The following is a 144,179-nucleotide window of genomic DNA, read 5'->3' as shown; positions in this document are numbered from 1 at the left end:
TATTTTTACAGATTCGTCTTATTTGTAACTTAAAAATATATCCTGCAAGTTTATTATTTTAATTCATTTCAACCAATGACATACATGAATAGGCACGAAACCTATATTTTATGAGTTAGAGTTAAGAAGTGTGTACGTGCCTATCCGTGTATGTGATTGATTTTAACTAAACCCACACGATAGGCTACCTAAGCTCTGTCTACCACCGAGAATAAGAACCCAAATACTTACCATTTCAGCGTTGGAACTCCATAAACCTGACGCTGACTCATTGAAGGACATACATCTGTTTAAGTTCATGTTATGTCTGTATTTGTGAATGATCTATGCAGATAAATAACTTTTAGAGGGCAGCAAATAGAAAACTTAAAGTGGTCTTAATGTTTGCGTTAAAGATTCCCGTATGTTTATGAGAGACACCTAGATAATTTACAGTAAATATAATTTATAAGTATATAATCATAATTGATTGTGTGACTTCATTATTTTGGACTTGCCTTTATTTTCCGCAAAAATGTCGTTATTTGTAATGTTGATTTTGTTAGCCAAGCTTTTAATGCGTTATAATTATTTATCTTTATTCAGTTGGAAATATATTCTTATTTTATCTAATATTTATTGCCTTTTTTATATATTTCATTTTCGCTTCAACTAGCTGCCTTCCCTCTAGTCTTACGCTGCTAAATTAGGGACGACTAGCACAGATAGCCCTCGAGTAGCCTTGTGCGAAATTCAAAACAAAAAAACAAAACAGTTTGGCCCCCAGGACCGGCATGGCCTAGCGCGTTAAGGCGTGCGCTTCGTAATCTGAGGGTCGCGAGTTCGCGCCAAACATGCTCGCCCTCCCAGCCGTGGGGGCGTTATAATGTGACGGTCAATCCCACTATTCGTTGGTAAAAGAGTAGCCCAAGAGTTGGCGGTGGGTGGTAATGACTAGCTGCCTTCCCTCTAGTCTTACACTGCTAAATTAGGGACGGCTAGCACAGATAGCCCTCGAGTAGCTTTGTGCGAAATTCCAAAAAAAACACAAAGAAACAAGTTCGGCCCCCTAGTGTCACAGCAGTATATTTGCGGACCTATACTGCTAGAACCTGGTTTCGATATCCGTGGTTGGCAGAGCACGGATAACCATTTGTGTAGCTTTGTGCATAGCTTTAAACAGGCAACCAAAAATTCAATTTATTTATAACTATTATTTTAAAATCCTTTTAAATTTTTTACTAAGTGATTTTCCCCTTTGTTTATTTCTTCCGTCCCTCCCAGTGGAACAACGGTATGTCTGCAGACTTATAACGCCAAAAAACAGGTTTCGATACCCGCAGTGGGAAGAGTAGAAATAGTACTTTGTGTAGCTTTGTGTTTAACTTCATATAAACAAACAATTCCTTCCGTAGACAGAAGCCAGAAATCTGGGAGAAGGAAACAGAAGACTTGAAAAGGCATTTAGTTGAGACCATCGCATCTCATGTCATCTAGTTGCTGTTTGTTCAAAGTAAAAGAAAAATACATTTCCGGCTACTCTAGTAAGACGTCTCAAGTATTCGGAATTTACCAGCACTGACTCGAACTATTGACCGCTCACTTCACTGAATTTGTTGAGAAGAACGTCGGCCCAAAGTCAGTACGATATACTTATTTTTGAACATGGGAAGAGCTACTTAAAGCTACTGTTTGAAAAATACACCGAGTAGAAATCTTGTTTTTCAGTTTATAAACCCGATGCTTTTAGTTCAGTCGTTGTTGTAACCAACTGTTACCAGTAAACGATATTGAATATATATATATATATTTATATGATGTTCTAAAAACACGTAGGTCCGAAAAGTCTTGATAAAATTGAAATAGAAACCTTATAACCCGAGCGCTTTCGGTAAAAATAGAAATAAAAAAAAAAACATTTCTAACTTCGGTAAACCGGTTTCATTTTACAAGTTGATTTAGACTTATTTCAGTTTAACGTATAAGAATGGACTATGTTAATAAACATCAATGCAAATTTCTTAAGTGCAAAACCTACCATTCGTGTAATATATAATAAAATTCTGATGCTGCGAATATTTTTATTTTATATCTCTACGTGTGGAAAAAAATTCTGGTATACGTTCACATGTCTTTATAAACCATACCTTGAATGTTTCATCTTGTTTCTTTTGAAACCTAACTTCTTTAGTTTTTTCCTTGTTTAACATTTTTGAGTGCACGAGGCTAAAACAATTTATATTATTTGCTTTAACAACTGGAAGGCCCGGCATGGCCAAGCGTGTTAAGGCGTGCGACTCGTAATCTGAGAGTCGCGGGTTTGCATCCCCGTCGCTCCAAACATGGTCGCTCTTTCAGCCGTGGGGGCGTTATAATGTGACGGTCAATCCCACTATTCGTTGGTAAAAGAGTAGCCCAAGAGTTGGCGATGGGTGGTGATGACTAGCTGCCTTCCCTCTAGTCTTACACTGCTAAATTAGGGACGGCTAGCACAGGTAGCCCTCGAGTAGCTTTGTGCGAAATTCAAAACAAACAAACAATTTAACAACTGGCTTGATTATAATTCCCGACAAGTCAGTAAATTAGACGGTTCAGCGCATAAATATATATTATATTCGTTTGGAATGAAGCACAAAGCTACACAATGGGCTATCTGTGCTCTGCCCACCACGGGTATCAAAACGCTATTTCTAGCGGTGTAAGTTTCGCTAACATTCCGCTGTGCCACCAGTGAGCGTATGATATTTAATTTACTAGGAAACATCACTAATAGTTCGTTTGTTGTTTAAATGTTAAGTTACATGTTAGTCTTGCTGTACTGTGTTCACCACAGGTATCGAAACCTGGTTTTAAACGTTATAAGCCTTCTATCTCTACCACTGAACCTTTGGAGGCGGAATTATAACCAAACTGTCACATAATAAAACATCTTAGTGAATATCGAGATGTTATTATAACATTTCTCTTTTATGTTATATCATGTACTTCGTTATATCTTTCTTCTTTAAATTAAGAAAGTGAAACAGGTCTTGCTATACTTTAGTAAGCTAAAATCAGTGAACTTCAAATGTTTCTTTAGATTTTTATTCTGCTCTGTTTTCTGTCTTCTATATTATTTCTGTGATCGATTCCTTTGCTGAAAGTCAAAGAGCTCCTAAAATTTGGAAACTTTCCAAATTGTCTTGGAGCTCATACATAATAGGAAGTTAAGTTGTGGACATTTATTCATCAGATAGTCGTGAAGCGTTTAAGCTTTAAAAATATGGCAAATGGATTGATAATTTTCAGAACTATAAACACTTACTATCTAGTAACATAAGCACTGTTGAAGTACGAAAGTGCTTATATGAAACGGATGTGTTATTAAGTATCATCTCGTGTATTATAAGATTTTAGACCTCTAAACATTTATTGCCTTTCAGATATAGAGATCTTGTTCCTGTTATATTCTCCGGTTTTAATAAAACTAAATCTTCCAAGCTTCACGAAAACAATGCTTTATATACTTATCTCACAGCAAATTTCATATTTCCTTTAATATAAAAACGAATTTTTGCATATTGAGTTAGACCATTGATGATTTCATTTTTAGTATGTTTGTATACATGGTGTATCATTTTTTAGTTGATTAATCCACATGTTCGACTTAACTGATGTAACCTAGATTGTTGTTTAATTTACGTTATCACCCCTTATTGGTGTTTAACCCACATTATTACTCCTTGTTTTAGTTCAACTTGCATGGCTACAACATATTGTTATTTAACATACCTAATTACCCCATACTGTTGCTTAATCTACATAGTTACCCCTTATTGTTCTTTTACTTACATGTTTACTGCAGATTATTGCTTAACTTAAATGGTTACCTCAGGTTGCTGTTAAACTTAGAGGAAACATTGCTAAGACATTTGTTCAGAGCTTTACGTCACGACAAAAAATATTTTATTTATGTATAAGAAATTTCTGAATATCTCTCTCATTATATATATACATATACATCCATCTATATAGGCGTGATTATTACAGTTTATTAGACATCTGTGTACGAGCCTCCCTTAAAAATATTTAAATTATTAAAGCTAATATATTAGTACAGATGTGGTCCGGCATGGCCAGGTGGTTAAGGCACGCGACTCGTAATTCCCGTCACACCAAACATGCTCGCCCTTTCAGTCATGGGGTGTTATAATGTGACGTTCAATCCCACTCTTCATTGTTAAAAGAGTAGCCCAAGAGTTGTTAGTGGGTGGTGATTATTAGCTGCCTTCCCTCCAGTCTTACACTGTTAAATTAGGGACGGCTAGCGCAGATAGCCCTCGTGTAGATTTGCGCGAAATTCAAAACAAACCAAACCAAATTACAGATGTTTTCAATCTGTGGTTTGCTATAAACCTTCAGCAGGTCTACTAAAAAGAAAGATCATATGATAATAGAAAGGAAGTTGTGTATACAGAATTTTGTTTTAAACCCAAAATATAAAAGCTCAAAAACTCAGCTATGGAAACATGCTGAAGATATATGTAGGTCCGAATAAATATACAATTTTTCAACTGGAAAAGATCTAAATCAGTCATTATACGGTTTTAGAATTAAATGGAGAGGGTTAAAACGTTTCAAAATTCCTCAGTTTACTGTGTGCTCCATCTGATAAAAATATCAGGTGTTACGTAATGCAAGAATATGTCGGATCCCAATGTTATTCCCACGTACGCCCGGGCACTATTTACTTTTTTTGCTTTGAATTTCGCACAAAGCTACACAAGAGATATCTGCACTAGCCGTCCCTAATTTAGCAGTGTAAGACTAGAGGGAAGGCAGCTAGTCATCACTACCTACCGCTAACTCTTGGGCTACTCTTTTACCAACGAATTGTGGGATTGACCGTAAATTATAACGCCCCCACTGCCAAAAGGGCACACCATTTACTACTCATATTACGAGGTTTCAGTGGTTTACATTAAAAACTTTATTAAACGACTTTTTCGTGTGCTATACCAATCAGTATAGTTTTAAATCATAACTAATAATCAATATTTTTATAGTATATAAGTTTTAAGTTCTCCATTTTACAAGAAAATCCTGAACTATTTCTGGTGTGACACACGTGATATAATGTCTGTAAGAATCCCACCTTCTCCGTTTTTAGATAAAGTAAGTAATAATACAATAAAAACATTTCATAGGGCACGCACTCGAGCATCTCAAAGGAGGCTACTGAATAATATAATTCGATAGCATAACGTGGACTACAGGTTTTTCACGTGTATTGTTGTTAAAAATTACTTGAAGTGCTGATGTTTTTCCTTATAGTGTCAATGTGTCCGTTGTTAGTGTCTAACTGTAGTCGCACACCGTTCAAATGTCAATAATATTCAATAACATATTTTAAGGTGAAAGGTGTCACTCGCGTCACAAGAAGCTACAAATTAGAGTTTAAGGTATTAAAATAATTATGATTATTTCCTTATATTAATCAAGCAACCTTTATTTTAATTCAGTGTGGATAAAGGAAAAGCATATATTAAATACCTTTCAACAAATAAAGCTTTATTTAAAAATAATAGCAGAGAAGTGTGAAATTTTTAAAATTTGAAACCCGATTGATTGTTTTAAACCTAGACTAACAGCTTTCTGTAGTGCCGTGAAACAAATAAAGAAATGTATTTTATCTTTAATCAAAGCTGTTTTTGCCTTTAAGTATAACAATATTAACAAATGTTGAATAAAGCCATTTGAATAATGACTTACTATGAAAACATTCAGCAAAGTTCTAATAGTATTAAATCTATAAAATATGTTAGTTACTTCTTTGTATTTCCTATACACCCTTGTGCAAATTAATTGAAACAAATGGTCATTTTACAATATTTTCAACATGGCGGCCGGTGTAGGCTCGCTGGACACGTTGATTTCCTTTAATAGTATTTTTTTTTACACAGACGGCATCATTAGCTATGTTTTGCAGTACGGTCGATTTATTTTTAGAATATATGACGAAATTTTGTGGAATATTACCTCATTCGAAATTGCGTTAGAGGGGCAAGGAGATCAATCAAAAACAACTTCTTGCCAACTCATTGAAAAAAAACGGTATCAATGGGGTCTGAAATACAAGAACTGGACGCAAGAACAATGGAGGAAGGTGTTATTCAGTGACGAGACTCATTTCTTCATACAGGGTCAAAGAAGTCTGCATGTTCGCAGATCTCCAGGTAAAAACCTTCGAGAATCTCACATCAATCAGTTCGTAAAACATCCCTTGAAGAAGATGTTTTGTGGCTTTTTCAGTTACTATGGCGTCGGAGGCTTAAATATCGTAGAAGGTATGATGCGAGGACCACAGTACATCGAAGTTTTGCAGCGAAGAGTCATTCCAGAATTGAAAAAGAGATTTCCAGATGGATCTGGCATTTTTCAGCAAGATCTGGCTCCGTGCCACACATCGAAACTTTTGAATAATTTTATGACTACAACGCGAATAAAGGTACTGGACTGGCCTGGAAACTCTCCGGACTTAAATCCCATTAAAATCTTTGGGCGATTTATAAAGAAGGCTTCGGGGAAAAGACTGTACTACAAATGATGAGCTAATTGAGGCCATAATTGAGGTGTGGTACCGCAATCGAAAAATTAGTAAAGATTGCAATCAGCTCGTGGACTCGATGTCAAAGTGGATTAATGATCTTCTGAAAAATAAAGGCGGTCATATCATGCATTAATTTGTGAGTAATTTTTGGATTATCAGAAATAAAACGCAAAAAATTGAAAATAATTGTAATTTTCCGTCTTGTTTCAATTAATTTGCACAAGGGTGTTCTTTAACTTTCGTCATGTACTCACTCAAAAAGGCTCTAATAGTATTTAAGCTATGGTTGTTATTGTTGTTAAAAATTACTTGAAGTGCTGATGTTTTTCTTTATAGTGTCAATGTGTCTGTTGCAAATTCAAGTTCAGAAGCGTGTAAAAATGGCATTTCATGTCTATCTTTTGTCTCTTGGGTATTCACTTGTATTATTTTTAACACTAAATCCACAACGGACAGACAATGAGGAATGTAGAAAAAATTGTAGTTAATGTGATTTTTATCGCGAATCTTAGGCCTATTGGTTTCTAACGCTTCGCCAACGCTTGGAGTTTAAACCGTAATATTGTTATTTGTTTGAGCCTCTTACGACGGAACTCTGGATTTTTTTTTTACGTTTATGAACTTGCATGTCATATCACTTCCCCCGGAAGACCACAATCATGAGGATGTCCCTATATCTCATCTACCCACTTATATCTATCCTGTATCATGATATTCTGGGTCTTTCAATATTACAACCGCTAAACTCACACGAAGAGAAAAAAAAAACAAGCAAACAACAACAAATTAACACAATAAAAATCAAACAATGAATACATTTACGATAACGATGTAACACATCAGTTGTATCTCAAGACGGTTGGTATGGGTATTAAAACTTTTATTAAAATAACGTAGAGGACAACGTTTCGACCTAAAATGACATAAGAAGGTCAAAACATTGTTCTCTACTTTATTTTAATCAGTTTTAATACCCAAACCAGCCGTGTTGAGATACATTTTTACTTCAAGTGGTTTCTCGTCATCAATTATTTTTAAACAACACAATAAATTTCTCATTTCCTGTCTTTCACACAAAAGATCGCTATTTTTGACTTTATATTTTTACTCATGACTTGCTTTTGTTTTCGTTTTGGTTATTATGTCCATTTATGGGCTAAAGAGAGAGTGTAGTCCTCCGATAGCCAGCCGGCTCCCTGGACTGGAATGAAATGACATTAAAAAAAATTACGTTTACATATAACAGATATTATTAAAGTTATAAAGATTATCAGTTATTTGTTTAAAATTCTTTATGTTTAACCAATAATTTTTCTACATAAACAATCTGCACAACAGTGCAACAGTGTTTAAGCTACATCGGCTATTTATTTAAAAGTTATAGGACTTAAACGCTAACTTTCAACCTAAATTTTCATTAAGGTTCTGACAAAATCTAGACTATGACGAAACAAGCTTGATATTGTGGTAAATATACCAGTCTACAATTCTTCGGGTCGATTGTTCGATTACCGTTACCAAAAAAAAAATCACGCTTCATAATGTAGAGCCATGGGTTCGTTATAACGGTGACAGCTAATTCCCACTAATCGGTCAGACAAGAGTTCTGTAATAGTTGGCGATGGTTCTCCATTCATATTTCCCATTCACTATTCCCATACCTCGAGTACCTGGAGAATATTAGTGGTATTCATATTACCCCTTAACGAACCCATACTTATAAAATTGCCTAACGTAGCGTCTAGTGGTTTCGTTGAGATAAGACTGTTGAAATAGGCGCTAGGGAAATTGACAACTTCGTTCCCTAAATTCATTATGTAAACCATGCATAAAGGACTGGTGTGCTTAGGACATGATAGCCTTACGATGGATCCTATTACAGTAGAAATTTTACTGCATACAGAGTTGTTGTGAAGATGTCAGCTAAATTTCAATCGAATATGGTGGCATGAACTATATCGCCATGGTGAATCTCCAAAACCCTGTTTGTATATCGTATTCACTTCTCTTTAAAACGTTAATTAAGTATAAATGTGAGGGATGGTTTTCTATCTATACATCCAGCAAACATGTTTAATTATTGGGTTGAGGAATAACTCGTGAGCGTTTTTTCAAGTTAACAAAATATATTCATAAATGAAACGCTTTCGCAAAATATTTCATGTCATTTGGTAGATAATTTTATGCTCTAATAGATGGTGTGTTTGATTTTCATATGTCTTTAATTTTTGCTTTCATTTTCAGCTCATTAAATGGAATGTTAAGTGGACAAAATCGAGCATTTTCGACACCATCTGCTTTTCGCATTTAATTTCTTGCAATTTCGTTTACAACAATGCATACTATATACCTAGGTATTACATGAAATAAAGTATCATAATAAATGTTTTGGGTGTAATGTGTTCATGCATTGAAGTATTGTATAGTCTTGCATGTAATGCTTGAATGAAATTATTTAAAAACGCTCACGAATTATTCCTCAACCTAATATAACTATAATAATAGTTATATTATTATATAACTAATATATATTATATTATATATTATATATATATAATGTATAAGGTCTTATACATTAACACCAATTTTCTGCCTATACATGCGAGAAAGTTCTATTAATGCTTAAATTATAACAGCAATTGTTTTGTATTTAACTTGACTGAGCTGTGGTATAGCTTTTATTCCTTATCAATTTCTCATTGTTTCTCGTTCATAGTTTAATGTATTCATGTCTTAAATCATCCGTTAACGTGGTATAAATTCAATTTATTTCTATTTTTAGATATACTTTAAAGTACCATGTTGATATAAAACGGATTTCTAAATCTATTAATACCTAATCTGATTTCCTTGAGCTCACATATACTTTTTTTTTTCCTTTTTTAATAGAATAAATTTCTTATAATAAACTAGAATTAATACCCAGCCACGTGAACGCCAGCTTAAAATCAGTTACACGCACACACACATACCATTCGGCTTTTACTTTTACATTTGAATGCAAAATGAATAACAAAGATTTTGGCAAATAAAAATACGATGGCAGATAAAGACACAATTTGTCACTCATGTGTAGTAATGATAGATAACTGTTTATAGAAATGTGCTTTGATCTTTAATAATCAATACTATACATTATTGTAATATTCCATTTGTAATTAATCATCATCAAACATTATGTTGAAAAACTAAATATGTAAACCAGGAACTTTTGGAATTTTAATTCGCATCACATTCTATGGCTTTGATGTAGAAATTTAAAGCCTTTCATTAAACATCGAAGAAATAGATAGAGATTCATTTGGAACCATTATTTAAACATTTCCCACACAAGGAAAATTAATTTTTTACTTGACATCGTTATAATGGTTGAAAATTCAAAAGTTTAAAATCAAGTTAAGCGCATAACGACTGACTGACTGAAAGTGTTTAGCAGGTTACATGTTGAACTGATAGATGGAAACGTACGCTTTCATTCTCCGAGAACTTATCAGTTTTCTAGACTTGCTCAGATAGGAATTACTTTCCGGTTTATATCCACGAAATGCAGCTTTAATAATTGTAATTTGTTAGATTAAATGTTAGCAAAATCACTTCCTATAGATTATGTTAAAAGATATCTATGGATTTTCTTTGCACTGTTCTGGGCAAAATTGAATATTTTAAGACAAGGTTAACTTAAGTCCCCCGCTGGTAAATATTCAGATTTACAACCTTAAAATAAGAGGTTCGATTCCCCTTGCTGGACTCAGAAGATAGCTCAATATGGCTTTACTATAAGAAAATACACAGGTTAACGTAAAAAGAAATTCGTTCACTGATTGGATAATGTTTATAATTAGCAAAATAAAACTTATGTTTCCTACTTCAAAAACCTGGAATTTAAAAAACTTAGCAAATGTGAGTTTTAAATTTTGATTTACTTCAACAATTAAATAAAAAGTTTTGTATTCGAATAAGACGTTAAAAGTCTTGATCAAAATATAAACCCAAAATCGCGTTGACTTGAGTGAACTATTTAAATTTAAATTCACTAATGTGTCAACATATAAAAGTGACGCTTCAGTGACGATAGCTAATCATTAATCGTTTGTAAAAGAAGTTGAAAGGATTAACTTAAACAAGTTACAAGTGCGAAGCGGAATTTACACAGAGCTTATCAAATTAACGATAACTACAACGTAAGAACGACTCATGAGTTGATTTAAGCTCATGACATATTTTTCCAATGATCCCCTAAGTCAGACTGCTAAAGTACCACAGAATAACGCGGCTGATGAGTTAACTCCTCTTCATCAGCTGATGATGTCGAAAACTCAGAGTTCACCTAAGTAACATTAATTTGTCTCAGAATATTTCGCCTGAAGCTATACAAAAGACTAACCACACATAACCATCTCTAATTTTGAATTGATGGATTAGTGGGAAGGAAGCTAGTCAGAAGCACCAACCGCTGACTCTTGGACAACTCTTGTCTGATTTGACCGAATAGTAGAGACATGAAAGTTACTCTTTAGCACACACACGCTGCCCCAAAATGAGGAGCATATGTTTGCGGACCGTTCACTTTACATTCCAGGCACGCTGAACATTAGGCCTCGCATTAAACTCTGTAAGTTGTATTATTACTTTTTTATACGTTCCAGTCGCTCAGCGGTAACCTTAGGGAGCTTATAACGCTAAAATTAGTGGTTAGATATCCGCTTTCGATACAGTACAGATAGTCCATCCTATGGATTTGCGCTTACAAACGAACAACCTTTTTTTTTTTTTTACTAGTGTGACAAATGATGCTAGTATTCTCTAGCTAAAAGACTCCACTGAGATTAACGTGTTAAGTCACGTGTGACTTCCCTTATAAAAGTATAGTGTTGAGTTAAATTACATCCTTACACTGTTGTTGACATTAACTTTTTAACTTAATTAACAAAGAAATTCAGACTCCTTACAATACCACTTTTTTACTTAAAGTAAACGTGACACTAAGAAAAGTTTTCAGACGAAGAAATCAGACGCTTATGCTGACAAGTACTTCGAAGTTATTTAAACAACTAAAGAATAGAAGAGAATACCTAGAGATCTTTTAGCTTCAGCATCTATATTGAATCAGTACGAGTGAAAAATACGGTAGTAATAAAACTAATTTGGTAAAAACTTCAAATGTCATTCGGTTCATAAGTGCTCAGCTAGTTTAGTTTAGTTCACGACTTCCCAACTGCTTTACTAATAACTTAGTTAATTACATAGGCGTTACATGAGCGACATTTGCACATTTATATAAGCGCCATCTAGAAATTGAGAAGAAAAAAGAAATAACAATAAATTATAGGCTGAATAGAAAAGAAATAAAAAATAACATAACGCAACGTGAAAGGATGAAGAATAACATGGGAGAAAGATGAAAGAACCTGTAAAAAATGGGGACGAGTAAAATACTGACACGTCATCAAAAGACAAAAGACCAGTATGGAAGGTTACTAGTAACAAAAGCTAAGTTTACAATGATCGATGAAATTGTGAGCAAAAACATAGAAGGGAAAAAGAACACTTTCTTTATTAGATATATATGTCGTTAGAGGGTAACGCGTCTTATAAAAATATTTTTGCACTAGTTTTTATATACGTGGGCTTGCTTTTGAGTTAGAAGTCAAACTTTAATGGGAAGTTGTTTTTAATTCATGACATATATTATAGCCCATGAAAATTAACAGTGTATTCCAGTAAAGATTAGCTAAGGCAAGATTATATGCTCATCGTAATTTCAGGTCTTATAGGCACTATAGGAGTGGCAGTCATATCCCACTATTTGTTCAGGCAACAGTAGCCCAAGAACTGCTGGTGATTTTGATAACTAGCTACCTTTCCTCTAGTTCGTCAGTTCAAAATTATGGACGTCTAAACACCTTTGTGTAGCTTCAAGCGAAATTTCTAAAACAAACTGAACAAAGAATGTTGAGCAGTTTGTAGCAGCAGGACGCGAACCTAGAACCATCGGATGTACACACCAGGTATGCCAACAACTAGGTGACACCCTACCCATACTTTTTATTTTTGTGTGTAGCGATTAAATCGCTGACTTAAAAACTGGTGTATATGAATATATATATGGATGTGTTGATAAGCCGAGATATATAAATTTGACTTGTAATCCTCGAAATACGTCCTATTTTTAATTAATCAGTATTATCCAAGTGTGTAATGCTTTAAAGGAAAAGAAAAATTCTTAACCATGTATTTATATATATATAACTCTAGGTGAGCTTTTTTAAATTAGTCCCCCAGTAGCACAGTGTGCTGACTTATAACGCTAAAAACCAGGTTTCGATGTGGTGAGCAGAGTTCAGAGCGCCCATTGTTTAGCTCTTTGATTAATTCAAAACAACAACAACAACAAACTGTACGTTAAAAACATCGGTTTTATCTTCAATAAACCTAAGGGTTTATTGTACCAAGCGATAAATGTAATACAGTTTTATATCGTTTTGATTTATTCGACACTTACTTCCTGTACCAGAGTAGATATTTACTCACTAATGTGACATTAAATATCAAAACAATTGAATCATTTTTACCGACAAAGAATAACATGTAAGAACCATCGAATGTTCTTATTTTGGTGTAGTGGGTATGTTGGCTGCGCGTTGATTGGTAAATAATAAGTTATATTATAACGCATCAAATAATTTACAAACCACATCCCAAATTCTCACTCACCCTAGTTAAAATATTTACAGAAATAACACCTATGAACTTTAAAACAATTGTGGTGAGCAACAACAATGTAAATATATCATGCTATTACTGTGTACAAACATATACAATAATACAGTAAGAAAATGTTGTGTGTGTGTTGGGAAGGTGGTGTATCGGACAAAAAACAGAAAATACACAATATTATTCAAGCCGTATCTATAACTCAGTCAGGTGGAGGCCAGAATAAAGGTGCGAGATATTCTGAAAAGGGGCGATGCTGAGAAACTTTGGAAATCTGATGGCCTAGCCACTAGCAGATAAATAAAAATAGCTTTGTTGTTGTGTAAACTGAACCGAAAATATTAAGTATATCGCAATAGGTATGTTGCTAGGAGTTAAACTAAGCGTTGCTTCTGAACAATAGCAGATAGAAATGAATCATAGTCTTACGTTAAACTGCTTTGTGGTACATATTACAAATTGACTTACTGTAATAGGTTTTGTTGGATATACACTTTCGAGGTCACACAAAACAGACAATTAAATTTTTTTTTTTACGTGTGGTAGTAAATAACGCACGACAAAGGAAATTGTTCATGCGTTAAGTAATACCTTTATAATGCTACGTATTACTTATCGTAAAGAAAGCCGTTCATGTGTTGAGTTATACACTGATGAAGTGGAATAGTAGAGATTATTTTTCTTTGTGGCGAGTCATTTAAGATAGATAAATGTCATGTGTTATATATCACGCATTACGAAGGATGCTTTTGTTGAGTTCAAGTTAATCCTTTAGTGCAGTAACAATGTATACACACTAACATATAGCGTAGTAATAATTTACACAAATTGCTATTTAGTACAGTAAAGTGTACACAAACTGGCATTTAATACAGTAACAATTAAATACAAAACAAATTTAAGCATAACAGCAATGTACGAAAACCAACATATAGTTTAGCAAAAACATACATAAAACATCTTTCAATATTGTAGCAATAAACAAAAACACAACATGGGGTACAATAACAATGTATACAAACCAATATTTAGTACAGTAACAAGTCACACAAATCAACACGTAGTAAAGAGGCAATATATATACACCAACGTTTAGCATAGTAGCAATATACACAAACTAACCTTTAATATAGGAAAAATATACATAAACCATCATCTGACTTAATAACAATGTACAAACAAAAGAAAAGAATGAAAATTTGTCCGTCGTTTTTGACGGACACAGGTCATTTTTGGTGGATCAATGAGAAATAATATTCTACACATGCCCACCAAGTTTCATCAAAATCCGATTATTTATGACCGAGTTATAGGGCAAAAATAGTGTGAAAAATAGGTCCCTATGTTATCAGATGAGTATTTTGTTATTTTAGAGACCTTGCTGTGGCCTTGAACCTTCAAAACTTATAACAGTGGTACCTCGATTCTCGAACTTAATCCGTTCCAGAAGGCTGTTCGAAAACCGAATCAATCCACATCATCACCACTCACATTCAAGCCCATACACTTGCCTAGTGAAACAATATTCTCGACAAAAGGCTCAGCCTCAAAGCCTTCAAAGTCTCTATCTGCTACTGAGTCTGGCCACAATTTCTTATAGGCTAAGTTCATGGTCCTCAAAGACACTTCCCTCCAGGCTTTGTCTATGATCTTCAAACAATGGAGAATATAAAAGTGATTTTTCCGGAACTCTCTGAGGGTTAACTTTGTGTCAGAGGTCACTTCAAAGCACCTTTGAAACAGTATTTTGGTGTAGAGTTTTTAAAGTTCGATATGACCTGCTGGTCCATGGACTGAATGAGAGGAGTCGTGTTAGGGGCAAGAGCTTCACCGTAATGAAACTGTACTCCTCTACCAACCCGTCCTCCAAGCCCGGTGGGTGAGCAGGTGCATTGTCCATCACAAGAAGGGCCTTGAGTGGCAACTGTTTTTCCGTGAGGTAATTCTTTACACTTGGGGCAAACACTTCATGGATTCACTCCATAAAAAATTGCCTGGTTACCCATGCTTTACCATTAGCCCTCCACATGACATTTAGTTTACTTTTCAGGACATTATTTTTATTAAAAACCCTCGGGTTCTCAGAATGGTACACAATCAAAGGCTTAAGTTTTAAGTCCCCACTTGCATTACTACATAACAATAGAGTTAGCCTGTCCTTCATTGACTTGTGTTCTTGCAGTGACTTCTCCTCCTTGGTGATGTAGGTTCTCTTTGGCATTTTCTTCCAAAAGAGGCCTGTCTCATCACAGTTGAACACTTGTTGGGGAATAAAACCTTCAGCTTCTACGTAGACCTTAAATTCTATAACAAATTTATCAGCAGCGTCTTTGTTAGAACTGGCACCATCCCTATGTCTCACCACACTATGTATGCCACTTCTCTTCTTGAATTTTTCAAACCACCCTCTACTAGCCTTAAAGGCATAAAGTTGTATCAGCACTCGTTCCAGGGGTGTTTTTCAGGAGGTCAGCATGCAACTGCTTTGCTTTCTCACAAATGATGGTCTCAGAAATGCTATCACCAGCTAACTGTTTTTCGTTTACCCAAATCAACAACAGTTTTTCTACCTCTTCCATTGTTTGTGATCTTTGTTTCGTAAGCACTGTCGCTCCTTTTGCAACATCAGCTCCTTTAATGACCTCTTGATTTTTCAGTATGGTGCAGACTGTAGACTTCACCATACCAAACTGTGTAACAAGGTCAGACACACGAACACCACTCTCATACTTCGCCATGAGATCTTTTTCACCTATATTGTGGCTCTAACAACTTTTCTTTTTGGTTTGCTGCTTTCATTATCCTTCTATGACCCCATGGTGGCTTATTTAATCAGAATATTTAGAAAAACAAAAAGAAAAACGAGAACGTTCACAGCAGATTTTAGCGGGGGTGTGGACTGAGTGACAGGTGATGGGTAAAATGTTTTGGGCAAGCTTGGCGTGGGTCGAAAATGATCAAAGGGTCATTCGGGTCATCAGTCAGGTTATTTCGGGGGTTCGGGTTACGACAGCTTGGTTCGGGAACAGAGTTTATGTTCGACAACCGAGACATTTTTTTCTCAAACAATATGTTCGAAAACTGAATTGTTCGAGAAGGGAGTCGTTCGAGAACCGAGGTGACACTGTATTTGTAAGTTGCGTCATAATCCAAATGTATAGCAACTTCCGTGTAAATCCATTAAGGCATATTTGAGAAATCTTGCTGAGAAACACACACATAGGACTGAAAATACAACTTCCGTCCCCTTTGATGGGGTAGGTAATAAACACAAACCAACACGAAAGTTGTTTCGTATTGGGGCACTGAAACAATTGAACAATGACGTCATTGTTATATGAGACAAGTTGGAAATCTGAATAAATAGTTTCGTGAGGAAATGATATCTTTTTTAAAATTATTCATAGCATCTTAATGTCGTTGTTTTTGTTTACTCGATTCTTTTTCACGTGTAGACAGTATTTCGTAAAGTGTGAACTGTGCACCTATTTGACCCTAAGACATCTTCTACGTACTTGGTGAAGGTTCACACAACATATAACATAGTTTTTTTGTTTAATTATTAAAAGTATGTGTAGCAATAGACCTGATGCGTTGTTTATAATGAAGGCTATAAATGTTAAAGATTAAAAGAAATCGTTAAGTACACAAGTACCTAATAGTAGGGATGGTAATGAAATAACATAGCGCCCATAAAAATCAGTCTTAAAATATCTATATTTTAACATATATCATACTTATAAAACTACCTAAATCGCTATATATGTGTTTATGCAGTAATTAAAAAAATCCATATTTCAACGACTTTTCATTTAAGTAAATAAATAATTTTTCCAGATAACTATACAGAAAAAAAAAGACGATACCTATCGTTATAAAAATTTTTATGTACATTTTTAAGCGTTTGGGATCCCAAGAGTTTTTTTTTTTTCTTGTAGCGAAAAGAATACTAATATATATGTATAAAACAAATGATGCGGTACTTTGGGCGTATAATTAGATTTATGGGTAGGCTGGTAACGTTCCTGATGAGTAATAAAATCGAATAGGGTACATGCGTGCCCCACACTGGTATTCCTGGCGCACAATGCACAAGTAGAGTACGATAAATGCGTAAACTACCTAGTTTGAGTAATATAGAAAGTTTTAATGGTACAAAAGTACAAAACTGAACTACCTTGGCACAGACTAATGTAATTACAGTGATTTGCCAAGGAAGTGAATAAAAAATTTAATTTTAGGTACCTCAATTTTTGTAACTTTTACTTTTTATTTCAATGCTCTTTGTAGCATTAATAACATTGAAGTGACATGAAATTCTAAAGCAGTTCGAATTTTATAAAAAATGTGTTATTTATTTCATATTTTCATCACTGCTAGTAAATCATGATAGCCAGAGTGTGTATGTTTTTTTTAAGCCAGAAAAACATTTGCTTGTGAACATAAATCGTAGCATCGACAGATAATTTCCTTTAGTTCATGAGTGCCAGAAAGAAAGGAGTACAGCGGAAGATATAAAAAAATTAGACACCATATCTTTATTACAGGAACTTGCGCGTTTTTCAAATATAGATCGCACAGCTCAGTATAGTTACTTAGTATTTCAACTTGACTACGTTAAAGTTCTGACGGATTTACTATTATATATTTATTTAATATCGGTGTTTAATTTAGTTAAATATGTATTTAGAAATACATGTAACTTATACTGTTAAATCTGTATTTCGAAATTCCTGCCTATTCACTAAAGTTTTAAGAGATTCTCGAATGTAACAATTAATAATATATATGTTTATGTAAATATCAGTATTGTTGTTTCAATTGAAGTTTCTAGAATCTCGCCTAATGCTTATAAAAGGTAACCAACCCAACACGCCAAACGACAATATATATTACTGATTTGCTACACCTGGTATACCATAAATTTTGGAAGCTATAACTATGATTAATACTTGTTGATTGGAAACATCAGATACCGACAAGGAACGTTTATAAATTTCGAACATCACAAAGCGTTTAACATCCAACGTCAATAATTTTATCAAGACACTATATAACTTCAGCTGTGAAAAACTCATGTGTGATCAGCAAAGAGCTAGCTAGCTTCCTGTTAAGTAAACTGTACTTATGTCAAGTCGAAATTAATTCAGTCATCATAAACTCTTGATGGGATATCAAGAACACTCCTGATTATATATTGTTTATAAGTTTGTATATAAATCATTATTTGTAATAACCGTTATTATACTCTGTAATATTGTTTGTATATGAAGATAAATTTATTTTAAGAAAGAAAACCGTTATATCAATCTTGTTGGCAAATATTATAACTTAGACAAATATCGACAGTTATTTAACTTTTAAATTAAATTATTTTTAACTCAGTTTCAGGCTATTTGTAATAATGTAAACAGGATTACGAATTGACGAAGTTGTCCTGAGGGATTGTAGTATATGTGTGTGTTTTTTTATAGCAAAGTCACATTGGACTATCTGCTAAGCCCACTGAGGAGAAACTAACTCCTAATTTTAGCGTTGTAAATCCGAAGACTTACCTCTGTGCCAGTGGGGGACAGGGATTGCAGTAACTAAACATACGTTTTTGGTAAAGTTGTGTTAGTGTTAGAACAGTTGGGAAATCGAATTTGGTAAGCTAACATTCATGGATTACTGGAAGTGGAATTTTGAAGCAGGTGAATGGTGTCATGTGTTACACTAAAAAAAACATTATGCGTTTCAGAACTCTGCTCTCATTTGCTAGGGTAAGAAACGCTATGGGTTTCAGAAAGCTACTTTCATATTTTAGGTGAAAGTTGCCATCATGTGCTGAGTAAAGAAGTGTTAATGGTTTAAGGATATTGAGTGACGTTGTGCACATTAGTTACATCTAGTTAGTTCATCAATTTGTAGTGCTGTGCTTACTGTTTATAATCAGTACATATATTTAGATTGAGAAGACAAATAAATTTGAAGCCCAATCTGCCAGTTGGTTCATTATTTCTCAGTGAGTTATACCGGTTTAGGGTAACTCTAGCTCTTATATTCATTATTTCTCAGTGAGTTATACCGGTTTAAGGTAATCTACTCTGCATAAAGCAAATCGAAAGCAACCGTCATATAGTGATGTAATATTGTAAGTTTGGTGTTTTAGTTGTGTATTACCCAACATATTGAAGTAATATTCACATAGGACTTAAATAATAAGTAGTTTTTATGAACACGTCTGTTATAAACAAGACAATTCTGTTGACTTTTTATGAACCTCATCATTCCATGTATTTTTCCATGAATGGCTTAAACAGAATGGCTAGTTAAAGTTATTAAAAACAGATATTAAAAAGGATAATAGATTTCTTAGGGCACAGCATTTTCTACCTAGGGTTTTGTTTGTAACAGCGAATGTTGTGCGTGATCGTGTTTCAACGTTAGGTACAAAACATCGTACCATAATAAATCTACTATCCTGTTTCTAGATGTTTGTAGTAACCCTTACCTAACCATTCAAGTATCTAGCTCTGAGTAAATGAAGTCACGAGTAAATGCAAGTAATCAGTGCTTAGCCAACGTTCGGTTTTAAAAATGTGATTTTAATATATCGTAATAATAACCAAATGTGCATCTCAACAACATGGTTGAAACATATACACCTAAATCGTCTGCTAAAAACACCAGAAAATAAACGTTTCAAAACTCTTTTTTTATCAACGTCTAGACGATTATGTAATGACCGTTATGTTTTCAAACATTAGGAGGCTGTGGTAACACTATTTTAAACTATGTGTAGCCCGGCATGGCCTGGTGGTTGAGACACTCGACTCATAATTTGAGGGTCTCGGATTCGAATCCCCGTCTTGTGTGACGACACAAAACATGATAGCCCTTTTAGCCGCGGGAGCGTTATAATATTTCGGTTAATCCCACTATTAGTTGGTAAAAGAGTGGCCCAAGAGTTGGCAGTGGGTGGTGATGACTAGTTCCCTTCCCTCTAGTCTTACACTGCTAAATTAGGGACGGCTAGCGCAGATAGTCCTCGTGTAGCTTTGCGCGAAATTCAAAACAAACTAAACTACGTGTAACTTAATGTGCATAGATCTAATAACTATTCATAACTGTCATAATCTGTCATTTAGTTTGCTCTCTATATTAAAATCTTACTTTTATGGTTTATTGTGTTCTTTTTTATAGCTTCGGATAAGATTATAACATCCATAACGTAGTATTGTTGTCTGTCTCGTGCGGATATTTAACATTGATTTACGTTCTCTTTTCCTTCTGGGGAAAAAGGCAGTAAATAACCTTAACAAATCTTTAATGCAAGTATAAAGTTGTACATTATCTCTTCGTTTTTTTAGTGGTAGTAAACCACAAAATGAATATCACAACCGAACTTGGTTCATTTAAGATAAGTCAGCTCTATCTTTATAGATTGTGGAATGTTTGTTCTTTATAGTGGTGGTATCTCAGTTTACAAACAAAACAAATAGCAGTTTTAAAGAAAGAACTTATGACCTGATATCTGAAAGCTGAAATCCTTGCAGAGTGCTTCTGTTTCGTAATGATAGTTTAAAGCTTCGTACAGAACAACACGAAACAAGGTAACATAAACTTATGATAAGGCATTTAACCTGTAGAGTAAATTACAAGACCCATAAATTTTTTTTCTTCTTTCGTGAATGGTGAAAGTTAACATTAAAAACTTCTGTTTTGTTGATGTTACACTCTTTAGAAGATTAACTTTGTCAAATTATTATTCTAACTCATAAGCCTGATAGACAACGCACGTGTTTTTAATTTTGTCTGTTTTCAGAGAAAACCATTTTTTTCTTTCTCTGAAACTCAACAATCTCTAGGCAAGAAAAAGAAATTATTGAATATAAAAAAAAACGTTTTGAATTTAACACAAATGTATCTCTCTAGTGTGCAATACCAGGCGATATTGGCTAATCTAACCACCGTACAATTTTACTAGTCTACAGAATGAGCCTGTGTTGATTTTAAAGCTTAGGAGTTAGGGAGTATTATAAAACGTGTGTAACTAATTTCATTTGAGATAACAGAATATTCGAACAATTTTATGTGGTGGCGTTGTAAGGTCAGCTGTATTTTAATAAAATGATAAATAATTTATGTTTGTATAGTTGATGTTTGAACTATTTTCAACATATTGTTAAAAAAACGATAAAACAAGTACAATAATATTTAGTTTTTGTCTGTCCTGGAAATATGCCCGAACCTTACTATTTAAATACGCAACCTAAATATATTTAATAAACCTTTTGTACGATAACACTATGTAACAAAATTTTTACTTTTTCTTGTTCCTGGGCAGAAAGTGTTATTTCCTAATTGATTATACCTAAAGTAAATGGAAAAGACCTATTTTTCTCTTCAAACTTTGCTTTTGTGATCTGGGAGTGTATAACGAAAACATGATGGGAAACTATATTTGGGGGCTTATACATTACAGTCGCAAACCTCGAAAAACTACTCACTTCTAAACATTTTTGTATAACTTTAGTATAAATACATGTAAATCTTGATTCATATGTTGTTTTATTCAAACCTTACGTAAATGAAAATGTGCAAATTTGCCCGCTTTTACATAGAAAATAGGTTACTTTCTAAATTTCATTATCCAGCTCACAAAAGCAAATTTGAAGGGAATAATGGCCATTTTCTGTACTTTTACAACATAAGCAATTAACAAATAACACATACTATCCAGGAACAAAATTTGTGTTACATAGCGTTATATATTAAAAAACCATCAACATTATAAGTTTATGCGGTGGTTGTATAAAGTACGGTAAAGTTTAACCCGAACTAAAATAAAGCAAAAACCGTTAAGGTGTTAATTTATCTCACTCTATCGAATTACATGAGCTGTATTAAATAACGGCTTAACTAACGTAAGACCGAAGATAAGTGGACTCATGGGTTTTAGAGCTTGCGATTAGATTTATTTTGTATTATTTTAGAAATCCTCTATTTAAAGAAGTACTATTTGCGATAAAAATACTAATTTGATCGCAAGCGTTTTGCGGGATCTCTGCTAATTAAATTTGTTTGTTTGTTTTTGAATTTCGCACAAAGCTACTCGAGGGCTATCTGTGCTAGCCGTCCCTAATTTAGCAGTGTAAGAAGGCAGCTTGTCATCACCACCCACCGCCAACTCTTGGGCTACTCTTTTACCAACGAATAGTGGGATTGACCGTCACATTATAACGCCCCCACGACTGAAAGGGCGAGCATGTTTGGCGCGACCGGGATGCGAACCCGCGACCTTCAGATTACGAGTCGCACGCCTTAACACGCTTGGCCATGCCGGGCCACTAGTTAAATATTAATTATATATATATATATTTTTTACTTCTAGAAAATATTATTAGAATCGATATCTTCGACTTTAATTTCCATTTTATTCCTCAAATTCAGCAAACAAAAAATACATCTTACTGGCAGGTTTTTTGCAAGTTTAAGCTTCAGTTTCACTAAATAAGATAAAACCGCCATTTTACTTGCAATGGAAAGAAATGTCAGCAACTAACTGATATATTTTCTATTTAAATAGCTTTTCATCTAATTAAGAATCACATGGGGTGTACGTACTGACCTTTTAATTCAGCAAATAGATGGTTTACCAGATGCCTCTGCTGATGGATGTGTTTCTATTGTAGCATGGCACACCAAACTTAGAGAGCACACTTTCTTTCACATTTCTGCCATATTTTTGAAAATACCCTAAACTTTAAATGAAAATGTTGCTTACTTATTTGTCGTTTCTCCTCAGGCCTTCTTCCGAGCAGAGCGTCGTACATCAATTGGCTCGCCAATGTTACTGACTGCTCCTAAAACTCAAAATAAACGGTATTTCAATGAGAAATGTTTTAGCAACATGGGCATAGGTATATCTTTACCACTAATACTAATCGGTATTTCTACGTGATGGTTCCGGTAAGATGGTTTTAATCAAAGAGAACTTTTAGCTGAAATGGTTGATATTTGTGGTTCCTTCTGGAAATTAAAACTTTTAAATTAATCAACTGAGTTAAGTACTTCAATATTCATTAGGCTAAATTAAATCTAAAACTATTTTCCAACATCTTATCAAAAATCACTGGAGTATTGCGATTGCCACAAAAAGTTCCAGCCAAGAATCAGTTAAATACATGTTTATCTTCTCGGTAAAATTCATTCTAAGAGCTGCAGAAGTCTAATTTGTATTAAAATGCATTTTACAGCTCTAGTGTTAGAGTACGAAATTTTTCTGTAATTGAAAGAGGTATAAAGCTGACTCAATCTTACGCAGACTTCTCGTCATTCTCAAAGTTCAGAATCACAAATTTTGACGAAATTTTTTCTTAGCGTGTACTTCGGGATTTTAGGTTTAGAAGGGAGCAATAGTGTTCTGAGGGGTGTGACAGACCGTTACATAAAATAAAAAACATTGACTTCCGACGTTGGAACTATTAAGACTTTATTTCCCTATGTAAAGTGGACTTGAATTCTCTTTGCCTCATTTCGAGTACTCTTACGTAGGAATGATACACGCAAGTTATTGTTTTACATCTTGCGGAAATTCTAGGTTTATTTAAACTTTAACCAACGAATAGTAGGATTGACCGTCACATTATAACGCCTCTACAGCTGAAAGAGAGAGCATGTTTGGCGTAACAGGGATTCGAACCCCAGACCCTCAGATTATGAGTCAAGCGCCCTTACCACCTGGCTGTGCTGGGCCTTCAAGAGAAGAAATGATGGATTCAATTATACCTATTTCATTGCAACTCATCTAGAATAACTTTTTTAAATAAACATTAACAATAAACTGTTGCTGATTAAAAGTACGCTGAAAGGTTCTTTTACTTATAGCTATGGCCACCCAGTGGCTCTGCGGTAAGTCTGCGGAATTACAACGCTAAAAACAGGGTTTAGATACCCGTGGTTAGCAGAGCACAGATAGCCCATTGAGTAGCTTCGTGCTTAATTCAAAAGAACAACAACAACAAAATAAGGATTGGATATCGCTTTCTCTCTTTCCTTCAATGGCTGCCCGGAGACAAAAACTGAAATAAAACAAATGTTTCTGTCCGATAATTTAGTAAAGTTTAATAGTTACAGAGGTTAAGTACGTTACTTTAAAACCATTCTGAAAACTTATCATGTCGATATAGTCCTGTCATGCTCTATCTCACAACCGTACATCGTGACAATAACCTTCCAGTTGTTTCCATTACCTTCCATTTTCCATTACAAAAGACTCCATCATGAGGCTACTATGTCCAGCGTAAAAACACACACACATACCGTTACTCCCGTTTTCCACAATCTACCCAGTGGAAGATGTTGATGGCTTCCCGGCGCCAGTTTCAATAATCCTAAAACATAGAAGTCCATAGGCAATGCATTTAGCGACTTTTTTTTTTTTTTGACTGGTATGTCTTCGCATGGAATACCATAAATACCCGTTTCATTTTTCAGCTGCTTAGTGAGATCTTTTTTTATTCTATTGCATAGTGTTGCCTGGAATATGTGGACTGTTTTACCGCTAAACAATGTGTTCGTGGGTTATCACCTGTCACAAAAGATGTGCACTTTGCTTACCATGTCTATGATACGACTTGTTATAAGTTTCTTTATAGCTAGTCTTGGGACCTCAAGCTGATTCATTTCTTTTATTTTTAAATACTGTTAACTACAAGGGATATATATATATATTGAAAATTATAAATATCCGATATGAGTATATTATATCGGAGTATAAATGTGCGTTGGAAAGGATCGGTACACACCCTTGACGACGTTGTGTCGGAAGGTAGTGTGAAACCACCGAAACATCAGAAACTGACATTGACGTTGTGTCGGAAGGTAGTGTGAAACCACCGAAACATCAGAAACTGAAAAACATAGTTCTTATGCATCCCAGTTTACATCCCATCAATATAAGCTGTTTTCATCATGTGACTTGCTGATGTGCATATTGAAAATCGTGCTCAATCTCTATATTACTGTGCATCTCCAAATACGTGTTTGGTACGTATACAAACTGGTGTTCGAAGTACTTTGTTTTGTAAACCTTAGACTTTATATATATATGAAATACTGATACAGGAGATAAACTAAAAGGAAGTGAGTTTAGAAATTATATTTCCATACCTTACTAGTGGTATGAAACCTCACCTCACATCAAAGAAATGTGTTTGTTTGTTTATGTTCATTAAGGGCAAAGTTACACAAAGGTATATCTGTGTGCTCTGCCCACCACGGGTATCGAAATCCGGTTTAGCGATGTGAGTCCACAGACATATCGCTGTGCAAGTGGGATGGCCACTGAAATGTGATGGTTACCAAAACCTTTTAATTAACTGAAGTAATTAAAAGCATTAATTACTAATAAAATTAATTAAAGTAATTAAATTAAGCATTACGTTAACCGTTAAATTACACATGTATGGTTAAAAGCTTTTGTATTTTCACGTGTCATTCCAACGACTTTAATTCTATCCATAAAGTCATACTTTATGGAAAGGCGAGAAAATTTTTATTCGTTATAAACTTTTATACATAAGATATGAACTCTCACCCTATTGTCAGTAACAGGTGTGCTTGTTGGAATTACTCTCTCATTCACACTTTTTATTAAGTGTTCTTAAGAACTTCGGGCTGAGTTTGGTCTATTGGTTCGCGTGTCGACCTGCGAATTAAAGGATTTGGGATCCCAAACGTCATATTGCTGAGCACGCTTTGGATTTTCAGCTCTAGGTACGTTATAAAAATCTCAGTCAATCGCGTTCTTTATTTGGAATAGACTGATAAAACCATTGTGTTTTTTCCTTTGACTAGGTGCAAGTTAGGGACGACTATTCTTGCATCTTAGGGTTTGGTGTGGTTATTATTAAGCAGAAAGCAACAGAATGGGTTACCTGCGCTTTGTCCGCCATGGATATTGTAACGGATTTGCCGTTTCACGTTTATTTTAATACCTATGCTTGTTTCAGTATGGTTTTCCTGTTTTGCATGTAATGTATATTCTTGACTGTGTATTGCACAAATCCCACCTAGTCTCGAAATTTGTAGAAGATTCTTGAGAGTAAGAGTCAACAATGTTTCATTATTGAAACTTCGAGAAACTCGCGTGATTCGTAAAGAAGCAGCAAAGCGAGAGACAAAAGATATTATTGGACAGCTACAGTCAAAACGCTATAGGCCTCGGAAGCTATAATTGTGATTAACGCCTATTAATCGAAAAACTACAGAATTTGACCAAGAATAGTTGTAAGGGGTGATTCAAGCTTAGCTAGCCGTCAAAAGAAGTGAAAAGGAGTATCAACAAAGAGTTAATTTTGCTTTCCGTGAACGTCGATAAAAAGATTCAGTTCGAGACCAGAGACAAAACTCAGTATTGTTTGTAAGTCTGTAAAACTCTTGTATATAAACTATCATTTGTAATAACTATTAGTAATAACCATTTATAGAAATTACATTGTTTCATAATTGTTTATTAAAGTATATCTGTGTTAAAAAGTATCATAAATTTGATACATATTAATATTTAATTAACTTCTAAATTACAATTCAAATTTCCGGTTATTTGAAATTGTAATACGTGACGTACGTAACATAATAAATCGGAGACTCGTCCGAGATTAAATTATAATACGTAACGGTATCAAAACCTGGTTTGTTTGTTTTTTAGGATCATAAACGTCCATACTCACCACTGAGCCATTGCGGAATTTTTCTTAAGGATCTCCAGCCTGGCTGTTTAGCCCATGTGCGAGTAAGATAATGTTTAGGATGAAAATTCCTATTTACAAACATGATTAAATAACCATTATTTAGACTGAACCAGCTTTCCTACCTCGGTGTGATTTTTTTGTGTATTAATTTGAAGTTTATTTCGAGAAGTCTGGTACAGGAATCTTTGTTTTATTGTTCAAATTCTCAATAACTTGTATAAAAACATTAAACAGAAGAAGAATTTAATCCCATACATCACTAAGCATTGGATTGAAGTTAAGAATGAATATTTGAAAATAAGTTGTTCTCACTGTAGCTGTTTTCAAAAACGTGAAATTAATATGAAAATACGTTGTTCTCACTGTAGCTGTTCTCAAAACACGTGAAATTAATATGAAAATACGTTGTTCTCACTGTAGCTGTTTTCAAAACACGCGAAATTAATATGATAATACGTTGTTCTCACTGTAGCTGTTCTCAAACACGTGAAATTAATATGAAAATACGTTATTCTCACTGTAGCTGTTCTCAAAACACGTAAAATTAATATGAAAATACGTTGTTCTCACTGTAGCTATTCTCAAACACGTGAAATTAATATGAAAATACGTTGTTCTCACTGTAGCTCTTCTCAAAAAGTGAAATTAATATGAAAATACGTTGTTCTCACTGTAGCTGTTCTCAAAACACGTGAAAGTAATATGAAAATACGTTGTTCTCACTGTAGCTGTTTTCAAAACACGTGAAGTTAGTAAAAATACTTTATACATTTGCGGCTTTTCTAGTTTCATTGTGCAAAATTAACATGAACATGACCTTACTTTCACACTCTAACGATTACGTTACATTATATAACCCCAACATGAATAGAGCTTTAAATAGTGTCTACTATCGCATTTACAACACATTATATAACCTTAATATAGATTTGGCTTTACACGTTTTCCTTTCTGTTAATTATATCACACTGTGTGAGACTAAAATAAATAAAGCTGTGTTCACTTTTCCTATTCTTACTTAGTTTCATTACAGTGTAAAAAACTAACTATCCATTTATTTTGATTACATCATTTGGAACTGAATATGTGTTTAGTGTCTTTGCATTGTTCAAAACTATCCATTTAATTTTATTACCTTGTATTGAAACTAACTACTTATTCTTATTCTCAATTTAGTTTCATTGCACTGTTTGAAACAAAATGTTCATTTGGTTATCCAGTTCCACATGGGCAAGTTTAAATGAAAAACGATTTTCAACCAACACTATTTTTGTTTAGTTTTTACTTTATGTTTGATATGTACCTCTCTGTCAATTGACGTGTCTCTGTCTAGAAAGTACGTGACTGCACGCATAGCCTCCAGCAATGTCTGTTCATGTTTCAGTTTCGTGAGTAATGTTGCAGTTAGGATCTTTTAGACAAGCTTCCTTTCGAATAACGCACTAAATCAAACGTTATAACAAAGAAGAAACAATCACTCCCAGATTACTTGAAGCTTTTTTTTTACATATAGATTTATAGGAAACAACTGATGTGTTGTCATGATTATTATGGCTTCTAAAATAACAATGTTTTATTTGTCACACTACAATTCTCAACTGTCCTTATTGTAGAGTTTTGTGTCTGAGCAACAGGCCCTGCAGAGTGGTTTGACAGTTTACAAATACGAGACGTCTTCGGTAAACCACAAGGTGAATTGGCAAACACCAGTGATGGATACGAACATCCATGAAATACACGTGAGCGTGTGATTATGTCTGAAGCAACTTGGAAGCCTTGGTCATACGCTAGTTTTAAGATCTACTTTAGGACCAAAAATATTTTAAATAACTGTTTTATTTATGAATTTAAATGCTTTCCGCATTTAAAAAGAATCAATTTTGTCACCCAATTTAACTTCTGCGCATGACAATACATTTATTGTTGTCTGTAACAATTAAATTTAATAATACTCTTGTCTTTCGTTTAAGTACACAAAAGATATTTTGACAGTGTCCAATAATAAGTCATTTTTGTACGAAGTTCTGTATCTTGTGAATTTAAAACTGCATAGTGATAACTAGAACATTAACATAAACTATTTACAAACGCATTCTCGTTATATTTTTGTTTGGTATTAAGCACGGATAAAGTCTTCAGACATACCACCGTGCCAATGGGGGGGTTCATTTTCGATCTAAACCACATAACCGATATTATAACACAGCAGTAAACAAGTCTTTCTGTGTGCACCGAGAAAATGGTCTGAAGAACTAAATTATTTCATTACTCTTTATTATATATAAATTAGAAAAAGAAATTCTACACGTGTAGTGGCACAGTAATTTAAACACGTTATTTTTACTTCAAAACTGTTTACTATATGTTACGAAACGCCATTTACAAATAAAAATGTGTCTACACGTGTAGTGGCACAGTAATTTAAACACGTTATTTTTACTTCAAAACTGTTTACTATATGTTACGAAACGCCATTTACAAATAAAAATGTGTCTACACGTGTAGTGGCACAGTAATTTAAACACGTTATTTTTACTTCAAAACTGTTTACTATATGTTACGAAACGCCATTTACAAATAAAAATGTGTCTACACGTGTAGTGGCACAGTAATTTAAACACGTTATTTTTACTTCAAAACTGTTTACTACATGTTACGAAACGCCATTTACAAATAAAAATGTGTCTACACGTGTAGTGACACAGTAATTTAAACACGTTATTTTTACTTCAAAACTGTTTACTATATGTTACGAAACGCCATTTACAAATAAAAATGTGTAATCAAAGCTTAACACAGGCTTTCAAAATATGTGGTTTATAATACAAGCTTATTTATTTGTTTTGGGAATGAAGCACAAAGTTGCACAATGTCCACCAGGGGTATCGAAACCCAGTTTCTAGCGGTGGCACCTCGCAGACGTGCCGCTATGCCACTGGGAAGGGAACTGATTAAAAGCTGGTGAACTGTTAAAAAGTATCGAACACAAATATAATAAGCTAACTGACATAACCTTTACAACTGGGTAATATTTGTAATTATTTGACCTGTGACTATTACACAAGCAAGAATCAGAAATTTGTAAAAGTTGGGTTTATTATATTAGATAGCTGTTTCGTTTTCATACCAAGACGTGCCAACAACATTCCATAAAATCACACTACGTGTTCAAAACTGTGTTCGGCTGTAAAACATGTTTGTTTGTTTTTCCCAAATAGGTATTCTTCTTGTTTTACAAAAAATGATTGACTGAACATGAGCATTATTGAGAGATACAGTTTCACTATGTAATTTTTACTTAATAAAAAAGAACAAGCAACTAAATCGTGAAAACTACAAGGAAAATTTTGCTTTTGGAACCATCTGTTACGTCATTAACATAACTCAAACTGAGTTCGTTCGCTCTCTCTCAAGGTGTTTGGGTATGATATGTTCATACCCTGGAGGGTCAGGTTCTCTTTGACCTCTTCCTCCTCCCCGTACTTATATGGTTTTGCAGTATTGCAGTATTATTCTGATTCTTTTCAGGGCAATGTTCATGTATTGTGGTACATATATGGTTGTTATTTTGCTTTATTAGCAGAATGTCAAGTTTGTTGGTGGCACTTTAGTTGTGATGGTGTGTTTTTTTTTTTAAATTTCGCGCAAAGCTAGCCGTTCCTAATTTAGCGGTGTAAGACTAGAGGGAAGGCAGCTAGTCATCACTACCCACCGTCAACTGTTGGACTTCTCTTTTACCAACGAATAGTGGGCACTGACCGTTACATTATAACGCCCCCACAGCTGAAAGGGCGACATTGTTTGGTATGACGTGGATTCAAACCCGCGACTCTCAGATTACGTGTTGAGCACCCTAACCACCTGTCCATGCTGGGCCAAGCTTTTGTAGTGGAACTTTTGTAGTTAGTAGAAAAAACAGAGATAGAAACCAGGGACAAAACAAGAACTTTATTACATGCATGGTGCAAACTGTTCTTAGAACTTGAAGAGTCTTTATATTGAAATCCAGTGAAATAAAAATGAACAATAAGTTGCAAGTAGTTCAAGCATAAAAATTGGGGAAAAGTTAAATTATACGGTTAAAAGATTAATTGTGTGTCTGTGCGTTTTCTTCAATATTGTTTCTTTCAAATAGCTTTCGTTGCTGAAACCTGTAAAGAAAGGTACTCTAATAAAAATACACTTTTTGTTACGGCTATAGCGAAAATAAATCAAACGATAAACTGCCCAGAGAAAGTTACGAATAAAGCCTCTTTAATCTCTGTTTAAGAAAATCAGTTAAAAATGTACGAACTCTTCGTTGTTTTTTGTCACGATCTCATCGTGGCAGTGTTTTACTGAAATCCTAAAGTTAAATTCCAGCACACTGTCGATATTCGATTCCTAATATTAACTTAGTTGGTGAAAGAAAGTTATAAATTTCCTCTATTTAATGTTCCTTTCTTATTTCGACAAAAAAACAACAACAATAAAAGAGAAACAAGCCAATGAAGTTTCTTCTCTGCTCGAATCTTTCTCGTGCAGAGCGTATTTTCGTGATTTTGTTGTTGAATGATTGTTTGTGTTCAATAGTTTCTTTATATTAGATTTTCTCTTGTTTTAAAGAAAAAAAACAGCGTAGTTCGTCTATATTTTAATGAGTTAACATATGATGTTAATCTTTTCGGACTTTTAGTTTTCTTCCAAAAAAAACTATGTTAATTATTTTTTCCGTAATGTTCTTTATTGGTAATATCCAATGGTACTTGTGACACACACGCACGTATGAGTTGTTATATATATTGTTAGTATTCGAATAACCTCTAATAATTAAATTTCATGGAATTTAAAAATTCTTTTACTAGCGTTCCCCTTTATCATGATTCAGAACCAGCTCTGAAAATCGGGCTTCGATATCCGCAGTGGGCAGTATCCAGATAGTCTATTGTACTATTAATTAACTTAAGTAATAATAAACGAGCTGATGTTTTGTTAGCGTCAAGGTTTAAAGAACCGAAATTATTTGAAAAGGATTTCTAAAACTTAATAAACATAGTTCACAAACATTCAATTCATTCGTAATGCGTTAACGTCCCACTGTTATAACCTGTTATGGTTATTGTAATGGAAAGGCTAAGAAAAGTCTTTGTAATAAAATAACGGTGTTTATTCGGTTGGATCCATGTCCTGTGTAAAGATTCTATTACTATTAAGAAATACAGAAATTATAAATTCCGATCGGTGAGTGTTTCGAGAGCAACACCATTCATGTTTGAATTCTTGAAATTGAAAGGAACCATCCAAACTGACTCCAAAACTTATGGTAATTAGAAGATCTAATGAAAACATGTTTGTAGCACCAAAGTTAAACTATCGTTATGCGGTAATAACGTTTATAATAGTTCTAATTCCTATCACGTAAAGACTTCACAACTGTAACCTTAAAATATTTTCAGTAACAATAATCTCAATCTTTGCAACGTTTGTAACCAAATCACGTAAAGACTTTTCACAACAGTAATGTTCACAGCATTTGTAGTCTCCACCAGTTCAAAACTATTTACAGTAATGTGTTTTCTACTTACTTATTTATCTTTCACAAGCTTCTAAGCCTGATACCCTCTGGATAGATCATCTAATAATTAAGAGAGTAAAAAGTCCTTTATAATAGGTGAACATTTTTAACATCGTTTATCCAACTTCAGACTTATAGATATGTGGGGAATTGACAAGTTTTGTACTTTTTCAGCATATGTACAAACGATAGACTAATAACTCCCTAGCATGAAATGATCAACTTAAATGTCCTTTTCATCTAATATTGAGCTGGATGAAAATTAATTGTTTCTTTAGCTGTTAGTCCAGAATTAATATTCATGTCGTTATAAGGAGTCCAAATTTAGCTATTATCCTCTAGCTTTAGACTTTGAGGGTTTGTTCAGAATTAGCTAATGGCATTGAGGAATGACCCATGATCAGCTACCGATTTTGAATGTTCGTTCAGGAGTATCTGTTATTAATAGGACTTGCCCTAGAATTAGTTCTTGTTTCTTTTAAAGTTTAATCCTCGGACTAACAGTCGAAACAGAATTAGCTGCAGCACTGAGAACTGGTTCATACGTACACCCTTGTGCAAATTAATTGAAACAAATGGTCATTTTACAATATTTTCAGCATGGCGGCCGATGTAGGTTCGCTGGACCCGCTGATTTCCCTTAATAGTAATTTTTTCACACATACGGTGTCATTAGCTGTGTTTTTCAGTACGGTCGATTTATTTTTAGGATAAATGACGAAATTTTGAAGAATAGTACGTCATTCGAAATTACGTTAGAAGGGCAAGGAGACCAGTCAAAAAACAACTTCTTACCGACTCAATGAAGAAATAACGGTATCAATGGGGTCTGAAATGTAAGAACTGGACGCAAGAACAATGGAGAAATGTGTTATTCAGTGACGAGACTCAATTCTTCGTACAGGATCAAAAAGAAGTCTGCATGTTCGCAGATCTTCAGGTGAGAAACTTCGAGAATCTCACATCAATCAGTTCGTAAAACATCCCTTGAAGAAGATGTTTTGGGGCTTTTTCAGCTACTATGGCGTCGGAGGCTTACATATCGTAGATGGTATGATGCAAGGACCACAGTACATCGAAGTTTTGCAGAGAAGAGCCGTTCCAGAATTGAAAAAGAGATTTCCAGATGGATCTGGGATTTTTTCAGAAAGGTCTGGCTCAGTGCCACACATCGAAACTTGTGAAGAATTTTATGACTACAATGCGAATAAAGGTGTTGGACTTGTCTAGAAACTCTCCGAACTTAAATCCTATTGAAAATCTTTGGGCAATTTGTAAAGAAAGACTTCGGGGAAAAGACTGTACTATGAAATACAGGCTAATTGAGGCCATAATTGAGGTATGGTACCGCGTTTCAAACATTAGTAAAGATTGCAGTCAACTCGTGGACTCGATTATAAAGCGGATTAATGATCTTCTGAAAAATAAAGGTGGTCATATCATGTATTAATTTGTGAGTAATTTTTGGATTCTCTTTAAAAAATAAACGCAAAAAATTGAAAAAATCGTAATCTTCCGTCTTGTTTCACTTAATTTGCACAAGGGTGAAGCTGCTAGATTTTAGAGTTCCTTAATGTAAAAGTAGCTGTTAATATTTGGGCCAGTGTTGGTTGTGAGTGTGTTATATGCGACATCAGAGAATTTTACGATTTAAGACTTTTCTTTGGCAAACTGATAGAAAACCACTTTTAAAGAACCTCATTTGGTTAACATTAACGCTATAAGCCTACAATCAAGGACTTGCTGCATTTTAAAGATACAGAGTTTAAGGAGCTTATTATGATTCTGATATAAATTTAGGTCTTCACTCAATTTTAAGGCTTAGGGTGACTTTATTTGTTCGAAAGACCAAAAATGTTTTTCTCTCAAGAATTATCTCTGAGAATACTTACGGACCACAGTACATATCTTTTAATTTTTATTTCGTTGTTTCGGCCATGTTGTTATCCGTTATAGAACACCAACAAAGAGTTAAAAATATTTGGATACTTTTGAATTTGCGCAAAGCTACACCAGGGCTATCGGCGCTAGCCGTCCCTAATTTAGCAGTGAAAGAAAGAAGTCAGTCATCACACCCCACACCTAGTTTGGTTTGTTGTAATTTCGCGCAAAGCTATTTGAGGGCTATCTACTCTAGCCGTCCCTAATTTAGCAGTATAAGACTGGAGGGAAGGCAGTTAGTCATCACCACTCACCGCCAATTCTTAGGCTACTCTTTTACCAACGAATAGTGGGATTGAACTTCACATTGTAACGCCCCCACGGCTGAAAGTGCGAGCATGTTTGGTACGACGGGGATTCGAACTTGCGACCCTCAGATTATGAGTCGAAATCTTTAACTCACCTGGCCATGCTAGGCCTAATTTCATTGGACTTGCGTTAGTATATTAAGGGATTTTTAAATGAATGTACAGATTTTCATTACCAGGTTTTAATTGCTTTGAGCCATATTTTAATATTTTTACCATATTTTGTATAATCCAGTGCATAAAAGAGAAATTAACCTTCAGTGTAACATTAATTTCTAAAACACTATACCTGAAGTTTTCTTATAATGCTGCAGTGTAACTAAACTCTTCCACTGATGTGTGTCAATAAATTTATTACTTAGCAGTTCGAGTTAGTTTAAAGTTATATCCTGCTCGACATAACATGATGTCTACTGATTTGCAAATCTTTCACGGTACTTCAGTTTAGCATACCTTGAAATAAATGCTCTACAAACAGAGGTGTTACGATTCGTTGTTCATTTTCTACACATCAAACAAAACAGGTTTACATATTTCCAGTACTGAACGTAGCGAACATTCTCACTTTCGTCTTTTTACTTTGTTTCGTTTTATCTGTATTTTTTCACACATACCTTATATTATTAAAACAACAAGTTAGCATATCTATGCAATGTTTATACCATTTTTAATTTCGTTTCAATATATGTATACTTTCTGTTTATGGAAGAAGAGAAGTAACACTTCAGAACAGTAACGATTATAACATGTACAACTTCCAATATACCAAACATCATCTCAACTATAACATTTGATCTTTTATAAAACGTGTTCTGAAACTATGGCTCGTGGCCCTTGGAGAATTGCGAAGTGACTAAAAAGTTGTAACCAATATATTTGATTTTTTATAACTGTAATATATTCAAAGAAAGTTGCTTCGTTTTCTCAACCCCCCAGTGGCACAGCAGTATATCTGGGGACTTACAAGGCTAGAAACCGGGTTTCGATACTCTTGGTGAGCATAGGACAGATATGTATCTCAGAATGACTGGTATGGATATTAATACTTTTACTAATAAAGCAGAGAACAATGTTTCGACCTTCCTAGGTCATCTTCAGGACATACAGATAGCTCATTGGGTAGCTTTACGTTTAATTATGAACAAACAATTAAATCATAATCTCAAACCCTTCTCTGTATTTTGTGCTATAGGAAACCATTTTCTTTTTGATTAGTTTTATGTTTTCGTGCAAAGCTACACAAGGGTTTTTCCGCGTATAAGTTGTTTGCTTCTATGCTGTCGGATATTCACGCAAAGGTACTCAAGGGGCATCTGTACCAGCTGTGTTTAAGCTTGAAATGACAGATTAGAGGGTTTGTTTTGGAATTTCGCACAAAGCTACTCGAGGGCTATCTGTGCTAGCCGTCCCTAATTTAGCAGTGTAAGACTAGAGGGAAGGCAGCTAGTCATCACTACCCACCGTCAACTCTTGGGCTACTCTTCTACCAACGAATAGTGGGATTGACCGTCACATTATACGCCCCCACGGCTGGGAGGGCGAGCATATTTTAGCGCGACGCGAACCCGCGACCCTCGGATTACGAGTCGCACGCCTTACGCGCTTGGCCATGCCAGGCCCCAGATTAGAGGGAAGTAACCAATACCCATTGCCAACTCTTGTCTGACCAAATAGTAGGACTTGACTTTCTTTAACATACCCGTAGCTCCAAAGTGTAGAGTTTAACTTTATGACAACAAGATACGAATCAAAATCCTTTGATTACAGTTTCGGCACTCTAAAAACTTGACACACACCTGTTCTTTATTTTTATTGCTCAACATATCTTGTAGCTGAGTATTTTAAAGTTATGGAATAATTTAAAAATAAATAGAACCATGTGATTGTATTAATATATATATATTAGAAAGTGGTTATTCTATTTTATTTTATTATTTACCGTCCAGATGGGGGTCTTGATTCTGAGCGTTCCAGATTAAAAATGTTTGGGAACCCCTGCTTTATATTATCCAAAAATACTTCATTGAATGTGTACTTCCCTTGTAACACTCAATATTGTGTACTTGCCAGAATTACTGAACATCGCAAAAAGCTCACACGACCAAAGGTTTCAGATGACGATTTTTAAGCCTACATATCGAATGAAATTTCCTCATCATAATTTACTGCTGTTGAGTAGTTTTATCATAACTATCCTTTTTATTTCTATTTTCAATAACCCATCAAGTGCAAGTGAAAGACGTAGACTCCAGATTAAAAAGAAGGAAAGGGTAAGATCTGAACTTTGATACACCTTATGCCACTCCCCAAAGTAATGTCCACTAACAGTTTTCCTTCCAGTATACCACTTCAGAACTGAGGACAACTATCACGCGTTGATCTCGAGTAACATTACGTGAAATTAAAAAGTGCAAGCAATAACGTATTAGTCACAAAAATATTTTAAACATTGTATTTACTTTAATGAGTTACCTTGAAATGTTGCTTTAAAGTCTTTCAATATGAGTTTGATCTGGATTTGATAACATGGTGTACATGGCAAAATATTTATGTGTACACTTGCAAGCCTATCGTACTAAACGATGGTTTGGTTTGATTTGTTTTGAATTTCGCGCGAAGCTACACGAGGGCTATCTGTGCTAGCCGTTTCTAATTTAGCAGCGCAAAGTTAGAGAGAAGACAAATAGTGAACACAACTTTCCGTGAACTTTTGGTCTGCTTTTCTACCATTAGTGAGATTGACTATTACATTATAATGTTCTGTGGCTGAAAGGACGAGCATGTTCGGTGACAGGGATTCGAACCCCTAACCCACAGACTGCGAGTCGATCGCCCTAACTACCAGGCTCACAAAATGACGGAAATCTCAACTTCTGGGAGTTATACTTATAATCAGTCTGGTTTAAACTTATGACTGAAACTAACTGACAGTCTAATTTGATTATTTCAAACAAATATTTCAGGAATTGTGATTTTCAGGCTGAATGGCGCCTGAGCTAAACATTCAGTCCACGTATTCATAAAGGAGTCACGTATAGAAGTTCGTAATTTTGAATTGTTGACCATAGGGAGAGCAACCACCCAGCACCATCAGCCATAACAAGCGCTTCATCCAGTTTCTTGAATACATAACGACTTTGACTATCAAGTTTATAGTGCGCCAACAGCTGTATATCACCTCTCGAACTGCGGGCGCCCGAGATATGCAGCCCGGGAATTGGCTAGGCCACACCCGACATAAACTCCTTAAAAGTGTTTTTGGATTTTGGGTTGTTTAATAACAGGTCTACAAAACATTGCTTTACTAAGACAAGTTAACGTAATATTCCTTCAAAACATTTCAAACAGTTCGATAAAATGTAAACGAAAAATCTGTAAGATCGTCAGATTGTATTTTTTTTAGATTAATGTACGGTTCAGTCAGTACGGCGTGGCCACGAGGGTCGTGGGTTCGAATCCCCCTCACACTAAACATGCTCACTTTTTCAACCGTGGGGATGTTACAATGTTACAATCAATCCCACTATTCGTTGGTAAAAGAGTAGCCCAACAGTTGGCGGTGGGTGGTGATGACTAGCTGCCTTCCCTCTAGTCCTACACTGCTAAATCAGGGACGGCTAGCGCAGATAACCATCATGTAGCTTTGCGCAAAATTCCAAATAAACCAATCAATTAATACAATTTAAGCAACATGAAACAAGTGTTTTTCTTTCCCCCAAACCAGTACTCAGATGGTCAGAATATAATGCATAAGGCATAGGAGTTAACTTAATACTTCTAATATGATTAAATATACCTTCGGGTACGAACAAATTGTATGATAACTATAAGATGTAGCTCTCTGATATTACAAAATTATATCTCTCCGATATTACAAAATTATAGCTCTCTGATATTACAAAATTATATCTCTCCGATATTACAAAATTATATCTCTCTGATATTACAAAATTATATCTCTCTGATATTACAAAATTATATCTCTCTGATATTACAAAATTATATCTCTCTGATATTACAAAATTATATCTCTCTCTAGTATCAAGAAATTGTATCTTGATGACAAATATAGCTTTCGGTATTAACGAATTGTACTACATTGGATAAATATATTACACAGCATCGAGAAACTATATTATGGCAGCTAAATATAATTTCTGGTATGGAACAACCAGAATAATGTCTAAATGTGCAACTGGTTGCAAGGAATTATAACCATAACTAAATTTAACTTCTGGTATGAAGAAACCATAATAATATCTAAATATGCAACTGGTTGAGAGGAATTATAATGATGATTAAATATAACTTCTGGTACGAAGAAACCATAATAATGTTTAAATGTGCAACTGGTTGCAAGGAATTATAATGATGACTAAACATAACTTCTGGTATGAAGAAACCATAATAATGTCGAAATGTGCAACTGGTTGCAAGGAATTATAATGATGATTAAATATAACTTCTGGCATGAAGAAACCATAATAATGTTTAAATGTGCAACTGGTTGCAAGGAATTATAATGATGACTAAACATAACTTCTGGTATGAAGAAACCATAATAATGTCGAAATGTGCAACTGGTTGCAAGGAATTATAATGATGAATAAACATAACTTCTGGTATGAAGAAACCATAATAATGTCTAAATATGCAACTGGTTGAGAGGAATTATAATGATGATTAAATATAACTTCTGGCATGAAGAAACCCATCATTTTAGATCACTGAGGGTAACCTGCCTATAACAAAGACAGTATTATTTTATCAGTAAAGATTTATATTCATAGAATATTTTAAACCCAGTGATGTTGTTGTCGCTCACGTATATTTTTATTAAGCGACACTACTTGGCTTCTGTAGAATACGTTTTTCATGATTTTCGTATTGTCTATTAATTATTATTTTTATGTTTTAACTTCCAGTGTATAGCCAAGTTAACCAATTATTGGGCCATTCTCCCGCAATACATAAAAAGAGGACAACGTCAAAGCTATTAAAAGTTTCACTTGACCAGTCAGCAACTGATGTATTAGTGTAGCACTAAAACGGCCACATTCAAGGATACCAAAGAAAATTTAAAAAAAACTTTTGGATATGTAACATCCATATTAAATCCAGTTATGTAACTGATTAACCTTGTTATATCGAACTAAACTCAATCAAAAGTGTCCTTAGTCCTTTGTAACATGTCAGATGGGATAAATATCGTATGTGTTAACAGATATATGACTGACTTTACAATGTTTTGATTGATACACTTCTGAATAATTCAAATAGCAAATATCGGAAAAATTTGATGACATCTACAGCCTTTACCGACATAGAAGGACAGCTATGGTACCAGACTTTCACTGACACACAACAACAACTGTGGTATCAGACTTCTGCTGACACACAGAAACAACTGTGGTATCAGACTTCCACTGACACACAGAAACAACTGTGGTATCAGACTTCTATGATAAACAACAATTTTGCACATACAGTTTTTATCTGGCGTTGATAAGATTAAGAAAGCAAATCTGCGACCAAGATGATAGAAAAAAAACACACCAAAAAACAAGCGAACTTAATGTAAAAATAATGATTTAATTACAGGTTTTAGGCTGATAATTTATACGTTAGTAATGTGTTTATCTTATTTTTTTATAAACAGTTATCAAATTCATTTTAGGATATTGTGTTTGTTTGTTTGTTTTTTTGAATTTCGCACAAAGCTACTCGAGGGCGATTTGAGCTAGCCGTCTCTAATTTAGCAGTGTAAGACTAGAGGGAAGGCAGCTAGTCATTACCACCCACCATCAACTCTTGGGCTACTCTTTTACCAACGAATAGTGATATTGACCGTCACATTATAACGCTCCCACGGCTGAAAGGGCGAGCATGTTTGGCGCGACGGGGATGCGAACCCGCGACCCTCGGATTACGAGTTGCACGCCTTAAGGATATTGTGAATCATTACTTTGAACCAATACCTCAGTTCAAGTTGGGAAAATCGTTAATCTATTGATATTTATAGGATGATTAAAGTCGATGCTAGTATTTAAGATGGACGTTCCTCACCCATTCTAGTATCTGTATGTATGCATTCTGTCTGTTTAGTGAATCACGTTCGAACAAAGTCAATAAAAATATGCATTACCAGCTTAACTTTGGGTCAATATCTGTTATTATCTGACATTTGTCGGATCATTCTACTGCACATGGTCAATTCTACTCTAGATCGAATTTACAATAAACTAATCTTTTCCCATTATCTTTAAAGGGTCACCCAGTGTCTCAATGGAATGTTTTCGGACTTATAACGCTAAAATCCGTGTTTCAATACTCGTGCTTAACTGCAAACAAACAAATGTTATGTTTAAAGATTTAGTGACGTTCTTGAAGATAACGACACTCCTGTTGTCCACTCTTTAACAAAACGAGCTCCCTCAAGAACAGTATGTAATAACTATATATATGATAAGGTACGTGATAAGTATTCACAGGCTAGTGTGTTACCAGAACGTTCAAGTTAAAATTTTGACTATAAAAATGTGAATCGCGAATTCTGTGTATTAAAATTAAAGACAGTTTCTTTAATCAACTCATGGTTAAGTTCCTGTTTTCTGTCAACAAATGATAACCTTCAGCTCCATAGGAGTTAAAACTGACGTTGACCATAACGAAAAAGAGAAATGTAATAAAGGTTACCTGATCAGAAACGGAAATATGCTGATTGCTGGGAACGTTTCACTAGAGTTCGGTCAATCACATTTTTGTTTTGGTTTGGTTGTTTCAGAGCAAAGTCATAATGAGATACCTATAGTGTCCACCGTTGGGAATCCAACCCATACTTTTAGCGTTATAGTCCTTAGACTTACCGTTGTCTCACCGTGGGACATTATATCACTGCAACTTCATATTAACCTCGAAAAAATACGCTAGAAGATACACGTCATGTTAATGTTGACAGTGAAGTTTGATTGTATAAACAAGCTTCGGTAAATAAATCGCCTAGACGGTATTTATCAAGTACTTACTTTATAATGTTTGTATTAATTTGATGACATTAAAAATAAGAAAGTGCTTATGTTATCATTCATCAGGTGGTCTTTAGAAGATCATCGAGATAACGCAACGTTGGCAACTTGTTGTGTAACATAGAAATTACCGTGAACGTAGTTCTTCGCTGTTAACCGTAGGGCTTTAACTAGAATACAGTTTTTTGGGTCTGGCGTCGTTTCCGACAACAGCGTAAGCTTTTCTCCAAAATTCCGGTGGGAGTTCAGAACGTTGATTTCCTTCGATCAATAAAAATGCGATTAGTGTTGAAAGCGTTGAAACCACACGCTAACGATGTGTTTTTGTTCCACATGTATGTGTCGTCTTGCTAATCCCTTGAACTGTCGTCTATTCTTGTGCTCCGAGCATCCTATTTAATATTTAAAGTCTATATCTTAAAAAAGGAAAAATAACGTAAGGGCTATGTTTATGTCCTTGACACCTAGTTTCTATCTCTTAATAATTTAACCTTCGCACAACGCCACGTAAAGAGCTGTCTATGTGTGGTTTGTCCCGTATATAAAAACAGGACAACGTTTCTCATTTCTTCTAATTTAGGTAGAGTTTCTAACATGTTACGAGATATATAAGCTAATGAACTATACATAAATATATACACACGTAACCTGCGTACCAATAAAATTCATCTGTGAACAAAAATAAGAAAACACTGGAATATAAGATTTTTATTTCATCTTTTATTAATTTCTTCTACCGGTTTTGTGACTTCAAAAGCAACTCTTCAGGAACTATCTTTTACTGAGAATATATTAAAAATACAAATACTGCTTTTCAAGTAAACATAAATAATATAAATTAAATGCGTACACTTTCCAAATACACGAACGCATAATACAGTCCATTTATAAGTACAAATTTGAAAAATTAAATAAATTTAGTCAACATACTTTAGTTTTCGAAATAAAATACCATTCTGATTATATGTATTATTATTATTATTAGAGAAACGCAATTATTTATTTATACTTTTATTCTATTAAGCAAAAGGTACAAATGTTGGGTTCCCCCGCTGGCACAGCGGTAAGTCTTCGGATTTACAACGTTAGAATCAGAGGCTAGATTCCCCTCTGTGGATTTCGCAGATAGCTCAATGTGGCTTTGCTATAAGAAAACACACACACACAAATGTGGGTGTTCAAGACTATACCGTTTCTTTACCACGTTTCTTAACAAATAACTGATTCAATAATTTGCTTAATAATAGCCGCAGATTGTTTAAGTGTGGTTTTTACCGAACCAATAATAAAACGATATTTGGTGAGAGATTTATGTAATTTAGGTATTGCATACAATTACGGTAATTCTAAATATGAATTAGATTTAACATAGTTTTTTTTAGAAGCCTTCAAAAAATTGTCAATAATATCTTCTTTAGAATTATTTTGTAGTCTAAAAGTTTCTGTAGTAATAATCTAATCGATTTGATTTTTTGCATGTGAACGTTTATAGAGTTAATATTACAATGGGCTTTATCATAAGCACAATAATATATTCTTCCTGTATTTTACGGACGTTAGTTTTTAATTGATAGCTACCCCTATCCAGGACAGAAGTTATGTAAATTCATGATTAATGAAAAGTTATCTTAGGACATTAAAAGTTGTTTCCCTTGTATGTGGTTGAAAAAACGAATGTTATTGTGCCATCCTCAGGAATGTATAATATACTTTGCAGTAATGTTGTGTCATCCTCAGGAATGTGTAATATACACATTCCCACTGTCCCTATCTACTATCTAGCGAAACCACAGCCAAGGGAACGGGCTTGGAGAAACATTGCAGTAATGTTGTGTCATCCTCAGGAATGTGTAATATACTTTGCAGTAATGTTGTGTCATCTTCAGGAATGTGTAATATACTTTGTAGTAATGTAGGTCGAAACACATTGAGTGTGTGAGACTGTTTTTTAGTCTCAATAAGCTTTTATTATTTTTTACCCTGTACAGTAAGTTATTTGAATTTTATTGTAATGTTGAGACTGGAAACAGCTTCATTTTTAAAACTATGTAAGAAAGTAGTTTTTGTTTTGAAAAACATTTAGAGTTTTTAACATTGAAAATTACAAAAGTGACAATGAATTTGAAAAACAATTACTTTTACATGGTCAAATTTGTAATAAGTTACACTGAACGTTTTAGTAAATCCCAAAAGAGAGAAAAAAGTTAATTATTACGACAAAAAGAACAAGCCAAAGGTGTCAAACCTACTATAAAGGTATTATACAGTATTGTGTATAATATTACATAAAGATATTATATGTAAATCACATCTGTTCAAACTTATTATTCACTGAATAAAATAGCAAGTAGAGTTATATAAATAATAACTTAGTTGAGCTTACCTTAGTTTCATGTCCTTAGAATGCCTAAGCCAATAAATTCAGTATTAACAAATTATATGTAGCATTTTAAAACTAAATACTGGTACGTGTAACTCTATAACCTTCATAGTAAATGTTCACCTTTCTTTCTAGTGAACTTTCAGTGTAAGGCAATGGTGTAGTTTTTCATCTGTTTTTGTACATTGTTACACACCATTCGTATTCTGCAAAACTTATGCTTTAAATCTGAATCTCAAGTTTTTATATCGCACTCTTAAAATCTTCTAGAAAACGCACTATTTACTCTTAAGCATCAAGACAACAGTTTTATTAACTTCTGTGTCAGGGTTTCTAAAGCTATGTTTCCACTAGAATAGCCAATACTTCCAGAAGATTAAACAAGGTAGAAACTCGAAAAAAAAACAAAGTTGTTTCTGAAGTGTACAGACAGTTAGTTCTTTTCTAGAACTGGTCCTAAGTTATTGCCTTCATTTAAAGAAACTTCAACGTGAACCAACCTTTAAACAACCATAGAAAATTGACGTCGTTCGCTATAACAAGGCTTTCACCAATTGGCTCGTGAAGCAGAGCATGTCTTCTTATCGCAAGAAAATTTTATGAGCGAGCAATTTTAGCATCAGTAATAAAATATAAAACACAGTAATAAGTGTAATTTAGAACAGAGTAAGCGAAATTTTGAAACAGTTCAAATGTGACTTAACGTTTTCGATATGTTCAGCATAATCACACCATTAAAAATGTATTTGTTATGTATAATAAATAACAGCGAAATGTTTTAAGCATTACTTCATTTGTGCACCTCCAAACTAAAAAAATTCACTTTGTTCAAAGAAGAATAACTGTTTGTTTTCGTTCGTGCCGTTAAGTGTAATTGCATGCCATATTGTTCTTATACTGCGATCTCATTTTATGTAATTGTCCGATATCAAAGATCTTGGATGTTGAAAAACTGGATAATTCCCCCTTTTGATCCGCTTGTGAGGTTTATGCTTCGTGGAGAGAAACAAAATGGGTGATCGTAGTATCCAATGCTGGAGAGAGGGTGAGCATAAGTAGAACCCAAGCAAGAACTAGTTTTTGGAGGGGGGGAAACAAGGGTGAGCATAAGTAGAACCCAAGCAAGAACTAGTTGTTGGAGGGGGGGGGGAACAAGGGTGAGCATAAGTAGAACCCAAGCAAAAACTAGTTGTTGGGGGGAAACAAGGGTGAGCATAAGTAGAACCCAAGCAAGAACTAGTTGTTGGAGAAAGGAGGGGGAAACAAGGGTAACACAAATAGAACTTCAGTTTCACTGTTTGAACACCGAAGATATTTAACCTGATCAATGCTTGAACTGAGATATAAACAGTGAATAGGATTAATTAATGAACATAGACTCGTATTGTTTAAAATATGCTCCAGTGTTTGTGGTCATTTGTAAGTGTTTCAGATTAGGATTTCTTTACCTGTTAGTGCAAGGTCAGGTGGTTAAGTCGCTCGACTCGTAATCCGAGGGTCGCGGGTTCGAATCCACGTCACACCAAACATACTCGCCCTTTCAGCCGTGGGAGCGTTATAATGTGATGGTCAATCCCACTATTTGTTGATAAAAGAGTAGTCCAAGAGTTGACAGTGGGTGGTGATAACTAGTTGCATGCCCTCTAGTCTTACACTACTAAATTAGGAATGGCTAGCGCAGATAGCCCTCGTGTAGCTTGAAGCGAAATTCAAAAACAAACAAACAATTATTTACCTGTTAATTGGTCTGTAAAATATAATGATAGTTGTATTCTTATTACTTTGATACCAAATATTCATTGATTTATAATAACGAGATAAAACATTACTGTATTCTAACTACTCTAGGGGAGGAAGGGTGTGATATTATTGGTTAAATTATCCGAGATACGAACTTATTGAATATGAGTAGAAAAGTGTTTCCATTTTGAACTTTTTTTTGTAAAAAGAGAAAATTCATTTAAAAGTACGTTCTTTCACTGCATGTGCCTAACTAATCATATTCATGTATTGGGTGGGGTATAGACTGGGAGGCTGTTTTATTTTATTATCTCTGTTAAAGGTCATAAGTTTTACCCTCTCACATTCATTAAAAATGTACCCAGTCCAATCCCTATTTGATGCTTAAATTTGGTTGTTTTAAGGACAAAATGTTTCTGTTTATAATTTGGATTTTTAGACTGTTTTGTTTCTCCATCATCAAAGACAAATTTGTCACCAATGTTGCTAACTACTGAGCGTATTCCATAAATATCCTAACCTCGTGGTTCAGCAGTAAGTCTAAATGCTTTGTGTTACTACAAGCACAATCCAATAAATACATTTAATGGATCATACATCTCAGGAGAGATACAACTGTTTCTTACCTAATTTTTAATCTTAAACGTAAAATGCTTTCGTCATAATCATACAAATTTAAGCAGCCTACGATTATTAAGTTCTAAAGTTTATCTTATTAGTCATATTTAAGCCTAAAATTATGGATGAGGAGTCCATATAGATGCAATCTATTTTTTGCTAAAATTTTGCTAAATTATTTATGCACTAAATTTCTTTAGAGTTCATTAATTTGTGAGTTAGGAGATCCGTAATAGCATACAAGTCACAGTTGGAGAAACGAATGTGTATTTCAATTAATTGTACTAATTACTGCAGTGGTTCTTTATGTATTTTACACAGAAAACTATTTTCAAGAGACAAGAAATCGACGATAGTACATGAAGCAAATAACTAGTTTTTATGTGTTCTCTGAGTAACTTATAATTTATATTATTTATTTAATGTTAATTTATTAAGAATAATGATCAAAATGTATATAAGAATTATTTTGCATTGCTAACTTCGTAAACGGATTTAGAACTAACTTAAATCTTCAAAGTTTACTGCATCTCATGAGATAATATGGAGATTACGTCCTTCCACCTTTGTCCTAAGTTAAACACAAAGTTACACAATAGGCTATTTGTGATCTGCCCACCACTGGTATCGGAAACTGGTTTTCAGGGTTGTAAGTCTGAGGACACACCGCTGTGCCACTGGAGGATATGAGATTATACCCAAAAATGTCAATAACAGTAAGGATACTTAACTGATGAAAAGATGCATTCTAATCACTATAAGTAGAATGTAAGAACAGAGTATTAAACTAGTCATAACTAGAATAATATTTAGTTCTAGTAACATATAGAAATGCTAATTTACATCAACTTACTGACAAAAACTATGTCAAAGTACGTGTGTAACAATTAAAAATTGGTATAGTTAAGGAAGATTATTTTAGCACTTTTTACCTTTACAAAAATCAAATTTCGTAAGGCTTTTAGAGATAAAACTTCTCAAAGAAGTAATTCAGCTACTGTTGTATGAACACTGATTGTTTGCCCCAAACTATCCCCATAAATATTTAAAACAATCAGGCCTATACAGAAGACTTTCCTTTCCTAACTTTTAAACAGCTATTTTTTCCCACGTAAATGCTGGCACACGTTATGTCTGCGGACTTATACTGCTAAAAACTTGGTTTCAAAACTCGTGGTGAACATAGCACAGATAGCTCTTTGTGTTTGTTTGTTTGCTTTTGAATTTCGCTTCAAGTTACACGAAGGCTATCTGCGCTAGCCGTCCCTAATTTAGCAGTGTAAGACTAGAGGGAAAGCAGCTACTCATCATAACCCACCGCCAACTCTTGGACTATTATTTTACCAACGAATAGTGGGATTGACCGTAACATTATAACGCCCCCACTGCTGAAAGGGCGAGTATGTTTGGTGGGTCAAGGACTTAAAGCCGAGAGCCTTATCCACCTGGCCATGTCGGTTCTAGCCCTTTGTGGAGCCTTGTGCATAATATTAAAACAAACAAATCCTGTTAAAATAAAATTAGTATCAGTCATTCCACAAAATTTTATTTGGAGGAGTTAGCTTAATTTATGCAATCATTTCAGTAACTAATATTTTATACATGTCTAATTCTATTCAATTTTGAAACTCATGATAAGGTCGTAAATATCTTGGAATGGCAAAATTGTCAAGAGTTATCTCTTGTATCTCTAACAAGTCAACAAAAATATGGTAGTGTGGCAAGAGTTATTAAAACGTTCAGTAACACATGTTCAATGTATCATATGTCGAGAAAGTGTTCAGCTCCACATAAAAAGTTGGTGCAGTTCGAATAGTAACTGAGCTTATTTATAAACTAAAAAAAAAGGTTTTCCACTAATTGTATTGGAATAAAACTATAACAACATTTGAAATAATTTAAAGAAAACCTATAACTGAGCGGTATAGCAGACTCTGGTTATTTTATAGTTGGCGTAAGGTTTCTATTTTTTATAGTTACTTAGCCCTCTAAGAAAGAATTCCATGTTAAGAAAGAAAAAATGAGTAAAACCGTGAAACTTAACAAATATCGGTTGGTGATGTGTTGTAGCGTTTCTGGCAAGTCGGTCTATCAACAACAATCATTCATGGCGATATTTTGTCGCTAGCATGTTTTTTGTTTCACAATTTTTCACTCCACAAATGCGATCTAAGTTAATGGACTTGAGGACAAGGCAGCTAATGAACAGCACTAACTAAACACTCGGTCTACTTCTAACTGACCGAACAGTGGGATATGACCACCCAAACTCCCAAAAGTACAGAGACTGTTTTAGTGGGCTGCAATACTATGAACCCTTCCTATTCATACCATAAGGCCACCTCCCGTTCGCTGCTGTAATGCAAATCATGTTCTTTCAATGTGGAAACGCTGGATGAGAATATGAATATTTTTTGTTCACACACATACGTTCACTGTTCTTTCCACAACAGTTCGTTGACATACAGCATTTGGGCGGAGCTAAGCTGAGGTGACAGAATTTTCACCTCAGATCACAGAAATTTCTGTGCGAAGTTAAATGCATATAATGGATTTTTTTTAATGAAGAGCGAAATGAATCACAGAGTTATTGTTATCCAAAATAAGCAAGGTATTAGGACTTAAGTCTGTTTCCAGTATATAGTTAATATGTATGTATTATATGCGTTAAGAATGAATTAAATAAACCATAGTTAAGCAATGATGAAAAAAAAAAGGTATTACAAACACAAGAAGTTTGAAAATATACTTAGAAAGAGCTGGAATTCTCAACCTTAACAGTACCTTATACGTAGGTGGGCTAAGCGTCCAAGCCAGAGAGATCTCTAAAATTTAAGTATAGCTATTTTGTTTAATTTCTCACAAAACCACCAGCCCCCCGCTAGTGCAGCGGTATGTCTCCGGAGTTTTTTTTTTTTTTATCACAAGTGTTCCATTGTTTTCTTTGTTTTATTAATGTTTTTCGTGTAATTTGATTTAGATACTTACCGCTAACCATTACTTCTTTTATATTTTCTAATTCATTTTACACCTTTTGTTGTAATTTTTTAACAAGGTGGTATCTTGCAATGTTTTCTCTCCATATTTAACTAGTGTTTTATTTCATGTATTTTTGTTTACACCCCCTCTTTGAGGTGAGATGAATAAAGAGGAAAAAAAATCCGGATTTACAACGCTACAATCAGGGGTTCGATTCCTCTCGGTGGGCTGAGCAGTTAGCCCTTTGTAGCTTTGCTGTAAGAAAACACACACACAAAACCACCAGAAGGTTACCTGTATTAGCTGTCCCTAATTTTGAAGTGATATACACTATCCATAACCAACTTGTGGGCTACGAGATGTAATTAAAGATATATAAACTATTTATCATATATCGTCTTCGATGTGCCTGCCAGAAATCGACTTTGGATCATTTTCGCATTAAAGGCAGGCTTAATAACTGCGTTAGGTGCCTTAATTTTTAAACTACTGATCAGAAGTAAATCACCTAGACAGTAGCAGTGGCCCTCAAATGAAATTATTGGCTATCACTTTTGTAACATTCAACTTCATGTTTAACAAGATAAAATAATAATAATTTTCTATTCAGGAAAATTAATAGTAATTTTATCAAAAAGTTTGGAATACGTAAACATATTTGTTCGATATTAATACTATAACACGTATTGTTCCCAGTAGCTGAGTAGTACGTCTGAAGATTTATAACGCTGATATTCGTATTTCGGTACTCATGATTGGCACGGAACAGTGTAGTATTGTTCTTAACAACAAACAAACAATTTGTACCATATTTTTGTACATTTTTATTATAAGTGTTTATAACTTACTCCTTTTACATGGATCTCTCAGAGGTTCAATGGCAAACTTAAGAACTTATAATGCTAAAATTCCAAGTTCAAGCTCTACAATGCATCCAGTGCAGTGCATTTTTGCGCTAAAGTTAAAACGAACTTAAATCATAAATAAAATTATTTTTATGCTGAGTATAGCGGCATCTAGTGAATTAAATACAAACTAAACCATACCTGCATGACGTTCTGTGTATATTGACCCCCGAGGGACAGCGACATGTTTGTGGACTCACAACGCTAGAATGTGGGATTCGATGCCTTTAGTGGGCAAAACACGGATATTTTATTGTGCTTAACTACAAACAAACAAACACTATGTATAAGATTATTGTCTCTCTAGTGTGCAGTTTATATTACATAGACATTTTAGCAACATTTTTTGTTAGTCAAAGATCTTTTTGTGTTGTTTTCAAGGTGTAATCCCCCCCTTTTCGCATTATTTACGAATTTCACAGTTATATCTGATGAAAAGTAAGTCTCCCCAGAAGTTTTTCATATTTTATTTCAGTCTATAAATCATAGTAAAGGTATAAGAAAAAGTGTTATTTACTTTTTCTTTTCAAATTCGAGTCGTGGGTGAAGAAAATCACTTAATGAAAGCACAATAAAATAATATATGCTCCATGCTGAACTATATTTAACATGATCAGCTGTCATTACTTCCTTTATTGAAGGTGGACGAAGGTTATTTTTACCTGTACATGTTTCTTTGTAAGCACGATTTCTTCGAAACTGCTAAATGGATTTGGACAAAAGTTCGTACACTCTTGAATTATGACCCAATTTAGAAGTCAGTAGTTTTTGTTGGGCCAAGGTTACGAAAGTAAAAAATAATTCTATCTATTAACATGGGGATCGAATTTTCACACCATTTTTGCTGTATAACTTCATCAAAAATTAAAGGACGTGTAGAATGTTATTATTCTGCCAAATATGGCCAATGTCCGTTTATAACTATGGACAAAATTTCGTAATTTTTGAGGGCCGAATATGACCATACCTGCAAGGCTGAGTGCCCTTTAGTTATTGCTTGCTTAGGGCAAAGCTACACAGTAGACAATCTATATTCTATCCACCACAGGGAATCGAACCATGGATTTCAGCCTTGCAATTCCATAAACTCACCAGTGACCCACGATCAGCCGCAACACTCACTGTTGCTTAACTCTAAAATGATTAAGTAAAAGCTTGTACTTGTAAAGCACAACTATCCATGTAATAGTACAATTTTCAAACAATAAACTACTGAGTATTAAGTCTCAAGTTCTATTATCACTGCTAAGGATGCCACAGTTACAATTTTGTGACATGTTTACTATATGAACTTGAAATACACGATGTCTATCACGATTAAAACTACTTCAAAGCCTTGGTTTAAGTTTAAATTACAAATGTTACATTTCATTTGCTTGGCAAATGATCACTGTCCCTCAAGAGTTGAGTTGATAGTAAGCACTTTTAAAAATTGACATTTTAGCAACATTTTCTAATCTGCAAGTTGTTATTCAAAGATTCATCATGAAAATTGTATTGTTTACAAGGTGTAATTAACCCCTTTCTTTGGCAGTATAAACGAATATCACCGACTTATATTTGAAGAAAAATAAATCTTCCCCCATCCTACAGATTCAAATTACACCCGTAATTGTTTACAAATAAACCTAAGTTTGTAGGTTGTATGCACACCTACTGCATAGAATTCCAAATATTTAGTTACCTCTTACGTTTTTCTAGTAACATATAAACTGGTAAATAAAAAATATTTTTAATATATTCTAGTTTTCCACAGCTTCAAATATACTGTTGCTTTTTTGTTTGGTTCAAATACGGGCTCTGTGTTTACATAATCACTCATTTCTATTGATCAAAGATACTTGACCACTTCTTGACTGAAAATGTTATTGCAAATTTAAATATTAAGTTGAAACTCTTTCAATTTTATTACTTCAAGTTTATTTGAAGTAGACAAGATACATTTCATGTATAGGAAATACAGAATACTCTTCCACGCCTTTAATTTATCATTTTCTTACTTGTAGCTTTAACCTTTTTTTCAACTTCTGCTATATGTTTCAAAATGTTTAGATCAGGTAATTCAATTCTTGTCATCAGTTGAAGTAAACTCCTTTACATCTTTAGAAATGTGTTTAGTCATTGTCTTCCTTAAATATCCATCCATGGCCACAGGGTTCCTCACTGCATAGTATTATTTTCTGTTCTAAATCATAATACAGCTACTGATTCATACCATCCTCTACAACATAAGCTGGCCAACACCTCATATAGTATATGATTCTATAACATTTTACCACTTCTATATTTTATGGTTTGGATGAATAAATGTCCTTCTCCTTGCTAAGTCAAGCACGGTCTGATGGTTAGGGCACTCTACTCGCAATCTGTAATTTCATGTATTCAAATCTCATCACTGAATATGTTGTCTTTTAGCTGTTGAAGAGTTATAACATGACAATCCAATTGTTTGATTAGAGTTGACAATGTGTGATACTGGTTAGCTACATTCCCTCAAGTAGCTTTGTATAAAATTCAACAGATGAACAATTCTCACTATTTGCCCATGAAATCCTTCATTGTGCACTAGATCTATGTTTATCACTCTACTGGTTTAAAACTTCAATTAAATATATTGAACAGTGGAATACCCTAGCTTCAAAATTTTTGTCTTCAAGGTTTTCTTTGATACAATTATTTAGGATTAATACATACTTCTTAAGACCAGCATAAAATGTCTTTTAATTATGTTGATGTACCTTATTTCGTTTTTGAGTATGTAAATAGAAGTTTGTTGGGTTTTCCATACAAATTACTCAGTTGTTTTTAAAGAAAAGAAAAACAGCTCAATGATTGGTGCAGATTAGTTCCTTAATAACTAAACTGTTTATGTAGTGTTAATATACTGCATACCGTCAAAATTTGTTGTAACATTCACTTTTTGGGACCCTTCTCTTATTTGGTTATAATAAATTTATACAAGTTTTTCATAATGAATTATCATTGTAATTAATAAACATATGTTGTGCTATTATTAAAGTCTGAGTCAATAAATTACTCTCCCATGCTACTTTCCAATTTTTCTAATAAGTTTGTTTGTTTTTCTTATAGCAAAGCCACATCGGGCTATCTGCTCAGCCCACCAAGGGGAATCGAACCTCTGATTATAGAGTTGTAAATCCGGAGACATACCGCTGTACTAGCGTGGGGCTTTCTAATAAGTACCAGTATACATAAATAAAACTTTATATTATTTTGTGACCAACTGTGATATTTACCAAATTGGATATATATATATATCAATAGACAAAGTTTTTTGAACATACTGTATTAATGACAACTGAAATAATAAAAAAAAACAGGAATTTGGTCTTCAAGTTTTATATGGACTATAAATTTGACAATCTGTTATAGTAGTTGAGGTTCATCACAAGGATAAATATTTTTCAAAAACCAAAACCAACAGATTTTCCACTTGACTTCAATGAAGGCTACAGATTATAGAAACTCATCTCTAATTTTGCATCATGTCTGACTGGTTGAAAACAATGGTACAGTGGCAAAACGTCAGTCACAAAATCTAACAGCCAATGTATAATTTATTTTTTCCTATTTTTTTTCTTCCTCTTTTTCTCTTCCTTCTCTTTGTTCTTTCCAATTTTCATCACTTTCCTTGCACCAAAAGGCTTCCCAACTCACAGAATCTCACAAATATTCCCATACTTTTTGGAAACTTTATCAGAATAATGCATTCCCTTACTTCGTGTTATTAAGAGATGAAAAGAAAATAGAATAATTGCTGGAGAAGAAATTATGATTTATATGTTTATTAAGTAAATATTGAATCAACTGATCAGTTTGGAAACAAATATTACTGGAATGGCACATTATACTGATATTAATATCTAGTGGATTAAAAAAATAAAGGGACATTCAGTGCATGTTAATATTTCCAATCAACTGACAACAGGGTTAACTAGCTACACAAAAGTTTTAATGGACATATTAAAAAATCAAAACACACAAAAGCTTGTAGATTGGTATTCTAAACTCACTGAAGCTAAAGCTGTGATACTCTCCTACACATTTTGTAAAATACTGCACTATATGCCTTAACAAATATGAAAAAATGTATTCAAACTTCTTGAACATAATATATTGAATACAGCAATTTTACAACGAAAATGTTTAATTCTTGGTTGTCAAATAAACATGATACATTTTTCTGGGGACAAGATATGTTATTCTCAACATTAACAGACTACAAAACCAAATATACTTTTGGCATATATGTGCACTACTTATCAACCAACTCAAACAAAATACAGATCACTGTTGTAAAGAAAACACTCAGTTGATTCACAGACAATATAAATAAAAAGATAGTTACAAACATGAAGCTAATTCAAAGTTTAAAATACAAAATAGTACAAAAACCACTTGGTAGTAAGAAACTTCCTACATTCTACATTGTGTTGTACTCCACTAGCCTACAGGTCACACTATGTATTAAGTTATATACAAACACAATAAAATAACTTCGCAACTATAAAGCATGTTGGATGAAGAACATTGTTAACTTCTTCACTGCTGTAGCAGTGTTTATTTACATGTATGGAGCTTCTGTTTTAATAATATAGTTAGAAAGTTGTGGTTTTTAATGACATAGTTTCACTGGAAGAGACTGTTTACAATCTCAGGGTAAAATCCATTGTTTTGTGATGTCACAACTGTTAAAATTTATGGGAGTGCTCATTACTAGTATATATTTAGGCCTACTCTTCCAAGTTACATAATCTATTTATCTTGATATATGTACTTGCAATGCACATATTAAAGGCATCCAGAATTCAAAACTTATTTTAGATAAACACTGGGGCTTTTACAATTCATTGCTTTGAAATTTCTTTTCAGATGATAAAGACTGAAATCTACTGTGTAAGTGAAAATACAGTTGATTTATTTTTTTAAGTTTACCATTGCTAAACAAAAGTGAAACAGTAAAGAGAATTCCAAGGGATTATCCCACTGTTTCTGTGAAAGAACACTATTCTGTGAAAATAAGTGATAGTCATATGATCTGCACAAAATATAAACACTAGAATACTTGCTGGTTCCCCTAGAATGTATCATATGCTCAGCCAAGGCAAAAACAGCTGCATGGGGATACAGGTAAAGAAGATTAGTGCATGTTGTAGATTCTATGGCACAAAGAACAAAAAACAGATACTATGGCAATGCAATGAAAGGGTTAAACTCATTCTGGTAAATAGTATTTTTACTGGTCCACAGATGCCCCATGTCAGGGACAACTACTTTGATCAACAAAGTATAAAATAATACAAATATTTAGAAAGAGTATTATTTAAAGAAAGTTTTCAAGAGCAGAGTAGATAATAGGAAACCATCACACTAAGACCAAGAGTGTTTAAATGCAAGTTACAACTGGCTTTACAAAACCCTACAGATATGGCAAAATTACACTGGATAACAACACATAACACCAAATTTCAGTTTGCAGAATAACTAGAGTTTCATCCACTTTATATTCTATATCTAACTTTAGGATCACTATTCTAGTTAACACATTAACAGACAAACTTATCTTAAACAGTCAACAAAATGCACATAATAAACAATAATGCAATGTTGGTTCAAAACACACATTCATACTGCACATATAGGGCTGCCTCTACTATATGGTAATTAAACCAGAGGCTTTCTACAGTTAACTGATACAAGCCTTATTTCCAACAATACAGAAACACTATACAAGCAGCACTATTTCCTGTAACATAATGAAATGATATTGACAAACATACTTTAAATACAAGACCTACCAATCTAATTATCCTTCCCTAATGAGCAAAGGAAAATCTTAACACACTGTGTTGTTTGTGCAGTGGGTTCCACACGTGATATGTTGGACATACCAAATTTAATAATGTTCTGCATCTTGTGCATAGTGCTAAACTTAGTGACAGTTCACTGTATAATAAGCTAAGCAGGAACCAAACAAAACATTACATGTTCTGTTATGGAAGTTTCTTAATATACAGTACTGTTAAAACAAAATGATAACAAACAGGTTTCAAAAAGACTTGATGAGCCCTTTATTCACAAGAAAAACACACGGCTTAAAATGGGACATTTAGCATCATAAACACAGATATTAAAAGAAATTGACTAGTTTAAAAGTGATTGAGATGAAACACATGTTGACTACACAAAACAGTATAACAACATTATAACGAATTACCATTAATAAGTTCTAAATTATATCAACCTTCATGAAATCTGATAACAGTATTACCTCACAGCATGTTAGAAAGAGCACAACATTCTCACGTAAAAAAAACAACAGAAAGCAATAATGATAGAAAAGTCAAATTCCTGAGAGCTCACTAAAACTCCACCAATATAAATAACCAGCCCTTTTTTTTTTGTTCACAATCTTCACTGTTAAAACAATTATTTGCTGCTGGGAAATAAAACTAGGAGCCTTTTAAGTTCTATAACAGTAATATAATATTTTACATCTTGTTATAAAGTGGCTGTTAGTTTTGTGTTGTATGATGATGACAATGTGGCTTAAAAACTCTTTAATAATATAGCAAAGAAACAACCTAACATTAAAATAGAAATATAATACATAAGCCTGGCTAAAACGATCAGAAACACATATCAGCATTCCTATTCAAGTCACAAAACAAGCCTGTGTTGCATATGATATTATTTAAAATATTTTTTTGCTTAATAAAACTGCTCTCCAAAAGATTAAAATACATCAACACAGTAAATAAGTTACAAAGCACATTTTCTTCCCTATCAATGATATTTAAATTACTTTATTATCGGCACTGGCTTGCATGAGTAAATGGAATTCTTCCAATCTGAATTTGAGGTGTTATTCTGATTAGGCTCAAGAAAGAACTACCAATCAATGGAATGTTTAAAATAAATTTTATATTCCTAACACAAATGCTTCTCTAATGCCTTAACTTCATATATCCTTTGCATGCACCTTTAAATGCATTGCACTCCAGTCTTCATAACAAAATGGTTATCTTGACAAATTGGTACAGTTATTGAGGAATAATCACAAAAGTAATACAAAAGACGCAATACCATTTACACCTATAAAAACCAGATTATGTATCAAACAACCCAGTTTTCTTAAAAGGTCATTTCTGCCATACTTCCTCCACTGAAGCACATTCACTTTCAAATTCTCATGATTATTATATTACAGCTAAAACAGTGCCTATATTTTTTCTAAAATATCAGAGAAAGTAAAGGGAAAACCTCGTATTATATATTTTTTTAACAAATAATATTAAAATGTGATCATTTTGTTACTGCTACTTTCAAATCACTAATGTAATATGCAATTTTAACCAAAATTGATACTAATAATATATGAACACATATACTCACACTGATTATCTAAAGAAGGTGTTACTAGATATCTGAGAAGTTAGCACAAATCTTCCTCTAATTATTGATGTTTCTCTTTCATAAATTTATTATCTCTCAAAAGGTTCTTTCCAGATAGATAATATTTTTAAAATAATTATTTCAGATATAATTATATATAAGTATGTATTTTGAGACACAGAAAGATAGATAAATGCATGCATGCACACACGCACACACACAATTAAAAACATATTTAAAACTCTGGTATGTTTTTTTTTGAGATTCAAATTACATTTTACATTTCAGTTTAAACAATAATGATAATCCTTCATTAAAATCAAATAGTTTAAAGTTAGAAGTATGCAAAACAAATGTAATAAGCAATGCAAGTTATACAAATTAACTATAATAGCATATCCACTCTGAATTTTTAAGAACATTTATGGAGTACAATAACAAGAAAGTAATGCAATATTACATATTATACACAGAAACAAAAAAGATCCAGATTTACAACTGATTACTGACATGAACTTCATTATGGTGCCATTCATGTAGCATGTTTAACTTTATACAACCTTTCTTTTATGTATATCAAAATTTATTTCAAAGACTGACTTGTTTTAGTTGAAAACCAAATTATTGTTTATTCAAAATTCCACACTCTATGGAAACACACAAAAAAGTTTAAAACTTTAGAACAAAACTAATGTAGTTTTGAAGAAAAAAATGTATTTTAAAATAATTTTTACATCAACACAAGTTTTGTTTATAATGAGTATGTTTGTCAAAAAAAAATAACCTATTTTTTACATAAAAATCTTCAGAAATAGGATTCACCATCTCAGCAATGAGAAATAAGAAGTCAAATTATACATTGACAATCTAAAACTTTAAAATGAGTATAACTTACAAAATATACCTAGTAAATAATCAAATGCATCAAAGATAACCAATATAAATATATATACTTGTTTTTATTTGCAGAAACTTCTGTTGAATAGCTTGATTCTTTGGTTTTTGGACTTGTGCATCTTTTCCATAAAGAACAATATCTCGTGAAATAAGCTTGTATTCAATTTGCTAACAAATCTTCAGAATATGGCTGGGTGTTAATAAGTTTACAAAGAAATATGTGGTCTCCAGTCTATGAGCTATTGGATTTTATACAAAAGCACCACAATAAAAATACAGATGAACTAAAAACATAATATTCAGGAAGAAACCTTGAAGAAGTTTAACATTATAGAAGGAAACTTGTTACTTTTCATGTATAATGCCTCAACAAGCCATCAAATATCAATATTATATAAAATGCAGTACCATTCGATTACTTTTTTCAATTCAAATAAATTACATGCCACAATGTTCCAGCAAAACTCTCCAATTCTGAAAATAATACACGTATGCATTGCCTTGCATGACTCATGGAAATAAGAACTTAAAATAAGATCATTATTCATCATGCAAGGCAGTTTACAATCTGTATGACTGATATCACTTATTACTTACAAAAAAGTATGTTTAAGAAGCAGTAATGGGCATGGTATTCCAACAAGTTTGGTTGAGTCACCTCTGGGTATGTTGTATCTATCTTCTGTTGAATTCTTGTCTAATGACTGAAATAATGGATAAAAATAATCCCACAGCTGTTAATACTGTTCTCTAACATAGTAAAGACTAGTAAAAAACAGGAGCAATTACAACTATTCTTTAACATATAAAATCCTAGCAGAAACAGAGAGCAATGAAAGTGTTGTATAACATATGAAGGGTTGTTCAAAATCCATGGTAATGACTTGTATATCCTGTAATCTTCCTACTGGTTACATCCTTGAGTGTGACTACACAAGTTAAAAGCCTTAAGACTTGTTGTAATCCAATTAAAATATGCATGAGTTCCAAGAGCAGACACCACCTAAAATTGATTTCTTCTGGGAGGATTTTCTGACACACAAATTTTCTACTGAATAATTGTGAAAACTTTCACAACACAAAATTTTAGCATTTCAAACGAAAAGATAAAAAAGGGATATCAATAGCAAAGAACATCAACAACAACACAACACTGGAAGCTATAAATTTAGTAAGGAGAAAACTGGCTACAAGATGACTGTCATTGGAGCTAGTGAAAAGTTTGGTGCAAGAAGTTACCCAAGAATACAGTGTCCATTGTAGCTAATGCAAAACTTATTTGAAGTTGCACGAGGTATTCTCAAAAATAGTACAAAGCGTGTAGCAAAACTGTTTTTTTTAAGAGGATTTATGCTGATTACAGGTTACACATAAAATGGAAAATAAAATCTCAGAAGAGTAAAAAAAAGATGCTAAGGTGAACTCATCATGTTAGTTCTGATGTGCCAAGTGCATTTTTGCAAAATTAAGGCAAACTTTTAGTACACATTAAAAGCAATCTATTGTATATTTACATACACACACACACACAACAAAATTTTAAAAACCTACTTTTTACTAGAGATTTTATGTGAATTTACTAAGTATTTACTGAACAAGTCTGAGTCAAAAGTGATTTTCATATGCTCATATAAAAATGCTTTTTTTTACACATTTTATGTTTCATCTGTATAACCAATAGCACACCTCCTCACACAATAATTTTATTTTGAAACTACACACTATTTCTTATTTTCTCTACCCTAACACTAACTGCAACAAATTTACTGATGTATGGAGAAATTAAAATATTTAAAAATATTAAAATTGAACAAATTTTTTTTCTAGAATGTCTGTAAATTGCAACAGAATTAGAATTACTTATTCTAACAGCTTCAAGTTTCTAAGATTTTGACACCTGGTTTCTTTAAGTGTTAGGTTTTTCGCTGTACTTTCAACAATAAGTATATAATACCTAGAAGAAGAGACAACAGTTTAGAATAAAAAAATTGTAAACATCATGTTATGACAAATTAATTATGTTGCATACATGGAACAAGGAATGATCAAGCCACAGTTTTTCATTTATTTTCTTTCATTTAGGTTTTGTTTATCTAACCTAATAAACTTTTATACTTTAGTTACTTTTATTCAAAAAATATATATCAATAAATGAAACACATATGTGAAAAATGAGAAATTTAGCACTTACTTTAGCCTTAAAGTGGTTTCATTCAGGGGCATGGTTTAATGAGCCTCGATGTTTCTCAGTATGTTAGTTGTCCAAAAAAACTAATTTGTTTAGCTTTTAAATATGCATTTTACAGCATAAAATATATAGAATCTCTCAAAGTTACTATCATTTACCTGGTTTTCTACTTAACTTATAAATAGCTTAAAAATTTTAATTACTGCTCTGAGCAATGTCTTTAGTCTAAATAGGTTAAGCTCTCCTTACCAACTATTGATATGACCTCTAAAACAAAACAGACAATAGTAATGTCAGAAAAAATCACAGACATTTCATAAAAGACAGAAGAGATAGATAAGGTGTGTCATATGAGCTGAACAATGGTATCTCAGTAAAGTAGAGGTTAAGATTTTATATTTTGGAGAGTTAATATCTTTAGTGTGTGTTCCTAATTAGTTGAAAATCAGAAGCCGTTGTAAGAGAACAAAAATCTGGCTCACATAGGTACAGATTTGGAACTTATTTTAACACCTTCTTCTGAAATTAAGATATGCAAAACAAAAATTTCAGTCATAAACTAGGAATAAATGCTATGTTTAACATAAGTTGATAACAAAGTAGTTTAATTAAATTCTGAACAATCCCAAGATACAACAAACTACAAAGCCTTACACTGCTGCATATCACATGTTCCTGACATCAGTGCAAAAAATAACCAACATTTGGAAAAAACTTATAACAAAACACAACATTCCAGTAAACACCAAATTTATTCTAAAACCAGGTACAAAACTAAAGTCCATATTATGTAAGAACTACACTGACAAACACAACATTAAAATAATTTATAAAATACAATGCAACAATTGCCACAACTTCTGTATTGGAGAAACAAGCAAAAAATGGAAACTAGGTTCATAGAACACAAAAACATGCCTTCATGCATATTTGAACACTGCAAATCAAATAAACACAACATAACCATAGAAAACTCCCAGATACCAAGTAGGGAAACAAATATAAACAAATGCAAATTCAAAAAAGCCCTACTTTTTTAACAACTAAAACCAAAATTAAACCAATATAATGGAACACCTTTATATCTATACTAATAATCTAACATCTAACTGCAATGCCCCCTATAATCCCATACCCATTTATACTCTTGTCTCTAACATGTGTCTGGCAACGTTCAGTTGCAAACTCTTTGTCAACCTGAAGATGACTTAGGAAGGTCAAAACATTGTTCTCTGTTTATCAATAAAAGTGTTAATACCCATACAAGCTGTTCTGAGATACATTTTTATTTCAAGTGGGTTTCTGATCATCAATAAGAACGTCTTTGGATGAGCTGAATGCCAATAAGATCTGGCTCTACAAAGACAGTGGCTTCCAGCCATACATTCAAGTTAGTATGCAAGTTCTTCTGTATAATGCATAAACTAATAGAAATTTATACTATACCATTTGTAAACACCTTCTGTGGATTTCTGTACATTTGGGTTATTAAAATAAACAAATAAAATATCAATAGCACATAAATAACAAGCTTTGGAAAATATAATATAAAGAAGGAAACAATAAATTTAGTGTAATGAAAAGACTACCTCAAAGACCAATAGTTTATAACCAGGGTCATCACAAAGTATACAATTGGTAGTTGGCTTAGAAACTCAATTTGTATCTTTACCACATACTCATGAGAACTCCTTTTTATACAAAACCAGTACATAACAACAACTAAAAACTGTTTTATGATAAACTATAACTTTAGTGATTAATTTGCACAAGTTTACAATAAATACAGTGTGATTTCAATTTTCATCTATTTTGTTAATTATCAATTTTTTACCTTTGTAGAATAAATTCTTCACTAAAAATATCTTCTTGTTTGTTGAAGTGTTATTCACTGTATTTATTTACACATTAATCTCGCATTTATTTAATGCTTTCTGTAATTTGTGTATTATAAACAATGAATATATTTTAGCATTACTTGACACACTAATTTCATCTTATTACTATCATTTTAATAGTAACAAAATACTATAATTAAAAATATATGATAGTTCTGTTGTAAAAATCATTATAAAAAGTTAGTACAGACAAATAATTTCAACATTTTTGGAGCTTAGTAACCTAAAATGCTCCAAAACTAAAATCATAAATGTAATTAAATTACTTCCTATTTTGCTAAATATTACACGACCATGTACTTTTCTGATGTTGTATGCAAGATAAATCACATATTTACAATTTTTATTGAGTAAATACAATGTCACAAGCAGGTTTGTTTCAATAAATATATGCTTCATTCTGCCAGTGTGTGAGCTAACAGCTGAATCTTACCTTCAATTATCTCTTGTTTCATTTTGTTAATATCCTTTCTAATTTCTGTCAGTATTTCCTGTTTCAGTTTGTCTACTTCCAATGAATCGATTCCATAAGCTCTACTCAAGTCTCCATCTCCGAGTGACTCTTGCAAACTTCTACTGTGTTACAGGTAATATAAAAGAACTGAGACAATGTATTACAAAATATAACATTAAATATATTTGTTTTATTTAATAAAGACAGTTAATTTATAAAGCAATCTTACATCATATACTAAATTCTTACAATTAGAGCATTTCACATCACCAATATTTATCAACCAACTTTACAATCTAGTTAGAATTATAAATCATTTTGTGAGTTATATTAGGGTGTTCAGAAATAAATGTCGGAATTCTCACGATGACATTTAGAAGCTGAATGTTGAGTTGGTTAATCCAATGTTTATTGCTTACAAGATGTCTTAACTGTCTGGTGTTCCAACTCTACTCAGAGTGAGTTTTGCAACCCTCAAGACAGCATGGGCAAGAAGAACTTTCATCTGATTTTCCTCTCCAACTTCAAACTTGGATGAAAAGCTACTGAAACCATATGGAACATCAACCAGGCGTTTGGCCACAGATCTGTTACTGAATGTACAGTTCAGCATTGGTTCCAAAGGTTTCAACATGAGATGATGAAAGTCTTGAAGACCATGAAGACGTAGAAGGAAGCCATCCTTTGATGAAACCACATTAAGGGAAGCAGTTGAGAGACAGACCCTCGCACGACAGTACGTAAGCTTGCAGTAAAGCTCGGCACAAGTAAATCAAGCATTGCCAACCACCTGAATGCAATTGGAAAAACGAAATAGTTGAATAAGTGGGTTTCACATGAGCTGACTGAAGATCAACAAAATTGGCATTATGAAACTTGTCAAGGATTACCCTCCAAGAATTTAACAAATTGGGAATCGAGGTTCTGCCTAATCCACCTATTTCCCAGACCTTTCCCCTACAGATTTTCATTTTTTCAAACAGTTTTACAACTTTTTGAACAATAAACACTTTCAAAACCAGGCAGCTGCAGAAGAAGCTTTCCGGGAGTTCACTGATCATAGAAACTCTGATTTCTATAGCAGAGGCATAAACAGCATCATTACACATTAGTAAAAGTGTGTTGAAGCAAATGGTGCTTACTTTGATTAAAGCATGTTTTACAACACTGGTTTAGACTTTTCCAAAATTTACAATAAAAAAAATGACATTTATTTTTGGACAACCTAATATCAGATTTTATACAAATATTGAACTTCACAGCAGTTATTATTATTCTACATGAAAAATGTTTAAAATAGTAGAATATACTGTACAATAGAAGCTTTGCTCAATTTTTGCAGAACCATTTTATCTTAATGTACTCAGGTACCTTTTTTTTTCCTAAAGTTACCAATGTATTCAGTTTCAATAGTTATTAAATACTACCAAGCACCATTTCTGTGACTATTGTATAGGGAAAATGTAGACCTCAATATTTAGGAACTTACCTACGGCCATGTATGGGAGACTCTGAACTGTTACCTAATCCAGGACTAACACCATTAAGAGAACTCTGTCGTTCCCAGGATCTTTTCCCTTCTGAACTTGGTGTAGTAGCTTCCCCATCCTGGTGAAAGTTAAACTGATAAAATTAGTGCATAGCTTTTCTTTTAAATAATAATTTGCCAAATTAGGAAAGGCATTTAGAGAACAACATAACTGCTATAATAGTTGTTGAATAATAAACTGAGTATTACCTATAATACTGAAATGAGAAGAAACCATAATGTACATGCGAACAGCTAAAAGGTGTAAATGGGCTTTGGTTAACACCTACTTAAATTAATTGTACAAAATACCACCACATACAATAAAAAAAAGCATGGATCTTAAGTCACCCACTGCCTTTTATTATAATGCTGAAAAATAATAAAACATGCACATAATGTGTTACAATAAACTGAAATTGTTTTTCAAACACTTTTTTTTAGCAGCTTGATGTATAATGCCTTCAAAGTATGTTAGGGTCAGAAGTCATGCCCAAGAGCTCTCTCAGTTTCTGGTTTCTTGTGTTAGTTAGTTTTTTGTTTTTGTTTTTAATTTCTTGCAAAGCTACTCAAGAGCTATCTGCACGAGTAGTTCCTAATTTAGTTGTATTAGACTAGAAGGAAGACAGCTAGTCATCACCACCCACCACCAGCTCTTGGGTTACTCTTTTACCAATGAATAGTGGGATTGAGCATCACATTATAACACCCACAAAGCTGAAAGGGCAAGCATGTTTGGTGCAACGGGGATTCGAACCTGCTACTCTCAGATTAAGAGTCAAGTGCCTTAACCACCTGGCCATGCCAAGTCTTCTTGTGTTAGATCTTTGTCTATTATCTTAACTGCTTCACTGCAGAGGATATCTCATCTTACCAGTTAGTAGGAGGTAAGGTTAAAACAGAGCCATAATACAGTTACATCATTGGAAATGTTTCTTCAATTCTTTGGCTTTTTATAATCTTATACATATTTATAGCAAACTCTCTTCTTGTTTAACAAACTGACAAAACTGAAAGAATTCCTCTTAAATTTAGAACAAGTAAGCACTTTCCAGAAATTAAAAGTTAAGAATACTTGAAAATACTGGTCAAAAATTGATGTATAAGCTAGTTTGTGATATATAAAAGCTAGGGTGAATCCATCAGAATGTAAAATCTTTCAGGTTTTTAGCTGGCTGGTCAACTTCTACATCACTGATGTTAGAGTAATCTCCTCAGTTTACTTCAACATGCATGTGTATGTTGATAAATGCCATTATTATACACTCATAAGTATAGAAGCTGTTCAAAAAAAAAAAAAGTACTCAGTTCTATCTGAAGACAGTATTAATGCACTGAATCAGTTCCAAAGTGCAAAACAATCACATGCAATTTTCCACTGTTCCATTTTTGAAGCCAGACTTCATGTTTTTTTACCTTGTACCATGTGAATCTGACAGACCGATTATCTTATAGTGGTTTCACTACAAGCTCTTTGACTTTCAAAAACATGATGTGTTGAATCTAAGAGGTGAAATAGTTCTTGTGATATGACATTAATACAAGATCCTGCAGCACAATACAGTTGAGAGAGTGAACAGAAGAGGACATAATTTCCCATTCTGACTTACTATCACTGATCCAAGCTTGTAAGTCATTGAACTTTTCAGTCATGTCTTACTGTGATTACAACAATCAGAATTTCCAATTCTTAAAAAATTTATAATACTGCATTGGAAAAATTTTCAGCTCCATAACTGTGCAATACTAAAAATGTTCAAAACTATTTCAGTCTGTCAAGCTGATGCATGAAAATATTACACTGTAAATGTTGCTGAACCATTTGTAAGACAACTGATGTTGATGTCCACAATAACTGAAACGTACTTCGCTTACCTCTGCAAAAATCATTAACAAGACAGTTTGTTTTAAAATCAAATGAGTTCAAAACAAATATTGTGATATCCTTTGCTTGTATTTTGAAATTTGCTTATACACTCAACAATGAAAGGTTCAAACTTTACAAGTAGTCCTAAAATATCCAGTTTCCATTGTAAAACCAGCCTAAAGTCTAATTTTGATCACAAAATACAAGATCTCTTTCTGAAGAAAAAAAAAACTGAATAGTCAGAGGAGCACTATGAATGTTTTCCTTCTATAGCCGTGATCGTTACAGGTAAAAACTGGTTTATCTTTAGCATTTTCTGTAAAACAGCTTCATAACAAAATGTATTCTCTGCTTGCAAAAGTTTTTTTTTTTTCTGATGAGTACTTGAATACGTTTTATCAAAGTATCACAATGATAACCAAACCTAATGACACAGCTATAGTTACATCAGTTAGACATGATTTGCAAGAAATAAATTATTTTATTACAAAAACTGTCATGCAATGTCATATTGTTTCTACAGGTGACTAAAAAAAGTTCTCTGTTCTTAAAACTTCAATTTTGATGTGATCTGATTCATGCTGGAGAAAACAAATTCCAAATTTAGGTGAACTGGGAACATATAATTATGTATTTTTGGGGGAATGACAAATTTAATTGCTGGTAAATAAAGGGCTATAAATGGAATGTTTTCTTATTTATTGTGAGATAATCAAGTATTTTTTATTAAAGTCTATTACACTTATCTTCAGGAAATCAAAAATGATAATCACATGGTTTGCCATTCTTGATAAAGTGCTAAACTGTGTAAGAATAAATGTAGAATTCTTCACTATACATAAAATCTCGATTAGCATTGCAGTTGGGACACACTGATGGCTAGAGAGGAATTTTAATAATTTAAAATCGTATGACTGTTATGACTTACAACAATTAAAATTAACAACAACGAAACCATTTAGAGTGAAAATTATAATTTTTCCCATATAAAAATGTATTTCTGATAAGTACCCAATATTAACTTTTCTTGTTTTGTGCTGCCCTCTATTTGTGAACTTTTTAACACACGCTACAGGTCTTGGCCCTCTCTCTGTTGGAATCCAAAGTTCTAACATGTCTCTTATGTAAATCACTACATGTCCCTTCTCCACCAATAGGAGAGCACTACTATTACACAACTCCCTCTATGCACCACCACCAAACTATCATTTTCAAGTTTGTCAGAAGATGCCAGCACTGGAATATACTGAGGAGGAAGGGTGGGAAGTGTGAGTTGAGAAAGTACCTAAAGGAAATACATTTCTGTTTAAGAAAATTATAATTATGACACAGTGGAGGAGATTCCATCATAATCTGGGGTGCTTTCTCTTTCCACAGAACAAAGAAGCTTCAAGTTATAAAGGGGTGTCAAACAGCAGCTGGCTTCATTGGCATGTTGAAGAGAGCATCCTTATTGAGTGAAGGCCCTCACTTGTATGGAAATGACTGGATCTTTCAGCAGGACAATGCTGCAATTCACAATACCCACAGTACAAAGGACTTTTTGATGGCAAATAACATGATTCTTTTGGACCATCCAGTGTGTTCCTCCAAACTAAACCACATTGAAAATGTTAGGGGGTGGATGGCAAGGGAAGTCTATGAAAATGAACGTCAATTCCAAACAGTGAAGCCATCTTCCCCACTTGGGATAACATTCCAGCCAGCCTTCTGCAAACACTTATATCAACCATGGCAAAGCAAATGTTTGAAGTTATTTGCACTGATGGCCATGCAACTCACTACTGAGACCTCTTGTTGGGCATTTCCTACCCTGTTTAAGACTTCTTTTGGATGGTCTGAAACTTTTGACCAGCTAGTATTTAGGCTAATGTCATAGTGTTCACATTTTCCCTATTAAATGCTAAAAAAGTTTTTTATTTTTATTTTCCCTTTTCTTATTTTCATCTTTCAAATCTCTACTCAAATAAGTGGTTGAGTCGAACAATGCAAAATGCATAATTTGTCTTTATGTTCTTTGGCCTTAAGATTTTGGCCAGCAGTGCAGGTAAATTGAACCTATAACTTGTGATTCAAAATGTAGTAGCCCACACAAAATTGCAAGAGCAAACTAAACTGAAAGTATCAAGAAATAGGCATATTAATGCCATTACCACATGCAGTGGCAAAAGCACAAACCTGAATGAAAGGAAATGGTGGAGAAAAAAAAAGAAAGAAAGAAAACAACAAAGGTTGAAGGCTTGTGGCATGTATTAAAAAAAGTATAAAAAATAGAAGGCAGCACAAAAAAATAAAGCTGATCTTGAGAGCATAAGGAGTATCATAAAAAAAATCTTCATATCCACCTTTATTTTTCATTACAGAAGTGTTATTAAATTTAAATTACCCAAAATAAAGGCTATTTTTCTATTACAGAATTCTTCTTGTTTTAGAGCTATATAGTTCAGACTCGTGGTAATGTTTGCACTTATTTTATTCTTCCACATAGAGTTTTATTTCAACAATTCACACCAATCACAATTTTTGCAAGTTTAATTTCTCCAAGTTTAAAGGTTAAAAAATGTTTTGCACAATTTATTTTTCAAGCAGTTCAGACTAAGCACAATTTTGTACTTACTTTTAACAAAAATAAATATATCCTTCAAATTCAAAGTTCGTTTTATACTTACTTGACTATTTGGGTTATTTTCTACTTGTGCTCTTCTGGAAAACAAAAAAATCAACATTCCTAGTAAGTGGCAATTCTTTAACACTTCTAAACACTCTAAACCAATAAATATCTTTCACTACTTTGAACCAGCTTTCAGTTGGATATGTCAAATTATTTCATGATCTATTAATTTAATTACTCTACTTGGATTAATACTGCAACATTATTTTCCCTGTCAATTCATGACTGTTGTTAACATTTAACTACTTCTAGTACCTTATCTGATTTTGTCCAGAAAATGTTAATACAAAATTAAAATATTTAATAATGTATTTATTACTCTGTTTATAAAAGCAAAATTATTTTCACTGTCAAATCACAACTGTTGGTAACAGTAAGATACTTCCAATAACATGTCTGAATGAGTTGTATTAAATTTACACTAAAATTTAAATGACCTAAAAATTAATGAGAATTGTATCACATTTAATTATCTGATACAAACTCACACATGTGTATGTATATATGAGCTGTTAGATTTTGAATGCAATTCAAATCTGGCTTATCTTGGTTTCATCTAACATCTGCTTAGACTGACAACTCATCTTAATGAGCTCTGTATTTAATTTCAGTGACAAAGAGAGAGAGAGAGAAACACCACAGCAGCAATAATATGTTCCTCAAAATTATTCTCAGGCTATTAGTTAACAGAGTGCTAATTCATCATTTCCATAAAAAAAAGTCCTATTCTTGATGAACAAAACCTAACATAATTTTTAATGACAGTCATACCATCCTCCACTGTTAGAAATTTACTAAATAACTAACCTTCTGGCTAGTGTTTTAGTCATTTCATCCATTAGTCCAGCTGGTGCAGGTCGATTTGGTTCATTTTCTGAAACCTATAACAGTAAATTACTCTTTATCAAAGTGATGTCAACATTTTTTTATGTTAATTGTGCTTCAGTTATTCTATTTTAATTCTATTTTTAAGTAGCAGCAATTAAGTCAAATATGTGAATATTACAAAAAATATAAATAACTATTGGTTAAAAAAAGTAATGTTATACTTACCTTATGCCTTCTGAAAATGTAAGTTTAACTTCTTTTGATAATTTTCATAAGCGAATATTGTGAAATCACTGTTGCATAACTTTTATACTTTACTTTACTTTAATATTCATGTACAATAACATACAAACTACATTAAAACTTTAAAACTCAGTGGCAAGCATTCACAACTTAAACCTACAAGCATTTTAAATAAAATTTCCTCATAAATCATTAGTAACCTCTTTTAAAACTATCAAGATCCACACAACCATTTACGCATATATCACTATAAAATATTTAACTCTACCTTTGGCTGCGTTGTTCTCAGCTTAGCTGTCTGAAGTGCAGCAGCTAATGAAACGGGGGCAGTATTAGAAGTTCCCTGTCGAGGAAGTGTCTGTGATCCTCCTGAAGGAAGTGGAGGTGGTGCTGGTGGAGCCACTTGTCCTAATGGAGGAGGTGGTGGGGGTGGAGGAACAACTGTTTGAGATGGCATGATAGGAGGGGGAGGACCTGGAGGTGGTGTTGGCATAGGAGCTGAGGGTGAACGATGATGGCCAGACCCACTCGGTGAAACATTTGCTGAACTGGCTGAATGACTGGTACTAGCATAGCCTCCAACTGTAATACAATTCAAGCCAGTTATATATTCCACCATTACTTTAGTATAAAATATACAGTCATGTGAAAAAATTAGGACACCCTATGAAAGCCTGTGTACATATGTAACAATTTCGAATAAATGGATATTTAATCTCAATTGTAACAATACTGAGAGATTAAACTAATATAACTAAACAATTAAAACTGAAGAAAAGACTTATTAAGATCTTCTGTAAAATGTAATTTGACAAAAATGCATATTCTAACTGAGGAAAAAGTTAGGACACCCCCACATTTATACCCACTTAAAATGGCTCAACTCACACACAGGTGTATCACACCAGGTACACGTGATTAGAAGATCGTTAGTCAGCATTGTGAATGAGACTTGCCCTATTTAAACCTCAGACATTTAGTTTGGTGTGCTCCTCACTGTTGAAGTGAGAGTGAGCACCATGGTGAGAGCAAAAGAGCTGTCTGAGGCCTTCAGAAAGAAAATTGTAACAGCTCATGAGTCTGGTAAGGGATTTAAAAAGATCCCAAAAGATTTTGAAATCAGCCATTCCATTGTCCAGAAAATAGTCAACAAGTGCATGACTTTCCAAACAACTGCCAACATGCCCAGGTCTGGTTGTCCAAGCAAGATCACCCCAAAAGCAGACAGCAAGATACTGAAAGAGGTCTCCAAAAACCCTAAAATGTCATCATGGGACCTACAGAAGGCACTAGCTACTGTTGATATGAAAGTGCATGCCTCTACAATCAGAAAGAGACTGTACAAGTGTAACTTGCATGGGAGGTGTGCAAAGAGGAAACCTTTGCTCTCTAAGAGAAACATCAAGGCCAGACTGAAGTTTGCTAGAGAGAATGTAGACAAAGACCAGGACTTCTGGAATAATGCTCTTTGGACAGATGAGTCCAAATTTGAATTATTTGGACACCAAAACAGAGGACATGTTTGGCATAAACCAAATACAGCATTCCAGGAAAAAAGAACCTCATACCAACTATGAAGCATGGAGGTGGAAGTGCCATGGTTTGGGGCTGGTTTGCTGCAGCAGGACTTGGACAGCTCACAATCATAGAATCCACCATGAATTCTACTGTGTATCAGAGGGTGCTTGAGGATCACGTGAGACCATCTGTATGAAAATTAAAGCTGAAGCAGAACTGGACCCTGCAACATGACAATGACCCAAAACATACAAGTAAATCCATCAAGGACTGGCTAAAAACTAAGAAATGGAGAGTCCTGGAATGGCTGAGTCAAAGCCCAGATCTTAATCTCATTGAGATGCTGTGGGGTGACTTGAAACAGGCTGTACATGCAAGAAACCCCTCAAATATCCTACAGCTGAAAGAATTCTGCATTGAGGAGTGAGGCAAACTTTCTTCAGACCGATGTCAGAGACTGGTAGATGGCTACAAGAAGCATCTCACTGCAGATATTTCAGCCAAAGGGGGTAACACTAGCTATTAGGGTGTCCTAACTTTTTCCTCAGGTCGAATATGCATTTTTGTTGAATTACATTTTACAGAAGATCTGGAAAAGTCTTTTCTTCAGTTGTAATTGTTTAGTTATATTACTTTAATCTCTCAGTATTGTTACAATTGAGATTAAATATCCATTTATCCAAAAATGTTACATATATACACAGGTTTTCATAGGGTGTCCTAATTTTTTCACATGACTGTAGGTTAGTTTAATATGACACACTAAGACACATAATGAAAACTACATATTTGTTAAAGCCGTACGTGTTGACAACATTTTCCCACTGTAATACGACACATTATTCAATACTAACATGGTTTCTATACCTCCCACCTCCAAACCAGCTCATTAATTTTGTTTTCTGCAAATAACTACCATTAATGAAAAGCAAACAAAAATCTCAACATGACTTTGTAATCAGAAGTTCAACTGCTATTTTCATGACATTATTAACAGTTGTTAATGTTTAAAAAGTGAAAACATTTATCACTTACCTGAACTTGTAGCATACTGGACAGTAGACTGTCTTCTTTCCCCTCCTATTTCATCTCTTGTCCTGCAATAGTGAAAGGTTTCAGACATGCAATATGTAAACACTGCACATAAATGCAAAATCATAAGTGAATGTGACACAACAACAAGACCATTGCAGAACAATATCACACCCAAAATTTGAGTGTTATGATTTTGCTTCATTACATATTACTAACTTTCCTTCACAGTTTGTGAGGTTTAATTTGGTTGCTTGTAAAATATATACCAATAATTTGTTGATTTATGATATTTTATTCATATTCTTTATATATTAATACCAATACAACATTACTTTTATCATCATTATTAATACTACCTAAAAAGACAACATGAACCATCAAATAAACAGTACATAATAGTTTTATACCATCGTTTTATTCACTTTCATTAAATTTAAACAGATTTAAACATTTCCTTATTTTAATGTTCATGAACATAGGCTGGTATAATAATTGTTCTTAAAGCATTAAGCTTCCGTCACATGGCATAATTAATTAATTTCTAACAACAATTTTGTTGTTTTTGCTACTTATGATACTTTTCTCTCTGAAACTAATCACAAAACAGTGCAACAACAATGCATTTTTTTAATTTGTGTTTTTCTTAGATGTTTATTTACTTTATGTATAACACATTTGTTGATTTAGAACAAATTACAAAAACCAAAAAGGCTGCTTAAACAACTTGTTTACTTCATCACTAGATAAAAGCAAACTATTGTATTTTTCATTGCTTATCCCCAAGTGACAAACATCATGTCTTGTTGTAAAGTTTAGTTTTTTAACTGAAAACTTCTATTAAGTTTTTGTTAAAATATATACAAGTATTTTGTACATTTTACAAATCTTTACAAGACAAAATTTTTTGAAATTATAAAACTCTAAAAACTTTGAAGTCACCATGTTAAGTTTCCAGGATCTAGGAATTTACAATCCTTGAGCAATCTATGTAACAAAAAGCAAAAAGTAACAATAGAATCTCACATATAGTTGTCAACTACAAAAATTAAAAAAACAAACTTCCTGTGTAATGTGTGAAATGTATGAAAGGTGGGAAGAAACAAATTTTATTTCTTGCAGGTTAATATCATATGTAAAAATATAAAATCTACAGTTTTTGAAGATGTGGACATTGAACACAGATTCTCATCTAGTGCTATGCATTTTACTCCATTCTTTTAAAAGCTTCATCACATCAATTCATTGAAATACAAATGTAGTGTAATAAATCCAAAGAAGTCCACAACAGGAGCCATGCCTGGAGGGAGAGGTGAATGAGGAGAGAAAATGAGTTGTTTTTTTTAAAAGGAAATTAGTGCATTAGTGCATTTTTAAATTAATATTTAGATATGTATAATTGATATCAAACTTACTAATTCTGTATTGTGTATCTCCTATAATACAGTGGAACCCCTCTAAAGTAGCCACCTTTGGGACTGAGACAAACTGGTCTGATTAGAGGGGTTCCACTTTACATAATTAGGGATTATGTAAACAAAAAAAGGGACTGTGATTGAATGCCTGCTTTCAAGAGGTGACCGAATCTGAGGGGTAGCCACTTAGAGGGGTTCCACTGTAGTTGAAAAGAAACATCTTAACCTCCTACAGTAAATTATTTAATTATTCCAATGACATGATTTCTTTAAGGTGAGGACCATTCATTTAAAACAAAAATTTAATAAATCCATGTTACTTAAGTATACTTTCATCATCAACTTTTAGAGTATTTTTATCTTAGACTTGGCTCTACTCTTTAAATAGGTGTTGTACTAATATAGCACCTACACAAAGATTCAGGTGAAGTGTGATTTAAAAATATTTTTTAAAATTGATCAAGTACACATTGAGACTACAGTGTTTAATACCATAAAATATGTAAGATAATTTGCTTTTAGCCTGAAACTCAATATCTCCTTCACTACATAATATTGCATTTTGTTTTTATTATTATTATTGGATTTGGTAGCCTCAAAGAAGTAGGAAACTGCTGATTGGCAGGAAATTTTCACACCTCATTTTAACAGTAAATAAATAGTGCCCTATTAAGAAAGTCACATTTCTTTCTCATTGTTTGTATCACAATAGGCTTGTGTATTTTTGTGACCTCGTAACTATGGTAGTACAAGTATTATAAAACTGAAAATACCTAAAGCACCTTCAAAACTTTTGGCAAGTTTTCAGATGTGGTAAAAACAATATATCAGAATTTTTAATTAAGTATTTCTACTAAAACTTTCTCTGTAATTAAGTGGTATCAGTGTTGGCTGCTCTGAATGCAAAAACTTTTCTTCATCTAAACATTTTCAAATTTCATTTGTATAACCCCTAAAACCTCCTAAATAAATATCAAATGTTTTATTTCAAAAAACTTTTACATCTTATCTGTTATTTTCTACACTTGACCCCATAACCACCATAAAAAGAGTTAGAAAATAATTATAAATTATCTTTTGTTTTCTTTTTGGTATGATTGCAATTGTAAAAGAAAATTACAATCATTTATCTTCAACAGCTTAAAGCTTGTAACAGAATACATCTGTTTCTAGTTAAATTTTACTATTTTAATGCCCTGTGAACCATGCCTAGCTAATAATCCCACCACACAAATTGTAAATCACTCAGTGAATGCATAGTTCATGTTACTTATCAAATTAAGTAAATGCATGGATTATTTGTGAGCATACATTCAAAGTTTTATTACTATTTCTTTTTTTCTTTATTTTATATAACACACTAAGCTTCTAACTTTTACATTTTAGTTACTTTTATAATAATAAATAAAGAATGCACACACAAAACAATAAATACAACTCTTAATTTTTTTAATTTTTTTTTGCTGTAAACAGCTGATGAAACAAGCCTACTTTTTATGCACTAATGGTATGACCACACTAAGTAATTTTTTTATTAAATACTGCATCTATGAATACAGAATAACACAAAAATCAGATATTGCTCTATAACTATCACAATGTTTCTGGCTTTCTAATTAAGAGCTAAGAGCTTCCTTGATGAGTTTTCCATGGGGATAAAGTTTTACCTGGAGGTGAAATATACTGTTTTCTGTACAAAAATATATGTAATATATCATTTGACAGATTAAAACTTAGGCTTTCTTTTGGTGTATGTAACGTAAACTGTCAGAGATACATACTGGCAATTTGTGAAAACAAGAACGTGACAGGTGGGTATTTGCAAGAATGGCTTTGCAACCAAGTAAGATTGAAAGCCATAGTGTTTATGCTTTGCAACCAAGTAAGATTGAAAGCCATAAAGTTTATGCTTTGCTTGTGTAATAACTACATTAATTAATTTACAATAAATTTCATACTTCTCAGATGAGAGGTAAATAAATTAGAGAAGACCTAGACAGCAGTTGCCACAACTTTCATACTAGAGAAGACTGAAGATTTTTATTCAATATTTCTTTACAGAATAAAAACCTGAAACATGTATAGTATTACAATTTGATTTATTAGCTAGATTTATTTGTATACAATGATAATAAAGTAGTTTAACTGAATTTTTAACATAGCTCTGTAAAAGGTCGTAACATGTTCATTTTGACCTACCTAATGCAAAAGGACTAAGATTAGTAAAAATAAAAGTATTTAGTTTATTACTCTCAATAAAATTTTTTTTACATAAATACTACAAGAACAAGAGAAATATTAAGGTTCAGAAGAACATTATGAGAGAAAAACGTACAAACCAACTCCTTCTCCAATGTGATTCTGTGCTGGTTGGCCTATTTGCTGATAGACTGGTTGTTGTTGTTGTTGAGGATATATTGGTTGTTGTTGCTGCTGTTGATATACTGGTTGTTGTTGATAATGCTGAGGCACTGCAGGTGGCTGTGAGGGTCTTGGAGGTGTGGAATCTAATCAAAATATAAACTTAAATATCTATGGTATTTATTCTGAGTTTAACTTCAGTACACTGAGATGTGACAAGTGTTGAGTTGTTTAATATACACATAAAAATATTACAATGACAGGTTTATCAAGTCTTGTATCATAAGTAAATAAGATATCAATCATTTGCTTTCTCTCTATTAAATATGAATCTCATATTTAGCTTTGTTTTTCATACATGGGCAAATATATATATATATATATATAGGTGGAGAAATACACCTTTTATTTGGAGAGTAACATCCACCATACAAAACAATTAACAAAAAAACAACTTTTCTTCACTCAGAATAGTACATGTCACCCCAAATTCATTTCCAAATCTAGAAGGATAAGAACAGTTTTATTGACTTGCCTTACTCTGTTTTCAATTTGTGGGCACCATTCATAAATTGCAGTATTAAAATTAGTAAAAGGCAAGCAAATATACACTTCAAATATCAAGTACTGTGTCAAATGCTGTATTTCATAATAAATTTATTGCATTATCACTGATAATAAAACTACTGTATTTTAATAAAATTCAGTAAAAAAATACCCTATCCCAGACACAATTAAATGAAAAATTTGACCAATATAATAAATGCACCTAAAGCTCATTATTAATGTATTTCTACTTTTAACTAGGTATTTGTTAAAATTATTCTGTTTGCTTTTTTTTAATCAGTTACTACTGTAAAAAAAGGACAATTAAACTCAACCATATTTTGTATTAGGCTTCATAATGAATTACTTGCTCAGTTGAAGGAAATCCAAATTTAATCACAAGTCCTTGAAAAGCATAAGTTATAAATAAAACTCTCCCACATTTCCATATCCACACCTAATATTCACAATTACTGCAACAAATAAAAATTCTAAAACATGAGTTGTATAAGACTACTAATATTTTTGCAAGTCTTAAAACATTAAAATAATGCTAGTATAAACTCACTATTTTGATCAAGAACCTCCAAGGTCTTGGACATAGTTTGTGCAAAAGTGTATGCATCATCTTTGCTACTGAAATTTAGGCCATAGACCTGACGGTTATCTCGCCATTGATGAAATGTTGGAGTTGCTTTATTGTACTTCAAACCTTTTAGAATGGCACAATTAATTACTACCTGAAAAACAATAAAATGATGAGGCTTAAATTAATATATTTTTCAAAATATCTCTTTCCAAAACACAATAAATATAAACCCAAAAGTGCAATATAAAACCCTGAACATTCACTAATTATCACATATGACCTTCAGAGATTTTCTGTTCCTTACAGAGAAGTTAACTCATAACAGCTGCTAACATTAGCAAAAATCAATTAAACAAAAAGATGTAGACACATTTTACAAGCTTCAGTTTTTGATCAAGAAATGCGCACTTGAAGATACCAACTAAAATATACTAATGAAAGTATTAAAGAACTACCATGAACAAACTTCATTAAATCATGTAAAAATGGGTTTTAATTCTTAATGCAATAAATGAAACATTACTTAAATGTAATGTTCATACAAACATTTTTAACACATTTGGTGAAAACTAAGTATACTGAAAAAAGAATATTAAAATGGATGGAAGACAGTAAGTGATAGATGGAAGATGAAAAACATGCAAGTTTATTTTTATATTTAATTCAATCAATAATTTGCATATTATTGTACATCCAGATTAATTTAAAAAGTGTTTTAAATGTTGTAAAATGCAGAGTAAAGTAAAAGTCATATCTAAACTGTAATATCTCACAAACTTTACATGAAAAGTTAGTACCCAACATTCATACATTATAATTATCAGATTCATTCAAAAAGAGCTCAAAATTACTCTTTCTAATCTTCACTCTCACTTCTGTTTATGATGTTATAGACATCATATTTATGCAGAATCAGTGATTTTACACAGATTCATTACTGACAACAAACAACACTGCTGGCATATGTAAAAACACAGATTAACACCTCATAAAACAGATATGAGATTTCAGAAACAGTTGAACATTTTTTGACATTATTTAGTTTTTTTTTCTTCTAAACATCAATGAATAAAGAATAGATGGAAACCAGGAACACAAAGAATCAAACTAATTACCATCATGTATATAATTAGACAAGAGAAACAGTTCAATTTGATTAGTTAACACATATTTCATAGTTTTTAAAATGATTTTATACTTGTTTAATGTGTGTGTGTGTGTGTGTGTGCAAATATACGCTGCTGACCAAAATCTTACGGCGAATGAATATAAACAAAAAATATGCATTTTGCATTGTTAGACTCAACCACTTATTTGAGTAAAGCTTCAAAAAACAAAAATAAAAAAAGGGAAAATAAAAATGAAAAAGGCCTTTTTACCACGTAATAGGGAAAATGTGAACACTATAAAATTAGCCTAAATACTAGCTGGTCAAAAGTTTAAAACCATACCAAAAAGAAGTCCTAAATAGGGTAGGAAATGCCCAACAAAAGGTTTCAGTAGTGAGTTGCATGGCCATCATTGCGAATAACTTCAAACATTCATTTTGGCGTGGTTGATATAAGTGTTTGCAGAAGGCTAACTGGAATGTTATTCCAAGTGGTGAAGATGGCTTCATGAAGATCATGCACTGTTTGGAACTGACGTCCATTTCTATAGACTTCCCTAGCCATCCACCCCCAAACATTTTCACTGTGGTTCAGTTTGGGGGAACACGCTGGATGGTTCAAAAGAATCATGTTATTTGCCATGAAAAAGTCCTTTGTCCTGTGGGCATTGTGGATTGCAGCATTGTCCTGCTGAAAGATCCAGTCATTTCCACACAAGTGAGGGCCTTCAGTCAATAAAGATGCTCTCTCCAACATGCTAATGTAGCCAGCTGCTGTTTGACACCCCTTTATAACCTGAAGCTCCATTGTTCCATGAAAGGAGAAAGTACCCCAGATCATGAAGGAGTCTCCTCATCTGTGTCATGTAGAAAATGTCTTTGGTGGGATATCCTTATTGTGCTAGTAATGTTGGAAGCCATCTGGACCATCCAGGTTAAATTTTTCTCATCAGAGAACAAAACCTTCTTCCACTTTTCTGTGTCCCATGTTTGGTACTCCTCAGCAAAGTTTAACCAAGATGTTTTGTTCTTGCTGCATTCTGTGGAAAAGGGCGTTAATCTTTGAAGGCGTCTTCAAGAACCCATCGGTCTTTTAAAAGCGAAATTGTCTTGGGCCAGCCACTTGAAATTCTTGTTCCGCAACCCACAGGGTCTTTTAAGAAATTTACAACAGCAGTTTTACTACGCCCAATCTCACCAGTGATGGCACGTTCAGAGAGACCTTGCTTTTGCAGCTCGCTAATTCTGCCACGTTCAAACTCTGTCAACTTTTTAGCCTTTGCCATGTTTTTACCCAATGTAACACAGTAGATGTTGATAACACTAATGCTTGAACACAAATGACTAAATTTTGTTACGTGTTTACCTATTAAAGCTTCGTTTCAGTATGGTCTTAAACTTCTGACCAGCTAGTATTTAGGCTAATTTCATAATGTTCACATTTTCCCTATTAAATGCTAAAAAACGTTTTCATTTTTATTTTCCATTTTGTTATTTTCATCTTATAAAGCACTACTCAAATAAGTGGTTGAGTCTAACAATGCAAAATGCATATTTTTCCTAAATGTTCATTGTCCTTAAGTGTATACATAAATGAATGCAAAAGATGGGGAATAAAAATATAAGCTAGAACTCATACTACATTGTATAAAATACAGATTTAATAAAAATCTGAGGGGAGAGGAAGGTTTCTTATAAATTAACATTATTCAAATTTATTTATTGATGTTTATATGTATTTTATATTATCTGAAGGTTTACCTACTTTCGAACAACACTGAACAACAATACTATTTACTGAACAGGCATGTAAATAAATGGACTCAGCCAATGATTCAAAAAAGGTAACAGCAATACCACTTGAGCAATGATTGGTTTTGGTGGTGGGATTGATTTTGATAAGCTTAGAAGAATAGTTATACTCCACACAATTTTTTTATTTCAACCAATGTTTTTCCTTTACAGTTTTTGCAAGTCTACATATCCAAATTCTTCTTTATTTCTGCTATTTTATTAACAGGTATATAAATAAATAGTCTTAGCACATGAGAAATGATTGAGTTGTGGATATTAACCCTGATAAAGCTGCAATATTACTGCAACTCCACCACTTATAGGTAAATTGTATTTAATACAAAACATTTTCAATTTAAGGTAGTTTTTGTATAACTGCTAGAGTTATGTATGCATACTAATTTGCTTGCTTAGATAATGATTTTATATGGTAACTGCTATCTTATGGAAACTTGTACAAGTTTGACTCTATGTCTATGCTCACTTCCTGGGAAAGGACAAACCCATATTAAATGGCAACACAGGTACTTGTACAAGTTGGCATGAGTTGGGACTCTCTTCTTTGAATATGTTACTTGGAATTGTTGATATTGGTTATCTAAGGGTTGTGGGATATTACACTAGGACCCCTCTGCCTGACTTAAAAGCACTGAATACAGTTAACAGTTGTCCAAGACAAACACAAATTCTGTCAGACAACCACATTATTTAAGATTTCAAAGCTGTACACATTGTCTTCTGTGAGAATTTCAATGTTGAACCAGGGAGAAGCAATGGAATACAAGCAATATAAGAACAATATCAACAGAGTGATAATTCATGCTATTTTCATGTTTGCACTGAATACTCCTGCCATCCCACTGTAACTTCCTAGCACACACACAAGTCCAGACTGGCAAAGAAATTCTCAGAAACACTATCTTTAGCTGCACACACTGTATAAGGCTTAATACCTAGGTTTGCTTTCCTAGGTACCTGTAACAGTGCACTGAAATCCCCCAAACATGTACACACCATGAAAGAAATCACCATAATAATAGCATCCCTATTTACAATGCTGTGTGTTGCTAGTGATACTTCAAACAACTGCAGTTGCTCCACCTACTGCGTGATAAGTGTCCTTAGGCAGAAGTTGAAGACTCCATTGAAGGAGTGAAAAAATGATCAATAGCTTTCAGTTGAAATACACTGATACAGCTATTGAGAAGAAATGTGTCTAGTAATGAAATGGAAAAAAAAAATGTGGACTCTGAGTGTACAGAAAGTTGAGTTTGTTTTGGCATGAAATAATTGCTACTGTGGCAAATCTGTTCATCTTATAGCAGTGACTAGCGAAAGTGTTGCATTAATCCTTGTTCTATAATAATTGTATGACAGAAAAGGATGCAACATGCAAAATAAGTTTTTGCAGGCTTTTTCAGAAGTAAACAAAGCATCATTCATGTGCACAGTTGATATAATGTACCCATATTAGTGTATTGCTTATGACTGTAGGGAAGTACATTCTCTGAACACCCAGCATTGTAGTATTTTTGAAGGGTTCCAGTAGTGTTCCTGTTACCATAACCTACCATTTTACTCAAACTGGACTGTTTATGTTAATTATTAAAATTGTCAAAACAAGATAGAACATTTTTATCAGTTTTTTTTTCTTCACAGAATGTTGATGAGTATTTTATAGTATTTTCAAGGTGTATCCCTAAGTTGTTTGATAAGGTATGAGTGAATACACAATGTTGTATCAACAACATCATCAGTGAAATTGCTAAAAAACTGCAAAAAGAAACTTATGAGTTGCACTTATCCTTACATTATTGTGAGTGATTTTGTTTTTTGTGGATGGAAAACATTTTTTTAAGCAAAACAACCAAAGTCTGGTTAATGGTTGTCCTTCAAACAACCACTAAAAATGCCTTAAATCTGGTTGCTGTAAAAATCTATAATATTATTCTTCCAGACACTGTTATTCCATGTTGTCACTCAGTGAGTCAGAAATCAGAGTTAAGTGAAACAAATACACAAACATTATTCATATGAAAAATATTTTATTTAATTTGTCCAATTTATTCTCTGAATACTATTTCAAAAATCTGCTATCCTGAAGATACTTATAAATACTTATCAGATATCAGTTTACTCGAAGTGACACAAGTACAATAAACCAGTTAAACAATAGCTTAACTGACAAGAAATACACATTCTAAGTGCAGTTTTCACTATTAACTCATAATTTCAATTAACATGTATCCTCAAGTTACAATATAAAATAGTATTTAAGCAGTTTTGTGTAAATGCAATATTGAAAGTTTTAATTTTTCGAACTTATAAAGTTACACTTGGTTTTTAATTAATCATTTTTCAACTGGTATATTTTCACTTTTACATTAATTATAGTTTCTTCTGCATTATTAAATATATGTTAATATAGTAAATGTTCATTTTTCTCAAATTACATTTATATCAAAATTTTACTTTAAATATACAGTTATTTGACTATAATATTTATGTACTTGTCTTGCACATATACATCAATTAATTTCTCAATTAGTGAAAGAAACTACTTACTTCATGGTCCTGCAACTTACGTCCAACAACTCTAAATGTATTGTTGACCACATGCTGGTAAATATGGACTTTAGAAAGTCCACTAGATGATCCACTAGGCAGCCACCGTCGATTAAGGTCATCATAGACCATGACTGAGGCTCTGGCTGAAGCTATGGATTGTTCTACACTATAAGAAATAACAGTATACACTACGTTTGAAAGTTTTAACGCTACTCATACAAGAACTCTATGCAACAGATATGGATTTTAAATAAAATATAAATCTTGTGTTTATTTAAAAATGTTATTTTGCTAACATATGATAAGGTTCCAGCAAGTGAGAAGTATTTTTAACTCTCCTTATATGGCTTGCTTATTTTGAACTAAATTACAACCATCACATAACAATAAAAGTATAGTAGACATACTATAAATGTTAATACTGCAAGTTCGTCTTCACAAAATTTTGTATTCTTTTTGTAAATATTACAAGTGTTTTTCTACACAAAAAATCTGTTGTTTTTTTTATTTAAGAAATTTTACTAAAACTTTGTCTATGAATTTATGGAGTCAGATTACAACACCAACTCTCACTAGGCTTAGTGAAAGATGATTTTCATGGTAGATTAAAAATACTTTATTCATCTTAAAGTTTCCACATTTCATTTGCATACCTTCTAAAACCCCCAAAATGAACATCAAAAGTTCTTTTTCACTAAAACTGTATATTTTATCTGTTATTTTCTCTACCCTAAAACACAAGAAACTGACTGACCTTGTAACCACCACATAAAAACAACACTAAATCATTTTTTTACAATACCTGCTAATTATAACAAACAACTAGTTATTGATCTTAACAGCTTTCGTTTATTTTATTTCTCTTTGAACCATGTCTAACTACATAAACACTTGGATTAAACAAGCTGAATGGTTTTATTTACATTTTCTCATACAACTTAATAAGTTTACAGTTTTTATATTTTAGTTACTTTTATAACAATAAATAAGAAACATAATTAAAAAATACAAAATTTAGCACTTACATCAGGCCTCTTTATTTTTCTTTTATCTTGGCCTTCAACAAAACCATACTTTTTGTAACAAAGAGGTTTAATAAACTAATTTTTTATTATATTCATTTTTAAATAAAAAATAAATTAATAAAATATACAAAGAACATGACACCCTATTACTTTTATACATTAATTAGCTTTCTTAATTAAGGTTGTGTGTCTTAAATTGCACTATGTAACAAAATATTTACTTTTTCTTGTTCCTGGGCAGAAATTGTTATTTCCCAATTGCTTATGCCTAAAGTAAATAAAAAAGACCTATTTTTCTCTTCAAACTTTGATTTTGTGACCTAGGTAATAAAATTTTCAAATTTACTTACTTTCTAGAACATTCCAGGTAAATTCAGAGCCAAGTATGTGATAGAGAATTTTCTCAAACTTACAAGAATTTTCAAGAACCTTTTAGAATTTTCTAGAACTTTCCATAGTAATATATAAACAGGGGCTCACCACTCACCAGTTCAGTTTAGTTCTAGCTGCCTATGTGAACACATATACCTATCTGATTTTATCAGAGATGGCATCAAGAAGCTGCAAGCACTCTCCAGACACATTCTGCTATGTATGTGACCAATTTTTCAAGACAACAGCGAAAAAATATTCTGTGACAGCATCTGCTAAAATGTATGAAGCCTACAAGGCACATTTCGGCATGCCTGTCGGGGATCAAGACAAATCCTGGACACCTAATTTTACCTGCAAGCACTGCAAAAAAACTATAGAAGGTAAAATGGACAATGTTTGCTTGCTTGAATAGTAAGATTTTATATTATTCAAATTTTAGATCTTTTAAAATTCAAATATCTTTTGGTGCACCTCAAAGAGGAATACAACAGTGTCAAGACCTTATTCAAAGCCTTGAAGTATGATAAGTATGGCTGGAAGGTTATTGGAGACTTCAAAATGGTGGCATTCCTGATGGGTCTCCAAGGAGGCTTTACTAAGTTTCCCTGTTATATTTGCCTTTAGGACAGCAGGGATACTGCAGCGCACTACAACAGGAAGCACTGGCCATGATGGACCGAGTTCTCTGTGGGGAAGCTCATTGTCAAGTGTGAGCCACTAGTGGACCTCCAGAACGTGTTGTTCCCACCACAATCTCAAAGGTTCAAATAACAGTGAAAAGACTATATAAATAAGCACTTGAGAGCAAAAAACTATCATATGGTGTGCAAAATTGAAAACTGGGAACTCATTAAAATTGGTTTTAATAACAGATTTTCCAACTGTAGATTTCTAAAATATAATTCATTTTCTTTATATTAGTTTTTTGTTTTTTTTTACAAATTTGGAAGAAAAAATTTACTTGGATCAATCAAGTTATTATTTTCTTTACCACAATGAACATTTTATTATTATTAAAAAAAATTCAAACAAAACAAACATACAAACAAAATTCTCTCCTTAAATTACTACTGGAAACTCATCTTTCTCCATATCTTAAGCATGGGTCCTCCCATCCTATTATTCCTATAATTCAGAACAGAAAAATCAAAGGCCTTTATTCTGTGAATTCCTAGATAATTGGCTCTCATCCTTCTTTTCTCAGAAGAAAATAAGCAAATTATCCTATCTCTATATGATAATTCTTCTATTTCTGAAATCATCCTAGTAGCCCTTATCACAACTCCTTTCAATAAGTCAATAGTCTTTTTTCTTTTTTTCAATACAAAGAGCAAAACTGCAGAATATTCTAATCATGGTTTGGTGATATGTATAGATAACTACATCTTCTGACTTGTAATTAAAGGTCTGTAGACATATTTTAATATTCCATTATATTTACTATTAGTAACAGAGTATTGCCACAATGGCTTGAGTAACTAATATACTATGAGATCAAATTCATTTTCTTCAGTAACACAGTTGCTGCTGTATAAGGAAATAAAAATAACAAAATGGATTGGATATTGATAGAAATGAAAAACACAAGGTTTATAATTACAGGTAATTCTTTAATATAACACATAGACAAAATAATCTGGGGGTTAAACATGGAGAAAAGAATTAGATTACACTATCCTTAGTCAGGGATGGAGGATATAACTGACACAGCAAGTGATATAGTAAAGAATGCTAGCAGTGATGCAATCTCTGTTGTGCAAATAAGAGTTACAAGGTATGGAAGGGTGGATCAGTTTAACTAATTGTTTAATCAAAGAGCATCAAATGTAGATATTACATGACCACCTTAAACATGAGACTCAGAGTTTATACGTGTCTGTGGAATTTCATACAAAACTACTCAAGGGTTATCTTCCCTAACCATCCTTAATTTTGATGTGATAGACTAGACAGAAAGCAGCTAGTCAACACCACTCACCGTGAAACCTTGAGTTACTTTTTTAACATTAAAGAATGAGACTAAACATTACACTATAAAACCTACATGGCAAAAAGGGGCAAACAAGTTCTATGATATCTATGATATGATTTGAACCCATAAACTGCTGATTGTGGATACAGTTCCTTAACCACTATAAAAATAACGATTCACTTACCTCATTTTAAATCTTCCAATACTGATAAATGTTCTGTACCTAAAATAAAAGTGAGACGTTTAGCTATGCCACAGGTAAAATTTCAAATAATTAATGACATGATAATAACTTTTACCAAAAATTGTTTACATTAAAACCATCACAACAAACTTGGAAAAGCTTCCTAAAAAGCAAGGGATGAAACGTTGAAGTTATATTAAAAGTTTGTAGATGGCTTGACTAGGTCGTGAAAAGATCTTTCTTGAAATATAAATACGCGTCCTTTCGACAAGGCTACATCATCTTGTACAAGTAGCTTACACTATTACAGATATACTTTTCTCTGCTGTTTGTAACTGAGAGTTACATAACATTGTCAAAACGTTGTAGTAGTACATTTATAAAAAATTTTCATTAGCCAGTCAAACCAAACTTACTTTCTAAAACGTGGGTTCCTCGTCATAAAATTAAGGGAAAATTAATTACCAGTGATGCTATAATACCGATTATTTTCAGACCAACTTCCTTGCGAAGTCACTTTTATTAAAAAAAACAAAACTGGAATGAATCAGTATAAATATGACTAGACCTATGCTACTAGTAGTACAAACGATGACTAAATCACTTTAATATAAAATAAGCCCCAAGCTATAATGTCCACCTTTACGTCCAGCACAATAGAAAATTAATTATCATACCAAATACTCCTCCCTCAGAAGGACGCCATTAAGGCGCGCATAGAACTGTGGGAATTTTTCCTTAATAATTATAACAATGTTTTGATAATCTATTTAAACTGCTAAAGATCGTTCTTACACTAATTTAACTACCCATATCTTTAAAATAATTAGAAATGTTTTAACAAAATAATAATAGTAATAAATCAAAAACAAGTACTTAACTTCTAGCAATTACTTATTACCAATAAAATTCGTGATGTGAAGCTTACAATAGATGGCGATATAGCCATGGAAAAATGGAACGTAATTTTAAATAAGTCTGATGAAGTTAACTATAGAACAAATATGTATCTCAGGACAGTTGGTATGGGCATTAATACTGTTATTGACAAGAAGATAACAACGTTTCGACCTTCCTAGGTCATTTTCAGAACAAATCATTCATTGTACAGAATGACTTTTGACTAGAAATCAGTAATTGATTTATTCAAAATTCGACAAAATATTTACGATAACAATATAACTATTTTCTAGAAAAGTATATTTTTAAATTCACTTCGTAACTTATTTATTTAGATACTATTCACGGATATGAAACGTAAAGGATCTTAGTAGATATGTGTTACTGTCCACCAGATGGCACTGATGAAATTAATGAGAAATTTTTCAATGAGGTTAAAATTTCAGCTTTTAATCAATAAATTCATATATTTTGGTAATTTTAATTCCATACGTATGGATTGAGAAATGTTAGAGTCAAACCATGAGAGAGAAAGAATTTTAGAAACTGTATAAATGTTTTCTTTACCATATGGTCAATGAACCTACTAGAAACAATGCTATTTTAGATATGTGTGTATTTTCTTATGGCAAAGCCACATCGGGCTAGGCCCGGCATGGGCAGGTGGGCTAAGGCGTTCGACTCGTAATCTGAGGATCGCGGGTTCGAATCTCCGTCGCAACAAACATACTCGCCCTTTCAGTCGTGGGGGCGTTATAATGTGATAGTCAATCCCACTATTACTTGGTAAAAGAGTAGCCCAAGAATTGGCGGTAAGTGGTGATGTTTAGCTGCCTTCCCTCTAGTCTTACACTGCTAAATAAGGGACTTGTAGCGTAGATAGCCCTCGTGTAGCTTTGCGCGAAATTCAAAAACAAACAAACACATCGGGTTATCTGCTGAGCTATTTTAGATATACTGACTTTTAAAATCAAAATGGTTAAGAAGGTGGAAATTGAAGGAGGTTAAGGATTGGGTATGAAAGTCACTTGGTAACATTTTTTCAAAGTTATTGTATAGTTGGATGGTTAGCTAATGATACTCCTATTTTCAAAGTAGATGATAAAAATTGTCCCACTAATTATTGGTCCATTAGTTTTATATCACTTATGGGAAAAGTTTTGGAAAGTTTGGTAAAAGACGCTCTACAAAATTATTTAAAAATAAAGTTTAAAATCTAATTAGATTGCAACATGTTTCATTAAGGAGAAATCGTGCTTTATAAATATTTTGACATTCTATGAAAAGGTTACTGCTTATATAAATTAAAGTAGAGATGCAGATTTGGTGTACCTGGATTTTCAGATAGCATAAAACAAAGTGTCACATAAAAGACTTGTAAAAATGTTATCTCTGTACATGTGAGGGGATAAGTCAGCTAATTAGATAAAAAAGTGGCTGGATGGATAAAGTACAGTGTTGTTATGAATGGAATTTAGTCAAACTGGATTAATGGCACTAGAGGGGGCCTCAGGACTCAGCCTTAGAATTTTTGTTCTTTTTGTTTTAAATCAATGACATAGATGAAAAAATAGATAATAAATTATTAAAATTTGCAGATTATATTTATATTTTAGGTATTTCTGGCCGTGGGGATGATGAGGATACTTTACAAAATAATTTAGGCTAGTTAGTGTGATGGGCAAATAAATTGCAGATGGGTTTTAAAGGGTGATCATAATATGAATTATAAGCATAGTTTGAATGGGAATAGCCTTAACAGTATTATGAAATAAAAGGATTTAGTGTAGTTGCTAATTAATATCTTATTTGTTGGGCAAATAGGATTTTAGGCTGTACCTAGAATAATATTGAATACAAGTTTAAATAAAGTTATAATTTCTTTGGATATGTCACTTGTTAGATCACCTTTGGAGTACCAGGTGCAGTCTTGGGCTTCTTACTTTAGGAAAAATATTGAATTGTTGGAAATGGTTCAGAGGAGAACAACTAGAATGATGCCTGGGATGAAGGGGTTGTCATACAAGGAGTCTGAAATTGTTTTCTCTTGAGAAAGGCTCGGCTACTCTTTTACCAACAAACAGTGGAATTGACCGTCAAGTTATAGCGCTCCCACGGCTGAGAGGGCGAGCATGTTTGGTTTTCGAATGGTCAATTTTCTTACACCGTTTTGCCCCAAAACTTTAAACCCAAACCCACTATGTTTCCAAACAGCTGATTTGTAGAACAAATGTTTTTCGTTTGCTTTATACTTCAATGCGTCAACCAGTATTAACATAACACATGTTAGTTTGGTTTATTATTTACTGAATAATTTATTACGTGATATTCACGAGAAATTAGAAACCCAACTGAGAAAATTTCCAAGCCACGTTACTAGAAATAACAAAAATGGCTATATTATGGATGTATATATACACTGATTGTGCACTTGATGGGTTGTTGTTGTTTTTTTTTAATTTCGCGCAAAGCTACTCAAGGACTATCTGCACTAGCCGTCCCTAATTTAGCAATGTAAGACTAGAGGGAAGGCAGCTAGCTAGTCATTACCACCCACCGCCAACTCTTGGGCTACTCTTTTACCAACGAATAGTGGGATTGACCGTTACATTATAACGCCCCTACAGCTGGGAAGGCGAGCATGTTTGGTGCAACCGGGATTCGAACCCGAGACCCTCGGATTACGAGTCTAACGCCTTAACACGCTTGGCCATGCCGGGCCCCACTTGATGAGAAAAGTGAATTTGTAATTTATATCATCTAACATATTTGCTTTTATATAATGTAAAAAGAGAATAAAAAAGAAACGAACTAAAACGTAGCACATAAATTTGCATCAAACCATAGCCAATAAACCACGTACTTCTGGTGAATCAGTCCAGTCATAACAGTGACATAACTATAGTTACATGTATTCAAGAAAAGTCACTATCGTTATATTAATTTATTTTCATAGTTTTTACTACAACTGCTTAGGTCAAAATCCTATATTAATAGTTCGTGATTGACATCGCTTCAAAATTTATGAAACCATTAACCTTATCGTATGTGTTATTCAGGAATTAAATCTCTCGATGTAACAGTTACTCACTGAGATCAAATTATGTACCTATACAACACATCAGGCAGTAGCGTAATGATTTCGCTATTGACCAAAAACACTCCAACTATTCTGAGTATTCGAAACTTTTCTCTTAAAGTTATCTAATTTCGGTAAAAGAAAATACTTTTAAAAGAAAACGTTTGGTGAATTGGGAACTTAGTGTTTTAATTTGAAAGGAAAAATCAATATACATTCTGGTAGCTAAAAATATAAAAATAACAAACGTCTGCGCACGGAAAGTTTTCCCTTCTGTTATAGGTTGAAATGGTTTATTCCACTATTTGTTGGTAAAGAATAGCCCAAAAGTTGACGGTGGGTAACATTAAGTAGCTACCTTCCTTTTAATCTATAACTTCAAAATCAGGGTTCGCTAGTGCCGCTATCTCTCGAATATCTTTGTGCGACAAGAAACAAACATATTTGGATAAAACAGAAAGTAATTAAACATTCGTTATTTAGTTACTTTTTGTTATTTTGGGATAATCTGATATTGAATTTTTGGCCCAGCATCGCCAGGTAGTTAGGGCGCTTGACTCTCAATCTGAGGGTCGCGAGCTCGAATCCCCGTCGCACCAAAAATCCTCGCTCTTTCATCCATGAGGGCGTTATAATGTGACGGTCATTCGCACTACTCATTGGTAAAAGAGTAGCCCAAGAATTGGCAGTGGGTAATGATGACTAGCTGCCTTCCCTCTAGTCTTACACTACTAAATTAGGGACGGCCAGCGCAGATAGCCTCTTTTGTAGCTTTGCGCGAAATTCAAAGCAAATCAAACCAATCAAAAGCAATATGTAACATTTATGAGTCTGAGGTCAGTTATACAAGAGGAAGAAGGTCAAACATCGCTTCACGCCTTTAGAAGTCTGCATATTTTAAAATTAAATATATATATATATAGTAATTTGTTATAAGTCAAAAATAAGCCGAAACAAAAACAAATTAAACAAAAAACGCTGCATCAACTGAAAAGATCCCAGGATACAAACTACAATGTGGTACCCAGTCTTACACATGGTGAATGGAGGTTAAGACTGGCAGACGATGCATCCTCACCGCAATTTGGATCTTACTTCCGCAGTCATCTCCAAAACCTGGGGTCATTTTATAATCCCACATTGTAGCTTGTACCCTGAGATCTTTTCAGTTGATGTACCGTTTTTTGATTTTTTTTGTTTCGGCTTGTTTTTGAGTTGTGACAAACTAATATAATTAGTCAGAGATTTGGAGTTGTTGTTTTAGCGCAGTTCCTTCCTTGTGATTTTACTTACTTTACTATCTAACTGCATTAAATTATATTTATTTTCACTAATATATATATTTTCGCAAGTGATGTAAGAAATTGCTTTCACACTTAATTGAAAATTTTCGTGACGTTCAGATTATATCTGTTGTTGTTTTGGAATTTCGCACAAAGCTACTCGAGGGCTATCTGTGCAAAACCAAAGGAAAAAAAAAAGTAGAGTTTTATGTTGTACAAGGCTGTGCAATAATTAACAGCCTTTGTCTTCGAACAGATGGCAGCGGAGAAGCGTTTGCTATTTTGTTTCCGTATTTGTTAATTTTCGATAACACTGTATGGCTTACGTAGGGCACAAGCTACAGTTATACCGAGACCAATACAAAAGTGCATAGTTTCATAAACTGAGGAATCATAATATTTATTTATAACGATATTCGACAGTTGATGTTTATTACTGTATTTCTTGATGACGAGAAACCCGCTTGAAATAAAAATGTATCTCAGAACGGCTATTATGGGTATTAACATTTTTATTGATAAGGAAAGAACAACGTTTCGACCTTCCTATGTGAGCCGTTCTGAAATACATTCTTATTAATGAATGTTAACCTCTTTGTTAACCTAAAGATGACCTGGGAAAACCGACGCGTTGTTCTCTGCTTATCAATAAAAGTGTTAATACCCATGCCAGCCATTCTGAGATACATAATTACTGTGTGATTTTTGTGTACAGTTACTTAAGGAGTTAAAAGTCAGGCAAATATCATGATTTTAAGGTAATAATTGTACCTGTAGCTGTATTTTAAAGGTCATTCTCACATCTGTTCACGTGCACTCATACTCCAAATATACAAATTTGAAATATATAATTAATTGTAACTGCAAAAACAATTAATTAGTTGTTTTGTTTTTCATTTTCATCTTAAATTAAAGCATAGTGTTTCTAAAATATATATATGATTTACACTGAATATATCAGAGTTATGGCAGCTTTAAGATTTCTAACCTTTAAGAATAAGTTTTGATTTTTTTATTTATCAAAATATATTCACGTTGTCATCTCACGCAGTAATCTGTAAGTTATTGCCAGCTGTGTTCTTGATTGAATAGTTTTGTTTATTTTGAATTTCGCGCAAAACTACTCGAGGGCTATCTGCGCTAGCCGTCCCTAATTTAGCAGTGTAAGACAAGAGGGAAGGCAGCTAGTCATCACCACCCACCGCCAACTCTTGGGCTACTCTTTTACCAACGAATAGTGGGATTGACCGTTACATTATACACCCCACGGCGAGCATGCTTAGTATGACAGGAGATTCAAACCCGCGACCCTCGTATCACGAGTCGAGCACCCCAGCCACTTGATTATACCAGGCGTCGATACTCAGCTTGAACAAGTGGAATGACTAATGTTTGCGTACGTACAATGATTTAGCCTTCTTTAATAACTTAACCATTAATTTCTACAGTAAATTAGAAGTAACGCAGTTAAAAGCTCAAATGCTTTATTTAGTTTAAATACGTGTATTAAACACTTTATACATCATAATCAAGAAAGAACATACTTATTAACGTTAGTTTTAAAACTAAATCAAAATGTTGTTAACTTTATTTACAATCCATTTAGAGAGAAGCAAATAAAATTCTATGTCTACCACATAATGAAAACAACAACACACTCTTTGTTAATCACAGTTGTCTGAAAGCAACGAATGTGTTTTGATATCTCAACAGATAATAACAAGTTAAACATGTACAAATAAGAATATTCCCATGTTAATTTGCTATTTCTTGTTTCTTAGAAGCTTACAAAAAGGAAACCCAACCAGAAACAGGTTGCATCGTCAGAAGGAAAGTAGGTGTGACGTCATCGCGTATCTATGACAACGTAAAATAAGGATTCCTCACAAGGGTGATCTCAGAAAGTTGTAATGTTGCTGCAGTGCAACGTTATGATACTGCAGTGCAGGGGACGCGTTGAAGGAAGACTTAAGCCTCGTGGTTGGTCAAAATAATTAATATGCTGAATTACTGTCTTTCTAAACAAGTTAAGTTTATTACAGACCGAGACTTATTAAAGTTAAATTTAGATTTTAATGAATTTTATTTTAGTAGTAAGAAGAACGCCTGTGGCCGTGTATATAATTAAAATAATTTATGGTATCTTTAAAACTTATGGTATAGAAGTTCAAACATGGATTAAAGTCAAGTAGATCCCAAATGGGTCAGCGGTGAATTTATGCTAACGTTGTGTAGCTTTGCGTTAAAACACAATGAAACTTTGAATATTAAAACAAACAAACCCATAAGTGAATAAATATAACTTTATTTCAGATTGATCACGAAACCTATGACATTATTTAAACGATATACAAGCGCATCTAAAGAGTATTGAAACTTTTGGATGTGATATTTGTATATAATAAATCAAGATGATTTATAAACAACCGTGCCATTTATTGGCTGCTATGTTTCTACATTTACCTAAAGCCACTGTTTGTTTTGATGCTTGCAATAAAGCAAATACCGAAGTTCGACTTCTAGTATTAACCGGAATTGTCTCTTTGTGTCGTAATTAAACCAGTAAAGGTATGTTATTCAATAGTTATATTAATTTAAAATTATTTTTCTATTACATTTATCTGATTTTTGTTATGAAACTATGTGGTACAAATTTGTTACAAATATCATTATATTATTGTTATCAATGATGCCGTTTCTGTCACTTAAAATATGTTTGCGTAATTAATTTTGCAACGCTTAATATCAGTCACACATAAAGATAACCTGCTATGGAATTGTTATCGCCTTTCATAGGCAAGGATGCGGATATTTTGTTATGAACGTTTCGTTATTGGACATTTCGTTACTTCCATGTGACCAGGACAGTTTGTGACAGGTGCATTATTGTTTCGTCATTTGTGTGATATGGCATCTCTTTTTACGAATACTGACTTACGATGCATTACAGGAATATGGGTGTCATGAAAGGTGTGATATAATACATAAATTACAGTGAAAACGGGCCAGGCATGGCCAGGTGGATTAAGGCGTTCGTCGAGGGTTCGAATCCCGGTCGCACCAAACATGCTCGCCCTTCCAGTCGTGGGGGCGTTATAATGTGACGGTCAATCGTTGGTAAAAGTGTAGCCCAAGAATTGGCGGTTGGTGGTGATGACTAGCTGCCTTCCCTCTAGTCTTCCACTGCTAAAAAAAAAAAAAAACAAACAAACAGTGAAAACGATTTTGGTCTACAAAAACACTTATTGTTATTTAGCATACTTTGATTTCAATTCAAAACACCTAAATTACCTTAATTGCAAACATAATGCATAAATCATTGTTGCATAGTAACCTCTGTCGTAAGATTTTACATGGATGCTAATGCACGTAACTGGTCATCAAAAAGAAATACCAGTAATTTCCATTGGAAAGGTTTCTTTGTTTGTTTTTTAATTTCACGTAAAGCTACAAGAAGGCTATCTGCGCTAGCCATCCCTAATTTAGCGGTGTAAGACTAGAGGAAAGGCAACTAGTCATCACCACCCACCCCCAACTCTTAGGCTACTATTTTAACAACGAATAGTGGAATTGACTGTCACATAATAACGCCCCCACAACTGAAAGTACGAGGATGTTTGGTGTGCTATTGGAAGAAAATATTTTACTGCTTGGAGTTTTAAATACAGATCTTGGTGGTAAGAGCTTCGAGGTTTCAGTTTTAATAATGAAAATTCCTCTTGCTGAATGAGGCCTGGCATGGCCAAGAGCGTAAGGCGTGCGACTCGTAATTCCAGGGTTCGCGCCCGCGTTGCGCTAAACATGCTCGCCCTCCCAGCCGTGGGGGCGTATAATGTGACGGTTAATCCCACTATTCGTTGGTAACAGAGTAGCACAAGAGTTGGCGGTGGGTGGTGATGACTAGTTGCCTTCCCTTTAGTCTTACACTGCTAAATTAGGGACGGCTAGCACAGATAGCCCTCGAGTTGCTTTGTGCGAAATTCCAAAACAAACAAACAAACTCTTGCTGAATGACCCACAGTTGGCAGATATTTCAGATATCGTCTTTCCCTTTTATCGTTCACTCCGTCATCCTGTTCGTCTTCGATAGTTCTTTGATATCACCCCACCAAGCGGACTAAGCTAGAATTATTTTCTTGATAATTTTTCTTCTTCCATGATGAGGACTGGCCTACGCCGCGTTTCAATATATCTTTTCTTGTCTAGGAGCGCTTCTAAGAATGTGAACATGTTTGAGCGTGTCTTCCCCAGCACAGTGTTCTAGCAGCGATGCCATCCTTCAGCACTGCTATTCGGAAGGACATCCATGGTGGGTTGGTTAACATTTCATGATGGAATTAGAAACATTCGAACATCCATTAGCCTCCTCCTCCGCCTCCCCAAAAGATGATAATCCTGCAGCAGTTACATGTCACCATCCGTCATTCGTATGGTGCATGGCACACGAGCCATGAACCTTTCGATTCACAATCCGGACACATTAACCACTGGACCATACATGGGAGAGTTTAAATTTTACTGGATCAGCAGAGAGAGATACAGTGTTTTTAAATTTTAAATTTTACCTTTAGCACTACTAGCTGGGGTACCCGTATCTTGGACGTTAGTTATGTCAATTAATGATTAATCAAAGGTCATCTTAGAACATGAAAAGTTGTTTCCTTTATAAAATATAAAAACGCATTTGGTGAAGATACATCAACAGGAGCAAAGTGGTAGTAAAACAATTCGTAAAAACACTCATAAAATCTGCAAAACGCAAAATTTAAAGGTTGTATGTATTACCCTACGAACATAATGAACCTCACACCAATTTTGGTGAGGGTCCATCCATACCCTGCGAAGTATTTACATAGACATACAACAGACAAGGTAATACTATTGTATCTGTATAGATGGCGCCAGTGCTTTAGATCCTCGTGTGAAATATTCTTGACATCATATCTGCACCCCGAGAATGGAGAAAAATAAAGCTCTCCGTCACAGGAAACAGAAACGAAACGGGAAAATCGTGATCTCTATTGTAAAGCTACATGCACACAGGATAAAAATTTCGCGAAGTTAGGGATTGAACATCGTGTAATGTAAAATTTTTTCCAGTATCATATGAGCAAGTGTTCCATTATATTATAATGTATGAAGGTTGTAAAAGTTCAACTTGATGAAGAATAGGAATTTTTATTTCGTTTGTTTGTTTGATTGGTTATAATGAAGTACAGGATACACAATGTTGTATCTGTACTGAGTATTGAAACCCGATTTTCAGTGCAAGAAGTGCGCTAACTGACCGTTGAGCCACTGGGGGCACTTGTTTCCGAAATCATATAATAAATATTTGTTTGTTTTTGTTATGAGTGTGTGTGTGTGTGTGCATATGTGTGCGTTTTCTTATAGCAGCCACATCGGGCTATCTGCTGAGTCCACCGAAGGGAATTAATTCCTTGATTTTAGCGTTGTAAATCCATAGACTTACCGTTGTAGCAGCGGGAGACTTTAGTTATAAAAATAATTGTTTATATTAAGCTGGAAACGTATGAACTAATTTACCATTATTATTGCCTCCCCCTCAGTCATACAGCGGTATGTCTTCAAACTAACAATGCTAGAAACCGGGTTTCGATAAGCATGGTGAGCACAACATCGAAAGGTTATTGTGTATCTTTGTGCTTAACTTCAAACAAACAAGTCATTAACACTAAATATGTTTTAAACCACCTGTTCGCTATGTTACCAAAATATTTAACAATTGTTGTTGTTTTGAATTAAGCACAAAGCTATACAATGGGTTATCTGTGCTCTGCCCACCACGCGTATGGAAACCCGAATTGTAGCGTTGTAAGTCCGCAGACATACCGCGGAGCCACTGGGGTACTTATATAACAAACATCACACTTGCTTACTTGTGAATGACCTTGAAATAAAGAGAGAGGTAAAGTTAAAAAATTGGGTTTTTATTCTTGCGGTTGACAATGGCCCGGCATGGCCAAGCGTGTTGAGGCGTGCGACTCGTAATCTGAGGGTCGCGGGTTCGCATCCCCGTCGCGCCAAACATGCTCGCCCCTTTTAGCCGTGGGGACGTTATAATGTGACGGTCAATCCCACTTTCGTTGGTAAAAGTAGCCCAAGAGTTGGCGGTGGGTGGTGATGACTAGCTGCCTTCCCTCTACTCTTACACTGCTAAATTAGGGAAGGCTAGCACAGATAGCTCTCGAGTAGCTTTGTGCGAAATTCCAAAACAAACTTGCGGTTGACGACACGTCACAGATATTCAATTGTGTAACCCTGTGCTAAGGAAGATACATTTCAACACCACTCAAACTAAGTATTCATATTTTGACCCTTAAAACTATCAGTCTGAATACTACCAAGACGTTTCAATAACTAGAATAAATGAAAAAAGTCTTATTCAAAAATTAGTGATTTAAATGTACTCTTATTATCTACATTATCACAAGACTGATGCTTCTCTGTTTAGTGTTTGTTCAGTCGAGTTTTCTATACGCAAACACACCCTTGAACTTGCGACAGTTAAATTTCTTCAGTTAAATGATGACACACAGCGTTCTTTAAGTATCAAATTACGCAATTTAAAGGAATTTTGCTATTGGTTCAATAGAAATGTCCATGCACAAAAGAATAAACGCCTATAAAAGATACGTTGCTAAGCAACGTTTGTGACACGTTACTGATATAATCACGGCATTTCCAACATGAGGAATATTGTATTTAAATATAAAGGTACGATACAACAAATACTAAAATTTTACCAACTGTAAATGTTATTTTGTAACTAAAGATAATAAAACAAGTACAAGTTCTTAGTGCTCAGAATAATCACAGCCTGATACGAAACCATTTTGTTGCTATTTATGTTTTGCAGTTGCTATGACAGCCAATTTTTTGTCGATGTAATAACTGGCAAGATGGTTTGTTTGTTTTTTTAATTTTGCGCAAAGATATCTAATTTAATGGTGAAAGATTAGAGGGAAGGCAGCTAGTCACCACCACCCACCGCCAACTGAAAAGGCGAGCATGTTTGGTGTGACCTTCGGATTACGAGTTGATCGCCCTAGCCACCTGGCTATGAATTCGCTCGATAAAACGTATTTCAATCTAACGTTGTTAGCGTGGGTGCACGTGATAATAAGAGATATGAATTTATATAAATAAACAAAACCGAAAACAATAAGATACTTAAAAACATTGCTTGATCGTAAAATATCTGTAACAAAATCGTTCAATATATATATGCATACTTGTGTTTGATTTTAAAAAAATAAATAGATACAAAGAGATATAATGATTTTTCCCCCTTACCATTTGTTATAATAGAGGAAACCTTTGTCACTTTTGTAATGTAATTTGAGGTTAAAGCAGCAAATCTCATTAATTAATTGGATTTGTATAAAATATTTCTTGATGGATTTACAATATATGTTTGTTTGTTTTTGAATTTTGCACAAAGCTACAAGAGGGCTATCTGCGCTAGCCGTCCCTAATTTAGCACTGTAAGACTAAAGGGAAGGCAGTATGTATAGAAAAGTTCTTTATATTGCATGCACATATAATATCTGGATAAATGTTTGCACACATTAGATATATATAGATATACACCATGCATATGCCTGCATAGGAATTTTTAAATTAATTTCAAATAAATCTTACGTTCGGCATGGCCAGGTGATTAGGGTGCTCGACTCGTAATCTGAAGGTCGCGAGTTCGAAACCCCGTCACATCAAATCTGTTCGTCATTTCAGCAGTAGGAGGTTATAATGTGAAGATCAACCCACTCACTATTCATTGGTAAAAAGAGTAGCCTATGAGTTAGCGTTGGGTGGTAATGACTGGCTGCCTTCCCTCTAGTCTTATTCTACTAAATTAGGGACTGCTAGTGTAGATAGCCCTCGTGTAGCTTTGCACGAAATTCAAAACAAACAAACAATCAAATGATTTTTTAGCACACGTGTCCGTACAAACACCTATTCTGTTAGATAGTATGTAACAATGTATTCAGTCTATCATGACTTATGTATTTATGGTTTCATTCTTCAGTCGTATTACATAGCCCTTCCCACAGGCTGTTTAACTTTACACGAATACTTTGTTCCAGCTAAATATAGTGAAATGTGTAATACTGACATTATGCAATACTGTGCAAAAGTGCTAGGACAAGATAATACTTTGTTTTTCTTTCCATTTTATGGGGCTAATTTTTCCATGCAATTATAGAATGTAAAGTGCAGCACTATAGTAATGCTTCACTGATCCATGCTGACAACAGAATGAGCCAGGATGAGAATACTTATCATTTTTAAAAATTCCCACATACTTGTGCCAAGGACATGTTATAAAGGTTCTGCTTAAATGAACATAGATTAAATTTAGGGTATGAAATAACTATCAATGTTCCCAATGCATTGTCTTAACTATACAGGAAGAAACTAGCATATGGTGGAAGAAACAAATTTGGTAACACTTCACAAGTAAACCTTGATGCAAATAGTGTTTAACACTATATATTAAGACTTGTTGTCATGCCACGGCCCAAAAAAGCGTATCAGTAGAGCAGAGAGTTCGCATAAAAGCTTTACGCGATGCTGGTTGGATTATCCAACAAATTGCTGCAGATACGAAATGCTTCCCTAACACTGTCAAGTACACCATAGATCATGAGGCCGAGACATGTAAATGTGAAAAGAGGAATTGAAGAGGCAGAGCCCTAAACTTAACAATACTGATGTTAAGTGTCTTTGTTTATGCAACCTTTGGGACAGAAGGATGACTGCCACTGATCACAATTATGAAATAACGACCATGTACCAAATGAGAGAAAAGTATCCAGATCTACAGTGTCAAAAGTATTTAACGAGAATGAAATATTTGGTCGTGTAGCAGTTAAAAACTTTACTTCGATCTCCAAGTATTGTCACGAGACCGAAATACTTTAAAAATTACAAAAACTGAACTGTTGAGGATTGAAAAAGGGTGTTATAAATGGTTAAGTCCAAGTTTAAAATATTTGGTTCGAAGCGTAGGTTGTACATCCGGTGGAAGAATGGTGAAAGATACTTACTTCTATGCACAGCACCTACCATGAAGCATGGGAAGGCAGTGTGATAGTTTGAGGGTGTTTTCCACTGAGGCAACAGGAGATATTTGTTAAATAGATGTAATAATGGGCCAATGCAAGTACCATCAGATACTAATCTGTGATGGTATACCCATTGGTTTGCATATTATTGGTAAAGGATTCTACTACCAAGGAGGTAATGACCCCAAACTCTCAGAAATTACTTAGCTAAGAAAGAGGCTGCTGGAGGCATTCAAATGATGCAGTCGCCTACACAGAGCCGTGATTTCAACCTAACTGAGCAGATCTGGGATTTAACATATCAACAACTTACCAAATCAAAAGTTACTTCCAAAGAAGCTTTATCAGAGTGTATCAGAGATATTTGAAGTGAAATTCCAAACGACTCTTTGATTAAACATGTTGCACCGGTGCCTGAAAGACTATATGCAGTTATTAAAGCAGAAAGAGGCACAAAATATTAACTGTTTACTGAAGTCAGACACTTCCACTGAGTTTCTGTTGCATTAAATATGAAGATTAACAAAATTTTGATGTTTCACCTTGACGTCATCCTAATACTTTTGTACAGTACTGTACGTTGTCAAAAGATTTTCTGAGTTCTTTACTATAGAACCAATCCAATGGCATAATCACAATTATGTAAACAATTAAAAAAATAGATTTTACCATCATATGTATAGAATTGACCAAGCGAAATTATGTAAACAATTAAAAAAATAGACTTTACCACCATATGTATAGAATTGACCAAGCGAAATATAAAACAATACTTACTGCGTTACATTGTATCCAAAAGGTAGCATCTGATCAGCTGTTACAACTCCTATGTTTTATAAAACACTTTTTTCAGTTGAATTCACTTTGAAATACAATATGGTAGATCTTTATTGCACTATCGAAAAATCTGACGCATATAATTGTTTGTGCTATAACATAAAGGCAGTTCCTGTAATGTCCACTCACCGATGACCTCCCCACCTTCCTCTAAAGTGTGTCTGTTTTGTGCTAGTATATAGGAACCACATTTACTTAAACATCGACCCCCACGTGGTTCAGCGGGAAGTTTGTAGATTTTAATCTCAGAAATTGGAATTTTGATACCGTGGTGGTTACATCACAAATATCTCATCGTGTGAATTTATTCTTAACAACAAACAAACAGTCTTATTCATCTTTCCAAGTTTATTTTATACTAAACAAAGTGTTTTGTTATTAACCATTTATTTCAATACCTGATTCTGATATGTACATACATATGTGTGTGTGTATATGGTGATGGAGATAGAGGGGTGTCGTAACAAGGGGTGCTGGGAATGCTGTAGCGTTCCCACTTTTACACATTTGACTTATGTAGCAACTTTTAATTGTATAATTATATTAATTTTCTAAAGGGACGTGCCCCAGATCCCTTAGATTTAGCTGCTTTTACCAACTCCTTATACTTCCAATTTCTCATTATAAAATCTACATATCTGGTCAAGCAGCCCCGCTATGCAACTCCATCCTACACCATTGAGGTATGTTGTTTATAAGAGAAAATAAGTAACATACATATTCCTTATGCATAAACGAAAGTGAACAAAACGGGCATGTTTAAACTTCGTATAAATTTACGACAACGCCACTTTCGGATTGTTTATCTGAAAATTCATATTTCTTTTAGTTGAATTTAAATTTCTTTTGTAAATGTTTGAATGATGAATGTAAGACACTACGTGGGTAGAAAAAAAGTAGTCCAAGAGTTAGAAATGTGTGACGTTGATTGCATGTAGTAATCCGCCTTGTATTCTGTCATTTCACTCAATGTATGTTTGTAGGCATATAGATCTTATATATCCTTGCACGATAATTTCTAAAGAAAACTGATAAATTTTTGTCGCTATACTACTGTGTTTTTTTATTAAGATAATTACAGTGGTGACGTAAGTGATGAAGTTCATTGCAATACACATGATCTGCTATAATGTGACTAGATCTATACAAAGTTAAGTTAATAATTCTAGGTGGAAAAAATAGGAATACATTTCGCACTTGTAAGTACCTGAAACCTTTTGAACTTAAGTTATTAGCCGACGTTCGCACACATAAATATAATTGAACGGTTCGGCACAAATACTTAAGACAAATATATGCGTTAGAAATTATGTTGGGCCCGGCACGGCCAGGTGGTTAAGGCGCCAGACTCATAACTTGAGGGTCGCGGGATCGAATTCCCGTCACACCAAACATGCTCGCCATTTCAGCCGTGGGGGCGTTATAATGTGACGGTCAATCCCACTATTCGTTGTTAAAAGAGTAGCCTAAGAGTTGGCAGTGGGTGGTGATAACTAGTTGCCTTCCCTATAGTCTTACACTGCTAAATTAGGGACGGCTACCGCAAATAGCCCTCGAGTAGCTTTGCGCGAAATTCAAAACAAACAAATTACGTTTTCTATGTCTCGGATCATAAATATTTGTATGACCGGAATAGTAGAATACAATACACAAGAAAATCTGTTGTCCTCGAATTTAAAGTTTTCAAGTGTTGATTTTTTTACGGTTTTTATTACCTGGAAGCAAGAAATGTTAGGAATGCATACACTGTTTAAGATTTCGTTTTTTTTTATTTTTTACCGAAAAAAAGAGAGTTTTTAAAACAGTTTTAATCTTAATGCGAAAATGTAATGATGAAATTGCATACGAAACTTAAAAGAGTTGTGTTAGTGTAAATAATTTTCTAGTATTTACATTTTACTTTCGAACACAAACACGGAAGAAGCTCGTTCTGAACAGTAGTATGTTTGGAAATATAAGAGAAAAAACTCTTTTGTTGTTATTATTTTCCTGTGCTATAAATTCTATAATTTGTAACGGTATTTGTTTATCTGTACTAAAGTTCGTACTTGGTCATTAAGCCATTGATTAATGAAAACTGTAATAATAGCCACCCTTGATCTCAGATATTCTTAGAATTAATCAAAATTATTCTAATAAATACAGAGAAAGAGGACGGGAGTTAACTCGTTGCCTTTTTACCGGATGTTCCACAGCGTAAGTTGACGACTATACACCACATTGTACCACTCTCATATAACTTATTGTTAGGGTAAACCTCTCAGATGTAAGAACACAAAAGCGTTACAGTCTTAAATATGTATTATAATAACGGTAGGTCTAAAAAAAGTCTTTCAGGTGCCTTTAATATCCAAAATGAATAAGATTACATAGACTATTTACAAGAAACGCTGCTGTTGAACGAAAGACAATACACATTCTAACACTTATACACATTTTGTAAACGTTTCACTAGATGGCAAGGTATGCCAATGGTGGGTATTATTTGTAACGTGCAATTATTGTGATCCACCAATGAGTGTGTGTGTTTTCTTATAGCGAAGTCACATCGGGCTATCTACTAAGCCCACCGAGGGGAATCGAACCCCTGATTTTAGTGTTGTAAATCCGTAGACTTACCGTTGTACTAGCGAGGGGCCCACCAATGAAATTGACATTACAAATCATAATCAACACATCTATTATTTTAAAAACTGTGTAAAAGAATGGAGAGTAATAAGTGCCAATCAAACAAATGATATTCTGCATTCCAAGAACCAGTCTAGTTGGTCCGGCATGGCCATATGGTTAAGGCATTCGACACGTAATCCGAGGGATGCGGGTTCGAATCCTCGTTACATCAAACATGCTTGTCCTTTATGCCATCAGGACGATATAATGTGACGGTCAATCCTATTATCCGTTATTGTTTGTTTGTTTTTGAATTTTGCACAAAGCTACACGAGGGCTATCTCTGCTAGCCGTCCCTAATTTAGTAGTGTAAGACTAGAGGGAAGGCAGCAAGTCATCACCACCCACTCTTGGGCTACTCTTTTACCAACGAATAGTGGGATTGACCGTCAAATGAAAGGCTGAAAGGGCGAGCATTTTTGGCGCGACGGGAAAGCGAACCCGCGACCCTCAGATTACGAGTCGCACGCCTTAACACGCTTGGCCATGCCGGGCCCACTGTCCGTTAGTAAAAGAGTAGCACAAGAATTGGCAGTGGATGATGAGGACTAGCTGCCTTCTCTCTTGTCTTACACTACTAAATTAGGGACGGCTAACGCAGTTATCCCTCATGTAACTTTGCGCGAAATTAAAAAAGAAACAAACTAGTCTAGTTCGAAACGTTATGAAAACAATTTAATCGAGCAATATCATTCGTTTCTTCATTTAAAATGTTCCTTTGATGGGATAACAATAAGTTAAAGGAATTTTAACGTTAAAATCCAAGCAGCTCCAGCAGATAGCCAAATGTGTTTTTGCTCTAAAACTAACAGATAATTAAAAGGTAAACAAAACCCCTTTTCAAATCATGCATTTTTTCTTTTTAAAAACATTAGATAAATGAATGTTTATGAATTTAAGATTTGGAATCTGAAATATACTTAATCTTAAATGTTATAAAAGCTTAATAAAACTTGAAGTAAAAATACTGAGGAGCTTAACGTATTGCATATTCTATGCTACACAAAAAGTTCACAAAGCAAGTTTTTTTTCGAAAATGATTTCATGAATCAGCAATGAACTAGACAGAATATGTTAGATACTTCACCAAATACCGCAAGTATTATTTCTTATAAATGTTGGAGGACTACAGCACAAACGTTAATTAATATATCGCACTACAGGGATCATTCAACTGTCCCTAATACCGCAGTGCGTGCCTCTGCTGCGTTTTTCCCTATGTAAGCAGCTTCCAATAGCTAGTCACACAGAATTTCTGATGCAGCCTCGTGAAGGCTCCAGTGAAACGTCATCGCTGCTGTACGATCACGAACTCGTGTTTGGCACCTTTCCAAAATACAAAATTAAAAACACCACCTGATGAATCCCCCCTTCCCCTGTGATGTATGTGCTTGTGACTAACGGTATACACATCGGAGTTTATTTTGTAACCAATTTCACAATTTTTCGTTGATTTTATCTGAACGAAAAAATGAACTTTTGCACGAATTGTGAAAATTTTATTTCTTCTAAGCTTATTCTACGGTTCTAGTGGAGCACAAAGCTACACAGAGGGCTCTGCCCAACACAGGTATCGAAACCCGGTTTCTTGCGCTGTGAGTCCACAGACATGCCGCTGTGTCGTTTGGGAGCGTAAAATTATTATATATTTCAGACTGAACTTTCAAATTGAAATATTACTGCTTGCTTTACGGAATATTAACTAGAAGTAATTTAGAAAAGGTGAAATATGAGCAGCTTTGTACTCGTATCTCTCTGCCGATAACAAGTTATTTCAATTACGTCACATTACTATAACTAATAAGCTTAGGAATATATATTATTTCAAGAATTTATTTCTTTATCTTGGGAACCAAATGCCAACTTAGCTTTGGAATAATGTCTAAAACAGAGGCAAGTCAGAAGTGTCTTAGTTTTGATCTGCAGCTGTTGTATACGGTTGGCAGTATATTGTCTCTGAACGAAATTACCTGTGTGATTGTCGTAGGTGTTTACAACACATTTTCATTTTCAGTAACTTTGTTTGGTCGTAATTTGTTGAGTTTTCGGAGAGTTACTGCTAGTTTTTGGTGACAGATATTGGATGGTTACTTTTATTTGTCGGGTGGCGTGTGTTTGTGTATGCTTTCTTATAGCAAAACCACATCATTCTATCTAATGTTTCCACCGAAGGGAATAGAACCTCCGATTTTAGCGTTATAAATCCGAAGATTTATCTCTGTCCCACCTGGGGACTTTTGGGGTGGCAGATATTTGAGGGTTACTACTATTTTCGATGACAAATATTGTAGTGCTACTGCTATTTTTGGGTTTCAGATATTGAAGGGATACTGACATTTTTGTGTGACAGTTATTGGAGGATCACTGTTATTTTTGGGGTGAGAGATATTTGAAGATAATATTACTGCTAATTTGTAGTGTCAGATATTAAAGGGTTATTGCTATTTTTTTGGTAGCAGATAATGGGATTTCAGCTGATGGTTCGCTGACTTCCCATTCTATCCTGGCTCTGCATGGCCAGGTGGTTAGGGCGCTTGACTTGTGATCTGAGGGTCGCGAGTTTGAATCCCCATCACACCAAACATTATTGCCACTTCAGCCGTGGGAGCATTATATGTGATAGTCAGTCACATTATTCGTTGGTAAAATAGTAACCCAAGAGTTGGCAGTGAGTGATGAGGGCTATCTGTAAGTGGAGAAATTTTTTTTTATTATCTCTGACTTTAGTCTCAACAGGAAATCCGGGTTCCTCAGCAGTTGAATTTTTGCTAAGAAGTTTTTCTCTAGAGTTACCCAATCGGTCATTCTCTTACTGATGTACTTCCAAAGATGATCATGATGGATGATGTTTATTTAGATTGCGTATCCTTATTAATTTAGGAAACCATATCATTGATTATTTCATTACAATACATTGCTCTTCTGAGCATCTACCTAACTTTGGAGTTCTTCCTTTCTTGGTATGAGAATTGTCCAGCCATACCACGTCATTTAGACGAAATTTAGTCTTATCAGCATTAACGTTACTGTTACTTTTTATTTTATTACAAACAGATTTAAGTCTTCCCTGGATAAAGTAATGTCCGAAATCTTTATTATTCACATCCACAACAGCTCTTCCAATCAACATTACCACAGGACATATTGGAATGTTTGGCTACACTATGCTAATATGTTAATAGATGAAGATTTATTGCTGATAACTCCTTATAGTATAAACATTTCACTTTTTGGTGGTGCAGTGATTACTCTCCCTGTTTTCTCCGGTGTAGTAATTGTCATATAGTACACAAAAGTGTTTGGCCCTATACTGTGAGACTATTTGAAGCTAGTCTAATCTCTCATCCTTGTATCTGCACAAAATCAGTTCCCAAGATTCATTATTCTTGGATCTTTATAGTATAAGAGTAACTTCCAACTTTCATTTTGCTGGAACTTTATGTCGATCTGCTGTTTGCATCAGTTTCTTTAGTCATTTCTATAGGGAATTTCCTTCCCTTTAATAACAAATCAGTTCAAACAGTTGTAGCTGTAAAATCAGTGTCAATCAGCATACTGCAATGTTTTTCCATATTTAAGCTAATGGACTTCAATTATTTTCTTGAAATAATTAACTTTTGTAATTTAGAATAGATTAGGTGTTGAAAGCTGAACCGCGCTCCATAAGTCCAACTATTTCTTACTTTTTTGATGATTGATTAGCTCTTTGTTGTTCTGTTGATTTTAGTATATTCTGAGACACATATCCAAGGTATTGTCTCCTTAGCTTAATAATTTCTCTTGAATTTTACAGCTTCAGCTATAAAGACCGTGTTTCTTACAAATATAACAATTCCCGCTTTCTCATGTCTTTTGAAATTAATTATAATTTCATACTGACTCTAATTTACATTTCATTATATCATGCCCTTTCAAATTACACTTGAAACGCCTATTTTCTTTTGGTGTATTTCCTCCATCGTGCATAACTATTAGTCTGATTAGTTCTTCCAATTTCTATAGATTATTTTTAGAGGGAATTTATGTTCAAATACTACGGGATTTGATATTCCTGTAGCTATTACATAGTGCATTTAATAGTTTTAATGCAAACTTAATTGGTTATAGTTGCATTTCTTACCACAGAGCCATTGTTTAAGATATACATCTTCCCTGCCTCAGCTTAGTCCCCATATCCTCGTCTGTTATGGTATCTATAAATTAGTCACATGCCAACAAATTTGTCGTTTTACAAGGAAAATCCAGATAAGATAGTTGGATAAGCTTTTACAAATCGTCTACAAGTTTGGTTAAGGTCTCTTTCTCTTCTTTCCTGTACACCCTATTATGGAACTTCTGAATACTCCTTTCTGATGTGACACTCCAAACCTGTCGGGTAAAGTAGCTACTAAAACTTGATAGTTATTACGGCTCTCAACTGAAAGGTTATTTAATGTAGTCACAGCTGGTTCATGGTACCTTACCATCGTAGACTGTTTGTTTCTTAATTAACTGATGATGAACTGGCCAGTTTAATTCTGGTACTTCACTTAGCAATGTCATGGCTGGAGTACTCCTGGAAAGTCATTCTGTAATGTATGGTACAGCAATGGTGGTAGTAGAAATAGATTCGATAAGTTCTCGTATCTCATACTTTATTTTAGGTTTTAACTCTTGAGCTGATGCAGAAGAGGTTGATTGGTATAATGTTTCAATTCATTAATAATTTATTTTCCAGATGTTTTATTCTGTTATTAATGCACTCTGCTACCTTGATGATGTCTTTCATTACTTCATTTATGTGTTTTTATACTTTGCTTTTAATTCATCAATGTCTTATTGCACTTCTTGAATCTTGTAATTACAGCCTTTCCATAGTTCTTCAATCTTTTTGTTGTAATAGTTCGATATTTCTCTAATATCTTCATTAATCATGTCTTTCTGATCCTTTTAAAGTTTTCTTTTCCATTCTTTCAATCTTCAGTCTCCTTTCTGGTCTTATTTTATTTTTTTTTATCATGTTCTTTATGTCTTCTTTAAATTTTCTGTATCGTTTCTTCTGATTGTGTCTTGATAACTTCATCATCTTGAGCAGCTCTTCACTCACACCTTTTGCCTTCGCGATCGAAGTCTTCACAGTTGAAATTCAACTTAAAGTATATTGTATATTCAAAGATCTCCTTTATTTTCCCTAAAACAATTCTTACTTGTAACATAAGTGTTATAACATTGTTAGTTCATTGGCAGGTTTTGAAATTATTTGGTAAAAATCATTCAAATTACAGTTCACGTAATGATAAAAAATTAGTTTATTTCTTCCTTGGCATTTTTACAAGCTTGTGGTAATTTGTAAGACATGCTTAGAGTTATTGCGTACCACTAACATAAAAATAAACTTACTTTTTACAGCTTCACCTGATGGATCAAGTTATTGAAAACAAAACACAGTCTGATCTATATATGTAAAATACATATATTATTTGACTAATTCACTGTATTAACTGGAAATAATTTTAAGTATTTCATGTATCGCCGAACATCGTATTTATAATCTACTCCTCGAATAACTAGAAAATCTGACGTTAAACCTTTTAGAAACTTTCTGGACTAAGTAACGCTATATATGTTGATATTATTTCAGTGCTGTGATTTCAATTCGTGTTTTAATTGCAATATATATGTGTGTGTATATATACATATATATGAACAATAATCAAAACGGCATAGATAAAAACAACGTTTTTTAAATTCTCAAACGTACAATGGTAATTCATAGATGTACCAGAAAACGACACATTATTCACATTCAAAAAGCAAAATCATGTGCACCTATATCTTGATGCATGATTTTATTTTTATTTTAAATTAAACGTTCATGAAACCGATCATATTCGCAATTTATCTCGAATCATAACATTATAATTAAAGTGAGAAGTCTATTAGAAACGAAGTAGCAGGCTAATAAACATTTGTAAACTCAAACAAACTACGACAAAAAGAAAGGATCACATGCAACTAATATGCGCTATGACAGTTTTGATGCTTTATGTTGAAACAGAGACTTTGTTTTGTTTGTTTTTTTGAATTTCGCACAAAGCTACTCGAGGGCTATCTGTGCTAGTCGTCCCTAATTTATCAGTGTAAGACTAGAGGGAAAGCGGCTAGTCATCACCACCCACCGCCAACTCTTGGGCTACTATTTTACCAACGAACAGTGGGATTGACCGTCACATTATAACGCCCCCACGGCTGAAAGGGCGAGCATGTTTGGCGCGAAGTGGATGCGAACCCGCGACCCTCAGATTACGAGTCGCACGCCTTAACACGCTTGGCCATACCGGGCCTAAAACAGAGACATTAACAGGATAGCTATCAACTACACTGGTCTGTATTTTTTGTAAACAACCCCTGAGCTAAAATGTTTTTAGAAGGACAACTCTTGTTAATTTTTGTTCCTTTTTAGGCGAAAGATACACCATGGGTTGTCAGCTCATTGCCCACCACAGAGATCTAATTCTGAATTTAAGCGTTATAAGTATCTCCAAGCTTACTGAAATACGATAGCTAAATACTGTTAAGAATTTATCTGTAATTAAATAAATACAAAGCTACACAACGGTCTATCTGTGATCTGCCCACCAGGGGGTATCAAAACCTGGTCTCTAACGTTGTAAGTCCGCATAAATACGGCTGTGCTACAGGTGGGTAAATGTAGTTTTTGTTGTTTGTTTTGAATTTCGCGCAAAGTTACTCGAAGACTACTTGCGCTAGCCGTCCATGATTTAGCAGTGTAAGACTAGTCATCACCACCAACCGCCAGCTCTTGGGCTACTCTTTTACCAACAAATAGTGGGATTGACCGTAACATTATAATGTCTCCACGGCTGAAAGGGCGAGCATGTTTGGTGTGATGGGGATTCGAACCTGCGACCCTCATATTACGAGTCGAGTGTCTTATCCACCTGGCCAGAGGTAAATGTTAAGAAAGTTACGATCAAAGATCCAAATCGTCCTCAAATGGATATATCAATTACGTGCGTTACTTCGATAAAACGTTTTAAAACGTAGATGGAATATTTTAACTTAAATTATTATTATTTGTTCTTGAAAAGTCTATACTTCTTAACTTAAACATTACTTTACATAGTAAGTTAGAAAATATTTACTTCTTTCAGGTGTCACTCAGGTATAGGCAGAAAACATTTGTTAACACGGAGGAAAGCGTATAACTAATTAATAAAATCAGCAAAATTTCAGTTTTTCGTATGAGCTGAACATGCATGCTCGAATTCAAATAACAAGTGCAGACACGTGTTAAACACGTTTAGTCTGCAATTTATTTCTTTAGATGCTTTTATTATTTTTTTTATAACTATTTAAACAATTACCAATTTCACCACACAATACCATTATCTTAATACCTGCAAATACAAAGATTTCTTTTAAACCTTGAAATAAAGCTTTTGCTTTTAACATAAGTTCTTTTATCTAATCGGCACGTTCAAATAAAGGCTGAGTTTAAGGTTTGGTAAAGATAAAGTTATTTGTTGATAGGTTTCACTGATATGAAAGTGTTTTATTAGCGTTGATATGTGTGTATAAGTAGTACATGTGTTAGTTCTCAGCTATTCCATCTGATAAACAATTGAATTTTTTGTGGAGTTTAAATGTAAAGTACGCTGATGATGTCCCACGAAGCAATTGTCAGGACAGCCTGTTCCTGTTGATAGTAACGTTGAAAATGTATTTTCTCAACTTAAAAAAATTCTAACTTATTTTAACCGTAATATGAACGACAAAAACAAAATACGCTTGTTTGTTTGTATTAAGCACAAAGCTACATAATGGGGTACCTGTACTTCTCTAACGACGGGTATCGAAACCAGTTTCTAGTGGTGTGGGCCCGCAAACATATCGCTGTGCCACTGGGAGGCCACAATACGCTATATGTGAATATATACGTGCTCTTTGTATACAAACGGTTTGGTTTATTTTGAATTTCGCGCAAAACTACACGAGGGATATCTGCGCTAGCCGTTCCTAATTTAGCAGTGTTAGACAAGAGGGAAGGCAGCAAGTTATCACCACCTACTGCCAACTCTTGGGCTACTCTTTTATCAACGAATAGTGGGACTAACCATCACAATATAACGCCCCACGGCTGAAAGGGCGAGTATGTTTGGTACGATGGGGATTCGAACTCTTAACCCTCGGATTACGAATCGAGTGTCTTAACCACCTGCCCATGCCGGGCCGTATACAAACGGATCAGAATATTTTGCATTGTACGACGATGTGTGAAGCCTTTTTTTTGTTTTTTCACAATATGTTTTCCATATGCTTGAAGGTTTTGTCAACCGCCAGGATTTGTTTAGCTTTCCCGTAAAGAAGGAAAATATTCAACCTATAGAACGGTAACTTGAGAGGAACTTATCGATTATTTTTATTAAACGCGGAACACAAAAGTGTTCGTTCTTGTATAATAAGAAAACAATAATTTTATTTAAACATACTTGCAAATGTTTGAAAGCGTGCGAATAAGTTTATCTGTTGTTTGGTCATATTACACTTAAACACTTTTAATGACCTTCCAAGATATTTTGTCTTTATTAGAAGGAAAAAAAAAAACGTTTGTAATTAGTACCTCTCTTTATAGTTTCTAGAACTTTTAAAACGGCGTCAAAAAGAAAATATCATTTCTAGGTTTAATTTGAAAACGATCAATTTCATCGACACGCTTTTTAGGTGTTAAAGACAGCAGTGAATGAATGTTACGACGCACGTGGGTTTCAGTGCTGTAACGCCAGTGGAAAAGCCTGTTGCGCTTTTAGCATGGCTTTATTCCACGTGCGGGGATATGTAACTGGGAAGGCAGGTGTACGTGAGCTGCACGTACTGCATGCAGTAGAACAAGTTGACTGCGCCTTTCATACACCATGCTGCAGCGAAACCCCTCAGCTGGCGACAACCAGGTTAGAACTCAGCAGTTGAACGCAATGCGACAGCAGACCATCCATCGGTTTATGTGAACAGAACAGTAGGTGGTGACTCATACCCAATAAGCTGCCAAACCAGAAACACAACGAAGATCGTGAAGTAAATGACATTATTAAAGATAAGTTTAGTGTTGTATACATACCAAGTATTTGATATGTATTTTGCGATTCACTAATTCGTAATAATTAGAATATTTTGGCATGTCTTCAAATAAAGCACGCTTCATCTTTTACAGTTAAATGTTAAAATATGTGCTGCATAAATTAACGTTCTTGTTAGAAGTCATTCAAACATCAATCAAACATGTGACCAATGCATAAAGCTCAGGCGAACAATTCAGTATTTATGTACTAAAGTGTGTATAGTACGAAAAGCTACAAGTAACACTTGTTTTATTATAAAGAAGATTAAATTTTAGAACAGTTGCAAAGTTTCGATCACTTGTGAGATCATTTTCAAGTGATTGAAACGTTGTATCTATTATAAGAAATAACCTTCAATACTATCAAAGTTGTAACTTGTAATAAGGGAATACTTAACCAGAGGCCTGGCATGGCCAGGTGGTTAAGGCACTGGACTCGTAATTTGAGGGTTCGAATCCCCGTCATACCAAATACGCTCGTTCTTTCAACCATGGGAGCGCTATAATGTTTCAGTCAATCACACTATTCGTTGGTAAAAGAATGACCCAAGAATGGCGGTGGGTGTTGATGACTAGTTTTCTTCCCTCTAGTCTTACACTGCTAAAATAGGGACGGCTAACGCAGATAACCCTCATGTCGCTTTGCGTAAAATTCAAAACAAACAAATATTTAACCTGTAAGTAAACAGTTAAAATATCTTTCGTAAATGGTAAACGTAATATATTAACTATAAAAAGACAAATGAAAATTATAATAATAATACACGTATTATCCATCTGATTTTCACTAGTTATAATTACATTTAAAAACCGTTACGAAAGTTATCACATAATGACCTTATTTTTGAATATGTAAAAGGAGGCACCGTTTTTGTATAAACAAGACCAGAAAAACATGCATTTGCTATTATGAATATATCAGCTTTAGTTAACAAATATATAACCTCTAATTGGCAAGTCACGTCATGAAATTGCATCCGCTAGATGACGTTTTAAGAGAAAAACATGTCTTTACTGATACATTCACAAAATTGATATATAGCATAAAATTCTGCACTAATTATAATCACTATTTGATTAAAAGTTATTTTTAAAATGAAAGTTACAAGTTATAATTGATTTTTTCTGAGAGAAGTTAAGTGATATTTAATACGATTTTCCCCTTTTGCTATAAAGTTACACGTAAAAATAAACAAATTTAACAAATTCATCGAATAGTAATTCTTGATTTATATATTATATCCTCACTAAATCGACATGACAGTCGGATGCCAGCCATATTTAATAAGATTGTGGCCTACTCATTAGTATGCTCGTACTGTGAATCCTAGAATTAATGGTCCAAGGTTCACTGTTGCATAACATGTTGTCTGAACTTTGGGACCGTTAGCTCACTATAAGAGTAATGGTCAAATCCCATTAATCGGTCATACAATAATAACTCAGCAATTGGCAGGTCATTATGTGATAACTTTTGTAACGATTTTTAAATGTAATTATAACTAGTGAAAATCAGATGGATAATACGTGTATTATTATAATAATTTTCATTTGTCCTTTTATAGTTAAAATATTACGTTTACCATTTACAAAAGATATTTTAACTGTTTTCTTTCGGGTTAAATATTTGTTTGTTTTTTGAATTTCGCGCAAAGCTACTCGAGGGCTATCTACGCTAGCCGTCCTTAATTGAGCAGTATAAGACTAGAAGCTAGTCATCACCACCTACCGCCAACTCTTGGGCTATTCTTTCACCAACGAATAGTGGGATTGACCGTCACATTATAACGCCCCCATGGATGAAAGGGCAAGCATGTTTGGTGTGACGGGGTTTCGAACCCACAATCCTCAGATTACATGTCGAACGCCTTAACCCACCTGGCCATTTCGGGCCATATATTATAGGAACAGAAATAAATAACATTAAACTCACTAAAGTGATCGAGTTTGTATGTATAGCCCCCCGCTGGTTCAGTTGTATGTCTTCAAATTTACAACATTAAAATCAGGGGTTTGATTCCCCTCGGTGGCACAGCAAAAACCCGATGTGGCTTTGCTATAAGAAAACACACACACACACTCGTATGCATAGATCTATGAAGGAAGTGAGGGGGTAGAGTTGGTGTCTTCAGAAATCAGAATAGAAAACAATGGTGGATATCATATTGAAATATCGAAAATTCCCGTGCCCATGGACCTGAATGTTTCAAGCATTTAGTGACGCCCTTTAGGAATTGTTCGCACTCTTGCTTACGCCACTGACAGACTAAGTAGACAATATTTCCTTTTACACACACATATATATATATCATAAATATCAAGACCCTGTCTTTTAAAACCATAAGTTACGTATACTTAGTGGTTTTGGGTGTGTGATAATGGTGACAGTAAAATCCCACTCGGTGAGGCAAGAGTAGTCTAAGAGTTTGTAGTGCGTGTTATTGACTAACTACTTTTCCTTCAGTCTGTCAGTTCAAAAACAGAATTGAGTAGAACAGAGTGAGTAACTTGACGTGAATATTCAAAGGCAAACAAACTCAAAACATCAGCTCAAAATGTCTCGTCGGAACTTATACAACATGCCATTCCTGAAAATGACCGCTTTAGAACACTAATAAAGTTTTGCAATATCAAAGTGTCCTTTGTACACAGAGAAGAAAGACTTTTCTTAAAATAATTAACACCATCTTCCGAGATTAGTAACTAAGATGCTGAATAACGTTCTTATATATTCGAGTGTCATATCAGAGACTAATATGTGTAATTGTCTATAGTTTCAATACCCTTAAGTCTATCAAGATGATGTAAATGTTGTACGCATGTAACCATAATTTATTTAAAATAAGATGATAAATTAAAAATATCCCACCCACCCCCGAAAGGTGAATGAAGTTCTTCAGAAAACACTGTATAGTAGTGTGTTGCCTGTCAGTCAGTTGATACTAAAATGACATCAAATGAAGAACGCTTAATTTTACAGTTTGTACTATTATGTCGTCAGTATGCATGTCATGAATCACGAAAACAAAAGCACTTTGTAAGCTACAACACAGCATGACATATGAAATTCGAAAGCAAGAAATGAAAACAGTTGTTGCTTTCAATTTTGGTTTTATTTACTTTTGAAACAGAACACTTTCGGGGACCCTGCGCAAGTACATTTACAAATATATTTTTTTCTATTCCAAGTGTTCTAAAGATACTTACAAATACGTTATTCTTACCTGAATAGCCAAGCAACATCTGCTCAATACGAGTGAGTTCAACTTTAGTTTATAACAATTCAGACAAAATGAGTTATGAGCTTAGTTAATATCATATCATTTAGTTCTGTGCCAAAGTGCTTGTACTCAAGATTAATGACGCTGTAGCCGGATGTTATTTCTTGTGTATATATTTTTTATCAAACGACACCGTTTAGTTTGACTGTACTCGACTTATTGCTAAGCGAATTTTATTTCATTGATAATAGGTCGATGTATATATTACGTAGAAATAAGATCTTCAAACGTCCTTGAAATGCTCAACCATAACACACTTTTATATATATGTATATATCAGCTTTAAACTGAGTAATTTGAAAGCCATTAAGTTAACCGAACGATATAAATAACAAGTAGACATTTTCATGTGTTTTGTGGGTTTGTGCACGATCCCTAACAAGATATTTCATCAGTTTTTACATACAATTTTTGTTTAATTTTTCAATTAAAACTTATGATTTTTAATATATATTAAATTGGGCTGTATTCAAATATACCGTAATTTATTTCATTTAACAAAAAAATTCTGAAAACCCGAAGAGAAAACGACAGTACTGCTTTTTTGATTTATAATAAAATAGTAACAATAATTTTCACATAATAAAACAATCGCATAAGCTCCATAAAAAAAAAGAATACATTGGGCTATTTACGAGAAATTGGATTTCCATCTTCTTGATAATGAAACATTTTGTAAGTAATTTATGCAGTATAGCAAAAATAAATTGGAGAATAGGCCATTTACACTTCTTTCAATGCCTCAGCAGTAACCTTACAGGTTATATTGTTAATATTTAGGGTTAAAATACTTGCATTTGGCACAGCGTATTGTGCTATTTTAAACTTAAAAACCAAACAATAAATTAATCATTTCGTTTCAGTAAATAAGTTCTGTATTTCAGCAATCATCACGCCATATTGAAAGTAAAACTTCCGAAACTTTACCATAAATTCAGCGAATCATTGAATTATATTTTAATTTATTTGTTTAACAACGAGTTTTCTTATTAATAAATATCTTTTGTGTAACTGGAATCTAAAATTTAGTGTGTCATAAAGCTTTACTGTTTCATACGTAAAATGTGCTGTGCAGTTACTTTTACAGGGGTAAAAGATGATTACTGAGTCGAATACGTACAGATTTATGATATATTCGTTCTTTCGTTCGTAACCTCCCCATCCATACACGGATCAGCAATAAGTATGAAGGCTAAAATTGCCAAAAGCGAGATTCGATGGCCGTGATTGGCACAGTTTAGATAGTTTATTGTTTAGCTATGCGATTATCAACAAACCAAATCGTTCACAAGACCCCTTGAATCACGTAATGTATTCTATGTTTACACATTATGTTTTCTCATCACGTTATTCCATTTTCGTTTTAGTATTATTCTATCACTTTAATAACTTAGTTCTCATAATAATTGTGGACATTACAAATTAAGGCTGGTTGAATGGTACAATAATGATTATAATTAAATAAATATATATACATTAAGTAAAGGTTCATGATAATTTCAAATAAGCTGCTTGTTTGGCGTTTATTGGCTATCTGTGCCTAATTTCAAATAAATTTATTAATTAAGCATATTAAAGAACACAATGAAAATGTTTAAGTTCAGTATACTAGTTCTATCAGTCACTTTTATAACGCCTGCCCCCAGTGGCTCAGCGGTAGGTCTGTGGACTTACAACGCTAAAAAACCGGGTTTCGATACCCGTGGTGGGCAGAGTACAGATAGCCCATTGTGTAGCTTTGTGCTTGATTCAAAACAACAACAACCTCTGATAACGCCCTCTTTAAGAAAGGGGAAGAAAAACAATTGGTGAATAAATATTTGCAGATGGAGGCGTGTAGTATTGCGAAAAATGACTGTTTTTATTTCTAGTCATTTTATAAAAATAATCACTCTTAAATGGACCATTACAACCAGTCTAGAGTTTAAATGTTTTTCTCTTTCTATTTTCCTGGAAACATTACATATATTAATATACCAGAAAGGCATCACTTTTTTTTTACGATGTGTTATTAAAAGGATGTGTAAACGTTTTCAAAACTACCCGCCTACTACTTTTGAATAATACATGTAATTTTCTATTAAAGGTATTGATTTAATTCTAATTTTAAGGAAATTGTGTGGAAATAATTTGATGTTCTTGGTTCATTTTCTCTGTTCCCCAGTGGCTCAGCGGTATATCTGCGGACTTACAACGCTAAAAACCGGGTTTCAATACCCGTGATGGGTAGGACACAGATAGCCCATTGTGTAGCTTTGTGCTTAATTCAAAACAACATCATAATTTTCTCTGAATTGTGTTTGTTATAACTTAATGGAATCATTATTATCACCAACTTATGGAGACTAAGAAATTAATTTTCTCGTAAACGGGTAATTTACGATGCATACAAAATATGAAAACCACTTGTTTTCGAAGAACAAACATTATATTCAGTCGTGATTAGAACGCTATCAGTTATATCTCTTCACAGATTAGTGGATTATTTTCAAAAATCTATAAACTTTTCGATTTTCAGCATTTTCTCACTGGATTAGGAAAAAGTGTTATTTCTATTTAATAAGTGGAGCTGAATCTCTTTTTCTTCGTAAATTTACTGTCACGTAGATTACCAATAGTATTTCTATTCTTGTTTTACGTGATTTGTACTATCTGTCACAAAGGAACTTGTAAGTTTTTGCTATAAAAAATGTTTTGATTAAGAAAAAGCAAACTTGTCTAATGCTTGATTTTGTTACATCACTAATATAATTTGTTTTGCAACTCCTTACTTCATATCTTAATTTCGTTGAGTACTAACTAAATTAGAATTATTCTTACGAAATCTCTTCTGTATGTATTAAATTGATAAATTCACTGTACATATAATTTTAGTAAAACCCATAATCACTGGAAGAAGACAGTGATTTGTTCAGAAATTAAAGTTTTCGTTGCAAAACAGACCAACTTTGATTTTTTTTTTCTATCAGCTTTCAATTACAAGGTTTAACCCAGTTTCACCACTGACTAAGCGTGCAGAGAGTCCAGTTTTCTTTCGGTGATTTCTTCACAGTCTGTTTCCAATATAAAGGCACGTTGTGCTCTGTTAAGTAGTTTAATGTCCATTTTCACCAATATCTAATTATCCTTACGGCATATTATTCTATTTTTAACTGAAAACGTCATTTTAAGGTTATTAAAATTCTAAAGAATAAGTATATACTAAAATAGATGACAGCGAAGTCTAACACTGCTTCTTAGACTAGATCTGCATTAGCTCAGGTTAAGTATAGACGCATTGCAGGTACAACAGAACCAATCGTGACTCCACCAACAAAGAACAATTCTGTAGTGCCCACCACAACCGATAGGCCGTGGCGCACCTTAGGGTTTATCACCACCAGGGTACTCCGCATTGAAATAAAATTCTCTGTTCATTCAAATATAAAACGAAGGAACGATACTTACTTGAAGTTCTTGTAAACCCTGGAGTAAGTGATAATAAGAAGATCTCTTCTTTAGATCATCTTTAATATTAACCGTGTTTTAAACAAAGATATTTATGTTTGTGTAGGAATACACAGCAAGGAGTGTACCAAGAAGCATCTGCGTTCCATTTAGAATTCTGTGAATTGTATCGAGCAGACGATCGTTAGTGTACTGAACTTCAGCGTTAAGGTATTATTAGGTTATAGAAGCAGAATTAAAACTATTGAAAAAATGGTATGTATTTATTATTAAGGCTTTATTTTATGGTAAACCTATACTAGAAACATTTTAAAATTTACTACAATTAAAAATTGTTCGTGTAAGAATGACTTATTAATTCAAATTTAAAACTAAAGCAAGCTGAATTTAAAACACGATGGCGATAATTAGTTAAAATACTCGGCCTGAGTTATTTAGTTACTAGTATTACTACTATATAATACCAGTCCTAGTGACAAGTTAGTTTTAACTTCTTTGAACATAGATAGTAGAACTAGAAGACAATAAATTCCAACGTGTCATTATTCTAACGTATTACTTAGCAGGCTTAACTTATAATGATTAGAAGTTTTACTGCTTCTATTGTTATTAGTAGTAAAAGTACTAGTGTTAAAATTTACAACTTTATAAGTTACGAGTGACTTACGTGCTGTATAGTAAACACTAGCTTAAATTAAGCAAATGCAATTTACTTAGTAATAGTAACAACAGAGTAACTAAGACTTAGTAGCATCTTAGTGTGCTGAAACAGCCTAGTACCAGTAGGAGCAGATGGTTTTTTAGCCAAACGTATTATAAAATATAAGTATTGTTGGACAAAATATTTTTGGGTTATATACTTTGATTTAACGGATATTTCACTTATGGCCTTTTGGGTTAAGAAGAATGCTTTTTCACATGAAAACTGCGTTAAAGGTAATTGCTTTATATGTAAATAATAGGCCATGAAACTAGTACTACTAACAGGGTGTGGACAAGTCAGAGGTAGTCTAAGGTGGCTTTTAGAATGTTCATAAAAGGAAAATACCATTTCCTTGTATTTACTTGACTCTGGTGCTGTTCCCTATCTAGATTGGTTGATAATACTTGCACTACAATACAGGGAGTCTTAAGTGCAAGAAAAAGGTGTTTTGTTTACCTGAACACCATTTTAAAAGCTATTTCCAGCTTTTACCAGTTGCTCTATGCAATTGTGCTTAATTGAACAGGCATTATCTTTAAACTTTTGTACTATGTAGTTTAAACAAATTTAAGCACTTTAATCTTTGGGTAAAGAGATCAAATAAGTTAGTAAGTGAAGTTCTCATAACACTGAGTAACACTTAATTCTTGAACTTGAACACTAGTGAAATATACTTAATGTTCAGTTTAAAGTTACAATGATGGGCTTACAGACCACTAATTTGTGCAAATAATGTGTAATGAAATCCTAACTTAATACTGTAATAGTTCTTAGCGGTGTTACTGTTACTAACAATAGCAAGTACAAATAATGCATAATTGTATGTAGCCTTATAAAACATAGGCCCTGCTACTGGTACTTGTAGTAGTACTATATTAAAATGTTTAATTTGCAAGCTGTGAAGTAATGTTGAAACTCAAATTACAATATTTTTCATTAGGCTGCATATAAGTGATTCTTAATCCTGCCTTAGTTTAGGTGCATCTCTAGATTTGTACTTTTCTTTGCTATTACTTTAATTTTATCATGAAGGAAAGGTAATAAAAATGGCCATCAATTTTTTTTTAAAACTTAATTTAATACTATTGTTATTAGGCTTTGTAGTCTTAAGTTTCTTATAAGACTTCAAGAGTGAAAATTAAAATTTATAATTGCTAAAAATTGTATTCAAGTTCCAATCTTAAATGTTCAACATGTAGTGTGGTGTTAGTAATACTCTGCTATCTAATGTCAACAAAACTATTATTTAGTTAAGAACTGATTGAATGGGATTGAATTGTTATCTTTCATATAAAATGTTAAGCCCATAAAATTGAACAGTGGAATAATTGCACATTAGTGTTGCTTATTTTGTTTTATATTTTGTGGTATACTGGTTGGTCCATGATTTGTGTGTTTTGAAATAAGCTAAACTTAAGTAATACATAATTAGACATTAAATACTGAAGTTAGTGCTGAAGAAAAAAGTGTATTTAGCTTTTGAAATGTTTCATATAATTTGTGTAGGTATTGAAATAGCTAAAAAAATACTACCTTACAATAGTGATTTTGAGGGCAAATTGGGGTTTGGGAAGAGATTTTATAAATATATAAGAAATTGAGGTGCTGGATGTGCACATAACACTTATTGTGTCCTAGTCCTTATTAGTCTTATTTTCTGAATGTGAAACTTTAAAGTAAATCCCCATACCACCTTTATATGTTGCCTTTATTATAACAGTTTACATCCATTTGTGATAAAGAACCACTATATACCAATAAATATTCTTATTTAAAAGCATTAACTGTAACATTGAAAAAATTGTGTAATAATGGATTGCCATCTTGTTCATAAACTGAAGTGGTTTTCAAACTTTGTATTACTATGAGTTGCTAGGGTTATGTTGGAACAGTTTCACCAAATGAAGATTAAGAAAACTTTACAAAAGATGTGGCAATAAGTGTGTCACTCAAATGAAGATGAGTGGGATGGGATGTTGTCTGTGAAAAAAAACAACTTGGAAATGATCAAGTTAATGAAATGCAATGACCCAAAATTCATAAACACTTAGGCTTGAGTATGCATTGCTGCTAGCATTTACTGAAATTGCATTTAATTGTTTTAAATGTTGTGCCACTGTACCATTTTTGCTTGTCTGTTTTTCCTGTAATTTTGGTGTTGAGCAGTACTTTGACATTTGTAGATGATTATCAACCATAGTGGTTACATAATATTTGTTATAAAAATCACTTTTTCATTTGTTAAGTTATGGGAAAGTGAATTGTGAATGCAGATGCGTTTTTGAAGTTACACCTTAAATATTTTTATTTAGAATTGTATCAGTAAATATTAAATGTTAACAGTAAGAAATTAGTTAACTTCATGCATTCAATTGAAATGTGAATCAAACATTAACAAAATGTATTGCATTGTTTTGTCATAGAAATGAAAAGTGTGTACTACATTAGGGCCAATTAGTCCAATGCTGACAATTCATAAAAGTTGTTTGTGTAATCAGTATACATGATTATAGAAACAATCAAATTTAAAGTAAAATGAATATGAAACAAAACTTGTATTTTTCTCTATTTAAATTTTTCATGTTTAATATCCTAGCTTGTATTAAAAAAAATTTATAGCAGTGCACACCACATCATTATTGCTCTGTTGGCACTGGATTCTACCACTAAAACATGTTTCATTGTATCAGTGTGGCAAATTTACTTCTGTAGGGGTTAAACAATAATATTATATTATATTTTATGTTTTTGAAACTGTGATTTAAATCATCCAGAATAAAAGTAAAATGTTTTAGTGGTTGTTGGTATTAAATATTTTATGCTACACAGAATATAAAAGTATTGATAGTCATCAAAAATAAGCTATTTTAATTGTTTTTAGTATTTCAAACATTAGCATCAAATAAGTGTAAATCCTGTTCTAACAAAAAGCAGTTTGAAACATAGATTAGATGGAAAGGTTCTTTGTCATGTCATGCTGTTTAATTGAATAAAATAAATCTTGAATAATATTAAATGAAATATTATAAATCCTCATTTTTATAGTTACAAATAGTCTAAGGTAAAATTCATGAAAATATTTTAGAAATGCAAAATATAAGGTTTGTAAATTGGAGTATCATTTTTATATTCTAGTTGATTGTTTTTAGCTTACTGTTCAAAGCATTAAGTTTTTGGTAGATGTACATTAAAATTTTTGATAAGCTAATATTTTTTGTAAGGTTATTTTATGTTCTTTGCAAAATGTACCATTTATCTGTCAATGATCTGAAAGCAGTAGTAACTTGCAGAATAGTTGGTTGCATCAGAATATGGAAGATCATCATGGCCTTTTTGGCTTATGAAGATAACCTTTTATTTCTAATAAAGCAAATTCCAAACTTGAGTTTATCAAATCTTAATTTCAAAGCTTTCTTTTACCAAGGGGACTTAATATATTTCAAACTGCTAGCACATATTTAAGTTAGTACAACAGTAAAGAAGTATGCTTGTGTGTGTGGATCTAAAGTTAATTTTTATTTTGTCAGCTTTTATTGTGCTTTGAAAAGGTTGAGTGACAATTTCTAATAGGTTGCAGATCTAAAGTAACTTACAGAAAAATCTAGTTTGCCAAAGTATGAGTGAATTTTTTTACTTTAATAGGAATTTGGAATATTCAAGTTATATTGCATGGGTATTGCAAGTGTCTGTAGAACTGCCATTAATTAGTGGGGAAGTTAATGAGCCTGTGTCTTTTAAAGTTTTAAATGTATGCTCTGTTTTTGCTATTTCTATATATTTTGTAAATGTGATTGAAAATTCATTTTGAGGTTATTTATTTTGTTTGAATATTGATTTTTTTCACCTTTCATGAAGGTGTATTATGAAAATATTAATTTTTTTGCATTGACAAGTATTTTTTTTTTATGTAAAACAGATTTTTCTTTCTTTTGCAGGCAGATCAGTTGACTGAAGAACAAATTGCAGGTACTTGTAAGCTAATAGAAAACTAAAGGAAATATGGTTGATTTGTAAGAGTATATATATATATATGTTATTCAGCAATAGAAACAAACTATGAACAGTTTAACTTTCCTAGCTTATCAAATCTTAACATTTTTCTAATACATAAACTTCAGTATATGCTGAATAAAAACTACCATATAATAACTTTAAGACACTTATAAATGTTCAACAAACTACATAAAACTGAATTGAAGTTGATTAGGTTTATATATATATATAGTTTATTTTAAGAAACAACTATATTCTCCCTAATATCAAAGCACTTATTTAAAAAAAAATTCTCATGTAGTAAAATGTTAATGATTGTTAAGTTAACACCTTGGTGTTTTTCAGTTTTTAACAGAACCATTTACAAAGGTCATCAGAGAAAAAAGTAATGTTTGTTTGTAGGAAATTTAATAAGGACAAATGTCTAACATATTGTCATTGTTAATTATAAGCCTCTTCTGTAAAATATAACTTCTGGAACTATACTTTCATTTAACTGTGTTCAATCAGTATAGTATCATTGGTGTCCAGTGTTGGCATGTGATAATTTTACATCTAAACTGTTCATGCATTTTTATTTTTAACATTTAGCACTTAGGATTTTACAGGGTGGCATGTAAATACCCCAAGTGCACAAACTGATAATTATAACTTTAATGCTTTCACAGACTGAAATGGTGTTTTTATATATCAATATAAAATTTTTGATTTGCAGACAGCAGTGCAATTATACTATTGTATTGATTTTATTACATTGGATATTCTGTATGCATGACTGATGGTTTGTGGGTTAAAGTAATATACATGTGTCCATCATTTTAGTTGTTTGAGATTTACTTGTCTGATGGCCAAAGTATTGCAGTAAAACCTGTATCCTCATTCAGTGTACCTTGTTCACTGTTCTCTCCTTCAGGAGTCTTTCATTTGAAGTGATTGACTCTCTCCATTTCAGGCTTCAGTTTGTACTGAAGCTTTTGTCTCCTTAATATCCTGCACAAGAGAGTTTAATACTCTCATGAAAGTTTGCAATACCCATCATGAACACAACACAGTTGGAATATCATCAGTGTTTGACAGCTAATCCTAATGATAGACTGGTTGAGCAGTCTTGCATCCTGCCAATACATGTGACACTTTAGTATCATGCAAAGAGTTGTATTCATAACATTTTACTCTCTCAAATTTTTTTTTAAATTGGTTTTCCCTTTTTGATGCTATATTTTTAGAAAGGAGCTAATCTTTGTATTGCTTCTCTACTGTTTTCAGTATGGTATTTGATCTTTCTCAAAATTAAAGAAGAAAAGTTTGTGCTTTGACTGGTAATAAGTTTAAAATAATAAGGGAAAAAATGCTTTTACTCCTTAAGAAAAAATGCATCTCAACTAAACAGTGCCCAAGAAAGCATTATCCTTTGTTCAAATGCTAATTTCATGGGAATTGACATATACAGATGTTGCCCCCTTCTGTGGGTGGTTTGTTACAGTCTAATAATGATTACATCAAAGGTTGGCACAATACACCTTATTATACATAAAATCTTCATTCAAAATCTTGGGGAATACTTACTTTCACAGCAGTGGTGTGAGGTAATGGTTATTTGTGGTGCAGGGGTATCTTTTCAGAATACATTTTAAGTAAGGAGAATGTTGATATCTGGAAAGAAAAGAGGATGTAAGGTTGATCTGGTCTTCAGTTTGTTACTTTTGCTGCAGTAGACTAGTTTTACTGAACTTGCAGATTCCATACTTGTACAGTTAGTCTACTGAATAATAACTGTTATGGTATGTCAGATTTCTTTTCAAACCATAAAACAAAGTATTTTAGGTTTTTAATCATGAGGAAAGGACTTCATCAAAACCAAACAAAACTTTTCTTTGATGTTGGTGAAAGAAATGTCCTTGTAAAAATAGTATTAAAATCAAAAATCTAGTAGACCTGCAGATTGAGGTAAGCCTACAGAACTTTTATTGATATACATTTTTTGAGTAAAAGTGTTAACCTTTTTCAGATGGGTCAAAGGTTATACCATCATATTTGTTGATTCGTGTGTAAAATTTTATTGAACTACTATTTGATGAATTTGTCAGTAAATTTGGTATCAAATTGAAGATTGTAATTGAAATCTTAGTATTATAGGTTATTGGATTTCTTGATTTAAAAGTAAATATTAGAAAAACATAGTTAAACATTAATTAGTTATGTCGAGAAATATATACGTATAAACGGCTCATTTGGGTTGAGAAAATATTTTACGATGAGGAGTGAACAACGTTTTAACCTTCTTTGGTCATCGTCAGGTTCACAAAGAAAGAAAGAGGTAACTGACTGGAAGCTGACCACATGTTTGAAAGGGGTTGTGTAACTGAGTGTCGGAATTTAGAAGGCAGTGTTAGATGTTTGAATATATAATTTTATATTTATTTTATTATTTTTAATATAGGTTTAAAGGTGTTCCTTTGTATTGGTTTATTTTGGGTTTAAGTTGTTGTTATAAGTAAGGATTTAATTTTGTATTTGTTTATGTTTGTTTCTTTATTTAGTATTTGAGTGTTTTCTATGGTTATGTTGTATTTATTTGACTTGCAGTGTTCAAAAACGTGTAAAGGTGACTTTTATGTTCTTTGAATCTGGTTTCCATTTTTCTACTTGTTTCTTCAATATAGAAGTAGTGGCAGTTATCACATTGTATTTTATAAATAATGTTGGTGTGGTTGGTGTAGTTTTTACATAGTATATACATCAGTTTTGTGCCTGGTTTTTGAATAAATTTGGTATTAACTGGAATGTGATATTTTGTTACTAGTTTTTGCCAAATGTTTGTTATTTTTCTGCTGATGTTGGGAATATATGGTATGCAGCAGTATATGGTTTTGTGATTTTTTAATTCGTGGAATATATTTACTTTTGTTGGTTGATTTTGCTTTCTGTGGATGTGTATGTGTATAATGTTTTCTATGATTTTTGGAGGAATCTTATTGATGTTGATGAAGTATTGTTTTATTTTGACCAATTTTATTTGGTCAGCATAGTTTTATGGCTGTGTTTATTTGGTTTCTTAGTATGTTGAGTTTTTGTTTTGTTTCATGTGCTGAGTCCCAAGGAATGTATAGTCCAGTATGGGTGATTTTTCGGTAATTTCTGTTTTGAATTGTGTGTCGGTTCTTGTAATTTTGAGGTTAAGAAACGATATTTGATTGCTCTCTTCCTGTTCACATGTGAAGTTAATGTGATTGAAAAAATTAAGTGTGTGTTCTGTAGATGTGAATCCCACAGTCATGTCATTTACATATCTGTATCAGTATAGTGGTGGATGTAATGTTGTGTTAATTGCTTGTGTTTCAACTTGTGTCATAAAAAATATTGGCTAGAACTGGTGATACTGGGTTGCCCATGCTTAGGCCATTTGTTTGTATATAGTTGTGGTTGTTGAACATGAAGTTTGTCTCTGTCATGGTGAATTCTGTGAGGGTTGCTAATTGGTTGCTGGGAATGTCTATAGATGGGTTAGGGTCTTGGATATAGAGTTCTAAGGCTATCTTGCAGGCTTCAGTGGTTGGAACTTCTCTAAAGAGGGATATAACATTGAAACTGGCCATTAAGGCTTTATGATTAAGTTGATTTAGATTAGACTTGAAATTAAAATAGTCTTTGAATGAGCTGGCTGATGTTACATATTTAGAGAATGCCCATGCTATGTATTTACCAAGATTGTAATTAAACGATTCATATGTGGACATTATTGTTCGTAATGGACAATCTGGTTTATGAGGTTTAGGGATGCCATATATTTGTGGTGTGTGCAAGTCAGTTTTATGTAAGTAGGAATAAAGTGTTTGTGAAATTGTTGGCTTTATTCATTTTTAGTAGTATTTTGTTTAGTTGCATTTCATGCGTCTTTATTAGATTTGTGTGTATTGGTTTAAATTTCTTTGTCGGATAGGATGTTCTTCATTTTTTATATGTATTCATTTGTGTTAAACATTGATTTTTATGTATCACATGGTATTGAATGCAGCACTAATGTAAATTAAATTTTTGTGATGTCAAAATACAAAGTCTGTAGTTTTTAAGAATTGGAAACTAAAATTACCAAAAGTGACAAGCTAGAATATAAAATAAGAACCTTGTATTATCTTTTCATTTTGCCTAGATGTGGTTCATGTACTGAATGACAATATGTTTGATATTTAGTTATTCAGCTGCACGTGCGCATGCACGCATGCACAATCTAAAGTTATTTCATTCAGTTTCCTCCATATTTAAAATTTTAAGACTTAGCAACTAGCTACATAAGTCACAGCTAGAAAAAAATGTTTCCTACATTTTTTATTTACTGTTCTATATTTTAAAAAGTTAATTTATTTTTCAATATTAATAATTATATACATATATAATGTATAATAATTGAAACATAAGTGTATATTATAATATACATGTCTGCTAAAAGATAGCCAATAGATTTATATTATTTGGTACAGTAGCATGATTGCACATATGATGCATCATCTTAACTTCAGGCATGGCTGAAGGGTCAATCTACATTTAAAAATAGTGTCTTTGTATGATGTTATAAAATTTAACCTATTTCATCTAAACATTTGCGTTTTCACATTACGCTGTCTTTCTTGAATGAAAAAAGCAAAATTTATATGTATTTTCTAACTTTTATGGTGATCACAAAAAATTATATGAATTTTAGAATTTACAGTCATAAGTGAGAATACTTAAAATATAAGGTTTTTCTTAAGGAATGTGTGATAACTATCTAAATATAAAATATTTTGCATGTACAATTAAATCTCCTAATGTAGAAAATATTTTTGATCTTATTATGAAAATTACTCTGCAAGTTGAATGGGCAACATGCAAAGAAAAGGGAAAGGCATGAGAAAAACATTGTTTAACAAATTTAATGTTTTGTGTATGAAAATCTTATGTTTACTGATAATTTACCAAATTTTGTCAATGTGCTAATAAAATTAAAAGTTATAGCATTAAAACTGTAATAAGCACAAAATAGTTACCAGGTCAAGCCTATGCTGAGACTTAATCCTGTTTCACAATTTGGCTGAAATAAAAAAACATGGACTGGAGGAAAAAAATAAAATGGAAATCTAGCTTACATTAAAAAATTTTCATTTCAGGATTTAATTTAATTTCAAAAGCAAATTTTTGATGCATCAATTTTGGAAGTTTCAGAAAAATATTGTTCGCAATATGTTGTAACCTTTCATGTTGAAATGTTCTAAACAAGATCTTATGAATGAGACATCTATATACATTTTGTCTTGTTTATCTGCATGTGTGTGTGTGTGTGAAAAATGTTGTTTAAAACATTTTAGTAGTAATGAATGGTGCTGATTTAATTCCAAATATATCAAAGAATTGGAGCAATAAGCAAATGAACATGCAATGTCTCATGTTACTGATGGTAAAAAAAGAAGTTATGATTTACTTTGGAAATCATTATGTATGAACTACAAGGATTCAAAAGTAAACTTATTTTAATCCAATATAAACACTGGCAAGTGTTTTTAAGATTGCAATGGAACATATGGATAAAAGCATTAATGTCCTGGGGACTTCCATATGTTCAGTTTTTGGTGTCCAGAGGAAAATTTGAGTATAATGTGCTGGATGTCTACTGATGAAAGTAGTGTAATATCCTTAAAAATGTTAATGTGACTTATTAAAAAAATGTTCAAGCCAGATTTATAAAATGCACTTTTGAGAACTTTACATGACATTGTAAATTATTTTTCAAACCATTTGTATGTCATTTTCATGCAGTTAATTTTTCTTTTATAGAATTTAAGGAAGCCTTTTCCTTATTTGACAAAGATGGAGATGGAACAATAACAACTAAAGAGCTTGGAACTGTGATGAGGTCACTTGGCCAAAATCCCACTGAAGCAGAGTTACAAGATATGATTAATGAGGTCGATGCAGATGGTGTGTATTTGCTTTGTTAATGGTGAAATAATGTTTTGCAGTAAAATAACTTCTGAATAGAAGTAAACCAAATGGTTGAAGTGAAACAATAAATATAAAGTGGGTAAATTCGAGTGTAAGTTGACCATTGTGGTTTAATTTGAAGGATTAAATTGTAAGCTTGAACTTAAGTTATGATGTATACTAGTTAACCTTAGATGTAGGGATAGCTCCTCTTTGTCACAATGTTTTAAAGCTTCAAAGAGTTACTTTGGACATTTAAATCTTTATCATTAATATATGTCAATAGAATCAGCATCAAAAGGCAGTTTATAATTTAATTTCTTATTAAAGTGTTAACTTCTAATTTTCAAAAACAAATGTTAAAACTTTTATGGTGTTTACAGGAATATGTGTGTGCTCTTAGTTTTTCCCTGTTAGTTTTTATAATTTCAACAGTACAGCATCTGCATTAAATGTTGCGTACACTTTCAATATTCTAACTTCTCAGTTTAACGAAATATCAATGTTTCCCAACAGATGACCCATCTATCTTTAATTTACAAGGCAATTTTCAAAATTATCATGGTTAAAGTATATGTTTATAACCAATAGAAAATGCTTATTTTCAATTTAAAGCTTGCAATGATTCCTTCAGAATTGGTGTCAACAGACTTGAGTAGAGCTCTTCATTGTGCAGTCTGTTGGTAAACAAAATTAACACTTGTAGCATTTAACAACTGTTTCACATAATTATATTAGTTTTTTAGTTAAACAATCAAATTATAGTAATGTTTTGGGATATTCAGTTTTAATGAATTATGTATACATTTTAAAGAAACATTTGAAAGTGAATTTTTTAAATTAAAAATGTTAGAGAAAGCTAACAAAGTATTACCCACTAGTTGAGAAAGGAGAACTTTACAACAGTTAGGTATGTGGGAATCTGCTAATGTCCTCCTACTGTGATGTGGTACTTCAGGGTTGGAAAATCTGTACATCAAGGCAGGTAATAAAATTAACATTAAAACAAAAGAATTTTAAAAGATAATTAATTCATATTGTGAATAATTTCAACCTAAGATGTGGAAACAAATTGTTTTGAAGGAAGAAGAAAAAGGTATATTAATTTTATATCATAATTTTCAAAATTCCATTTATTTCATTTGATTCAGCTACAATTTGATAAGGTAGAGGGGAAATTGAGAGAAAATATTTTTATGTTAAAGTCCTTTGATATCAATATAAGTTGTAGAGTTTATGCAACTGTATCATGGAAACTGATGAAAAGTAATGTTTTTATTCTGAGTGTGAAAATCACCTTGCACTCACAAAACAATTTAAAAAAATAGTTCAAAGGAAGATTTTTGGGGAAGAATACTTTACTTTATTAAATAATCTGACACTTTGTGTGCAAACAGATTAGTAATGTTTCCTAAAAGGGTGTCATATTCATGAAGTTACACTTGGTAAATCCATAATTATGGTTTGTATATTTGAGTATGAGGAACTCTTTTTAGAAAATAAAATGTTGGATTTGGCTTGAGTGGGTAACTTAGGAAATTTTATTATAAATGTACATTGTTTTGAGAGATTGTCATAATCTATTATTTCCCACTCAAGTTGTTTCCAAACCTTTATAGTATGTATAGTTTCACGATTATGTGATAGTTACAGGTTGGTCAAAATGACCATGTCTGTGTGAAGAGGATTGAAAGATTTACAACTTTTGTAATGTAATTATTTAATTTTTACTTACTATAGTTGTTGATAGACAGAACTTGTATGTTTATTTACTGAGTTAAGTTGGTATGTTTACAAGAAAGTTAAGATTCAACTTTTTATAGGATATTGATTTTATTCAAAATATTTATGTATTGGTATAATTTTTAGAAATGCAGTATATATAACAAGTAACAATGCATAGTAACGAAGTGTTAGGATAAATTGAGATTTTGTTAGAAAAAATGCAAAACTGAAATATACATCTATAGAATGGAAATAATTTGTGCTAAAAATGTCCATAGTGTTTGGAAAGGGAAAAGAGATAAGATCAGGAATTAGGATGGTCTTTCATTTGTAATTTGTATAAAACGTTATTATAATGGTTAACTATTATTACTGTTCAAAGGAAAAACCTGTTATTTAAATGGCAGAAATCTGTTGAATAAAATTAAAATTGTTCACTATAATAAGTTTGTTTTGAAACACTAAATATCATTAAGTGTGCTTAGGGTTGTAAAATAAGAAAGATTAATACCCTGGTTATGTTTTTGCATGGAATAACAATTAATATGTATGGCTTGCAAGATCTTTATTTGACACTTGTTTGGAGGATATATAAATCGTAAACAATATAATCTGGTATTTCATATAATTTTGTTATTTTGCTTTTCATTTCTTGTTACATGAATATGGTATTGTAAAAATTTCTTTGGTTATTGTTCAGGAAATGGTACTATCGATTTTCCTGAATTCCTCACAATGATGGCAAGGAAAATGAAAGATACAGACAGTGAAGAAGAAATTAGAGAAGCATTTAGAGTATTTGACAAAGATGGTAATGGTTTTATTAGTGCTGCTGAACTTCGTCATGTTATGACTAACCTTGGTGAAAAATTAACAGATGAAGAAGTAGATGAAATGATCAGAGAAGCAGACATTGATGGAGATGGACAAGTAAATTATGAAGGTATGCATTTTCTTATTAATAGAATTCAGAAGTATCTTAAAGTTGTAACAGATTTAAAAATAATGGTATTCTTCGATGAAGTAGTAATTAATAAAGTTCCAGAAAAAAAAAAAGTTTACTTTCTTTTCCGTGAACAATGCTAACATGTACTTCAGATTTTATTTCTGAAATAAGAACTGTAAACTAATTTTAAGTTATTTGACACAATATACGAGGTAAGTGCATTGACTTTAACTTATTGATTGAAAAGTTTGATTCAATATTAGACAACTGTTTTGTTGTAAAACGGACTGCCAAAACTTAACTATTTTTGATTTTAAAAAAATGTCCATAAAAGTACTTCAATCTTATCAAGGTGTAGAAAAAGATTTTACAAAAATAGAGGTGTAACCAATCAAGTTAGTTAAGTGTTTTGGATATCCTTGACTCATTATTTTCATAATATTCCCCTTTTGGTTTTCACTTAATATACTTGCATTATATTGTTTAATTTACTAACAACCTCATTCTGTAAATTTTCATCATGGTATATTCATAACTAGTGGTATATGTGAAGTTTAGTACATTTTGTGCTTAGTGTTAATATTCTTTTACATTTGTGTTAAAATAAATAATTTCATGTTAATAAGTGCTTATTTTGAATGGGTAGTGACTTTAAATATACTTTGTATGATATTAACTACTTCAAACAATAGGAAAGTTAGCTGTCTGGGCAACAGTAGAATAAGTACTTGATAACTACTGTAGTCTCTAGATTACCTTAAATCAAAGTGTAGCACTCATCAGTTTTTTTTTTATTAAGGTTATAGTTATAATATCTTTGGAGTACAGGACTGTAGATCATCTGGCCTAGTGTAACTGGAGCAATTATAGAGAAGACAGGCTCAAATAGTAGTAGTAGTTTGTCAAGCATAATCTGTGGTCTTGAATGAATCATGAAGGAAAAATTGCAAATAAATTAATTTCATACAAATTAAGAGAGGTGTGAGGCAAGGCTGTTTTTTCATCTGTTTTCTTTAACTTGTATAGTAAGATAGTTCTTAGGGAGATTTGGGGTTTAACAGAGCTGATCATTTGTAGACAGAATTTGAACAACTTGTGTTGTATTGTTGACATAATTTTAAAGCTGATTCAGAAAAGCTACAAAAGATGTGATTTAGTTTTTAGTGAAAGGAAAAAATGTAGGAAAACAATGCACAATAATTAAAAAGAAAATTATTCTTACAAGCAATGCCAAAGTAAAGAACAGAAGTCAATAAACTATCTGGAAAGCTGGATAATGTCAGATAGTAAATGTGATCATAAAATAAAACTGAGAATAGGGATGACAAGAGATGCATTTCTGAAAATGATAAAAATATATTGACAAATAAGATTTTTATGGGCACAAAGTTACAGGGTTTGAATTACTATGTTGTACTAGTTCTCATGTTTGCATCAGAATGTTGGATGATAGTGTCAAGTATGAAAAAGAGAACTGAGGATTATGATTAAGGTGAGTCTTGAAGGTATGTTAAAGTCAACTCTCAAATGAACACATTGCAGGAGGAAGATGCTGATTAACATCAGAAAGAGATGAAATTTCTAAGACACGTTATGATGAAATAAGAAATTGAAACTGGTCCTAAATGGAAAGATTAAAGGAGAGAGACAAGTTTACTTTTTATGAGAATCCATCTAAATGGATGAATATATTGACATTGGAAATTCTTTGAGTCGAGGAATAGGGATCTAGGGAAAAAACCATGGTTACCAATGTCCTGTTTGGATATGATAACTAGAGAGATAGAGAATGACTAAAATAAAATTGATAAAATTACAGTTCATTACCTAATCATCTTTGCACCAAAACATCTGTTTAAGTAATTGGTAATGTAATATCTTGACCACCATTGGTATGTTCTATTCCAGCTATTCCAGTGAGTTCTTATTGATGAAAGGGCTTCTTCATCACTGAAATTAAAGGATAGTGTATTGATACTATAATTCTTTTTAACCTGTAGGTTCCTTTATTACAAGTTATCTTAGTATGCGTTTTTTCACACCATGTTTGATATAATTGTGAATATCTTTAAATGGTGATGGAACTGGATAATAATATCATTCCTGGGGTAAAAATCAACATTAGATGCTATTTTAGTAGAGAATTGGCTATACTGAGAAAATTACTGTTTGAAGTACTGAGTATATTGCTTCTACACTTGTCATACTGCATTTTTTATTTTTGCAACTTTTGTCATTTTACTACCTCAAGCTTGAAGTGTTTTCATGGTAATTTTTATTAAGGGAATTTAAAGTAAGGTGAAAAGGAACTTAAGAATTTAAGAGCTAAAATTTATAGAACTGCTATATGTGACTACTTTTGCATTACAAACTCTGACTGCAGAGAAGGATATTGATCACCTCCTGTATACTGTTATTGTTTTTCTTTACTTGTAGGATTTTTTCAGTAATGTCACTGCATTCCTTTACTTGTATCAAATAAATCCAGCAGACTAGAGTTCCAAAATACTAAAAAACATTACTCTCATGTTGTCAACAAACATGAGACTGAAATTCTGAATGATCTTTACACAATGCAGAGTATGCTTCAACTTACCATAGTGCTCCATTCTCCTACCTTCCATGTGACCTACAGTTCACTGCTCATTGGTTTGTTCTTGGCTTCATACATTTTCTGTTTAGTGGTTAAAGCAATGGTGTTCTCTTTCTCAATTTTACACACGTGATTGGTTTGTTTAGAAATCTCCACTCATTTTCTCAGATACTCATTTGGCTATCCAAATGGCTGCTTCTTATGAGTGGATCATCATCTTCAAAGCCCACTTGGTGCTAACCCAGTTAAAGATGCACTTCTATCATCTTTATTGGCATTTTAATCCTTGGAGTCTTGTGCTTGTGCTAACTTGTTTTCTACACCTAAGACTGAGAAAATCCTCTTTACTTTAGAGCAGGGGTTCCCAACCTTTTGGCACTCGAGACTTGAAAATGTAATTGATGAAATAAAATTCATGTTATCCCAAACTACTTCTAACAAGGCTATGCGACCCCCCCCTGCCAAGGCTTCTCGACCCCCAAGGGGTCGCGATCCACCTGTTGGGAACCCATGCTTTAGAGATGAGGGTAACACTTCATGAAGTTTTTTTCCTTGTGATGCTGTCACATGCATCACCTCCATATGAAATGTACTTTCAGTCATTTGTGATATAAATTCCACAGTAATATATTTCTTGACTGTAACACTACAAAGCAGTATGAAGTTTCATACACCTAGTTAAAAAAAAGTCCAGAGAGAAAAGGGATGAATTACAGTCTTGAATAGCTCATTTCAATAGTTTTGAATTCAAGCCACAGTCAGTTTCATTTCAGTTATCTGCTTTTTCACTTAAAATAATGGTTGAATGAAAGTTAAGTGGATGTATGTGATATTGGGGAGAAAAAAATATTATGTATCAAAACAAGACCTGGTGAACGAATTCTTTACTATTATAGTTTATCATGTTTTAACTTGTTGGAATATAATGAAATAATAGTGAAGGAAAACATACAGTACCCCAGGTAAATGTATTCTGTTTAATGTTAAACAGTACTTTGAAGTCTAAACAAAATAGGTCTGACTAGATCTTATATTCTTTATAGTAATATAATAATAATAAAAGAAACATAAAAATGCTTAATTCCATTTATTTTGTATGTGATTGGATACTTAATTTACCTTTGTTTTTTTTTTTTTTTTCAGAATTTGTCACCATGATGACATCAAAATGAAAATAAAAAGCCTCCTCTGAACCTTGTAATTAAAATGTTGAAAATATTTCTACTGGTGTTCTGCTTTTCATATTAATAATTCATGTTAAGGTAGATCTAATACCCATTTGGTCTTGGTGTTTTTCTTGTAAAAAAAAAAATTTTGTACCATATTCCACAAGCAAAACTTTTAGATCATCTTAATCCAAGCTTTTTGTACAAATTTGGTTGTCAAAAAATTTTAAACTTGTCCCTTTTTTGGGGATTAATTTTGAACAAAAAAACCTACATTCCACATTTGCAGGTTGTTTACCAACATAAATTTCGATGTAGGGCTGAATTTCTTTCACCCTAGTCACTAGACCACTTGGAAACACTTAACTTGCTCATTTGTGTATTAGCTATTGGACATTCAGCAGATGTACAATTTCACTTCTGAGAATATAAATGTTAAGTATCCATACCCTATCATCTATTGTTGTATCAACATAGTTTACAATAGAATATGTACTTTATTACTTGTATGATTCCACAAGCTTTTTGTGTAGTAAACATTGATTTGGAAATATGTTTGAACTATTTATAAACTCTTAATTCCTGTCATGATAAAAATTATATAATTGCAGTGTATTTATGTCATTTCATTATTAGATTTAGTAAAATTAGTTAATGATTACAGTCTAACCAAAATTTTGCATTCTCTTTTATTAGTGTGTGGGAAGGGTATAAACAAATTTTAGTTTTATTGTATTGAAAAGAAATGTTAATATATACATAAATTGAATTATGTTGCACTATCTCATAAGAAGCACTTTGTATGAGAAATTTTAACATTTTCATTTTATTGCTCTAAACAGTTGTGATCCAAGACTAAAAATAAAGAATTGTTACCAGAATTGTTGTTAACATGTGTGATTATTTGGCGTTTTCCTGAATTTTGGATGAATCTAATCATTTACATCAATTAATGAACCAAAACATTGTAGGTTTTTTTTTTTTTCATTATTAGTTTTAATGCAAATTTTACTGTATAAAGTTTTGGTTTTGCTTTTGTAGCAACTAAAAGTACTTTGCATATTTTTACTTATTTACAGACCTTTAGAAATACTGCAATATGGTAGCTGTTTATTCTAGTCATTAATGGTGGTAGTATTCATAGCTGAATATATGTGAAAGGACAAAAATATATAATTTTATGCTGGGAAATACTGCACGGGAAAAGGATTCAGTTTGTTCTTTGGTCATATCCACCTCGTATCAAAGTATTAATGTACACAGCTCAAAACTTTCATAAATTTTGCTAATATGAATTTATTTTTTTTAATACTGCAAAAGAAAGCTTTCAAAAACTAGTTTTTACTACTGTATCTAAAAAATATCATCAGTAAAGATATAATCAAACTGAAAAGTGTCGTTATTTGAAGTTGTGTCACGTCATAAAGAAATGTACTTTCATGTACTTTAAGTGTGTTTTCTTATAGTAAAGCCACATCGGCCTGTTTGCTAAGTCCACAGAGGAATCAAACCACTGATTTTAGCGTCGTAAATCTCCGTAGACTTACCGCTGCACCAGCGAAGGACTGTGTTTCGAGAAATTAACTTCTCGGTATAAGTTAATATCTGGGTTGTTTTTTTTTTTTTTAAATTAAAGCCCGGCATAATCAAGTGGGTTAAGGCGTTCGACTCATAATCTGAGGGTCGCGGGTTCGAATCCCGGTCGCAACAAACATGCTCGTCTTTTCAGCCGTGGGAGCGTTAAAATGTAACTTTTCATTGGTAAAAGAATAGCCCAAGAGTTAGGGGTGGGTGGTGATGACTAGCTGCTTTCCCTCCAGTCTTACACTGCTAAATTAGGGTCGGCTAGCACAGATAGCCCTCGAGTAGCTTTGTGCAAAATTCAAAAACAAACCTTTTTTAAAATTAAAATCTGGGTATGTTCAAAAATTAACCTTTGTGTACTTTTTAAAAGTCGATCTTTGTGTATGTTTAAAAATTAATCTCAAGAGTATTTTCAGCGATTAACTTCTAGGTATTTTGAAAGTTTAACATCAAGGTGTCTTGGGAAATTAAATTCTGGTTATTTTGAGAAATTAACTTCAAGAGATTTTCTAAAAAATCAACCTTAAGAAAAATTTTCAAGAATCTACCTTTGGGTGTTTTTAAAATCAATTAAGTACTTTTTCCAAAAGAATTGACCTCCAGATAGTTATTTAAATATCAATCTAAGAATAGTAAAAAAAAATTGACATCTTGGAATTTTTAATATTTACCTCCCTCCGACATTTTCAAGAATTTATAGATTTGGAGAAATAATCGTCTCGGTATTTTTTAAAATCAACCTACGGTTATGTCCAATACTGAATCTCTGGGTATTTTTGAAGTATTAATTTCCATCTGGTTCTCTTCAATAATTAACTTATAAGGATTTTGAAAAAATATACAATGATTTTTTTAAAAATTAATCTCGAGGTATTTTAAAAATTGACTCCCAGGTATTTTTTAAAATTGGCTTCTGGATTTGTCCAATACTCGATCTCCAGGTATTGTCAATAATTTACTTCTAGGCATTTTGAGAAATTAACCTCCAGGTATTTTTAAAAAAACAAACAGTATTTTTATAACTTAACTTCCTGGTATTTTTAATATTTAAGCTCCGAGTATTTTAAACAATTAATTTCTAAATATTTCGAGAAATTATCCTATAGGTAATTTCAAATATCAATTTCCGAGTAGTTTGAGAAAGTAATTTATTTGTATTTGAGAAATTATACTACGGGTATTTTGTTAAATCGATCTTTAGGTATTTTCAATAATTAACCTCCAAGTATTTTTAAAATTAACCTCCAAGTATTTTTAAAAATTAACCTCCAAGTATTTTTAAAAATTAACCTCCAAGTATTTTTAAAAATTAACCTCCAAGTATTTTTAAAAATTAACCTCCAAGTATTTTAAAATTCAATTTTTAAAATTAACTAGTAATTCAAGTATATTCAATAATTAAATTCCAGATATTTTGACAAATTAGCCTCCAGATGTTTTTAAAAATAACACAATGATTATTAACTTTCAAGCATTTTGAGATATTAATTTTCGGGTATTTTAAAAGTTAGGCTCAGAGTATTTTGATAAATTAACCTCTGGGTATTTTTAAAAAATCAACCTTCAGGTATTGTTTGCAAATTGACCCCCAGGAACTTTGTAGAAAACATACTTCAAGTATTTTCAATATTTAACCTATGAGTATTTAAAAATTGTCTTGTGGGTATTTTGTGAAAATTCGCTTAATGTATTCTTTAAAAATCATCCTTCGGGTATTTTTAAATCGAGTTCCAGATATTTTCAATATTTAACTTCCAGGTATATTGAGAAATTAACCTTTGGGAATTTAAAAAATCAATCTTTGGGGATTACTTTTTAAAATCGACTTCTGGATATTTTTAATTTAATTAACTCTCGGGTAGTTTAATAAATTAACCTCTGGGTGTTTTTAAAAATAAAACCTTGAGAAATAACTTTCAGGTATATTGAGAAATTAAATTATGGGTATTGAAAAAATATTTGGGTATTTTCAAGATTTACTTCAGTGTATTTTCAATAATGAACTCATAGAAATTTAGAAAAAATAATTTTCGTAGATTTTAGAAATTAACCTATACGTATTTAAAAAACTAACTTCCAGACATTTAAATAAATTGAGCTCTGGATATTCTCAATAATTAACCTTCAAATATTTTTATAAAATTGACCTATGGATAATTTAAATAATTAATCTTTGGGTATTCGTAATAATTAGTTTCTAAGTATTTAAAAATTCTTTTCTGGGTATTTTGTGAAATTAACTTCAAGGTATTTTTAGAAATCATCCTTTGGGCATGTTTAAATCGAGTTTCGGGTATTTTCAATATTCATTATCCGGGTGTAATAAGAAATTAACCTCTAGGTAGTTTTAAAAATCAATCTTTGGGATTATCTTTTAAAGTCGGCTTCCGGGTATTTTCAAAAATTAACGTTCGGGTATTTTAAGAAATTAACCTCTGGGTATAATTTGAAAATCGACATCCAGATATTTTATCAGGTTTGTGTTTTTAAATAGATCTCCAGGTATTTGCAATATTTAACCTCTGGGTATTTTTAAAAATTAATCTCAAATTATTTTTAAACCGAGTTCTGAGGATTTTTATAAAATTGACCTGTGGGTAATTTAAATATTTAATCTCTCAGTATTTGTAATAAATAACTTCTACATATTTAAAAACTATCTTCTAGTTATTTTGTGAAATTAACTTCAAGGTATTTTTAAAAAAAATCATCCTTTGGGTATTTTTAAATCGAGTTCAGGGTATTTTCAATATTTGAGAAATTAACCCATGAGTAGTTTTAAAAATCAATCTTTGTGGATTATCTTTAAAATCGGCTTCCTGGTATTTTGAGAAATTAACCTCTGAGTATAATTTGTAAACTGACATCTAGATATTTTATCTATTTTATCGGTTTTGAAATCGAACTTCAGGTATTTTCAATATTTAACCCCTGGGTATTTTTTAAAAATTAATCTTCAAGTATTTTAAAGTGGAATTTTGGGTATTTTCAATATCTGACATCCGGGTATGTATAGAAATTAAGCTCCGTGTATTTTTGAAAAAGCAATCTTGGGGATTATGTTTTAAAACTTACTTCTTGATATTTAAAAAAAATCGATCTCCGGGTATTTTTATATAATTTACTTATGGGTATTTTAAATAATTAATATCTTGGTATTTGTAACAATTAACTTGTAGATATTTAAAAAAAAATTATCTTTTGAGTATTTTGTGAAATTACCCTAAGGTATTTTTTAAAAATCATCTTTCGGGTATTTTTAAATCGAATTCCGAGTACTTTCAATATTTAATCTCTAAGTATATTGAGAAATTAACCTCCGGGAATTTAAAAAAAATCAATCTTTGGAGGTTATCATTTAAAATTGAGTTCCAGGTATTTTCAGTTATTAACTTTCGGGTATTTTAATAAATTAGGATCAGACCATCTTTTAAATAATGGCAGCTCAACAAGTGAATTATAGGATACAAAACTCGCGTGACGTGCATAAATGCATTAAACACATCTACAATCTTAACTTATTTATCCAGATCAAATTACTGTAGAATAATCAGGGACAGAAAGGTAGGGGACTCTTATAACAAAAACAGTTATGATTTTGACTCACTTGAAAATATGTGCCTGATTATCCACGAGAAGCTGTAAGAGGAAATTCCAGTAAAGGTATGATCTACTTTCTCTTATGATTAGCTCAGCGTATCTCAAATTTTCTCGGTTCACGACGCCCTTAATGCGTCAATAATTTTTTCATGGCGCCCCTAGACAAAAAGAAAAACCTGAAAGTTCCGTTTATTAAGTAGTTAAGTTAAAACAATTTAATACTTAATTATTTATGTCCTAGCAAATTGGTAGTCGTTTGAAATAATAATACACGTAAACTAAAAGTAAAAACAATATTTTTATGTAATTTTTAAATAACCACAATTACTGATGAGATGTGTGCGCCTTTTTGGCACTGCACAGCTTTCCAAACCTTGAAATCAGATTGGACACCGCCACCTTCATTTCTTGTTCCATATGACGTCGCAAATAAAATTAGGATTTACTGAGCTTTAGAACTTAGCAGCGGATATTCATCTTTTACTGGTACCCAAAACTCTACTGCCAAACATTTTTTAAAGTCTTGTCACAAGAAAGCTCAATATGATTTTCTTCTTCTGCAGAAGTAAATTCAGATGGGGCCTTAACCTTGAATGGGTCTTGGATCAATGCAAACTTCTCCATATCTTCTGGAAAGTAATTTTCAAACCAGTCACTGAGCTGGGTGAAGTGCTCCTCAAAAACAGATTTTAGTTGGTGGATCAAATCAACTTCATTGGATGTAACAAACTGTTGCAACAGGAGGAAACAGTCTTTGCTACCATCTTCATTCCTTTTCTTCTCCATAGTAGTAACTTTTTTTGATGGTTGAAACCTTCTTTGCGAGTTTCAGAATATATGTGTTGCTTTCCTGCAGAGAGAGAGATTTAATAATTCACTTTTTGAAGAGATCGCACAGGTATGCTAATTTTGACAAAAAAATCAGTATCCAAAAAGTTTTTAGCACATTCGTGTTTGTTTTGTCGAGGTAAAAGTAGAGTTCTTGTTGTAATTCTAACACATAGGATAGTGCTTTCCCACAGGAGAGCCATCACATGCTACAGTAATACAATAAAGATATGTGCTTAAATCCCATATCCTTGCATGGTTGTTTTAAAATCCTCGCCTCCTGTGGCCAAGATTTTATAAAGTTCACAACCTTCAACACACTTTCTAGGACTAAGTTCAGTGGAGGAATCACGTGCTTTGATTGTGCAGTGGGTCCACAGTGCATAAAGAGCTTTGCTTCGTATGAGTGCCTGCAATCCTTCATAACAGCC

At 33.0% G+C, this 144,179-nt stretch overlaps 2 protein-coding genes and 1 long non-coding RNA gene across 9 annotated transcripts; 1 reads left to right on the top strand and 2 right to left on the bottom strand.

Moving 5' to 3' along the window:
• Window positions 1-54,621: 54,621 nt before the first annotated feature.
• On the bottom strand, window positions 54,622-87,690 carry LOC143227899 (uncharacterized). 6 transcript variants are annotated; one of them, XM_076459281.1, is made up of 12 exons: window positions 87,626-87,690; window positions 86,949-86,987; window positions 83,390-83,558; window positions 77,902-78,073; window positions 76,762-76,933; window positions 73,015-73,076; window positions 70,730-71,043; window positions 70,198-70,271; window positions 69,389-69,422; window positions 64,814-64,947; window positions 63,304-63,446; window positions 54,622-59,488 (listed from the first exon to the last, which is right to left on the bottom strand). In XM_076459281.1, the coding sequence occupies exons 2-12, from the start codon at window positions 86,951-86,953 to the stop codon at window positions 59,460-59,462; spliced, it is 1,308 nt and encodes a 435-aa protein (XP_076315396.1). In that variant the 5' UTR covers window positions 86,954-86,987; window positions 87,626-87,690; the 3' UTR covers window positions 54,622-59,459. The 6 variants fall into 6 exon arrangements, with proteins under 6 accessions (XP_076315396.1, XP_076315375.1, XP_076315379.1 ...); XM_076459260.1 differs by lacking the exon at window positions 87,626-87,690 and adding an exon at window positions 87,365-87,619; XM_076459264.1 differs by lacking the exon at window positions 87,626-87,690 and adding an exon at window positions 87,365-87,619 and having other exon boundaries at window positions 63,304-63,443.
• A 6,945-nt stretch (window positions 87,691-94,635) lies between these two features.
• LOC143227888 (uncharacterized) lies at window positions 94,636-143,068 on the bottom strand. Of its 2 annotated transcripts, none has more exons than XR_013015128.1 (4): window positions 142,928-143,068; window positions 135,805-135,927; window positions 132,185-132,275; window positions 94,636-95,396 (listed from the first exon to the last, which is right to left on the bottom strand). It is a non-coding gene; the product is annotated as an uncharacterized LOC143227888 (long non-coding RNA). The 2 variants fall into 2 exon arrangements; XR_013015127.1 differs by lacking the exon at window positions 94,636-95,396 and adding an exon at window positions 131,910-131,983.
• LOC143227885 (calmodulin) lies at window positions 120,685-138,617 on the top strand. Its single transcript, XM_076459243.1, has 5 exons — window positions 120,685-120,910; window positions 125,294-125,324; window positions 131,160-131,303; window positions 133,732-133,974; window positions 137,714-138,617. The coding sequence occupies exons 1-5, from the start codon at window positions 120,908-120,910 to the stop codon at window positions 137,740-137,742; spliced, it is 450 nt and encodes a 149-aa protein (XP_076315358.1). The 5' UTR covers window positions 120,685-120,907; the 3' UTR covers window positions 137,743-138,617.
• Window positions 143,069-144,179: the final 1,111 nt, after the last annotated feature.

The sequence above is a fragment of the Tachypleus tridentatus genome, chromosome 1, assembly GCF_004210375.1.
Source record: "Tachypleus tridentatus isolate NWPU-2018 chromosome 1, ASM421037v1, whole genome shotgun sequence".
Taxonomy (NCBI): domain Eukaryota; kingdom Metazoa; phylum Arthropoda; class Merostomata; order Xiphosura; family Limulidae; genus Tachypleus; species Tachypleus tridentatus.
This window is presented reverse-complemented; position numbering and strand designations above follow the sequence as displayed.

What these genes read in the sequence shown, in the direction of transcription:
- LOC143227899 (XM_076459260.1), bottom strand. Translation starts at nt 87,390, where the DNA reads ATGACGAGGAACCCACGTTTTAGAAA. An exon ending in GGAGGTTCTTGATCAAAATA is followed by an intron (nt 76,934 to 77,901) that starts GTGAGTTTATAC and finishes TATTTTGATTAG; the next exon opens with ATTCCACACCTCCAAGACCC. An exon ending in AAAATAACCCAAATAGTCAA is followed by an intron (nt 64,948 to 69,388) that starts GTAAGTATAAAA and finishes TAATTTTATCAG; the next exon opens with TTTAACTTTCACCAGGATGG.
- LOC143227885 (XM_076459243.1), top strand. An exon ending in GACTGAAGAACAAATTGCAG is followed by an intron (nt 125,325 to 131,159) that starts GTACTTGTAAGC and finishes TTTCTTTTATAG; the next exon opens with AATTTAAGGAAGCCTTTTCC. An exon ending in TGGACAAGTAAATTATGAAG is followed by an intron (nt 133,975 to 137,713) that starts GTATGCATTTTC and finishes TTTTTTTTTCAG; the next exon opens with AATTTGTCACCATGATGACA.